Source organism: Lutjanus erythropterus, chromosome 2, assembly GCF_056507025.1.
Source record: "Lutjanus erythropterus isolate fLutEry1 chromosome 2, fLutEry1.hap2, whole genome shotgun sequence".
NCBI classification, from domain to species: Eukaryota; Metazoa; Chordata; class Actinopteri; order Lutjaniformes; family Lutjanidae; genus Lutjanus; species Lutjanus erythropterus.
In genome coordinates, this window is record NC_139318.1 from 31,941,912 (window position 1) to 32,063,807 (window position 121,896).

The window sequence follows — 121,896 nt, forward strand, 5'->3', positions numbered from 1 at the left end:
AATCTCAAACTCTAATTTGGTTGAAAATAAAACAAACTTTATTTATGTGTTAGATGTGAAAATGTTCTGGCTCTACATGCTGTTTCTCCTCTGTGCTTTTTCTGATGTCCGACCTCCCTCTCGCTCTTCTCCCCGATACCCACTGAATGATGAACTGTTTGTGGTTGTATGACTTGCATTGAACTTGTAAGTTCATCCTGAGGTGAAGCAGTACTTTATGATAATTTTGTGCATTTCTTATGTGTGTTGTCTGTTGTGTTATAAAATGCAATAGCTCATACTCAGTTTCAGGCTCATGTGTAATTTATTTTCCAGACTGGGGCTGAATGTGGTTTAAGACATTAGCAGGCTCCAATGTTATTACCTCTGTCTGTGTTATTCATCACTGATTCTCTGTATTTGTGGTGTTGGCACTTCAGCTGTAGATCATGTTGTTGTCTTATGGTTTACATACAGTTTGAAAAGTTCCACTGTTGTAGCGTCTGTCATACTGTATGTAAAGTGTTTACTAGGCATGTTCAGGCAGCCATACTTGGTGTTGAGGTGATGCCACTGGTGCAGAGAGTGCGAGTCAGCTGTGAAAATTAAATGTGCTGAATAATGCTGAGCAGGCAGTTCATAACTGCCAGGAAGCTTCTCCGTGTTCATCCAAGATGTTTGTTCTCTCCAGATACTTGGAGATATTGTTTTCCACAAAGGCATAATAGATTTGGAATTGTTTTTCATTCTGCATATTTTACCCCAATGATTGAAAATCACACTTAGCTCGTGTTTTTGGCTGTGCAGACAGAATAGTTTTTTATGTGCTGAGATTCTGAGATACAGAAACTGTGGAGAACTTAAACTGCCAAAATAAATAAATGAATGGCTCAGTAAATAAATTAATAAATAAATAATTAATTAATTAATTAATTTTCTTTATTGCATAAATAAATATAAAAAAAAAAAAAAAAAAAAAAAAAAAAACAGAAATAAATGAGGGGAAAGGCAAAGGGAAAATAATAGCATAAGTAAAAATATAAAAATATAAAATAAATAAATAAACGGGGATTAATTGAAAGGTAAATAAATACAGATGCAAATAATTACAACAGAAGTATCAATTTATGTCACATTTTATGAATTTATATATATATTTTTTATATTATTTTTGGTGCATTTGTTGCCATATTCATTTCTTAATTGAGTCATTGTCATTTATTTATTTATTTTGGCAGGTTCAGTCTTCCATATAAAATGTCTCCCATCACTAATGCATATTGACAACCAGCTGAAATTACATTTGTGGTCCTAAAAAATAAACAAAAAAAGCTGTTTTCATACTGACTTATTTTGGTAGAAAGTACAAATTAATATCTCATGTTTACTACAAAGTATCACCATTGCATACTTAATTTAGGAAAAAAATTTTTTTTTTTTTTTTAATTAAATTATTTGATTTTGTTACTGATGGTATTTGTTTCTGTATCAGGAAAGAACAGATCTACAGTCATTAAGCAGGTTTACTGTACAGCAACAATGAAATTTGTGTCTGAACAGTTGGTGACCTGAACTGCAGCAGGAGTCCATTGAGAACATACGGCCAATGGTTAAATCAGATTTTGTCAATGAAAGTCGTGGGCTTTAGTCCTAATGCTGTAGCAGCCAAGCAGGGAAATCTTGGATGTAAATGGACCCACAGATGCTGGAGCCATATGCTTCATCTGACTGCAGAGAGAATCCAACACAGGCTTCACTGGAGATTATCAATGGGAGGGAATTAAAGGTGAAGCAGCAAGTCCAGACAGCAGCTAGTATAGATGATCTTAATCTAAGTAAGTTACTGCATGTTTTATGTTTTTCATATATTAATTTGATTAATTCTTTACAATTACACAATTTACAAAATGTACAATATCATCTTGATTACTCATGACCTCCGTATAATCTGCTGAAAGCTTTCAATGCAAAAAGGATATGACTGACACAAAATAATGTGAAGAGTATTCAAAAGTAACATAATTATTAACATAATTACATACATGAGTATATAGAATACCTTAGTGAGAAAGAAAAAAAAATGGTTTACACTGAAAATGTGTTCAAAATAGAGTTATGTTGACCAGAGGATTTAAATATCAAGTTGTTCCCTGAAAGGTGAATGAGAAAAAATGGGGCATGAGTTGATTGCTTTGACCACTTGGGGGCATCAAAACAAGCTGAAATAAAAAAAAATTGATGCACAGCAGACAACAACATTAGCACACATTTTGTTGTGTTTCTGTTGACCTGACAAATTTAAGTTCAATATTCACTCTTATGTGAGCTCTTTTTTTTGTCTCCCATACCTGTGCTCTGTTCTCCACTTAATGTCTGTTGAGCTGCTTTGTCCTTCAGTACCCTGAAGAAGACTGTCATGTTGAAACACTGATAAAATAAAGAACATTGTCTTCTGCATTGTGACTTTGAGTTTAATGAAATTAAACTATTTTATCCGACCCCTAACCCATTATGTTCCATAGAGATGGGGACCATAGGACCCTGGGAGAATAGGACCCTAAGACTTTGAACAAATATTTTACCAAATGCTAATCTAGTGCAGAAAAACAAACAGCATATATAGCAATACCTCCTTAGACAATTCCCCAGAAGTAATATCGCCTTGTTTTCTACAGCTTTTATTAGAAAAAGACCAAATGCCTTAAATGTCTCAATGAAGCGTCAAGAGGAAAGATGAATGGCACAGAAAAAGTTACAGATGTCCACCTGCAAAGCTTGTAGAGGGCTTACAGCACTAGCCGGATTAGAGTTAAGGTAAGTAATGTTGTAGCTGGGTAAGTCAGAGCAAAAGTATTCAGTTGAGTTCAAGTGAATGAGACAGCTTAGAGCTGTAAATGTGATCTTGCTTCACTTCTTATTACTTTTATTCTTTAAACCTGGCCTAAGCATGTTATCACAAAAACTCTCACTGTCCTTGATCAGTAGAAACCATTTGCTTGCATGTCTGAAATGAACTTTTACTGAATCTGATGTAAGTTATATACATCCATTTGACAAGCTGAGGCATTCTCACAGTTGTCTTGCCAGAATATCCATATAAAACGAAGCATATAACAGTGTGCCACAAGTCACTGAATTAAACACAGTAGTGTTAACAGTATAAAAAGTCTAATTCACTCTCTAGTGAAAGCTAAAAAATTGTTTTGTATGGGTGGGGGGGGTGAAGAGCATACAGGTTTAGAGCATGTAAGGCCACTGGGGGATACAGAGGAACGTGCATGTTAGCCAAGCGAGAGGGAGAGAAAGCATCTGTCACTAAGACTCGGGGCAGCTGGACACCATTCCCCTGTGCAGCAAAATCCACAAAATCTTTTACAGGATTTGTTTTTCCATTGCAGATGGTCCTCTGCACATGTTTTCCTCCTATTGGTCCGGGGTCGCAGCCTGACAGCGCTGCAGGTACTACATATAAGGCTGCTCTCTGCCTGCACTGGGTTTCACCTCAGGCCTTTGCACACTGAAGGGGAGAAACACGACAGGAGACGTGAGGAGTTCTGCATGAATGCTGCACAGCAAGGTGGACAGGTAAGCAATGCATATAGATCTTAATGTACTTTATCAAAGTGTCAAATGCACTGTGCATTCATTGCAGCTGCTTTTGCAGTGCATGCACAAATTTAAATGTACTAAATTTGCATGGTTGTTTGATATTTGCAGCATGGACAGTGTTTGCTAAAGGGTAGCTGCAGTATGACAACACATTTGGTTTTATAACATTTCTACCATGCATTTGTTCAGTTGGATTGTGACTTCATTGCATTTTAAACCAAAGTTAACTGACTGTTTAAGTAATGAATGGGTAAAGTTGGACTATTATAAGTTAAGTACCATACTTCTTCCTGCTCCATTTCAGATATACAATATTTTTTTTGTTTATTGAAAATTGGTTGTATGTGTTTATTGTTAATTTTATTTGTTATTATTATTATTATTATTATTATTATTATTATTATTATTATTATTATTATTATTATTATTACATGTATAAATATATTTAGAACATGTTTGAAATAAAGCTATTCTATTCTCTTCTATTCTATTCTCTTTTCTTCTATTCTATTCTATTTAAATGCCTAAAAAATATGTATCAGTAAGAGGAGTGTGTAATGTTTGTGACTTTAATCTATTGAAAATGACCCAGATCCTTTGATTTGAAAATGGCCAGTATTTTGATTATTCACAATCTGCACTTAACTTAATATACAGTTTGTTTGTTTCAAAAGTGATTAATGTTTAAACATTTGCAGACATGTTTAAAAGATTAATGTCATTAAGATGAATATCTTGTGATACTAATGAGTCAGCCTTGTTTTTCCCAGAAACCCCAGTTTACTCTCACAAATATCTCACTGCCTTTAATCTAATTTAAAATATCTTTATTATATTAAACTTCTGCAGTGTGATTCATGGTTTCCTCTACTGAAAATGAATGCTTGCTCTTATCATCTCAGGCACCTCCTGCATGTTCTCATTACATTGTCAAGTCACTCTTGATTAATCATATCTTCTTTATTTGTGTAATGGTGGATTATTTTATTTATTATAAAGGGAGTTCTTTTTCAAATAAATAGACAGGGGCTGTGAAGTGTAATGTTTTAAATGGAATGGGTGTTAAATGTTTACAGCATTATCTGATGGTAGTACTACAGGACTGTAATCCACAGTACTGATTTGAATGGATTATGTACACTAGACTAAGACAATTTAAACAAGAAACAGAGTGAGTAAAGGCATTTTACCATTTGTATTACTTATGTTTTTGATTACCTAATAATGAATGAAATGTGAAAATTAATTTTTGATAGACAGATAGCTATAGTGTGTTTAAAACACATCAAAATATTAATTAATCACTTAACATTTTCATTTTTTTTAATTATGTACTTGGGTGAAATATTGGTAAAACATAACAACTATATTAAAAGACTATCATATATAACAGCTTCTCTGTGTAATGAGCAGCATTCTCTGTTACAGTATCTTATGTGTGTGCCATATTTTATTTTTGTGTAATATCGTGTCATTAAGTTGTTATCTCAATATGCATTTGTCAATATTACCTGAATGCATGCAGCTGTAAGCGCAGATATTTTGCATGCATTTATGTTCCTGAATATTATGTGGAGAAAAGGTCATGTGGCTCAAAATAGTTACAGAAGCATGCAAGTCATATCGAGTAAATATCAAGTAATAGATATATTTAACATGCAATAAATATATTTAACAATCTGTTCAGACTGCAATGCAAACAATTATTTAAATGTTCCAATTAGATTGTCAACTTAACTTTAATTTTTTTTTATTATTTAATTTTTAATTGTTTAATTATTTAATTATTCAATTGTATCATTTAAAAAGGAGGAAGGTTTTATAAGAGTCACTGCCACCAGAGGGCAGCATAATACAAGCCTGAGAAAAGAACAAACCAAAACACCACATTCAGAATGTGAGAGGTGTGTGCTGCACAGGATGATGTTATTACTTATATACAGTGTGTACAATCCTCTATATGTTCACAGTATTTAAAATATGTGTAAAGAAACATACTGTATAGTTTAAAAGATGAAGCATTCAGCACATGTGTTTGTCTGTTTCTTTTTCTCCTGACAGCTTCATGATGTTTGACGACAAACAGAACCACAAATGTAAGTTTATGATTTAATATAAGAGAAGACAGACCTTTATCAGTCTGGATGGAAATTCTTGAGCCATCATGGATGATGGATTTACATCATTTTAGAGTCAAATGTCAAAATGTTTTGTTCACTTATTTGTACATTGTACGTATATGTACTTCTGTATATAAAGATGTCACTTCTGTCAGGAATATGTATGCAATAAAATGTAAAGTGCAAACAGTGAACATAGATAATTATACTAGACTATGTGTCCTTATCTTATGAGACAAACAGTAATCTAAACTTTAAAAAAAACAATTTCATTTAGACTTCTTCACAGAGATGAATGAAATGCTGATATAATATACTTTGCTTTGTACTGCATTTTTTTCAGTTTTCTTTTGACACCATTTAAAAGCAAGAAAGCCTCATGACTTCCTGTGAAGCTTTGGTGACCCCTAGTGGGCATCAGTACCCTCAGAGGTGGGAAGCAGTGCTGTAAAGTTTATTTTCATGTTCACGTGTGCCATTTAGCTATGATCAGAGCCCAGAATATAACTGGCTGCATCACATACTTCATATAAGTTCAGTCATTAAAATAAAAATTAATGAGAAGGCATTTCTTTATCCCGTGCCCACTGCTGGGTCTCTTACAGTATTTTAAATTTAAAAAAGTTTTAAAAGGCCTTACTTATTTAACTATGCTAAAGAGCTAGAGATAACTAATGCTAGTTGAACTAGTAATTGTTTGAATAGTTCAGAATGTTAAGAAATTAGTGTAATTATTGATTATGATCGCTGATAGCGATAATAGATGTCATACATATTTCAGTCCCAAACAGCTGGCTCTATGTCAGCACTGGTCTTGCAAGGTTCACGATGATTTAAAACAGCAGATCACGTGCTGATCAATTTTCAACCCACAAAATGCACATTTTTATAAATGTGATAAGAAATATCATTAGTAACACCAACGTTAATGTGTTTCATCACAGTACAATCATATCATTTAGTTTAAAGCACAAAATGACATATAAGTGTACAGCAGTTCTTTAAACAAATACAGTGAATAATAAACTGAGAAAGTTATCCAGCATGTGCTCAAACCTCTGTAACAGGTCACGGCTGGTACATATGTAAGCTGTCAAATTACACACTGGCATACAATAACCTGATTGGATGGATTCTGTTTAGTCTTCCTTGACAGAATTAGGTCCCTGCAGGAAATTGTGTGTGGTAAGACCTGAGCGAGGGTTAAGGTGGAACAGCAAGGACTGTGACATTAATTCCCTGAGCTGTGCTGATGCAAGCTCCTGCTGGATCATGAACTATTTAGGTCCAGCGGCCCCTGTTCTCACTGAAAGTCATCCTCACTACCCACCTGTTTTTAAAGATTCAGTGCCTCAAAAACTAAAGGAGTCTTATCTATAGCTGAAGAGCTCAAGGTCAAAGACTATTTGAAGAGTTATATTTCTAAATATATAGTTGTTTTTTTGTTGTTGTTGTTGTGGGTGTTGATGGAATCAGAGTGTCATAGATTTTAAAGCCACTATCTGTGGGTGTTCTTTAAAAAATCTGACTTTTCCTCTAACAGCAGTAGCAAAAAATTACAGAGTGGCAGACCTCCCTCACACTCCCACCCATTGAAAACCACACATAGTCGCACAGAGTATCAATGTGGTAATTTGCCTCCTGACAGTCACTGATTGTCTTTGCTATATTACACAGTGGCTCCTGTACACAGAATAAGTACTGAGGTGCTTAAAGTGGCGGTTACCAATATTTTTTATAGTAACAATGGATCAAATAACTAGTGATCAACCTACAGAGAATTCCCAACAACACTATGATGCCTATACCTAGTATCTTTCAGCTAATTGATTGGGGGGGGGGGGCTCTAAAATTGTATTATGAATGACACAATTTTAGAGTGGACTGGAGTGTTTTTAGAGTGTACTGACATGTGGGGGCCTCACTGCACAACTTTATCTTTATTCACTATTTGGCTGAAAGTGGGTCATATTTTACGGAGAAAATATTTTTTTGGTTTCCCCCCTGATGTTTAATTACAGAGTTTCCTGATGGACATATAATGCTATCATTAACATCTTACCTGTTGCTAAAGTAACTAATCGTGACTGTTAGCTGCCATTAGCTGGCAATGCAACTGGCCTCAGGAGCTTCTGTTCATCAGGAAACACAGCCTCCCCGACCGACGGGGAATAAAGATCTGAGGTCATTTATGGAGTTTCTTGATGGAAAGAGAGCTTTACATGTTGCTGAAGTAGCTTAGCTAACCGATATTTCACATCAATATGGCTGCTGTGAAAAAGGTCTATTAGGTGAGCAGCTAGCAAAGAATCATGTCCATCACTGATTCCAACTGTTTGGTAACGGTGTCTATATGGTAGAATCTCTGTGCTGTGCAGCTCCTTGCTGTAAAGGTAAAGATAAGTGGCAGGAAACATTTGAAGAGACACATTGTAAATGACATCTACGAATAATGCAGTCTAGACAATATATCACAATAAATTAAACAACAGACTGCACAGTATTTATAAAAATACTGTGGTCACGTGTCAGATTAGGCAATTATAGAGGCATAAATTCTTGCTTGCTTGCTTGCTTGCCAAGAGACAGACTACACATTGCTTCCTGACCAAGATTGGTCATCTTTCACGATGTACGTGATGTCACCGAGAAGAAGAAGCTAGGGACTCCCAGTGGACTCACAAGTCAGTCTCTCAATGCTTCCTTCAGTAGAGACTGAGGACAATCTACCTTTATCTCTTTGTAAAAACTGGATGGAAACAATTGGAGAGGTAAAGAAAAACCTGCATTGCCAAACCAATCCAAGGACTTTAGAGTGGCCCTTCATATTGGGGCGGTGACATGCCAAAGTACATGTCCTTACTACTTAGGAGAATGGGAGTAGATTATTGTTTCCAGTAAGGTGTGAACATGAAAAATGTAAGGGGTGTAGATTTGTTAGTGGCCATTCTTGCTGCCATTCAAGAAACTACCTTGCATGTAGAAATCCCCAGGTGATTGGTAGGCGGTGAGATATCCAGTGGTCTGGTAGAGTAAGAGTAACTTCTGAGAACAATGTAAACAAATAATAGCTTTGTGTATGATACTGTGTCTTCTGTTCAGAAAAGCCTAAAAAAGAAAAGGCGACACTAATAACATCACCAAGAACATCATTCCTCTTTCATTTCAATGTGTTTACAGTTGTGACCAGGACGCCATGGAATTTGTTGTGGAAGGCAAAACATTTGAACATGCATGTCTTTGTCAGGACTTCCAGACACTGTTGTACACATGAGGGATCAGGCTATAATCTGTCTCATATTGCATAGTCTGACATTTGCCCCATGTAAGAAGCACAGATTATTTACCTGCAATGTGCCAGCATTGCATGTCTTACCGAGTAGGTAGTTGAGATGGGGTGGCTGACTGAGTTCTGCAGAGTTCAAACTCAACAAGCCATTTTTGACACATAGTGAATACTGGTGCTAGATTTGGTAAGATTTTGGGAAACAGGTTTGGGGCAATTTGGACTGTGAATGAACTCTCCTCAGCAGCACTTGTACTAGGTTTGGGCCAGTTGTGCCACTGTTGCAGGACAGTGCACTTCGAATGACTCGGGTATGTCATCCTTCAGCCACTGTTGGACCAAACCATTTTGGTTGACTGGGTTGTTGGGTACATCTGACGTCTTTTGAAAACACGTCTATGTTCTTTGTTTTTGACTGTTGCAGTGCCTCAAACTAAATCAGGAAATTCTGGCTGGATGTTTCTGAAGAGCTTGTCCAAGGGTCCATCTACTTTTACTGATACTCAAGACAAGATGAATTGGAGCTTCTCTGAGCCTCGTTGAGACACTCAAACAAGTCTGTACATCCATCAGATTCTCACATTTGGTCACCATGCCACCAGAACTCAGCTCTGGGGAGCAAAAAAACAATTCCTTGGTCAACATGTCCAAGAATCCTACCAGCTTCTCAACTAAATCAAGCAGAAACAAGCAAGAACCATGTAAATTTGTCTGCTGTACTTGTCTTTGCTGTGTCGATTGGACTGTTTGAAACTTTAGCTCTAAATTGTAAATAGTCATATCAGGAGCCACATTTAAAGTTTAGACATCTTGTTAGCACATAGTATGACCATAGTACACCACTTTTCCCATTGGTAGAGCACTTCAAGACATAGAGTATGCCCTATTCTTTGGTTACCTTATTGATTCTTCTTCTTATTGTGTCTCCAAATGGTAGCAGTGTGTTGCTTGGGGAATTGAAATCTGTTACTTTTTCATCTGATTACTGTCTAGCTTGTTATCAGTAATATATCTGTTGTGATGTCTTTTGTATTAGACCCCTGCTGCAGCAAAGACATTCTTCAGTGCAGCACTGTCCCTTGAAACTGTGTGTCCTTTTGAAGTCAAGGCTAAGCTCTCAGGTAAGCCCCGCTGACTTGAACGAATGTAACCCTGTCTCCAGGTACTAGATACAAATATTACATTTTAATATATATGCTGCAGGGCATATAAAATGTGCTTGTTTTGATATGTTTATACAACACACTCAGGCGCCAACTTTTACTTGCCTCAGTCTGAGTGCTTACCAAGGATTCTTGGTATCCTGCTTTTTTCCAGTTGGAGATATGTTTGGTTTTGTTCTTTGAGAGTAGCCAAGTATTCCAAAAATCTGCTTACGTGTAGAAATCCAGTTGTTTGAACAAACTGCTCAAATTGGAGTCTGGACGGTTGGGACCCCTATTGCAATGCAAAAGTGGAGTTTTAGTGAGCTACTGCAACTTAAGTCTTCAGGGTCGGTTTTCAGTCTCACAAAATAGCTTACTTATAAGCAGGTCCCACAGCACAATGGCATCTTTGACACATAACCAGCTCCAAACATTTAAAAAGCCCCCTGCTTCGCTAGACAACTCTGGAATATGGCTGTTTCTACAGGATTCTGTGAACTTCAAAGTACAGATACTTGCAAGGCCACTCTGCAGGGCATTCGAGCACTGACACTGTCAGAACCTCTGCATTTCCCTCTGTTGATCTGGCAGACTTGTCTCCCATTTTTATGACTACATATCATTTTTATATGACAGAGCCAATTAAGTTCTTAGCAGCAAGCAGAGGCTTGGAAGTCAGATGCTTTCTAGCTACTGGCAAAACAACATCAACGTGTTTGAATAGAATATACAAGTCTGGCATACCCAGAAGGACTACTCCTACCATGACATGCTCACAACACCTTCAGAGACAAGGCAATGAGTTATACAGTATGTGCAAGCAAAATGGTACTAAATGTTGGTACAGGAGTTTGGGCTCAAGTTGTTTCGTTTCACTCCAGAATTGACATACTGTGTCTGTTTTCTTTTGGGCACTGTTTTACATATGATCTCTTAGTGGCTTAGGTGGTCACTTTATTAGAGAAGATTTGTCTAACTTCTCTTCCCAGACAGCCATAGCTTCTTCTCCTCATTTCTGCCGCATTCAGTTTTTTGTTAGGTGTGTGTGTGTTTGTGTGTGTGTGTGTGTGAAAGGCAGGTAAGGTGACAGCCAAAGTAATGAAAGTAACATGACAAAACTTTCAAATTAGAAACGAGTCAACCTTTTGGTTGCATTTGAAGCAGGAAGTTTAACATCCAATCCCACTAATGATATTAACAAATAAATCAGACGGTACACGGACTGTCCTGTCAGTTGTGGTCTTTACCAATCTTGAAATAAAATCTTGAGTCCTCTTTGTCTTTGTTTGAGACAAGGCCGAGTAGAAATGCAACTGATTCTGAGATGAGACCGAGGCCTTCTAAAAGTGATATTGAGATGTGTCTTGAGATTAAGAGTACTACAACACTAGGCATTAGAAAAATTTGAGTCCTCACATTACTTATCATAATATTATGTGGAACTTCATGTCTACAGTTTTAGTCATCTTCAGCTTTACTGCCAGCAGTTTACACTGATGCATATATCCTATATCCAAACAGTACATCTAGTGCCCCCTATTGACCAAACTGCACATAGACATCCATGCAGTCACTATTACTATATTTACACCTGTCTCTTTGTTGTCTGATGAAGAATTGTGATGTGCAAGAAACTGACTCGGTGTTCGTGACACCTCAGACAAATTGTTGTCCAGATATGGCATGATTTGACTACTTTGGACATCCAAGATAGACAAGTTTTCTTTCCTTAATCAGAATTTTTTGTACAAATACTTACAGATTATTATAAAATTACATTCACTTTGGAGTCCTTCACTTTCTAGTGAAATATTTGTTGTGTTGGTCTCAAGCAGTGGACTGGACAATCTTACATTTTGACATTCTTGGTAAACGTGACGGAGTAAATGGCACAATGACAGCAAAGCAGGTGTCGATTTAATTGGATTTTTCCGTTTAGTAAATCTGCAGAAGTGACCCTCAAAGCATACTTGAACAGCGCCACCACGTGGTTAAAACTGAAAAGTTCACGTCTGATGCTGAGTTTAGTAAACATTGGCAGCACATGTATACATCATATAATTAATGTTAAATGAGATTTAAAGTAATTGTAACAGGGGAAATCATAAATGTGTTATTTCTACAATGTGTGTCAATATATAGTATGTATTCAATATAAAATAATTTGTATATTTTTAAGCCTTATGTAAAACTGTTCACATTATTGTTAATATGTTATTGGATTAACCATCTTGACTGTAGACTATACTGCAATCTATACTGCAATTTGATTTCACACATTTTCTAGTTGTTCCTACAATATTTATTTCACAAATTGACATATGTGACATTTTCCAATACAAAGATTATGTTTCAGTTTAGAAGACTATTTATTCTATGTTGCCTTTCCTTCCTTTTACAGCTTGATTTATCCAGCAAGGACTATGGAAATTAAATGACCTAAATTAACAGTGGACACCATGTCAAAGCTTTACACGAGTTCACTCTAAGGATGCCGGATGTTGTTATGTAACAAGACACTTCTGATGTAACACATAGGGCTGTAACTGGTAACTAGGTCTGTTGTAATGGGATCATCCTGTGGATTAAAATGTTATTTAAAGTGCCACGTACATTGGAGCAAGAATGCAGACAACATACAGATCTAGGCCCTTTGAAAATGTCCTTGTCGTTGAAGCATATTTGTTACATGTTCATTCTTACATGGCTGCAAGTAACAATTAGATTCATTATTGATTTATCTTTCAGTTTTTTGTTTTTTTTTTGATTAAGTGATTAATTGTTTGGTCCAGAAAATGACAGGAAATGTTGAAAAATGTTGATAACTGTTTTTCCAAAGTCCAAGATGACATCCTCATTGTCTTGTTTTGGTTTTGTAGAACAATGGCCGAGCATCAGGGAGAAGAAAACACTGAATTTGTCAAAAAATTAAGCCTATTAGGTATGTATGATTGTTAAGAATTAAGAAAACTACATAATACAGAGTTGTATTAAAAGTTCCTAAAAGTCTCAGGGAAATTTATCTGCAACATTTACGTGAAATGGTCTGCTTGAAATTCATCCAAATTGCTTGTTTTACACAAACTTCCAGCAGTTATTGCTTTCAATATTTAGGCTAATTGTTGTTCCGTACTGTGATTAGTCTGCATTGAATATAATATAAAATATCTACAAAATATGTCACTTGATCAGCAATCATCAATTTACAGTTTTCTGATTGAAAAGGGGTCCCTAAGACAAAAAGTCAGGGACCAGCGGCGTTGCAGCTGCATGTATAATGTTAACATTGGCCTGTAGATAAATATTGATGAAAATCTGACATGTAAATTCAAACTAAATGACAGCACTGACTGTCTCATATGAGATAGTTCAGTTAAAGTATCTTAGTTAGCTGTACTGCGCCTTTATTTGTGTGCAGTGCATCGTACCCGTCCACCTGCTTGGTTAGCCAACATCTTAGATTGCTAATTGAATAATTGATCTGTCCTCTGCTTGTGGGGATTTGATTTGACCGAGTCAAAAGTGAGACTGACAGCGCTTGAAATCCAGGCTCACTTTTACCAGAATTTTCCCTGTTGTCTCAACATATTAATACCTCAAATCCCTAAACATACACTGTAAATATAAACTATTTGTTTTGACTTTAAGAGTTAGCGTCTGGGCTGCCTAACACTTTAAGTTGACTGAACTTGAAAAGACAAATTGGGGTCATTTTATAATTATTCTAAACAAAGAAACTTTTCTAGTCAAATAAACTTTTCTGCACAACAATTCGCTTTTTTACAGCATGTTCCATAGCATGTTAACTATCTTGAAAAAAATCATTTGTGCATGCTTGTGAACAAATTCAAAGGCCCGTCATAACAGTGTTGTTTACAGTTTACCTGAGGACTTGTGGGGGAAAGGAGTGTGAGAGCAGTTTCTTCTCAGGTTGTCCTGTCATGACACAGTGAGAGACGAGTCTGACTGACACCTTAAACCTTCCTAGGGGATTTGTGGGATTGTGATTGGAGTGAAGGATTAGGGTTTTAGTGGCACACGGCAAACAGTGGGTCTGTGGGTTAGTGTGTCAGTATATCAGTGAGTCAGTAGGCTTTTATTTTTCACAGAGTAGGTCAGCTATCTGCTTTCCATGAGAGGGGCCAGTGCTGTTTCTTCCTGGTGTCAGAGCACTCACCTGATCAGATATTAACACTGAACTGTGCTAATGCTCTAAAACCATTACACGTGCAGCCACACGTTCGGCCTCTACCCATGTTTTTTCTCATAAACATGGACATAAACAACATAAACAACAGGCCTGTTTTTTTTTCACATGTTGATGACACAGATCCTGTGACTCTCTTACAGTTGCCATGAGGTGCCGTCCATCTCAGCAGTTTGACATCATGTCTTCATTCAGTCTTTGGAGATTTTAGAGTTGCCAAACCTGCAGATGTTCACAACCAATCACTGCATAGCTATTGCAAGTTGCAATGAAAGCAAAAGCACAGATTATACCAGCCGGAACCATCGAGCAGAGACTGGTTAAAGGATCAATTAATCCACATCACATTACAAAAAAATATATATGAAGTATTGAACCAGGCAAATAGTTGAGTTTGGGTTTTTCACCCAAGTTTTAAGATATCTCTTGATAAAATGTGCTGCCACCCAAATGCAATGAAGGTAAAAGGAAATTGGTTTGTGTCACACAAAGCATAGTTCAGATTTCTTAAGTTAGAAGCAACAGGAGTCCTGCTGTAGGAAGCTAAGCAATGTACTGAAGTGGAGAAGTTTTGCAACAAGTGGTGTTTTAGCTACCTTAAAAAGACTCATCTAAAAAGATCAACATCAGTTTTAGTGTACACTATATCACTGCATTGCCATAATACAGTCTTTGCCAGTATGAACTGTTATATCAGCCAAATATGACTTTCTCCAACCCAACCACACCCTATTTTCAAAATCAGCAGTTTAACCTTGCAGAACACAGTAGTTGCCGGCCTACCACCTTGATCATTAGTTTGTTTGTGTTTTTTTACGCTTAGGTATTTTAAAAGGTTTGTTCAGATTCCCCATGGCCACACAATAACAAACAAACTAACTGACTGAGGCAGCGATAGACCAGCAACTCCTGTATTCAGTTGGGTAAAATTACTGTTTATGCCAAAGGAGTCTGGTGGCTTTGGACAGAGACATTTTTGGCTTATATAATTGCATTTTTCTATCAGTATGTTATATTGTAAATATAACATACACTTAAACAGATATTGATTTTTTGAGGTCACTAAAATTTGTTTTGCTGCTGACCCTGTCCACAGTGGTACATCCCACAGCAGCATTGTTTCCCCAAACTGGGGGGCGTGCTGACTGTGATCTGTAGTGGGTCATATACTGACTCTGAAGTGCTTCAAAAATATTAACCTTTTGTTAAAGAAATTAAACAACAATGTCATTTTCCTGAAACAATGGCCTGGTTATTCTGAATAATATACTGGCATCAGTGTGGAGAGTCTTCATAACTTCCACTGCATTGGGGTGGTGACAAAAAACCTACGAAGGAGATCTCAAGAACAAGGGAAATGAAACCCAAACTGTTTGCATGATGAGAAACCATCAGGTTTAAGTTAGAAAATATGCTCTATGTGCTAGTTAACAGGGTGCCCCACTGTGTACCTTTTTATTTTTTCACCACTGCCTCTCAGACAACCTGGATCCACCAGTGTTGCTCCAACTGAATTTTCACACTCTGAATAATCACTTCAAAAACCTTGTTATGAGAATAGGTAAGGATAAGGTTATGTATAAGTTAATGGGTAAGAAAACAGATGATTGGGATGTCATGACTGAGTCCACATAGGTTATACCACACACTAACAACAACAGAACTAAACCCAAGTCAACGTGTCTTTGTTTTGTAATAAGTATTGGTACAGAGGATAGTATCAGAGAGCATTCACTGAGTAACTGTAACCGCTGAGTAGCGTCACTGATGGCCTTGACATATCTGACCAGACTTGGACAGGAATATGTATAAACATAAAATCTAAAAAACATTTTTCTTGCCAGACTGCACTCAGGCACTGATTATAGTCCAGTTTTGGTGGTGTAACATTGGCTGAAGATGGGGAGTTGGCAAATTTTGGCAGAAAAGGACATAATGTTTTGACCTGCTATCTTTGAAAGTGCAAGCCAGGCCAGTTTTTGCAATAAATCTTTATGACGTTCACTGTGAGATGGTTTGAAGACATGAAACAGTGGTTTATGCTCATGTTTATGTTCAAGTTTGTGTATCTTATTCATATAATATCTTATGCATTAAGGTCAGTGTACAATCAAGGTTCACCGTATAATGACGTCTGTTTGTGTTCTACTGTATTGACGGACACGCTCTCTCTAGTTTTTTTTCGCTTTTTACAGTTCTTACACATGCCAAAATGAACCCAACAGATACTTCATTGTGTTTTTGTAAAGCTGATTGTCTGCCTCTATACCATTGCCTCATCTTTAGATTGGGATCAATCCCAGGTGCAGATGCATGATGTGAAAATGACAACATGCCAAGGGAATGTGAAAACTGTTTACACACCAAACACAGACAGTCCATAAAGCCACTTCCACTGTTTGTATGAGCAAACATGCCCTTTGCCTTACAGACAGTGCCAGTGTGATTACATGGCAGGTAACATGTTTCTCGTGCTGGCTAAATTTGGGAATTTGATGACCTGGCACGTGTTTTCACATGCAAAGAATTCTTATATCTTACAATGATGTCTGTGAATCACTGCCATTAACACAAGTGCTGCTTTAAGATGACTACTACTGACTTTTACTAATGCTTTATCTAACAGTTTATGATGCACATATATATAATATATATTCATCCGATAGACTGTATATAAAATATGGACAGTATGTCTGTGGCATCAAACATAGCGGATGTTGCCATATTGGCAGTAGAAGTGCACAGAGATGACATTGTTTGTGTTTGTATCTGTTCAACTAACATATTTATCTGTATCTGTTTTCAGATAGAAGACAAAAAAGTGAGCATGGGTTTTACTGGAAGTCGTGTTAAATTGGGCAAATGTTTTATTTTTTTTTACCTAATATTCATAGACAATGCAATTCTTGTGTCTTCAAAACATCTTAATAATTTAATATTCAAATGATTTTATAATACATCCTCAAACAGTCCACCATCATTTCCCTTTTAACTGGGGGATGTTTTGCATTGGAAATAGAAACTCTACAACTAAGATAGACAAATATATACAGATATATACAAATATCCTTCAGCTGAAACGAATAATCATGGTGCATTATACCAGTGATTGGTTAAGGGTGTCATAGTTTTTTAAACGATACCCAGCTTTAGATGGCACCCACCTCTCCTTCAAAGTGGGCGTGTCCTTAATTATGCACAACTTTAAACACAGTCTGTGATCCTGTTTACATGCACACAACAAATATCCTGGATATGATCAGGTTTTTCGAGTATCCTGGTTATGTTTTGTGCATGTAAACATCATATCCAGGTTTCAGGAGAAACTACCTGGAGTACTCGATAATAACCAGGACACTGTGTCCTATAAACACCTTATCCAGGTTACAGAATGTTCTATTTGTATAGATCTTAGTGGTCACCATGGTGAGAAATCAGGATACAACTGCACACAGATGACCAGGAACCTGGATACTTTTCAAGTCATGTGTAAAGGACATGAATAAACAGGTTTGTTATGTTCCACGTCAATGCCATATCCTAAATAAGATAAAAAACAAAATAAGGCTCATAACCAGGATACTCGTACACATGTAAATGCAGTCTGTATGACTGCAACCACCAGAATGTTTTTTAATACCATATGATCTTTGCAAAAACCAAAATGTTACTGAGTGACTGGCAGTTGTGAGGTATTCTAATACTTGCTCATATAAATGATTATAATGTGTTTTATAATGTGTTCAGCTGTTATTATAGTCATAGCTGTTATTATATTCATTAGTGCATTAACACTAACCCTAACAATAATTATTCAGTGCTATAAGCAGTTTCACTTTTTTGCACTGGGTAGTGAAACATATAAACATGCTGCTTGTGAAAAAACTATGCATTGTGAAATGCACTGAGATGGAAATTTTAACATTTTCATATACACTTAATCCACAACCAGTAAGAGAAATAGGAGAGACCCATTTGTGTGAACAGATACTTCGTTTTTTTCTGCTGTGGTCAGTTCAACTTGTATATATTTCTATAATGACCATTATTCCTTCTTTTCTGAGGCACAGCATGTTATTGTAGCTAAAGAGGGAACACAGTAATTAAAAATATGCAAATGAAGTAACCAGGTTGATTTAGAATATTTATTTTTTTAAAAATAAACTGTAATCATACAATTTCAGTACATTATAACAAAAATTTTATATTTTATTGCCATCACAAATCATTCATTACACATAAAATACGGTATGATATAAAAATAAAGACAATGATTTTTTACTTTAAATTGACATAAAATTCAAATGCTGTATACAGTATACAGTATACAGAAAGTTACAGTATACAGAAATTCCTGCATCATCAGTGTGCTCTGCAAACACATGCAAAACCACATATATAAACACAACTAGAACTTAGGAAAATAAGCTGATTGACATTTGCTTTCAGCAGGTCTATTTATATTTTCTAGGTTGTGCTCACCTGAGTTAAAAGTAGTAGACCCTTTAAGCAAAAAATTTGCTCTAAAAATACAGTAGGGTGATAAAGTGCTTAGTTACAATGGCACCTCAATGTCACATTCAGTCCTGGGACAGGGGGTGCTTACGAAATAAAACAATACACAATAAAATCGAACGTTAAAATTGCTTTTACACAACTTTGAACTCTGAAGAAATAATACAAGTGCAGCTTTTAGAGGCAACAAAGAGAGGAGAAACAAGTTTGTGGAATATTTGGACAAAATTAAATGAAACTCCTTGTTATAATCTTTGGCAAAATGGCCCAACTTATTGACTGAAAAGTTTCCTTTGTATCATGGCAGTATAATAGGTCATACAGTTTACCAACACAGTCAGGGAAAACAGTTGAAACATCATCCAGAAAGCACAGAAGATCTCTGACATTTACACAGCTTCGTGTAAACATAGGCGAGAAGTAGACACGGCCTTTATCAATCTATACTGTAGACCTCTTTGGTACGAGCAGTGTAATACTTTCATGATTGACCCTTCTTAAGTCCTACCCTGTTTGCAAACATGGTCAACTTTCTCCTTTTCTTATTCCCTGTACTTAGACATGCTATGTGCTAGGCTTATCTATGTAGAAAAGAAAAACAAATTTTAAAGATGGTGAAAAGATGCTGCTAGTGGACCTGTAAAAGTTATGCATGTATAGTCACAGTCAAAGTAGGTGATTTAAATAACTCTAACTAGTTAATCCACATCAGTCTTTAGCTAGTAAGACAGCTCTGTAGCAAAACTTTAGGTAGCTCAAGTACGTCAATTGTTAGCTAGCCAGTTACATCTGATAGCTACTATTAGCAAATTATATCAATTCTCAGCTAGCTAGTTAACTACTGAAAAGTTCAAGTTTTGGAATTTGAAAACCTCATAAAAAGTGGCTTAAAGCATTTTGCCATAAAGTTATTGGGCTATACTCCTTGGTCTTGTGAGTTGTTTGCGTTTTCTTTCCCAGCTGTGTCTAAATCCTCCATTTCTGTAATGCATTGCATTGTGGGGCAATGGTGCCCACTAACACCAAACTTTAAATCAAGTTAATGTGGTATGGTATAAACATAGTAACTTGCATACTTACTAAGTTAGAATGGTAAATTATGCAATTGGGATATGAGGAAAATGTTTTCAGCTTTCCCAAAAAGATGATCACATTGCCTCAGCTGGAACACTTCTAAATTTACATCACCCAAGGAAAACTTTAGACTTTGGGAGATATAAATGCCAACGTGCAACATTGCCAATCATTGACCCACCTGCCACACAGACCTTCACATTACCTGACACTGAAGCAATTGCTAAATGTTTGCTCATGCTGCTGAGAAATGACCTTGGGTTCATACACTGTCAGAGACATAGTTACCCAACTGATTAGCTGTCTTGTGCAAATAATACAGTGGAGATGCTGATCAAACATATTTCAGCCTGCATGCAGCATCGGCTGTACTCAGACAGAACTCGCCTATTTGAACTGTTTCAGCTCAGTGTGATAAAAACTGCTTCTTGCCACAACGTCACAAAAATATGAAAATGTTTGTTGGATGTACAAAGAAAGAAAAAGTCATGATAAAAGAAGACAAATAATAGCCCATATGAACATTGTGTCACAGGTCCACATAAAAAGACCCCATTAGTTGGTAATGGAGCGATGGATCCTCTTTGGTATTTTGACAAAGAAGATGACTTGATACTCAATGTCCGAGTTGCACTTAGTCATCATGAGTTGATGAAGAAGGCACACTTTAAATCAAGGATGTCTCTCTTTTTTTTTTTAAAGCCTTGCCTTAAAATGGCAGCATATGCATAAAGTTCTGAAAAATAAAAGTATAAAAGTATTTATTTTATATATATTGTATGTGGACACTGTGACTATACAAGAAACATACTGTAGCTAATGTTTTGAAATAGTTAGAAGTTCTGTCATTTCTACAAACATTTTACTTTGAACTGAATACCAGCAGCAATCGTGAAATACAAAATAAATAACCTATATATGACAAGAACGAAGAAAAAAAAAGATTTCAGCTCTAAAATTTACACAACAGTGAAGGCTTCATATTAATCTCATTGGCGTGACCTACATAAATCAGCCCTGGCCTGATCTGCTTGTCACCACTATAAATGTATTACATTAATAATATCACACCTTTCTTATCTGTATGAGTCATATGCCATATGGTATTATGGTTGTATAGTTTCTTAGCCTCTCTTTAATTTATGCCTCTGACATATGAATGAAAAAATGTGTCTGTATTCAGACTCGGTGTATAATCTCATTTAGATTGTAGGCACTCAACATTTACTCAACATTTACTGTCCAGCTAGCTTTTTACATACTGGACTTAGAAGACTCTTTCAAAATTACAATGACTGACAAATAGAATGATTTCCAGTGATTTCAATCTTGAAATTTGTATATTCTTGCTAAAATATGACTGAGTGCTGCGGTAATAGCTTATCCTACAATATTCTTTTTTCTTTGTGCTAACTATTTCCATAATATAAGCTAAACACAGAGAAATACTTCCATTTTCATCTCCTCTGTTTGTGTGTGTTTGTATTTTTGTCTGTCAACAACACACATATAATTCTTTTTAAGGGACAGTTCATCTCAAAATCAAAAATAAATATTTTTCCTCTTACCCGTGGTGTTATTTATCCATCTAGATTGTTTTTGTGCGAGTTGTCAAGTAAAATCTACTGGAACTAATTTTTTCTACTAGACAGAAAATAGTTCCTGCATCAAACTGCTCACTACAAGGGCTGTGGATCTTGGAAAGAGTAACTGGTGTTGAATTTGTCAAATTTATTTTTTTGGTGCTTTGAGCACCTCTAGCCGAGTGCCATCTAGTTCTATTATACTGCAGAGAAGGCAGACCTTATGGCCAATATCTCCATAACTCGACGACTCCCACCAACACAATTTAGGTGGATAAATAGCACTACAGGTAAGAGGAAAAATGTATATTTTTGATGTTGGGATGAACAGTCCCTTTAAGTTTTTTATGTTAAAACAAATCACCATGTCTTTGTCCTTTATGTACATCCACAGGACTCCACTATCATATCAGGGACATCCGTTTTGACGATGCTGTGCTGAGAGTTGAAGTAGACCATGGAGAGAGGCCGGCGCTCAGTTGGAACACAGCACGAAGATGCAGCCGTGTTGATGCCATTGACTTTCAGCTGGCTGAAGACAGTGGCGTGGAATGAGGACGCTATGCCCGGGGAGCCAGACAGATGTTGGGGGCACTGGCCCATGCAGTAGTTCATGTGGTAACCTTCAGGTGCAATGATCCAGTCATGCCACTGGATGTCTTTGAACTTGATGTAGAAGTCTCTCTTGCAGCACACGGTGACGTCATCACCACAACGCAATGAGCGCTTCCTGAGTAAGTGTTTGGGGTGGTTGTCACGGAGACGCACCTGGGCCACCATGAAGGGCTGGTAGGGGGTGTCAGCAGAGCCATCCAGGGAGCAGAGGTTCTTCCCATCCTCGTCGCAGCTGACCTCCAGTCTCAACCGATGCTGGTTGCCGTCTAGGAAGGCCTGCAGGGTGTGGGTGATGGGTAACGTGTGCCAGTTGCTCTCCTGGACCTCCAGCATCTTTTCTATGACCAGGGTGCGGTTAGAAGCTGACTCCCCACCGTCTGCAGAGAGGAAGACCCGGGCCGAGAGGCGGGAGTTTCTGTGAGGGTCCTCAGAGGAGCGGGCATAGATCCACAGAGAGGAGTGGAGCACCTGGATGCTTTGGCCACGTTCCTGCAGAAACTGGAAGGTAAGACTGAGGTTGGCTGTATCACCACTCTCTGTCTCATCTATGGATCGATGACAAACACAGATGGTTAATATTCTGGTAACTTTACAGAATTTCATTTGTGTTAGACATGTAAAAGGGAAAACATTTTTTAAACTATATTTGTAAAGGGCAATTTATTGCTATTATATCCATATTGTGATATGATTCAAGATTTTAGATATTGCATATCATGATATGGCATAAGTGTGGTCTTTCCCTGGTTTTAAAAGCTGAATTATGGTAAAGTGATGTTCTATTTTCCTTTCTCCACTTAGTCATTAGATCCACAATACATATTATTTATTGTGTCAATATTTTCACATTATCAGTATCAATATATTTGGTAAAAGTCATTATGCTATTAAATTTATAATATATTAAAGTGGTCCCTGTCAGTGTTTTAATATTATATATTATATATGATGTTTTTGGATTATTACTGCTGCATTAATGTTTAGGATGCATTTTATTGCAGTGGATGTTTAAATTTTGTGCTGATTTTAACTACTTTTTTAACAGTTAGGAATGTACAGCAATGCATCATATGTTTGAAAATTTACAGTTGGTTATTTTACAGGAAATGTGTATATCTTGATATATATCATATATCTCAGAATAGTCTTAAAATATTGATCTATTGTTTATAAGCCATATTTTAAAAAATATTATAGATACTGTATAGGACTGGGTGACATGACTTGTAAATATCTTGATATTTTTAGGCCATGCTGTAATATACAATATATATCTTGGCATGGATATTTCCTCTTAACAACATGTGAATTCTCAAATAGTGCAAACATATGATGATCTAAAAGAATATGATGCATTGCTGTAGATTAATCTACCCAACAGTAAGGCAGGGCAATATGGACAAAATTAAACAAATAGTTTGACCAAGTACCTCAATTTTGCAATAATACTATAGGGTTGTGGTTTCACAAAATATTAACACATTGAGATTTTTGATAAATAATCATCAGGATAAAATGACCAAGTGGGCAAAGGCAAACAGCTAACAGCCTGGTAAGCTCAGAAAATGACATCACTACTTTACTGTAATGGAGTCTTTAAAAAACATTTATGCCATATCTAAAACCAAAGACGATGTCTGGTCTCATATCATGGTATCGATATAATATTGATTTGTTGCACAGGGCTGCAACTAACTATTATTTTCATTATCTATTAATCTGTTGATAGTTAATTAGTTGTACATTAAATAAAATTTCACAAAATGGTGAACAAAGTTTTCTACAGCCCAAGATGACATCCTCAAATATTTTGCTTTGTCCACAACCCAAAGACATTCAGTTTACTGACATATAGGACTAAAGAAACCAGAAAATAAGGAGAATTAAGACAATTTTTTCTCTTAACATTAACTCAAAACGATTAATACCCAATGCTGTAATCCTAAAATTTTTTGGTCCACATTTTATGGAACAGTGAAACAAAAAGTAGTAAAGTTGTTAACAAGTCACACAGAAACCCTGACCGATTTTGTGTTCATTTTACGCTCTGACATGCGTAAAGCAGACACAAAATGCGCTCATGTGCCACAGAGGAAAAGAAAGACAGCTTAACAGGGTAAAAGGTGAATTCCAAACTTACTTATATCTGCAAAGCTCACTATTTCATAGCCTTGATCTTTTGTAGGAATATTGTTTTCTAGCTCAAGAGTACCATCCTGTCTGACGCGCCCCGAGTGCAGTTTGCGCAGCGCAGTGAGGAGCGCCGCCCGGGGCACCGTCTGAGTGATGTTTGGTCTCTCTTTCAGGTGCAGCTTGTCCAAAAGTTGCTGCTTGGCAATTTCTATCATCATCCTCTGCTCTGCGTCTTTCTCCATCGCTGGCAAGCCGCAGGACGGGCAACCCGGGGAGCCGCCGACGCAGAGACCCTTCAGCAACAAGTGTGCCAAAAACAGAAGCGCTGGGAACGAAAAAGAAAGCCTCATCCTGGATTCTGAAGTAAAGGAAAGCATTGTTGTGCTCGGCGTGCGTGAAATAGCGACTCAAAATCTTCAAGTCCTTTTCCTTGAGTTGTTCTTTGGAAGTCAGAAGTTTCTCTAATGTTGTCGAAGGTCGCCGATCGCAGCTGGACACCGTGAATTTGAGAGAAATGAGTGGAGTCTCGCCCTCCTGATGGTGAAGATATCTGGGGTAATCCACCAAAACTGGTGACACGTTGGAGGGACGCACCAATGAGCGCATCGGGGCACCGAGGAAATTACTGGCAAAGCATCTGTCTGTCCTGCTCACACACACACATACACAACACGCACACGCACGCAACACACACAACACACGCGCTCACACGTAGGCTCCTGACTCACACACAGTCAATGACACGGACACGGGGCGGCTAGTGGAGTCAATACAACACACACCTGTTGCATACAGGAGCTCAGTCACTCGTGGCTTGGCATGAACAAACACGTCGAGTTGAAAGTGTGTGGTTTTGGTTACTTTTAAGACAAATATGATCTAATGAGGTTAACACCTACGTTTATCACAACAGGTGGTTTCCGTGCCTCGTTGTCCGTTTCGGGTCAGCTGGATACGCAGCATGCCGTCACTCGCGCCGATCAAAGTTGAAATTCAGCGCCCTTTAACCCAGTTACAGAACACACGGGCCGCGCAGACACCAAACAATTGAATTGTACTTCTAAAGGTGCTATAGTGCTGCAGGCTATGAGGCGGGGCCTGCGGTATTTGAAGCACGCTCCGTCATGTTCCCTGCAAGGTGTCAGAACATCATTTTGCAAATTGAGGGAAAACAAGAAGAATGACTCTCTCTGTTATGCCGTTGCCCATACAAGTTCTGTCTGTCTGGGCTCTCACGCCATGCATAAAATAAAGTCTGACACAGACCAGTTCTCTAAACCTTTTGATTGACTTTAATGTTTAAATGTAGCCTTTTTGAGCAGTGAAGCTGCTGAAATGGCACAATTTCCCCATATATGACATATAAGCCTACAGCACTCATGCTGACATACAGTGTCCTAATTTAAACCTATAATAGGCCTATTATAATGTCATAAAGTGTTCTGTAGTCTAGTTTGTAAAACGTTACTTCTGTAATATGAACTTGCACATGATAGGCTATCTCACTGGTTCCCAACCTGTACAAAAATCACAAGGGGTCTCCAAATGTTGCAAATGTTAACTAAAATCAGAATTTATACAAAAGTCTGTACACAAAACTATTTCAAAAGATACATTATTGTCCTCAGTCAAAAATAAAGGGCTATTCTGTAGGCCACACCTCAGTGACCTCACAAGCTCAGTGGTAATGAATCATTAATATTCTTTCGGGAAGGATGAGTGTGTATAAACCTACGCTGCCAGGTTTGTCTGAAGAAAAAATGTTAAGCTTATACTAAGAGACATCTGCAAATGGTCAAGGTTCTAAGAATGAAAATTGATTTTTTTTTTTTTTTTTTTTTTTACAATAAAGCTTTAAAAATAATGATTTATTCTTTTGGTATGGGTGTGGGCTTGGGCTTTCTTTTCTTAGAAGTAGGAGCGGCTTGGGAAAAAAGTTTGAGAAGGAGCCCCAGAGTTATGCAATCCAGAGAAAAGGATAAAACCTTTATACACATAATGAATTGAAAAGTGCCGTCTCATTGTATGTATCATGTTTGCCTTGATTTACTGATCATCCCAAGACCTCATTTATGTTTGGGTTTTTTTGTTTTCTATTCCTTATTTATTTGTTTTTCCTTTCTGTTCTTATAATGTGAAAAAAAAAATCATAAATGAAAGAAGTGTATTACAATATATGTTGTCCTAAAATAGGACGCTACTTGAGCATGTATAGCCTTCTACATGGACACGTATAAAAAAAACTGACATAAAGTTTTCTCAGAACTTGTCCTGAACTGTACATAAATCATTCAGTTATATCAGTGGGAATTAATGAATGTGTTTTTGTTTACCTTATAGGGTTGATTATGTCCCTTTACCACACAGGTACAAATAATCTCAACAGTATGTGCATTACACCTATATCCTGCTCTGATGTGTCCGTAACCGGTTCTTAACATACACATGTATTGCATTATTGCACAACCTGTGTACATACAGTTTATTGATTTTATTGCAAAGCTATTGCTCACCAGTCCATAGTATTATATCTTGTATCAGCAACACTGAATAACGAAGTTAACAGTAAAAAAAAAAAAAAAAAGTGCCTAAAAGATTCCTATGCAGATCTGGAGTGGGTTGAAAAATTTCATCAGACTTGGAAAAGGTATTAAAGGGATGGGAACCTTTTCAGGTCTCTTCTCAAGACAATCTGAAAACTTTTGTTGATGAATTTTATGAATATATATGACAGATGAAGAGGGAATATGAAAAAGATAACAGTCATAGCGATGGCTTTTTAAATAGATATCTTTGCAGAGAATAAATTTAAAAAGTAATTGACATTGTTAAGGTGAAAAAATCTTACAGTAAAGATGAGTTGTCTGATGAATTGTTGAAATCTCCAAAAATGTTTGGTTCAGTGTACCATTTGCTGTAATCCTGTTTTGATTGTAGTATTGGACCCTCCAGTTGGTTTAGATCAATTATAATTCCTATTCCAAAATCCCCAAAAGGTGATCTAAAAGTGACATTAAATTACTGTGGCATTAGTTTATTGAGTAAATTGTATCCCCCATCTTAAATAATAGATTAATTCAGGTTTTATAGCAAAATGGCGTAGAAGAAGAGGAAAATGTCTTCCAAAAAGGATGAGCCTGAATCGATCATATTTATGCAGTGGTTAGGAATAGACTGAATACAATAAGCCCACATTTTCCTGCTTTATTGATTTTCAAAAGGAATTTCATTTTGTTGATCACAAGCTCCTAAAATTTAAGTTTTACCAAACAGGGGTCACTGGAAAATTCTATCAAGCAGCACCTGTTGCATGTGTAAAAGTGAATGAAGATGTTACAGAGTGGTTCTCCACACCACACCTGTGTTGGCAGCTAATGGAGATATGTGGTGGGACCCCTCTGTAGTTAGATGGAAAGTCAGCACAGTGAACAGGCTGCTTGGCTTACCATCCAACAGGGTGGCTAGTCACTGGGATCTGTCTGTTGGGGGATGAATCATCAGAAACAATTGACGTATTAGAAAAGTGTGGACTTGAGGTAAATTATTTTGAAAGAGCACAGGTAGATAGTCTTCAGATGTGGAAAATATGTTAAGTGTAATTTGTCCAAAAGTCAGAGATCACAGTGTGCACAGTGTATTACTACTACATGTTGAAACAGGAGGATAAAAAGGTGTAAGTGAGGAGGAGAGAATTTGTGATTATTGTGAGACAGATTAGGTGGAGGATGAAATTCATTTTATTTTGTTTTGCCTGATATATCATCATTTGAGACAAATATTGTTTGAAAAAATCCACACTCCTGATTTTGATTTGATAGCTTTGGAGAATGGAGCTTTAATTGAATATCTTTTTGATTATGTTTTTGCATTTTCTGCTTTCCATTTTTACAGCATGGGAATGAAGGAGAAAAGTAACATGTGATAGCTAAATTCCACAGAATTTAATTTACATAAATGTGGACCATGGATTATTGGTTCATGAACAGGATCAAATGCAGAGTGTTTGGTTGTTTTGTGTTTGTGTGTTTGTTCTGAGTGTGTATTATGGGATATCTCCTTGCATGATATTTGAGTGAGATTATAATTAATACTGGAATGATGTTTATACCTGGATGATGCTTATGTATTGTGCTGTTTGATGATGAAGGACCAGCAATGCTTTGTTTATAGCTAATCTGAATAATGCTATATGGGGTAGGTCATGATAATGACCAGACAGAAAGAAATATTCATTCATCCATTCGTATCTTGCTTTATTCTACTGATATATATTCAATATAATTGTATTTTAGGGCTGGGTAACACATTGTAGATTAAACTACCCAACAGTATATAAAGTAGGGCTGGGTGATACAAACAAAATAAAATATATTTTTGACCAAATACCTTGATATCGATATTTTGACAATATTGTAGGGATGGCTATTGGCGATTTTACAAAATATAAACACAATGAAATTCAGACAGGTTGGAACACTCTGGTAAGTTAAGAAATTGCCATCACTTTACTGGAATGCCATATCCAAAATCTAATGCAATATCTAGTCTGATCTCACAATATTATATTTTATTTCTATATTTTAATTTCTGCTCTATTTTTTGTCTTATGTCTTAGATTCACTTTTTTAATTGTGTGATTTTCTTTGTACATATTCTGAATGAGCATTGTTGAAGGGAGCCTGAGAACAAGGATATTATTTCCAATGACTGTTTCACTGTAACTGTTGTACAGAACAAATAAAGAACTTGAAACCTGAATATGAGGTTGAGAGACGAGGCCTTACTATGGTATAGAAGTACTTGCCTGCCAACATGTGGAGAAAAGAAGGAACTACAACAATCTTTACTCACTGGAACCTTAGAATAATTTGTAAAATGCAAATGTACAATTTAAAAGTATAGAAAAAAAAGATATTTCACTCTACAGCCACTTCATCATTAACAAGCATTAATTTGTAAGGTTGAAAAATAAGGTTAAAACTCACAATCATTCAGTGATTGACTTATAATGTTAATATAAAACATGCCTATATTTATTAGATGGTTTTTCGGAAGCCCATTCTGCCAGTGAAAGAAAAGAAAAAATCAGTCATAGAGTCACAAATCATAACTACGAGGTGGAAAGTCATATTTATGAGACAAAAAGTCATAATTATGAGATAAAACGTCAAAATTATGACATAAAAGATATAAAACATGATTAAAAATTCAAAAATATGTGATAAAAAGTCATAATTATGAGCTCAAAAGTCGAAATTATGATTTACAAAGTAATAATTAGATAAAATTATGAGTTTTTATCTCACAATTCTGACTTTATATAAACAAAGTAAAAAATGGGAGATAAAAGTAATAGTTAGACTTTGAATATATAACTGTATCTCATAAATTTGACTTTTTATATCATAATTTTGATTTTTAATCTCATAATTCCTACTGTTTTATTCATAATTTCCACATTCCGTCCTATCATTATGACATTTTATCGCATAATTATGTTTTACCATGGGGATATTTTTTTCCTTTTACTGGCGAAAATTTGCTTCCATACACATTATGTGCCTTCATTAAATACTGAACAAATTTAACAATTCATTGTTCCAAATAACCCTAATTGTTTTCCAATTAAATAATTCAAAGAAATCAAAAATTGCACCTTGATTGACACCCACTGACATATCTGTTCATGACACAAAACAAAACAAAAGTTTTTACATTTTGTAGTCAGTTAGTAACGTCTGATCAATCATGAACAAGTTTACTGTACCCTGAACGTCTCCGTACGCCTGTGAAGTACGCCGCTGACGTAAACTGTCGGTGTGGGGGAAAAAAGTGACGCTGACACACACACACACACATACACACAAGCCGGAGCCGTGAAGGGGGAATAGCGTTTTGTTTCTTTTTTCTTTAATTTGTGTCCTTTTATTCTTTGGGGTTTTGTTGTTATTTAGCTGTATTCCTGTAACGGATTCGACTGCCTTGCTGCTCAGCGCTTGCTATCTGCCGTTAACGTCCATGCCGCTCTCCCCTCACGCGGCGCTATTTTGACAGTCGGGTCGCAGTGAACCAACTGAAGCTAGCAGCACCATTATATATTAGCACTGGTAAGTCATTCGGAAAGCTAGCTAACAGCACCAGCTAGCACCTCGTATTTTGCGACCTGACAGTGCTGGCACAGGTTTATAATAAGGCTGGCCTTACTGTAAATACATGGTATTCTGTTGGTTAATAACTTGTGATATAAACGTTAGGTTTTACTAACGTTGGCTTGCTAGCGTACACTGACAAGAAAAGGCTAGTTAGCGAGCTAACGTTAGCTAGCTAGGTGGCTAGGTGCTGTAGGTGGCTAATTATACTTGCCGGAGGAAGCAAGCTAATGCCTTGAGCTAGCTATTGTTAGCATGTGGGCAAGCTAATATTTTCAGTCAACTGCTCAGCCACGGCTCTGACCATACTGCCATCTGTTATCTACAGACACAACTTGAAGGATTCTCCACACGGAATCACGACATACGGCCAGCAAAACGGTGAGTTGAACCTTTGAGATGACTTGAAACATAACTTGCCATCGATGATCCTTGATCTTTAGGCTGATATGCAACTAACGTACCGTTAAGCACCATCTTTAAAGTCCTCGTTGTCCATGCCTGACACGAGATGGCCATGTTAACATTTTATCCATCTAATCTAAGTTGAGAGACGCTACTGAAACTCGGTGAATGAATGTGTGACAGGAGTGACCAGGATAGAAGTGATTAGATATTTGGTTGAATTAGAATGGACTAAGTGGAAATGAGTTTGTAGCCATTCATTTCAGTCATACTTGAAGTCCACCTTAGGTGGTGATAACAATGTATAATTTATACCATTACACTCTGGCGTGTGAATGCGTGTCCACTGATGGTAAGAGCATAGCAAACAAGATGCAGATGTAATAACAAAATAACCTGAAGTTACAAACTCATAGGTTTAGAACTGCACAGTAAATATCAGGATTGGCAGTGGCCTATCACAGCTGTATTGGTCAGTTTTGGTATTGGTGTATATTAGGGGTGCACCAGTACTGATAACAGCATCAGGTATTGCAATACTGTTCTTGCATACTCAGACTCATAAATTCACTCAGATACCCCACATCCCATATCACATCACAACACAACAAGAAATTCTGGTGGGCATGAACTAGCTTTTTTTTTTTAATATATTTTTTGGGGCTATTATGCATTTAATTGTGAATAGCTGAAGATATGACAGAAAAGGGGAAGAGAGAGTTGGGAAATGACATGCAGCAAAGGGCCATGGGCAGGAGTCTAACCCACGGCTGCTGGAAAGGACTTAGCCTCAGTACATGGGGCAAATGCTCTACCAACTGAGCTACCTGGCCACCAGGCCTAAACTAGTTGAATGTTTGAACTAATTAATCTGAAGACAAAGAAAATACACAGCCTGTAACCCTCTTTTCTTGGTTATAAGCTGCTACAACTTATCTTTGTGTATTCTTTTTTTTTCTGATATTTATTTCAAATCAGTTATTATTATAGATATTATCAGTTATTATAAGTCAGGGAATTATCAGTTAGGGAAAATGCTTCTTAGAAGCAAAAAAGTTAATTGGTGAAGATTTTGATGCACTTTATTATTCAGTTTGATTTGGTTAGGTCAGAACTATGGAATGTTAAATCATCTATCTTTGTTCACTGCATCTGAGCCTTTCTTACTCTCAGGTGTGCATAAATTGCAGCCTGGTTATTGGTTATCGTATCGGCTGAAAAAATCCACATCATGCATCCCTACATAGTTTGTATTAGGGGTGGAGTGGTACACACAATTCCATGTTCGGCATGTACCTCCGTTTTGGGGTCACGGTTTTGTAGGATTTTGGTACAGCAGAAAAAAAAGATTATTAGAAAATAATGTTATTTATTTTGAAAAAAAGTAAACATTCAACAGTGGCTGACTGGCGACTGTCATAATAAATATGCTCAAGTACTGACATTTTGTCAGTAAGTAGACTAAAAAATAGCAAATAATAAATAGATAAGTAATGCTTCATCATGAGACTCTGACCTGTTGATAATTCCTAAACTCGTGCTCTCAGAGCAGTACAATAGACTGACTAACATGCACAGGTGAAGGAATATTGTATCAGAGCTCAAGCATTTTGACCAGATGCTTAAATCCTGTATTCTTTAGACTGAGTATGGTCATAAATTTGCAGTGATAAACGCTCCTGTAGCTTTAGTTATTGCTTTGGTCTGCAATCAGCCTGAATGCTGTGAGCAGCAAGAAATGCCTTCCACTGTTTTTGTCGTGATCTGCTAATCAACACATTTGGGCAATTGCCATTGTGTTTGAAGTGTTACCACATACAAACCTGACTTCAGCTGAACAGTGTCAGCAAAGTTTGACATTAATCTTTGTCAGTTTTCACTGTAAGTAACTGGGAGCAGTGAAACTACATGAGCTTGATTAACCGGGCTAATCAGGCTAAGCTGACTAGCATGCTACAGCTGGTGCACTGCCAAAGCTTCTTGGGTAAAACTTGTGTTCTTAAACTTATGCTCCACACATGCAAGAAGTAGCAATACTAGACTATTTTGACAGTTTATTTCCCAGTTTATTTTGATAGGTGTGCCAACCAAGATAGTCGTATACTGATCCAAACATCCTGTACCGAACATGTCCGACCGTTTCACCCTTAGTTTGAATAAGTTATTGGATGTTATTGGGTTATGCGGCTGAGTCAAAGTGACCTGATACAGAAACCAGTCTAAGCTGCTGGGTCGTGCTTATTGTACTATGTCATTTAAGTTTTTATCATGTTAATTACTTTCTTAAGATTTTTTTTGACACCCTCCAAACTATCATGTTAGGCCTTGCCTCACTGAGGCTGAATTTACTGAGAAGAAACTGAAACAAACCTGTTTCTCATTTAGTGTTCTCATCCATAGTTTGTAAAACATTGTTGAAGAGGATTCAAATAAGAAATATGGTTTGTTGATAAAGTACTTCACAAATGGTCATCGGTCTCTGTGTCTTGGCTTAAAGTCTACATTTTGACACTTGAGCTGAAAATAGATAGCAAGACTGTTGTGTCAAACTAGGTGGGATCACAGCACAGACTGTCAGAGCTGTGATGCAAACATCTGCTCTGGGAAAACAGCATGTGTGTCTGAAAACATAAATATTCATATTAATTAGCGTTGGCCAGTCATGTGATGTTGTGAATTGGCAAATGGCAGGCAAAGGCTGCCAGTATAGTCACGTTTGATGTTGAGATTGTCTTGAAATACCACAATTTGTTTGTTCCCATGTCAATTGAGATTATGGGCAGGTTATGCAGATATGCATCCTCAGCAATTTCAGTATTTTTGGTTTAAAGCATGTGTATCCTCGGTTATTTATTACATGTGACACTATTACAGCAGTCTTCTCAGTATTTGTACATTGTGCACATATCTAAATAATACTGAGTCCAGTTGTTAGTGGTATCATTGAGAAAAGACATCCATTGTAAGATCTGATGGAAGTGAGTCATTGAATCAACAGTCTGCTGTTGCTAAGGTCAGCAATGAGAAGGAGGGAGTATCCTGCCTCCCTATCAACACGTTTCCCCTTTTACACCCTGACAAATCTTTATGCTGCATTACTTATACAATTCTGAACCAGCAATAAATTGTTTGTCTCTTTTATTACAATTGCGTTGTTATTTTTGGTCGGCAAATGTAAGAAGTGATGAGGAGGAGAGATTTTGTAAGTGTGCAGGATGTGTGAGTATAAACAATTCTTTATTCATACGCTAGTAGAACATGTGATTTTCTGTGTTGGAGGCACTTGCTTTTACTGTATTCTGTTCCTACAATCAAATATTTATACAAGCCAAGATGGTCAACGCAAAAGTGGTCTTCATATTGTGTTTTACTTGCTGATTTAGTTGAAATAGACAGCGATTATCTAATAAGATATTATCTCTGTTTTCATTTGTCAGCCAGGTATCCATATCTTCTTCTGTCTCTGAATCTCTGTTTGCAGCAGCATAAGCAGAAGAGTGGCTTTTTCTAGAGAGATTTGAAGAGCTATTTTTAGATCTCTGCCAGAGCACCAAGCGTGGTGCTGTTGCTGCTGCTCCTATCTCTCTTCTCTTAACCACTCCTGCTTCTGTTTCTCTGTCTCTCCATCTTTATTTGTTCCCACTTCGTTTCCCTCGCTTCGTTTTCTGAGCTCGGTTTTCTCTTGAAGTCTTCCTCTCTCACTATTTCTCAATTCTCTGTTTCCATATCTTTCCTTCATTGCTTGCTTTGAAGTAAATTATTGATCAGAGCAGAAGGGAGGCGACTGGTTGCATGGCCTTAAGTCTGGCCTCAGATTGGGTATAGCTGCCTGACTGACTTCAGTGTAATCACCGCAAAGCTGGAGAGTTTTTGCATGATAGTTCAAAGGGAAAGAAAACAGAAAATTCATCACGTTAAAATTTACCATTGGATCATAGGATCCAAGCAGGGCTTAAGGAAGTGTCTATTTTGTTAGTTTTTTTTTTCATGCAGATTTGCACTTTCAGAAGACTATCTATTGACTTAAGGCAATTGTGGCTTTATTTATTTAGAGATTTGGGCCAAAATAGGCCTCATTCAGCTCAACTTAAGTTAATAAGAAATGTTTGTGTCTAAGCACAGTTGTATTTAATAAAGCCCTTTTTGGCCTCTTTGTACATTTGCAGTGTAAATTATAACCATTTTCCTAGTGTTTTACCTCAGTCATATGCTGCATGTAGAGACTGCATGTGTTAACGAGCGGTTTATCTGTGATATCTTTGGCTACTGATCCTTGCTCAGCTCCTCCCCTTTCTCCCTACTGCTTTCAAAGTCCTTTGCTGTCTTCTCTTACTGTCCTGTGAAAGAGGCTACCTGCCTGCCCAAATACAGATGAAGCTGTTGGACTTGGTTTGAAGCATTAGATGGCATTAGTGCATGCCATCCCCTTTATCCCCGTCATGTGGTCAACCTGAGACAAACTTTTTTTCCAGGGCTTTGCTAGGATTGCAGCGTCATTGGTTGGTTTCTTGTTTTAACTTGGCTAAGTAAAAATAAAAGGTCAATTCTGCATTCAAAAAAGGAATAAATATATACCATTGATATGAGCCTGGATAGACATGTTAACATGAACAACTCAACTTTTCTGAAGCTGAAGGAGAACATTGTCTTGCTTATTGTGAAAAGTCAAATCTAAGATTTGCTTCCTATAATTTAAGATGCAAAAGAGGCCTGTGCTATGCATCGATTTGTTGTGCCTTGGAACAGTGTAGTGCCCTTGGAATTAAAAAAAAATGGAAGATTGATGTGCTGAACTGTCTACTATCAGTATTAGGTCCCAGCACATGCAAAATGGTGTTTTGAAAAAACAAGACTTTAGTGTAATTTCAGTGCAAGAGCTAAAAGTAATTTTGCATTTGCATTTATGCATCTACAATGCAGTCATATCAGAGATGTGCTGCCACACACAGTGGATTCAAAACAATGAATATAATGAGATATAAATAAAGAATGAATGAGACATGATGCAAAAGGAAAATCTGGAAAGTCAGACAACGACAGTTGGAGATGAAACAATGTGAAAATTTCATATCACGATCGTAGTGACCAAAATTATCAGGGTTATCATTAAAATGTGCTAAAAATGGTCGAAAATAGGGCTGCACAATATGGTAAGTCATATTTCAGTTATTCTGACTGAAATTTTGCGATATGATTAGTGGGAATAGTCATTTTAACATTGCAATTTCTTTTTTTACTATTAAAAAATATAAAAATCCTGATGATATGATATTTTTGGGGGTCTGCACCAAACAAACAATTTAGTTTAATCTGGTAAACAAGATTTTTAGGCCAGGACATCTCTGCAGCACTACAGTGTTTCATTTTAATGCTTTTTTCCTCACAAATTTTTCATAGTGTGATTTTGCTAATATTGTGATTTATTGTGCAGCCTTAATCAAAAAGTATTGATACAGACACTGAAATCTTTTTACCAAGTTTTATGTTGAAAATGTCTCAGTGATTTAAAATTAATTGGAATCAAGTTTCCACTGATGCAGAACAAACCCATGTTAAATGCTGCATCTGTGTCTGGGAGACTGTTGCTAACTTTGGATGATGCTAGACAGTATTTAATGTGAGTTTTTGATAGTACTGTAATCAAACATGGTTACTACAATAATTAAAATTGAAAATGCTAATTGTAATCTACAGGAATTTTTATTACGGTTTATTGTGAAACTGATTCTCGTTTCATTGCTAATGACGGCCACTGACAGCTCAGGGTGTTAATTGGGCCATCCCTATGTCCCACAGCTAAAATTGGATGATGAAAACCCGTCTTACGTTCTGAGAACAGGGTCATTGCCTACAAATGTGCCCTTCTGTGATCTCAGTGATTTGTAAAAGCAAATTGTAAAGCCAGAGTTTAGACCCACTGTGTAGCCTTCTTCCCCAGTGTTGATGAACATTGTTGCACATTGCTGCACATGTATGGCGGACTTAAGTTGTGCGACATGACTAAAACGTTCACAGTGCAAGTAGTTTAATGAAAACAGTAAAAGGTGTTGCTTAGCTTGGTGAAGTCTTTTTGATGTTTGCCTAAACTGCAGCAAGCACCTGTTGAGTGTACCTCTCCATCTAATCAGCTCATGATTACTCTATTCTTTTAATGCTCATATCTGTTACGTTTAAAACGGATCTGCTAGCCAAAATTGTTGATATTTTTGTAATAGGGCTATTTTAATGCACTGTGGACTTTGCTGTCGCTATTGTCATTGACTTTGCTGCTTAACAGTGAAAGCCTTTTGTTGATTTGCTATTGGAAAGCATTTAACTGCAGCCAAATGCTAATTATCATCACATACTGTCTCATGCGAGGCTTGTGACTGACAGTTAAAAATCTTGTTGTAGGATGAATATTTTTATTTTCTCATACAGCCTTTTAGTATCAACTAACTTTCGGCCTGCAAAACTGTAGTAATGTATTATCATTTACAATGTATAATTACATTAATAATGAGCTTGCAGACAAATTATGACTAAAAAATATTCCTGTAATTATTTCTCACACAAAAAACACAACATGTCTGAGGTAGGGTATAGCTGCACAACAAAAACTATGCAATGAATGTATATTTTAAGAAATCTATATTTAAATATAAAAACAGCATATATTTTCTCTTGTCTTAAGCAAATTAAAGAGAATCCTTCTCAATTTATGTATTTTTTTATCTCTGAGTTACAGTAAACTGTGCAACAAAACCCATATGTCCTCTTCTTAAAAGTGCACCTGAAATTATATTTTATCTTAAACACATCAATATAACTAAATGAGTAATACAAATAAATTAGATCTCCTCAAATAAACGAACTAAGGCTTGCATGTTTTCCTAGTCTGAAAAACAGCTTGTCAGCGTGGATTGTCCTTTTAACAGTTTCTTTGCTCAGGCAGTGTTGACTTGAGCTTCTCACTATGGTGCCAGGTGACATGCTACAGTTTGTTGGTTGTGCTACGTGTGTTGGTTGTCACCCTCTTGCAATATTTGCATGCAGCTTTAATCTTGTCTGTGATCTTCTCACCCTCTTCATTTTGAACATGGGACCCTATCTTACACTGATCTAAAGCGCAAGTGGAAAGCATGAGGTGAAATTGATTTAATTTCTTCAAGGTGTGTCCAAATCCACTTTTGCCGTCTTGCGCCAGGGGTGCAGGGGTATCCTGCCCTGTCCTGCCCCTTGCACCACCAGTGCACAGCAGGATACACCTATCAGATGTGCCCAAGTGCCCTCATTAATTCACTGGCGAGTTTGGGCTGAACATGCAATAAGTTGACCAGAAAATCAGCTCTCATCACCTTTAAGAAGCAGGTGTTCCAGGAGCACAAGCGATGGTAGCATGATGGTGGATTTACCAGGAAGAAACAGAGAAAAGATTTTCAAAGCGAGGAGATAGACCTCCTGGTTCGAGGAGTGAAAGTGCAAGAGCACGCAATATATCATCCTCATCCCATCCTCACTCCTCCATCTCACTCCTAACACTACTGTGGGTGTAAGAAACAGAATTTTTCTGAAGTTTGAAGTGCGCAAAATTACGAACGGTATATCCAATCAGCTCTGTCAGGAGCACAGATGCCTTTTTCTCTCAGCGTTGGGCCGGTCTTGCACAGTCTTATGCCCTCTGCTCTTTTAAAATGGCATCGTGACACAGAGATCAAAGCCAAGTGCATTTTTAAAATAATTTAACCCCTCATAATTTAATCCTACTACTTTTTTCTTTTTTGCTGATCTGAAAAATGATCTGATCCATGATTTAAAGCTGTGATATGATCCGAACCATGAATTTTGTGATCCATTGCTCCCTATTCATAATAAATCACTGACTATTGAATAAATTTTATATTTTCTTCAAAAGTGCCCCAGGTTACAGCCAGGCCATGTGAGAAATGTGATTTCATGTGATCTAGTGGGAGCAAATGTTGCAGAGCAACATATTTTGCTGTAGCAGAGCTTTGCAGTGAGAAAAGCAGAAGTTAAGACCTTTGTGTGGAGCATATATATGAATATGAGAATCAGATATGTGACGCTGAACGGATGGTCATCGGTCAGGGCCAGTCACACTGAAAATGAACTGGGCCTCACCTGGAGAGTAGATGAGATCAGGTGGCTGCAACATGAAGTGGAGACAAAAAGCTGCAGTGAAGTCGGACAGTTTCTAGCAGACTTATACAGAATATGCAGAAAGAGGCACTAACATCCTGTTAGATCATCTGTAGAATACCTCAAGTTTTCAGACCACATTCATAAGTAAAGAGATGAAGTGCGTTCTTGATCGCTGATTGAATTTGCAATAGAAGAAATCCCCCTTCTGTTAGATGTAACATCTGTTCTTTTATCTGCCTTGTAAAGCACTTTGTAACTGTTCATTTGAAAAGTCACATATATAACATTTATTATTATCAGCTTGTTAGCAGATTAAAACTTCATTGCACAACATCAGACTAATATATCAAGTGTTAAATATTACAGTTACACAGAAACTTAGTGTTTTATACAACACATGGTGTTTGTTGTCAAAATTAAGAGCCAGTCAGAGCCTTACACTTCATTGATCAGGTGACAGCCAGGAGGAGGAGCTTGCAGTTGGTGGAGAGCAACTTTGGCACCTGGCACTAAAAACTGTGGCAGCCTCGATCTTGTGAGGTTATCGTTGCCCACATGTGCATGATGTCAGAGCAGCTTGAACACAAATCTGACCAGCGTGCATTGTGTGGTGATCGTCGGTAATTGATTCTGCGTAGGCCTGGCTCATCTCGAACACACCTATTTTAACAACAAACCCACTAGACCTCTGTCACACACAGGCTTCCCATAAGGTCACTTTTCTTAAAGGGGAAGGCTTGATGGTAACACAGGTGCAGTTGGGCTGTGGGTGTACTTACTGGGAGAGGAAGAAGTATTCGAATCCATTATTGAAGTAAAGGTAGTAATATTAACCCCCCTTGATGATTCTCCTCTATAGACAAAAGTTAGTAAAATTCTCTAAGCATTGTAGCAAAATTTACTTGAGGTAAGTGCAGTAAATTGGTCCCTGTCAGTGTTTTACTGATACATATGTTTTTCAATTAATAACACAACTGCATCAATGTGTATGTTGGATTTATATACAATTATACAATTTACTAAGATTATCAACACATTGAATGTGTTTCTGTTACAAGTAGTGACTTACAACTGACTTTCTAAATGTTTCTTCATTGCCCCTGAATTAAAAGTAATTTCTGTGCTGCTGCTGTTAAAAAATTACACTGTACATCATCTATCAGTGTTATTTGGCTGTTTTATATTTACTGCTTGCTTTTAAGACCATGTATAAGTGAGAAAATTGCTACAGCTAACATTGCAGACCGTTTCAATTATTTTCCTTGGCCCACACTTAGACAAAAATACATTGCCACTGATTATCTTATCTGCATGTTACTGCAATGATGAAATCAATCCATGTCCATTTTTCTGATCAGTCATCTGACAAATAGGGCCTGTTAAATAAAATGGAAATTCGACTAATTTTAAAATATGCCACCATTATCATCATTCTAATGTGCTTTACATTTCTCTTTTTAAGGACTGTAATTGAATAATATATTGAAATATTAATGAGATAAGCCTTTGTTATTTACTTTGGGAAATCTGTTGATATAGTAATGAAATAATAAAAACAAGTCTTTAGCTTAATCAATAAGATGATCGTTAGATTACTTGACTAATTGAAAAAATTATCATTGGATTAATTATTCAGGTACTGCCCTATGTATCATATATCAAGGAATAATCTAAAAATCTCAAGATATTATTTTATAAGCCATATCTTCCAGCCCCACTGGTTCCAGTTAGAGCCACAATACTCTATATGGAGTCACTGAACTATCAAAGACTAGCTTGGTCATTGAAACTTAAATAATTCAAAGCTGAAATGCCACCTAACTTGGCCACACATTTTTCTTTTCAGTTTTTGCCCCCAAGTCCCCAGTAAAGCCTGGTTACATGTTGTCAATTCAGGAACTCGGCCATCTGAGACAGACATCCTGGACTTATGCTACCTTACCCAGAGTTCCCTTCTGACGTTTCCTTTGATACTGAACTTTTGACTGCCTCTTTTCCACTGCGTCTTTCAGCTGCCGCTTGCACTGAGGGGGCTGCAGGGAGAAGATGCAAATATGTCGTCTTGTGGGATTAAGGTTTTTCCAAGCTAATGAGGTGGTTTCATTATATCCCCCCACTATCTTTCCTTTAAATCCCCGTTTTCATTATTTATTTTTGCCTGTGCAGCAGTGCTGTGTTTCACCAGCAGCTGTCAGTACTTTAAAATCATTCTGTTTGTCCAGACACAGGCTACAGATAATGATTTCATATATTTCCATGAAATGGAGAGTGATGAAGAGTGTGCCTGGACTGTGTCTTCTGCTTGCGGATGTAGGCTTATGCCCTTATTTGCAAAAAAAAGTACCAAACCATTAATTGTAGTGAAAGAATAAATCTGTATACTATAACCTCTCGTAAAAACATCCTGCTTTTTTATAAAGTGACATATAGGCTGATCCAGCAGCCCTAAAAACAGCTGGGCTTCTTGCAAGCCCTGGGTTGGCTGTCATTGCAATTATATTGTTACACAGAAGCAGAGAGCAAACAAGATATGTAAGAGAGAGAGAGAGAGAGAGAGAGACGGAGAGAATCCACAGGAAAGGGAGGGTTGGAGGAGAAGGGAGCAGTGCAAACTGTGCGCATGATAGCATAAGAGCAGTAGGGAGAGAGGGAGACGGCCAGCAAGCAAGCCTTTCTGTTTCCCTGTAGTGCTTGTGCTTCATTCAGAAAAAGAGAGGGGGCAGTCAAAAAAGAGTTTCCTGTCCATTTTCATGAAAGCCATTAAGAAAATAGAGCTGTTGGTACCTACAGTCAGGAAACTTGAAGACGAAGGTAGAATGAGCTGAAAGAGTGACAGAGGTAAATACACCTCAAACTCGGCTATTTACATGCTGCAGGAAATGGAATTCATTCATCTGTACTACTTAGCGAGATAAGACTAATGTCAGCGTTGTCTTGGTCCAGAGCTGCTTCTGCTTCTGCTGCTGCTTCTCCTGCGATAATGTGCTTTTATCTGTGAGACACCTGATCCGACTTGGCTGGAAATCCTCAGAGCTGAATTCTAAATACAGTAAGCATGTGCTGCGTGTGTATGTGTCTGTGTGTCTTCGTCAGTGGGTGTTAGTAATTTGTCAGTGAGATGTAGCTTGTTCATGTGCCTTTCACAACTCTTGAGATTTGGTTTAACATGCAGCCATTGCCATAGTAATAATTCCCTCTTATCTTGGCACTTTTCATTGTTGCTCTTTGTAAAGTTCCTGCAGCAGTTAATTTAATTATGCCTTAGTAAAACTGCAAAAATCTTCATGGGGCTTGCTGTAAGATAGTTTCATATTCTGTGCATACTGTTTATTCTTATATAATTGTAACTCATTTTATCAGTTGGAAGGAGAACCATGACTGGTTTTAAGAAGATGGATTTTACAGTATATAGGTTGAAAGATGCTATCTGAATTTGTTGCGACTTCACTGGTGTTCATGCGTTGAGTGGTCAGTTTATGTTCGTATATGTTCGTACAGACCCACACTAAGTCACACTAAGTGTGTTTAGTGAGGCAAATGCTGAGGTAATGAGGAATTCCCTTTCACTGTGTCCCTCTGTGGGAGGAGGGAGAGAGGAGGGTGGCGGTGGCCTGGTGGGGGTGGAGAGTCACTGAGAAGTAGGCGTCACCCTGCAACACTGTCATACTAAGGAGGGAGGGAGGGGGGCAGGGAAAAAGGACAACCTATGGGCTTACATAAGGCTGCATGTGGGTAGTCCTGCATTAAGAGACCCTGAAGTTTATCCTCAAAGATCCTCTTGGCGTGAAGGTGTGCAGTAATTATCACGTTATGATTATGACCATTTACAAGTGCAATGGACATTAAAACTCTCCTATTGATCTCTTGAGAAACTGTACATTTACACGTGCATATGTCACTGTTTTTCCCCTTTATTTGTAGAGCACAATGTGCGGGAATAGAGAAGGAATAGAGAGAAGGTGAGAGAGAGGTAGCACAAGCGTGAGAGAAAGCACAACAGCAGAGCCCTCTTGAATAAAAAATCTGTCGCTATAAATAGCAAACCGTCCTCATGGCCTCAGTACTGTTTCAGGTTTACAAGACCTGGCTTTTCCCTCTCGTTTTCTGTTCTGATGGCTACAGCCCTGCAAAATCAGACTCACAGTCCTCCTCATCGCCTCTTCCTTTTATTCTTTTTTGTTCACTCGGCCCAGATCTGTCTTGTGCTGAATATGGGCTGTTTATATAATGACTGCCTGTTTGTGTACGTGTATGCATGTCTTTCAGCATTAAATAAATCAGAATGCATCAGCGGCCTAAACGATGCACCCTAATTCAACTAGCTTGAGGTTGGTTAATAAAATGACAACAATGCCATGATACTACCTTCTTGTCAATTAGAAATGCAAAAGACAGACAACAACCACAACATCCCCCAAATTAGATAGAAGCCGCCCATTTGGTGTCAGGTTGCGAGGGCTGATGTTTGCCTACTTATGTCTGCCAGCTAATGTGTTAGCCTCTGTCTTGAACAAGGAAATACATGAATAGCTGAAGTGGCTAATGCTAGCTGCTTAGCCATGACTGACATAATGTAGTCCATCCCTTAACATTATGGCATTGTGTGTGTGTGCATCCTTGTTTGTGTATATGGCTATACTTTTGTTTTGCTTGTCGCTTTGGAGTTCTGCTCCCCAGGTAGTTGATGCTCCTGCAGCCTCACTCCTGAATACTAATTGCCAATGCGTGGGAAAAAGACTGAGTATGAAAGGGAGGAAGCACGAGAGGGAGAGGAAAGCAGGAAAAAAAAATCAATAGCAACCCCTGGAGTAACTGCTGCTGTAATTGCCTTTAAGTCAGAAGGTTCACACTTTTTTATCCAGAGCACTTTGAAAGAATGTCCTCAGTTTTTTGTTTAAGTTAACAAACGGATAAAAGAAAATGCTTGAAAACCTCTATACTCTCTGTCAGCGAGCACCCATTCTCTTCTCCCAGTCTCTTCCCTTTATATTCTCTCTAAGTTTGACCTTTTTACTTCCTCAATTTCCAAGTTTAGTTGTTTTAGGTTTTTATGGTGTTAAATGTGTGTCTGTGTTTGTGTGCCTGTGTGTTTCTGTTCAGTGTGTCTGTATATCCCAGTGTGTTTGTGTTGTTAATGTAATTCTATCAGTTTACTTGCCTCAGAGTTGGAAGACCAAAGCAATGCAGATGTAGTGAACACAAAGCAAATGTTACATGTAGCTAGCAAGGATGTGTGTCTATTAGTGCTGTCACAATACTGGAATTTCTGACTCCGTTGATTTTATATGTAATTTCAGTGTTTCCTCTACTATTAGAAACAAAATATTTAATTTATGCTACTTTATGTTAAGATGTTTGTGTTAAGAGACATTTAGTTATATTTTTCTTCATTTTTTCCTTTGAAATTACAGGTTTGCTTCCTTCTCTTTCCACTCAAGCTATGAGCTGTTGAAGTGCCTGTATATAAGAATGCTGGGATGCAGAAGTCACTTAGGGTGTAAATTGTTTCACAGCTATAATTAGGGATGTTCCCGGTGACTAATTTCCCTGTCGATTAACCACAAAATTTAATTTAGAGTAGTCGATTAGTCTAACACTAAGAAAGCGCTCAGAAAGCAGTTAAAATTCTTAAAATCTTAATTTGTAATGTTAAACACTGTATGAAAGAAATACTGCTTGTATTAAGAGTCATTTGAAGCTGTTAATTACAGTCAACAATCGCCAGATTGTACTTTAAATGCTGCTGAAATGTGTGCTACTTTGCACCGTGCAATACAAACCTTACACATCAATGTGCAAAACATGACAACAAGTCACTAAATGCTTCAACCTTTCAGACTAAAGAGGATGATAGTGTCTGCAGGTAAACAACCCAGAGCTGATGTTAGCTCCCAGCCTGCTAGGCAATCAGGGCATACGCACTGGGCGAGAGGGGCTGCCATCTGACACTGCCGCAGCCCCGACTAGTAGCGGGTGGCTGCATAAAATCTTAGAGGCAACAGTTAACTGACATCATGCATTAATGCAATATTGATAAATATTTTAAACAACTAGTATTTCTGGCCTTGCTCTTCTCCTTCTCCCTGCAACCCAACCATAATATTTCTTCTGCCATTGTCTGAGAGAGTGTATGGTGTATCAATATTGTGGAAAATGATTATTGAGCTGTTTCAAATAGTCAGAACTGAGGGGGCTTGGTAGCTCAGAATTGATGTGTTGAAAAATTGATGGATTTGCTAACACTAGCATCTATTAAACCTTTAATTGCACTTTTTAAAACAAAATACAGAGAAAACTTTTAACAGAAAGTCTGCTTTATGGCTAATATGATAAAAGGCAAACTACAGTGTGGTGCAAATTAGGCCAGCCCAGCTTTGACTCAGCCTTATACTCAGATAAAACTGGCGAAGACAGATACCCACTTGTTGAGGTTTCCAGAGACACGACCAGAGAGAGCAACTGAGAGAAAGACGAAGCCAGCAAGTCAGCAAGAGGCTACTAAGGCTAATAGATCACCTTTTCAAACAGAAATCAATACATAAATGAGTGAGTGGAGAGGAGATTATGCTATACTTAAATAAAACAAGTCTAGGAGTGGTTGTTTTGTGACAAAATTAGCAGGTTGCAAAGATGAATGAAAACATGGAGGGACAGAAAGGCAAGAAAAATGTGAAGAAGGTGGGGACAGATAATTGCTATCGAGGCAGGCAGAGTTATAGGGAGTGGTTGGCTTTTACAGGTAAACAGATGGCATAGCGCAGTGAGAGACTGACCAGCCACCGCTGTCAGGTCAGCTACGTGATCTAGCGACTCGCTGCCGTGTGCAGTTTCTCTAATTAACACTACCTCCTAATCTGTTCCGGGGCTGCAGTGTTGCCAGTGCCATACACACTCAATCACTTAACACATGAAATGGGTGAGTAGACAGCAAAGCATATAATGAATTAAACAATGGTAACACATTTCAAACAGCGTTCTTAATTTAACATGCATAGCTGAGTGTATGTCGTGGAAAGCATTTTCATTTGCTGAAGCTTAATAATCAAAGTAAAGAGTCAAACCTCTCACATAAGAGTGTGTTATAAACTCTTGAAATTTTGTTCTACCTATGCCAAGTAGGAGGTTGGTGACTAAGTAAGGATATGCACAGCTGTATTCAAATATAGTCTTAGCACTACTTAGTTGAGCTTACATCTCTGTCAAATGGACTACACAGTATGCATGCCATTTTGTGTCTACAGCTCCTACAGTCAGCCTACAGCAGGCCTGTCATCATCCCCTGTTTTTCTATTTTAGCACAGCGTCGTCATGGTTAGAACATCACAGTTGCCCAATGCCTGGTAATACAAAAAGGACAGAGGCCATGTTTTATCTGTCTGTGCTGACTTACAGTCTTTGTACTTTTAATGCTGGCTGTGTTGATTAGTACAAGAGAGCTCATCTTGTGTGTGATAGAGAGATCTTGTTTGGGATTCGTGACCCTTGTGGACCTATTGGATTTGAAGGGACTATATTTAGCTGGCTAGGTGCCTGGGGAAGGAAGGAGGGAGGAGAAATACTGAAGAGCAGTTGAAGGGGGATGCTGGGTGGTAGACTGAGCTAAGTGTTGCTTGGCTTGATGTTGGCTGGATGGATGACTGAATGACTGGCATGTTGCCTTCCTGCTGGCTATTCTGGAGTGCACAAGCCACATTGTAAGAGACCACACTTTCTGCTGGCCCAACAGAGACAGCCCGGCAGTTTGACTGGCTGGATGCCTGACTTCCGGGTTAGACTGGCTGGCTGGCTGGCAGCACTTGATTCTCCATCACTGTTTCAGCATGGCAGCCCAGCCAGCCAGCTGTCATTAAGTGTCACTGTGGCAAATGGAGGTGTTTGTGCAGATCATAGAGGACATTGGTCACCATCTGGACACATCCAGCTGTTGTAGTGCGTTATTTAACATTTACTTATAGCTAAGTTATAGCTAAGAGCATCTTTTTCATCATGTAGATAGAGGTTTCACTCTGTCTCTTGGGGGATGTTCAGACAAAAAAAATAGCAGGGGGTGGGGGGGGTGGGGGGGTCTTTAGTGAGGTTGGGTTGTGCATATGATCCAGGAAGTCCGAGTCCTGGATCGAAGTCTGAGATGTTTTCACAGCCCTGCCACTAGCCACAGCTGCAGCCCCCGCAGGTGGTTGTCTAATACCCAGATGTAAATTAGCAAGGTGGAAAGTGGGACAAAGGAGACGACATCTCATAAGACCAGGATGGTTTGTGGAATGCGTGAAGTGTTTTGATCTTGAGAATGAAAAAACGTTATATGTAGTGTGTCAGAATAAATGTGAATAGAAAACGTGAAAGAATAATAACATGCAAGGAGAGCAGGCTGCTGATGGTAGCACTGCTAATCAATATGACATTGTTTATTGCCCTGAGTGTTTTCTTTTTTATAGGAGTAATTTGAATGTCCTTTTAGTGGACTCAAACAAAATGATTTCTATATTAGAATCTGCTCATGGTTCCGCAGAGCAATCTTTAATTCTAATGGGAGCCACAGTCAATTTTAATTGAGCACTAGCTTGGCATTAGATTGCACAAAAAATTAGATTAGATTTCACTTCTTTTGTAGATCTCGCCATTTATCAGCATCACCAACATTTTAGCTTCAACAGACAGACTGTACTATACTATGTCAGAGATGATGGTAAAGTTATCATTGGTAATTTTGGTTCCTCTTGATCCATCCATTTTAGTTTTGTTGGGTAAGATTTTAATTTCACTGGTAAAAAGCCCAGTACTGTATGCAGGGAAACCCTTGGTTGTGTGTAATCGTCCCTTGAGTTCACTGATCCACCCCTGTAGATACTGCTGTCAGTCTGTTCCTGAAGTGCTGTTGTCATGTAATTTCTTTTTCGTTTTTCCTTTTAGTTGCTGCCTATAGGTCATCCATCACGCTTGAGTATGCCACAGCGTGTGTGTCAATCATGGCAATTGATTGAGCCTGTATTGATCTACTGTCTAGGGTACTGTAGAGCAGGCAATTCATGACAGTGTCCTAATCATTTTGTTAACAGAGCTTTGAAATGCACACAAGTTTTAAGTTTCAGAATTTTGAGAAATGGTCTATTTTGTTCAGGCCAGGAATCTTAATGGGCTTTCCTCATAATATATATATTAATTTTTTGCGAATGTTGTCAGTGTTTGTCATGTGACTGAGCTGTTTAAGCTACCGTACATGAAATAATCAGTCATTATATTTGTCCCACCCCCCCACCCCCCCCCCTTTCAGTGATATCCCGAATGTTGCAGCCTGTAAAACTCAATGGCCCAATCATTCTTAAAAGTTGAGGTTATTGGAGGGTGCAGATTATAGGTCACTAAGTTCCTGATTAAAAAGACCTAGTCATCCCACCCTTTAGGGAAATGTCTGGTTTTTCTTTATCAAAATTAAGAACAACATTAACAATTAAAGAATGATGATCTTTTACTTATGGTCATATTTAGAAAAGTTGGAAATTTGCTTTGGTGATAACTTTGTCACAACTTAAGTTATCAAAAGTATCAATATTTTTCAGTACCACATAATAAAGTCCTCATTGAAGACCTTGCTTCAGTTCAGTCTTTACTTTCTTGCCTGAAATTTGGCTTACAGCATCGCAAAATCAGAAAGCATTTAGTAGGTTTACCCTACCAGCACATATTATCATATTCGTGTGCCCAGGACTTTTTTCTTTTTGACGTGGTATTGAAAGACAAATCAATTATGTTTTTTTTATACTAGTATTTAGGGATGTAACGATGCATCGTGAGACAGTTAAAAATCGATTCAAATGTGTGACGACTGAAATCGGTTGAGATGAAAAATGAATCACAATGCCATTTTAAAAGAGCAGAGTGCGTAAGACTGCGCAAGACCGGACTGACGCTGAGAGAAAAGGTATGGGTGCTTCTGACAGAGCTGGTTGGATATACCGTCTGCAATTTTGTGCACTTCAAACTTCAGAAATACTTTCAAATTCTGTTTCTTACACCCACAGTAGTGTTAGGAGTGAGATGGAGGAGGGGATGAGGATGATATGTTGCGTGCTCTCGTGCTTTCACTCCTCCAACCAGGAGGTCTATCTCCTCGCTTTGAAAATCTTTTCTCTTTGTTTCTTCCTGGTAAATCTGCCGTCTTGCTGCCATCGCTTGCGCTCCTGGTGCAACTGCTGCTTAAAGGTGATGAGAGCTGACTTTCTGGTCGACTTACTGCAAGTTCGGCCTAAACTTGCCAGTGAATTAATGAGGGCACTTGGGCACATCTGATAGGTGTATCCTGCTGGGCACTGGTGGTGTAAGGGGCAGGACAGGGCAGGATACCCCTGCACCCCGGACGCAAGACAGCAAAAGTGGATTTGGACACACCCTGAAGAAATTAAATCCATTGCGCCTCGTGCTTTCCACTTGCACTTTAAATCAGCATAAGATAGGAGGGCGAAAAGATCACAGACAAGATTAAGGCTGCGTGCAAATATTGCAAGAGGGCGATGGCCTACACACGTAGCACAACCAACATGAGTTGAGCTCAAGTCAACACCGCATGAGCAAAGAAACTGTTAAAAGGACAATCCACGTTGACAAGCAGATTTGCAAACTAGGAACACATGGAAGTCTTAGTTTGTTTATTTGAAGATATTTCATTTATTTGTGTTATTCATTTGGTTATATTGATGTGGGATTTTTTTTAAAAATCCAATTTTTTATTTATTTTTTGTTATTTAAGATAAAACATAATTTCAGCTGCACTTTTAAGAAGAGGACATATGGGTTGTTTTGCACAGTTTACTATACCTCAGAGATATATATTTTTTTAAAGATTATCTTTAATTTGTTAAAGACATATTTAAATATATATATATATACATATATTTTTTTTAATCTAAATTCATTGCATAGTTTTTGCAGTTACACCCTACCTTAGACATGTTGTGTCTTTTGTCTGAGAAGTAATTACAGGAATATTTTTTAGTCATAATTTGTCTGCAAGGTCATTCTGTTAAAAAAACCAAAAAAAAAACCAAAAAAAAAAACCAAGTGTATCATTACATCCCCAATAGTATTGCATTGAAGTTTTGAATTTTGGTATCGTGACAACCCTAGCCACAGCAAATAGATATAAAGTAAAAATTTTGGGGTAGTTAGGCATGCATATAAGGTTTATGCAGTATAAAAGTGGCCAAAATGAAAATAAAAATCCTGATCCACCACGATTTAGCCTTGCTTAAGAAGAAACATACCCCAAATTAAATGAGACTAATTAGTTGAATGCTTCCAAAACTATTCAAACATTTCATAGTGCTCTTCGTGGATCAAAGATCATTTTGACCACTTAGACATAAAGCAAGAATTTCAGTCCTTAAGGGCTACAAGACTTTGGAAGAGGGATTAAGACACAGGCACTACAGACAAATAGATAAATTGATAGGAACAGGGTGTGGGAGCAGAGTGGCATGATTTTGCCTGGAACATGAAGCAGCTTGGAACATTGGATTTCTTTCTCCTCCAAGATACTGATCCGTTCCAGGGGCATCTGCATTCACAAAGGTGGCAAAGTGTTTTTTAAGCTTTATTTGTAGGAACTAACCACTGTTTTGTGACCAGAGTTATGTGCTTCCTCAATGTTGGTATTGGATTTTTCTGTATCAGCTTGTGTGCAGTGTGCAGTGTGCAGATCAGGCATATGGTTTTCAAACTTGCCCAGAACTCCAGTTGCTTCTCTTATCTACCTCTAGATTGTGTTAGCTCATTTCACTGAAATCATACAACTTAGGATAGGGGAAAATTTTCTGTTCGGGTTGAAACAATTTTTACTGACTTTATAATCATTCATGATTCCTTTAAATTTTTGTTGGTATTGCATTGTGCAACAGAAAGACAAGATTCACCATATTTGCAATGGTGTGTAAAGGAGTGGGATTTCTTTTGGTGTGAGCGCAGAGCAAACAGGAGACTGGGAGTGGAATGATTACGAAATGATATGAGGGGGAGCAGAAACTGCTGCTGCTCCACTCTGCTCTGAAACGGGATAAGAAAATAATAGATTTTGGATGGGAGAGATGCAGCCAGAAAGAGACATAGTTGGTGGCAAATTCTAAGACTTGTATTGTCTGTACCATACCTGGGGGTGAGTCACTGGCCTTACAAATTTGTGACCTGGAGTAAACTGCCTAGTGGGGTGATAAAATATGCATCTTAAGCTTGAAGGCAGAGCCTGTCAGCTAAAGACCACCAGCTAAACATTGAGACCATTAGAAACTGAATGAGAGACAGCTTGAGACGTCCAGTGTGCTTAGGAGAGATTGGCCCGAGGGATGGACTACCAGTGAGTGTTGGAGCAGTCAGGTAGGTAGTCCATGCCTACCTGGATGGGTGAGGCAGTCCAGGAAATCCCACTGCTTATGCTCTGCTCTGTCAGGCCAGAGCTTTCCTTATTAATATATCAACTCGGAGAATAGTCATATGGAAAAGTATATTGAGTTCTACAGCAGGTAGGCCAGTGTAAAGCTGTGATAAACTTTAATCTTTTTTACAGCTTGTAAGTGTGGGCAGAGACAGTACAGGACCTGTTTTATCTGGAATAATTGAAGTATTTTTTATTAGTTGGTCATGGTTTTGATGCTGTTCATACACGTAGAATTTTACTTGCCACACACAGCTGTTGATTCAAGTCTGCAAAAATGGCATGTGGCATTTGGTGTGCCGAACTGAAACGGAGTGGAAAACATGCCAAACCAGCTCTAACTGGTACTGTGTCGATCAAGTTTTGGAGTGCAAACATTTGAAAATACACAGCAGGGACAACAGATTTGCTATTGCATATATATGGATCTGATACAACTCAATCAGGGGTTTGTTTTTTGTCTCTTGCTTTATTTAGTCAGTTAATCCAAAGTGGATTTTAGGTTATTCATCATGTCAAACAACAACAACACTTAAATGAAAGAAACGTGTGAAAGTGCAAACTGGTGGGAAACATAAAATTAATATTGCAAAATTATTACATCGTTATCTCTGTCATTATTTTAATAATATTTACTAGGAACACCTTGGTAGCTGAATGGTTACAACCCATGTCTGCTTCTTTCCCTGTCACTTTAAAATAAAGGCGAAAACACCTCCAAAAACAACAAGTATATCTAAAGCAGTGGTTTCCTTTAGAGGCTGAAAAAAGGTTATACCCTCCACGTCACAAGTTTATTATTAGGATTATGGATTATCCATCCATAATGATAATTGGGGAAGCTACTAATAAAAAGATCAAGGTTAAAATTTAGTGAAATAAAGGTCATAATGATAGCATCAGCACACTTGTGTTGATTTTCTCTACATAATAGATTATATCCATTCAACTTAGTCTCACTCCTTATGTTTTGCAAGGTTATCCATGGCTCTGTTCTGCCACAATGGGGCCTGCCCCATAGTTTGAAAACTACTGTACTGAAGTATTCACAATGTTAAAGATCCACTGAGTAAGATTTACAGGGATTTATTGGCAGAGAATGGCAGAAATGGAATTCATAAGTATGTTTACATTAGTGTGTAACCACCTGAAAATAAGAATTGTTTTGTGTTTATCTTAGAATGAACCATTTATATCTACAGGCGGTGTGGCTCCTCTTCCCTGGAGGCCACCATGTTGCACTTCCATGTTTCTACAGTAAGTGAGAACAGCCAAACTAAACACTTCTGCAGCTACTTTAGGGTCTCCTACATGTTTTTCATCAATTATGTAAAATGTATCCATTTGCATATTGTGTGTCAAAGTGTCTCTGTGAACTGCTATGCCTGGTCAGAGCATGGATTCACCTTAAGAACAAGCTGCAGAACAGCCTCACTGTGATCATCTAAAGTGTGGGTGTATTTTAACTCTTTAGCTCCACAAATTGGACATGGCTTATCAAAGCAGGACAACTGCTCAGCACGAGTGCTGGAAGTGAAGCACAGAGTGACCTGTCCTTCTCCTGCAGCAGCAGCAGCAGCAGCAACAACAGCACCATCCTCTTTACTCTTTGTCAGCACCCAAGCATGATATATCTAGATGATCAACATGTGGAACATGTTTCTGTTAGTAGAAGTCACTTCAGATAGATTTCCTAGAGGTTTCTACATCACCCCTGTGTTAAAAGTAATGTTTGCGTCGCTGCTGTTAAATTTACACAGAGTCAAAAGTGTTATTCTGCCGTTTTGTACTTTTTGTTCACTTTATCAGCCACATGATGAAATAACTGCATGTTTTAACCAGTTTAAGTTTTAGTCAAAATACTGATAAATTAACTGAACACAGACCTGCACAGGCTGTCTGTCCAGTAGTATAGAGCTGTCTTGCAGCGGCCAGCAAAACAAAGTTTGAGCGTACCTAAGCATGTATCCCTGCTTCTGAGTGACTTCACCTCTCAGTATGTACTACTGGTGCTGCATCTTCTGTGGATAAGCAGTAGCCCATTATTATTGAACATTATGTATTATATATGCTCCCATTGTAGGTTTAGGGTTAACCTCGATAGTTAAGACTGGTGTCCTGTGGTTTACCGCTCCATATCATCTAGGTTTAGCCTGTAAAGCTAGTTAAGTTGACTAAAGCCAAGTTGGTACTACATGGTGACCTCACCTTGCACATATTTATGTCAGTGAGTGAAGGATAGTTTCTTTCTATCTGCTGAGGCCTACTTCCTTATTCTGGAGGTCTCTTCTGGCGTCTGTGTGCTCAATCTGTTTAGTTCAAGGTTCAGCTCCACCAGACCTGATAGTTAGTCACTGCTCTCATCAGGACGGAGTGGAACAGAACTGTCTGCAGTCAGTGTGTGAGGGGAGTCATCGCCAATCTGCACATTTAAATAACTGTGTGTGCGAATGAGTCACATTCTGATCACTATGTAAGCCCCATTAAGCCTGTGTGCCTGTGTGTACATCTGCAAGTCTTGTTCGGTTGCATGTGTGTATGTTTGTTGTGTCTGTGCGATTGAGCTGTGTTGTTCAGGCTATAAGTAACTCATGAGGCTGCTGTGTGTTTAGTGTGTCTGTGTGTCTGTGTGCTGTTATATTTGTGTTTACCCAGTGATAAATACACTGGGCCTTGTAATTGGGGAAAGGAGGGGGGTCGTGAGAGAGAAAGGGAGAGAAAAATATGGGGGTGTTGAGGGATATGGCTGCTTTTCTCTTGGTGACAGAGCCTGTTGCCATGGAGCTGGTCCTCCCATTGGTGGAAGTCTGGTCCAATCGCTTAACAGCACAGATTGTTTCATCATTGAGAAGTTTTTCCTCTCTTCCTGTCTCACTAGCCACCCCTTGCTCCTCCATCTTTCTCTTTTTTCTCCTATCTCCCTTACACTCCTCCACTGCCCCCCTTCCTTCTCACAGTAAAAGAAGCTGATAAATTACATAAGGCTTATAATGAGTGCAGGAGCTGCCACCCAATTTCATTTTGACACAGTTATTCATGTTACATCAGCAGCTCAAGTTGAGCAAGCAGAATCTTTCACAAATCTCTACACTGTATTTGAGAAGACAAGATAACCCAACAACCCCAGTCTGTCATTTCTGTATTTATTGGAAAGTTAATAAATGTTATTATTTTGATTCATGTTTGTGACTGACTGACAAAGTTATTGTTAAAATGCATCTGTCCAACACCTTTGTAGTATTGCAGACATTTCATTGATGCTCTCTGTTGTTATTCAGCACAAAGCTTGGGAACTGCCTCAGCTCGTAAGCAAAATTTGTTGTACTCAAGAAACATGAAATGCCCTTGTTACAGAGCAATATTTTATTTGAACTTTTTCATCTCAGCAGTTCAGTCCTCCAAGTTTTGCAGTAGTGTAGTTTTTTGTTTTATTGCATCCCAAAACCTATGCAAAGTGTAAAATTTGAGCCTAATTAACTAGGACTGGAACAATTCACTTATCCCCAGATTTGATACTGTTGTGATACTTGGATGTTGATTCAATATGTTTTGCAATTCTCAAGTACTGCAATTCAGTGTTAGAATTTATTGCGATTTTGTTTGCTTTTTTTAACACTAGGCCATGAGAAGAATTTTAATCGCACCTTTGTAGAGACTGTATATTGTGGGTTCCTGAAAACAATGCTCATCACATGTCAATCAGTCTTTTAGTTTTATTTCAGCAGCTTCATTGCTATACTGCATGTAAAAGTAGTAAATTAAATATGATTTGAACTGAGTTTTGACTCGTAGAGGTTGCAGCACCTGGTCAGTGTGGGGTGTTGAAGCCAGAGTAATAGATTGACTTAGCAATGTGAAGTCAGCAGCCGTTAGTTTGCTCCCGCGGATCATAGGAAATGCCTCAAACTGTTAGCATGTTGTTGTATGTTAAACATATGAAGTAAAATGGATGTGTTTGTTGTGATAATATTACTGCGATTGCATTGCTAATTCCTGTTTGTGCTGGTTATTTATACCAGTGTTTCCCCTATAGTGTATTTGGGAGGGCGCCCCGCCCCCCCCAACAGATGCCCCCGCCCTGGCTACAGGACCCCCCACACAGAAATTCAAGTTGTAGATTTTTTTTAATTCCATTATTTAATTTATATTTTAAAAGGGCCTATAACAAGTGTTCTTTTTATCAAATGAAAAAAGGTAACTCTTTTTTGTGCGAGTCGAATGCGTTGCTATCATTTCATTACATTCATTACATTCTCCTCTCCTCCCACCTCGCTCCTCTCTCACAGCATACACCCATGAACCGGTACAGACACACCCACCCACACTCAGAGAGCGGAGGAGAGAGAGTTTCCCACCATTACAGTAAAAAACAACAACAAAAAAAACAAAAATTGTAGATGGACGACAGGAGTTTCCCTCCCGCCCCGCCAAGCAAAAATATCGGCGTTTTTTAAACGAACCGTACGTGGCAAGACGTGAAGCACAGGTAGCTCTGCGGCCAGCCCTGACCACAGCGCTTGCCAATCTCCTGCCCCTGTTAACGTCACCACGACTAGACCTAAACACACCTGTTCCAGCCCTCCCACCGAAGCACGCAGTAAAAAGCTGCAGACGGGTCACCACCGTCAGTCTGGCTTTGATCCAGCTGCTGTATTTTCTACATTTTATAGACATTCTAGTTTTGATGAAAAATGCATTTGCAGGTATAAAATAAGACAATGATAAGCTTTCCTCAGTACACCGGTCATCATTTCTGATGAACAACTGCCATAGTGTAACGTGCGAGCGAAAGCATAACATATCTGGTGCGATTAATTATGGCCCACTGTGATTGGTCCAGACCTCACATGTGATACTAGCCGAATAAATGTTGTCTTTTTGTCGAATTTTTTTGTCTTAAGGGTGTATTAAAATTCTGATTTTAATCATTAAAAATAAAAGTTAAGAAAATATATGTTCTCCCAGTCATTTAAGGTGGGCCAGTTGTATAAGTGGGTGGGCCCAGGCCCGTTAGGCCCACCCATAACGCTGCGCCTAATGGATGGATGGAAGGATGGATAGATGCATAAATAAATAAATGAATGTATAAATGAATAAAAACACTGTTCACTGCTAAAATAAAAAAAATGTGAACACAAATCAGTGTTAACTGTTTATTCAGGTCCAAATGCTCTGTAATCATGGTAATGGGGTCCTTTGGCAAGAGGGTCCTGCAAGAACCTCAACAACAGACCACGCTCATTCCAGCCCAGGCACCCCCCCTCCCAAAGCAAAAAAGCTAGGGGAGACACTGTATACCTATTAAAAAATGATTCAGTATTCACAAAATTGATTCAAGAATAATTAGAAAATATGATACTTAGACAATACTCAAATCTCCAATTTCTCTCTCCCACCCTGACTAATAATATAGATTCATATCTTTTTTTGTATAAATCTTATTACTTCCCCTGATGTTTTGGAACATGACCACCCTAGTAAAAAAAAATGTATTTATGTGGTGAACTGTGTTGTGCTCTTTTCGATTATGGGAAGGTATATTATTATGAGCTGTTGTATAAATTCTATAGAAATGTGTAGGGACACATACTATTAAAACTACTATGCCAAAATCTATCTTGCAACGTGAAACTGAGGATTGTGCTCTGGTGGTCTTACTGACACAGTCCTTAAGGGCTCCCTCTTGACTGACACTGATGAGAAGGTGCCTTCTAGGCCCAGCATGCTCTTAGTAATGGACATTACATTGGCCATTGATGGGACCAAAATAGAACTGTATCAGGAAGCAGGGATTTCCTGATTATTGAATGCTTACATTAAACATTACATACAGTGTTGATGTTTTTTAATGGCCTTGATAAACTCATGTTAGTGTTTGTATTTTATGGTGACATGGTGGTGAAAAAAGGGTTCCTACAACTGAATGTCAGGCCTAACTAATAATTTGGCACAAACCAAATGTTAATTTTGGCTGTGGCATCAGGAAATTTTATTTCCTTGTATTCAACAGCAACAATAGTGTTTTCTTGATTGTGACTAATTTTTTCTCTTCAGTTCAGTGCTCTGAAGCATTTTCTTTTGCTGTGGTTGTTCACACATAAGATTTGTTTCTGCCTGCATGCGGTTTGTCACATGGTGTAATGCAGTCTTGCCATTTGTTGATGCAACTTAAACTCTTGTCAGGCATGGAATGTTTAATTTCTATTATCTTACATGCTGTAGGCCTATGTAAAGTGTTTTGCATGATATTCATTTAATCATCAATGTAGTTGGCATAAAAGAATATTGTACTATTGTTTTTGTTATTGATACGTGCAACATATTCCAAAGAAGTTGGGACAGGGGCATGTTTACCACTGTGTTACATCACCTTTTCTTTTAACAACACTCAGTAAGTGTTTGGGAACTCTGGAAGGTGAATGTTGAAGTTTTAAGGGAAAATCTTTCCCATTCTTGTCTGATACTACTACAACATTGTTGTATTTAGTGTGTCATAATGCACCACACATTTTCAATGAGAGGCAGGTCTGGACTGCAGGCAGGCCAGTCTAGTACCTGCACTCGTTTTCTATGAAGTCACACTGTCTAGCTGAAATAAGCAGGGACGCAGGGACGTCCCTGAACAAAACATTGTCTGGATGGCAGCATATGCTACTCTAGAACCTGTATGTACCTTTCACAATTAATGAGCCCTTCACTTAGGACTGGGCGATACAGTGATAGCAATAGCTACTTGCAGTAGACACATCATCGATAGCATTAGGAAAATAGTTTGATAAAATGTTAGATAGTTTTATTTAAATGCATTGAATGCAAAATGCCATGACAGCATGAAACTACTAGGCCCCACCTCATAGGCAGCCTGTCTTGCCCTTTGATACTGGAGGATGCTACGAGTGACTCACAAACAGCCAATCAATTTACAGACAAGCCCCACTTGTGTGCTATCCCTGGCTGACAAACGCAAACAGCCAATCATTCCACAGGTGTGTTTTTTGGTTGCCCCGTCGACACGTGAGAAATAGCATGGAGTTACATGTGAGGAGACAAACGGCGTGAGTGACATGTGAGATGAACAGAAAGAACAACAAAATAAGTGCGGATGAAGAACGTCAGGGCAGCTCACTGGGTTGTCAGTTTGTTGCTGTTTTTTGATGTCGGACAACAACTATCAGAGGGAAGCTCATTCATACCGAGGGAGCAGAGAAGTTTGCAGTTTTTTGGATGTTGCTGATATATGGCTTTCTCTGTATGGAAGAGTCTAAACTTGCTTTTGTGGATGGAGCACCAAATTTTGCTTTCCAAGTGTTCCCTAGCCCAATCATGATACCATTAGCTATTACCAATTAATCTGTTTACTTGTGGAATGTACCCTTGTGTCAACTTTTTTGGAATGTAAAACGACTACAGTTCAGAATGCACTGTTATGTCCTGCTCCAACAAGAAATACATCATATCAAAGTAAAGATGTCATTGCAACATGTTAATAGAAACTAGAGCTGAATAATCATTTCAGTTTTATCAAAATCGTTATATGGACTACAGTGCAATTTTCTAAATCACAGGATGCGCAATATTTGTTAACGGCAAAATGTGTGTCAAAATACCATTTTAAATTAAATGTTGTGGTGCTGCAGAGGTGTCATTCTCTAGACTTCAGAAAACATCTCTGTTTACTATAGATCTTTGGAAAAAAAAAAACACAATTGTTTTAAAGTGTTTTTCAATGAAAATTAGAATAATGATGTAAAAATTATCCTCTAATATTGCAAATCATATTTGCATGTATAAGTCAAAATATTTTTAATATATATTTTTAAGTCATAATATTTTATTAAAATTGTTGAGCCCTAATGGCAACATCTCTAGATCTGATCACCATGGTATTTCACCAGCATTTTTGAAATGTTGGAGAAAAAGAACAGAGAAGTAAAGGAAACAGAGAAGGAAAGTTTTTCAACGTATTTTTGATATTTCATACTTACAAATTTTTTCCCACGTGGGCCATATATTTTTCCCTCATCCCCATACTTGCACTCTTGCCTTCATCAATAATGCATGTGAGATCAGGATCCCCTCTCTCTCCATTGCCATTCGTTCATTATGCAGAAGAGAGACTGTCATTCTCTTAGCCAACATCTTGTTCTTTCTATCTCCCACTTTCTTGTTGTGTTTTTTTTTTTTACTTCAGTCTAATTTTTTTCTCTTCATACGTCTTCTGCATGTTCCACACAGCGCAGAACTATACATAGGTTAGAACTACTGAGCAATGGAGAGAGAGACTTGGAGAGAGCTGCAGAAAGGTAGGTAGGTAACTAGGGAGGGAGGGGAGGGAAGGAGGGAGAGAATGAGTCATAGCTCGTCCCACAGGACTGAGTGGGCTGGCTGAGTGGAGGAGGATGGCGTCAGCAGTAGGCCTGACAATTTAAGAAGACACATTAAAAGAGGAAGAAAGAGAGAGACTAAGAGAGCTAAGACTTAGTAATGATTGGACAGAGAGAGAGATATTGATGGGAGGGGTTGATGTGGAGGGGGCGGAAGGCAGGAAGGGGTATCCTCAGCAATGAGAGAGAAAGAAGAGAGGGGGTGGCAAGGAGAAGGACAGAGAGAGACGTAGATGGAAAAAGAGAAACCCTGTCTTCCGTTGCATTTGACCATTCATGTCCCCCGCATCTGTGTTTTGTGTCTTGTCAATTAGGATGTTTTTTTTCCCCTCTGCATCTTTGTTGCTATCATCATCTAAGTGTTCCAACTCAGTTTTTCTCAACAGAACAGTCACCATGATCGCTTTTACATTGCTCATGGCAGAAAATATGTACAGTGTTCTTGCATGTCTGTTTGTGTTGGCCAGTGATGCATGTATAGATGTTTGCTGTGTGAAGTGCAGACTCTGGTTTAGTATGAATGTGGCCGTACTGTTCCTCTACAGTCCGGAGCGCTCTGCCAGCCCCCTCATCCCCACCCTGTGTGAGATTGTGTAACCGATGCAAAGGGGAATCCTCTCTGACACAGACAAACACTGGTACGCACACACTGCAAGCGCTGCTGATATATAATATGTGCAGGCACTGAGCTTGCACAAACTCTGCCATTACTACACACACATCAGCCTCCACTCTGCGAAGACATAACCTTGCTGCCTTTTGTGAAATGGGTTCTCTCTGACGTCAAATGGGTGAGGTGCGCGCTTGAATACAGAGGAGCTGAATTGGGTCGAACTGCCTGTGTATGTCTCTCCCACTGCTGTCTGTGGGTTTGTACATGCTCACGCGCTCCTGTTTGCAGCACTCTGCGCTTCCATTCACCTTCATCTTTCATTCAGCCTCTGCAGAGAAAATGGAGAGGCATGTCTGCACACATCCCTCTCCATTATAAAATTTGAACTAATGCAATGAATGAAATAAATGACTGATAACAGAAGCAGCTCTCAATCATTACCCACACAAACTGTAGGAATAGACGGTGCTCATTCATTCAGAATCTTACAGAACAGATAGCTACTGTAGTTTCATCTGTGCATCTATAGTGTCTCTGTACTGTAAACTGTACTGTAATCTCTTTTATTTAATTTAGGGTTGGACGAATAATTTTAAATATTTTAAAAATCACAACATGGCCAATGCAATATCCAAATCGTAGAAGCTGCAATTTTTTTTTTTTTTTTGTTTGATGAAGGAAAATGTGTGACAAAACAGCAATTTGATATGCCCTGACTTACAAATCTTGGTCTCAAGACCCCAACAAATGTCACATCATGATTTTTTAAATACCTTTTTCAGTGAAAGTAACAATTGTGGTGCAAAAATTATTCCCACATTTCCACTAACTGTGACTAATAATGCAATTGAAATATCTGCCAAAATAGTCACTATGATATAATTTTTTCTTCTTATTCATTTTGTGCAACCCTTATTTAATGTATTTAATATGTATATATGTACGTATTTAATTTAATTTTGCGCTACTGACGTCTTACATTTTTTTGCAAATGGCTAAATTACTGTTTTTTTTAAATCAATATTTCAGCATCAGTGTAATCATCAGTCACTGTACAATTTTATCTCAGATTTCAGATTCAAGAAACTGCTTAAAACTATTTTAATTTGTGTCGTTGGATCCACTAATTCATTAATTTCTGTTCAGCTCAACAGTGCAGGTTAGCCTTTAGCCAAATATACCCTGTTTTTAAAATCACAACTCATCAAATTTATATCTTGGTGCTTGTTGGCAACCGTTGTGTTTGGCTCTATGTGCGTGATGTCTTTTAGTTAACCTGTTTGTTATCTCATCAGTTAAAAGACTTGATACAGGCAAGCTTGCAGCTCTAACCAGATGCCATGCAGGAGAATTCCTCTCAATTCTTTGGCTTGCCCTGCTGCTAACTTTTGCTGAGACCCTGACCCAGCTTGACCTGGAGCAGCTAAATCTGACAGTGAGCTCATACCTGCATGAAATATTTAGCTCAGCTAGCCTACTGTCTGAAGTGGTGATATACATTCTGTGTGCCTTAACACGAACACATGCACCCAGTGTCGACTGGACAGATAGCTCTCGCAGTCTCTTTCACTCACTGGCTCACTCACTAACTGGCACACACCCTCTGCTTCATTCAGGGCTCCCATTGGCATTCTTTGGAGTGGTAACCTGACACAGTGGGCAGGGCAGTGTATGACCTGTGTGTCTCAGCTGGTTGCCTGTCATCAGGAGGGCCTGTGTAAGGCCAGTAATGTGTGTGAAGTGGGTCAGGGTGTCCTGCACTGCATTATGACAGATGATGAGGATGATGATTAATTTTTTTTGTGTGTGTGCGCGCCCATTGTATGTCTACCTACAGGGCCCATCTACCTGTGCATGTGTGTGTGTTTGAACTAATTTAACAAAAGTTAATTTCATACTAATAAATATCCTTCTTAAACAGCTTAATCTTTTTTTTTAACCAAAGCTAAGCAAAAGGAGAATTTCTGATTTCCTTTGTTAAAGAAAACGGAAGGCTAAGTTACCATTTTTAGAACCAATAAATTGATAGTGCCCCTGCAACTGAGATATTGTATTATAGTTAAAAGAAAGTGCCTGAAAGAATTTAGACATTCTTGTTGATAATATAATTTGTTGGGCTGTTGAGATTTGTTGACATAATCGATTACAAAAAGAGACAGAGATGCAACAGTTTGGCTCTCTTAAGCTCCACAAACTGGACATTATCACAGCAGGACAAACTGCTCTGCACGAGTGCTGGAACTGTCCTCCTCCTGCAGCTGCAGCAGCATTGTCCTGTTTACTTTTTTTCAGCACCCAAGTATGACATATGTGTATTATTAACATGTGGAACATGTTTTTGTTAGTAGAAGTCACTTTAATTAGTTTCTTCGTCACCCCTGTGTTAAAAGCGATGTCTGCACCACTGCCGTTAACTTAACCATGTGTCATCCTATGGTGTTATTTGGCTGTTTTGTACTTTATGTTCACTTTATCAACCACTTATGAGTGTGAAATAACATTACATACTGTCTGTAATTAATTTCAGTCACCAGAAAAAAGTATTTTCTTGGCTTACACTGATGCAAAAATACACTACCATTGAACTTATCACCTGCATATGAATCTAGTGATGAAATTGAACCAATTCTGTGATTATTCAGTGTTGCAAGCAGGTAAGGGAAACCAGTACAGAATTTTCCGTGATAAAAAGATTTTTGTAGTAGCAGCAGGATTCAGTGCTTCAGTCTTTAGTACCACAAACTTCTGAAATGAGCAACAAGTAGTATAGAGGACTGAATTAACATTGTTCTGTAGTGAGACCAGTATGAAAAATAACAGGACTACAGATACCACAAAAGTAGTGATTTCACAGGTTGCTGTACAGGAACAAGAAGAAATATGTCATTGGTTTAGATTCAGTTCTTCACAAATAGTAATATTAAATGGTTCATCAAGATTTTCTCTCAATGCTCGATCAAAGCATCATACTATATTACAACAGACTCTTGTGTTAATGGTTCTACGAGGCCAGCATGATGTGCATCACCTCTTTTGCTATGATGTAACTGGTCAGAGTCCTGTGAGTCAGCAGCCCTGCTGCATGTCTGTAGCCACATGTGATGATGCAAACAGTTGGAAGAGAGATGCCAACATCAGGCTGACCGACACACTGACTGAACTGGGACACAGGCTGAGATTAGTACTGCTGCTGTTGCTGCTGGTATTATAGATGTTGAGTCCGCAGTGTGCAGCCTGTACCGTGACAGATTGTAGTTGAGTTCTTATACCTGGATAGCAATCGTTGTTGAGTAACTGGACATAATTACTTTGTGTGAACATGGAGTAACATGAACTGTGTTTTGTTCAATTTAGGGTCCATTGTGTGTTTAGATAGTTATTGTTACTGAAATGTGTTAAAGGTAAGGATGTAATGATGCATCGTGAGACAGTTAAAAATTAATACAAATGTGTGACAGCTGAAGTCAGTTGAGATGAAAAATGAATTGCAATGCCATTTTTCAAGAGCAGAGCACGTAAAACTGCATGAGCCTGGCCCAACCCAGAAAGAAGAGGGTATGTGTGCTTCTGACAGAGCTGGTTGCATGTACCATGTGTAATTTTGCACACTTAAAACTTCAGGAATACTTTCAAATTCTGTTTCCTACACCCACAGTAGTGTTAGCGGGACGGAGGAGTGAGGAGGAGATGAGGATGATATATGCTTTCACTTCTCGAACCAGATCTGTCTCCTCGCTTTGAAATCTTTTCTCTTTGTTTCCTCTTGGTAAATCTGCCGTCATGCTGCCATCGCTTGTGCTCCTGGCGCACCTGCTTCCTAAAGGTGATGAGAGCTGACTTTGTGGTCAACTTATTGCATGTTTGGCCTAAACTTGCCAGTGAATTAATGATGGCACTTGGGCACATCTGATAGGTGTATCCCACTGTGTGCTGGTGGTGCAAGGGGCAGGACAGGGCAGGATACCCCTGCACCCCTGGCACAAGACAGCAAAAGTGGATTTGGACACACCTTGAAGAAATTAAATCCATTGTGCCTCACGCTTTCCACTTGTGCTTTAGATCAGCATAAGATAGGGCCCTTAGTATTCAAAAATTAAGAGTGCAAGAAGATCACAGACAAGATTAAGGCTGCGTGCAAATATTGCAAGAGGGCAATGACCTACACAACAACCAACATGATGCAGCATGTCACCTGGCACCATAGTGAGAAGCTCAAGTCAACACCACATGAACAAAGAAATTGTTAAAAGGACAATCCACGCTGTCAAGCAGATTTGCAAACTAGGAACTAGGAAGCCTTAGTTATTGGAAGAGATTCCATTCATTTAGTTATATTAATGTGGGATTTGTTTTTAAAATCCAATTTTAATTAATATTTTAAATTTAATTTCAGTTACACTTTTAAGAAGAGGACATATGGGTTGTTTTGCACAGTTTAGTTCACTTCAGAGATAAACAAATAAATTAAAAGGGATTCTGTTTAATTTGTTAAAGATAAGAGAAAATATATGTTGTAGTTTTTATATATTTAAATAAATATGTATTTTTTAAAATATACATTCATTGCATAGTGTTTTGCAGCTACACCATACCTCAGCCATGTTGTGTTTTTTGTCTGAGAAATAATTACAGGAATATTTTTCAGTCATGATTTGTCTGCAAGCTTATTCTGTTTAAAAAAAATTGTGAAAAAATCATATTGTGAAGCCAGTATCGGAAATCGTATTGAATCATGAGTTGAATGTATTGTAACATCTCATTGCATAGATTAGAAAAGGTGTCATTGGTCATCTTAAATGCTTTGTCAGATCAACAGCACAAATTTGACTTTGTCCTACTTGACCTGGGTGACTGAGAACCCACATTGTTGTTGGCGTCACAGTCTAAGATTGCTTGAGCTAACTTGGAAGAAAATGGAACACCAGCAGTGGCGTATCCTGGTGTCTTTCTTTTTATCCTGCCCTGTTCTCTCTGCTTCTGTCTGTCCGTCCTTCTCAGTCTTCGCACACTGCAATCCATGTATTTATTTTTAATATCATTCTTCTCCCTGCCCTTCTCACTGGTACTCGCTCAACACAAATGGCAGCAGTTGAGAATGACGTTACCATCTCCTTGGCAACCCTGTGGGCTGATTTGTGTGTGTGTGTGTGTGTGTGTGTGTGTGTGTGTGTTGAGGGAAGCAGGGGGGAGTGTTGAGGAGAAAGCTGAGGGAACATAAGAGAGAAATGGGTGGAGGAGGAGAGAATAGGTAAAGCTGGTTTATTCATAAGCACCCTGGCTGTGATTCACAATTTGTCCTACAGCCCCTCCCTGGTATTACGCTAGGATAGTTCTCACAGCCATGAGACTGACACTTGAGATGAATGATTATCTTTGCTTTCTAATCCAAAACCATTCATTCTTTCTGTGCAAGAACACAGTGTGTGTGACACTGTGTGTGTAAGCGAGCAAAAGGAGGAGATTACTTCGAAGAGGCTGTGTCAGGCAGTTGTGTCTGCCTTCAGTAGATAGCGTGGTTGTATTATGCTGCTGTATGGCAGGCTTGTATAAGCAGCGTGGGGTTGGGGCATGTGGGTGTCCTGGTCAGTGATGTGGTGTAATGCTGCTGATGCTGCTGCTGATGACGCCTTTGCTGTTGCATTGCCTGGGTTTTCCCCACAGTGGGAATCCCTGCCTCGTTTGTTCACTCATCTCATCTATCCTGCAGCACAGCACAGCACAGAGGTACATGCAGGGACATGCAGGGACATGCATGAATTGCACTCATCCACACTGCATGCATATAATCTGGAAATCGTGCTTTTGATGCCCAAATTTGTTCCTGCTTTCGCTTCATTTCACTATTTCATGCATGTATTCATATGAGATTTAATACATACTTTTCATCTTTCTTTCAACAAGCACACATAACTTATGCTGCAGTTGACCCCTTGATACCAGAGAATGTAGGCTTGTAGGACAGATGGATTGTTATTCATCTGTGTTGCCTGTATGTGTATGGGTGACGTCAGAGTTGTGCTTCACAGCCAGAATTCACCCCAAAGCTGTTTGTGATTCTGTGTCATGTTTTTCCATGCTGGAAAAATGGGTTTAATGATGTGAATCAGAGGAAGTAAGTGAGGGCGGGGGGGAATACTAGTCGTGATAAGGATCTGTTTATTGTAAATATTGCTGTAATTACAATAATGTGTATTTTATGTTGTAGGACTCCAGAGTAGCTTTTTTCACTGGTAGCACTGGTGTAACCATCTTTCTAAGTCTTTTTTTTTTGAGCACAGAATGGTATTAATCTATGATTGTTCCTGCTTTACACTTAAATTATTGTTAATAATAATGATAATATATGCTTCTTAAATGAAATTGAATTTAAGACACTACACACATGAAAAGCAAAATGTGCTATTATGTTATGTATTAAAAGTTTCAATATATGCAACGAAATGTAGACTAACATTTACAGTACATTTTGAAGGAAAAGCATTGCTACTGAAATCGACAATTTTTTTATCCACACTATTATTATGAATAATAATAGTACATGAATAAAATCTTCACAGCTATATCATTGCCAATGATAGAATTCATGAAATCATTCTGAAGCTAGCCAGCTACCCCAAGTTAAAGCTGGATCCCAGGATATTAAAAATGATAGGCTGATATTCCTCAAAGAAAAGTCCAGAACCTCATAATGTGTTAAACTAATGTTATGTTTTTATGGAAGTAGCCCAATAGTAAGTGTGAACCTAAATTACAAGCAGTTTTAAGGAAACATTTTTTAGCATGTTGTTCAGCAGTGAATGAATGTGTTGGGATTCTGGTTGATCAATCACATTTGGTTCCTAGATTGGTTAGATTGGAGTTTTGTACATTTGCTCAGATTATGCTCTACACACATGACATAGCCACTTTTAATGATCACCTCGGTCTTGAAGCATATGAAAATACTAAACTGTCTATGGAAAGAATTAACATTTAAGAATTTGACCATTCTAGGACAAAAGCTCTGTTTTTGTATACTTCTCTTTTTTTTATTTTAAGAGCACAGCACGTCATGTGAAATTACTTTTCTCTGAATCACATATGTCTCAGACTTTGCCTCTCATCTTCTCTTTTACGTGTGTGTATCTCAGTCACTGAATCGAGTCGTAGTGCTTATTGCAATGCACAGATTTGATTGGCCGAGACGGGTCACATGAGATGTTTACAATGAATGCAATTGATCTGTGAGTTTCCTTGAACAATAACCTGTGCTGTAAACGCAAGAAGGTTGAGATAGAAATGCTTTGTCAAAATATTTGTCCCAGATTGGGCCACTTGCTCAAATGTTGAACTGCCAGTATGACAGCTACACTTAATCAGCTTATTTCATTGATTGTTTGTGCAAGCTTATAAAGCCGGCAAAAGCCGCAAATCTGAGGAGCTACATCATAGTACAGTTCTGAACTGTTAGTTGTACTTCACCAAAGAAATGCAACTCTAGTTGGCACTATACCAGACCTCCAGCTGAAAGGTAGTAACTTAAGCTGCACTTGGTCTACAGCTTGAAATGAACCATCTATCTCTGACATATTGCTGTGACTATGATGTTTGGGGAAAAAAAAAACAACAACAGATTTTTAATGCATTCTTTCTCAGAAAAAGAAAAAGAAACACATTTCCCATTCATAAAAAGTGGTGCCCACACTTTAAACCAGCATTTTGAACAGTGTGAAAGGCAAATAATGAACAATTTAGCAGGTTTTGGAGGATTTAGCCAGACCCGAGGTTCTTATTTATAAACCCTATGTGCCAGTCTGCTCTGAGCTTTCCGCTGCTTTGTCCCCCCTCCCTGCTACAATCAGCAGCAGCAGCAGCAGCAGCGATGAGTCACTCAGTGTGTGAAACATGACGTCATCCGTGTCTTCCTCTTCTGCTCTTGGTGTTCAGGGCTCCTGACTGGAGGACAGACCATGCTGCTGCACTGAGCCGGAGGGAGAGAAAAGAGAGGCCCCAGTGACCGCTGAGGTAGCGTGCCCCTCCCTCTTGTCTGGCTTGCTAGCTGCTTCCTCTTCAGTTCACCTGATCGCTGTGAATATTGTTGCCTTTTTTTTTGTTGTGCATGTGGATATTCTTGTCATAATCTACTAAAGTTGTTTATTTTCAAGAGAGTTTGTAACAATACTGGGAAAATTAAGCCTCTAAATACTTTGTTTAATTTTTAAAAACCACAAAAGTAATCTTGCTAAGAAGTTTATTTTCTTGTGAATTGTGAATTCTTGTGAATCAATTGATAAAGTTCTATCTTACGTTAAAATGCCGTTCTTTATAAAAGAAGTAAGTAAAAGTGATTAAAACAGCCTTGTTTGGTTTGCTTTTCTCCCCATCCAGGTCCTTATACAGTCACAGGCACTAACCTGCAGTTAACATATCCAACCGGATAATTATTGGTTACAAATTAAGATGTTAATCTGAATTGATGATGTAGTTACTGTATCGGTTTGGATTAACCTGCTGACCCAGATAGGGGTTTTCCCCCAAGATCGGACAGTTTATGCTTAAAATATAATAGGACAAACCAGTAGAAGAAATCACTCATGTAACTCATTCATGCAGTTAAAGCATTTTCTTCCATCTATGTGTTGTTTCTTCACAGCCCCACCCCGAAGGCTAACGCTTGCTATGGACTGCGCTTCGCCCCCTGCTGCAGCCCAACCCAGTACACTACCTTAGTGGGTTCCCCTCATCTTCCTGTGTGTGGTTCCCATCCAGACTCACAGTACAGAGTCCAGCACAGATCTGGTACCACCTACAGGTAGATAATATAGTAGTACACTCTCACACATGCAGTGAACTGTATTTGTCTCTGTCTCTTTCTCTCTGCTTTCCCTGTGGTCATTCATTGTCAAAATCTTGCAGCCCTTTGGGGTTTAAAACTGTCAAAACCTTTAATTTCCCTCTTTTCCCCACAGCCACTCCTGGGTTCTCCACCCAACCCCCTCCCCAACTCCCACCCTCTCCCCCTCCCCTAAGAAGATGTCAGTGAGCCTGACAACAGACATCCAGCAGGAGGGAGAGAGTGGGCCACTCATCGAGCCCTGCGGTCGAGGCAAGACCTCCCCTCAACCACAGGGCACCAAGGAAGGGACAGGAGAGGGCCTGGAGCCTGAGGATAGCTCCCCACAGGATGCACAGGTGCGAGGAAGAGGACATTTTTAGACTACTACACTGTATATCACAGCAATTTGTTAATGACATTTGAGTGTTTACATGTTTGGACATAACCCGGCTACAGCAACATCAGCATTTGCATACACTTCTCTCTCTATAGCTGTAGGTGTCAGTTTTAACCAGATTTTGGATTTAGTTATCTTGTATACAGTGACACACTGCCAGACAAATCCCTGTCAGCTCAATACACTGCTGTCACAGTGATACCTTAGCTGTCAGAAATATGTAAAAGGCATATACTGTATGTCTTTTAAAAAGCCTATCATAAACCCATTAGGTACATGCACACTTGGTGTGTGCAAATTGTTTGACGGGCTGCTCAGAAAAATTAAACAACACAAGATAGTACAGTAGCAAGAAATTTACCCCGGCACAGTTTTAATCCACTCTGTTTATGTCATACAAATTCAATGTTGAAGCCATTTCAGTGGAAATTGTTCAGTTTTTGAAACTTAAATTTCTGCAAATGAACTGCAGTGTCAGTCCTTTTTTCAGTTGTGTCTTATCTGCATCATGCACCTTGTTATTAAGATTATTAAAATAACAAATTTCTCTTGCAGAAACGGGCTCCTAATCACAGCCATGGCAGGAAAAGGGCCAAGGTAAGTAATTTGTGGTCAATAAAAAAAGCGCTATCTTTCTAAAAGTCGGCCAAATAACATAATCCTTTACCCTGAAATAACCCCCTGCTGTTTTGTTGTATAAGATGACCTTCTGATGTTAACATTCTAATCCTCTCAACTACAGTGAACCATCTTCTCATCATTGGCTTAAACTCTTTAACCCACCTACTTTTAACCCTCTCATTGGATTTGAGTGACCTCAGTAATGCTATGAAAGAGAATACACTTCAATAGATACAGACTATAGCTGTTAAACAGTTAAATTGGATAGATATTGGTTTACTAAACTAATAAATCTCTAACATTAATCTAAGTCTGACAGTTGGTCTTATATCTTGCTCCAAGATAATTTGAATTTTACCAAGCCAGCTGCGTTAAAATACAGTGTGAAGTTTGTTTGTGTCTTGCTTGGACGTCTTGACTAGTGCTGTAGTCCATGTCTTCCCACCACAAACTGCCAATAGAAGAGCTTTCAGACTGACTTCGTGGACACTGGCTGTAACGAAAATGCTCTGAACTTGCATAGTGTCACTTATTTTCCTCCAGACCCCCTCTGCACTTGTTTGTATACATTCACAGCGATAAAACATTTCACCCTGGTTTGTGCAGCATAGTTCATAGGTTGGATATGCATCAAGGTCTTGCCTTTGACATTGTATGCATTCATACCACCTCTAAGTATCATATAACATTCAACAGTCTTAAGTCTAAAAACGTTGGGACACTGTGTAGAACATAAACAAGAACAGCAGTCATTAGCAAATGAACTGTTTACCGACAACCATTTTCCAAAGTCCTCACAAGCCCATGTAGTAACATCCTTCATACAGTCACATGTGTTCAAAGTCATGAACCTGGCGCCATCCCTGTGATGAATGACTGAGTTATCAAGGATGCCCGTTTCATACCCGATCATGATACTATCACATAGGACTGTGATGATAACCGCATTACTGCAATAGAGTGGTCATGTGATGGGGTTGGGCTTATTACTGTCATCACCACAAGTTTTATTTTGAAGGGTCAATCTCATGTTATTCTAATGCACTATGTGTTTGAGATAAGCACATGGACCTGCTAATACATTGATGGATCAGTGCTGTCAGGCACAAGTCAAGAATACAATCTCGGATTGGTGGACAGACTCAACCAAAGGCATCTTGGGATTACCAGTGGACTGATAACATGCTGACAACACTTATTTTCAATATAGAAAAATGGATAAATAACTACAGAAGACATTCTGCTTTGGTTTTGTCACTGTGGATTTATTTGGCAGTCTCCAAAAAGACACTGCAGTTCAAGGCTGGATTACAAATCTTCTGAAAGGGATACGATCACACCAGAGCTAAGCACAAATGCACTGCTATTGTTAGCCTTTCTTGCCATTATACTGCTCATCTTATTTTGGGCCTTGCACCCCCAATTTTTTTCAGCAATTGGGAAATAAGGAAGCTGCAGTATTTGTTGACTTATACACTGTAAACTGTAGTGTAGTAACTGGACATTTCCTGACACATTGACAACTTGCTGCTCTGCTAGCAGCACCTTCACTCTCAGCCTGCTGCTTGCTTGCTCTCCCTCACTTTCACATTGCACACACATTACAGACTGCCCTATTCCTTCAAGAAGCTATCCTACACTCATGACAATATTCTTCAATAAAACCCAATAGAGCGTAATTATTTGGACAGTTGCGGTAAACTGCCATACTGTGAGTCTGTTGCTCTAATCCATACTGTCACAGCCCTACTATCACCTGTTACCAATTAACCAGTTTACCTGTGGAGTTTTTTTTCCCGCTCCCAACTTTTTGAAATGATTTGCTGGCCTCAATTCAGAATAAGCATATATTCACAAAGCTCAATGAAGTTGATGAGGTCAAACATTAGATACATTATCTTTGACATATACTCAATTGAAAACAATACAAATGGGTTAGCAAATGATCATGTTGTGCTTTATTTGTTATATGAGGCATCTCAACCTCTTCAGGATAAGGGTTGTATGATACATCTGAACAGCAGCATTCACCATGTTTTTTTTAACCAACTAAGCATTATTATTTTTATTACATCTATCATTACACTCTATAATTAGAATTTTTTTTTGTTATCAAGTGTGTGCATAAGAGAAACAAAGGTCATTATTTTTTAAGGCTGTAAGTATACAGAACTATTACCAGTATTATTACATTATTAGCATCAGTTCATTGATCATTGTCTTAAATTATAGTCACTTAAATGAAGCGAACACTAACAGGTGCATTAATACACTGTTGTTCTTGTCAACTGAACTTGCATTCCTTATAACTCAGATATGTGTAGCAAAATGTACTGTTTTATGTGCATCTTTAATTATGTCAAGGCAGTGGTTGGTTATACTTGGACATGAGAGTTCAGCCCTACCACTGTGTGGTTTGTGAGTGGCTTTCTAATGTGGCATCCAATATTTAACCTGCTCATAATGCCTCTTGTATAAGGGAATAGATCAAATTGCTGTTAAGTGAAAACATTCTAGTTGGATCACCCTTGTTTAATTTCTTTTTTGGTACAAGTGCATAACCTGCAAAGGGACAGTGTCCTAATCAGCTACGTTGTATTAAAGCTCTGTGTGTTCTCCATGTCTCAATTCAGCTCCTGCTCCAATCCTCGGGGAACTCTATTATCAGTCATTATTCAGAAAACAGCTTAAATTAAGTAGAGATGATTTTCTCTGCCTATCAAAACATCAGGTGAAAGAAATTTGTTCTTTCACACACGGTTACACATTGTGGGACATTTCATAACACTTAGCGTTGACAGATGAGTAAGGTTCATTAACATTAACAATTAACAACAAACCTAAGAATGATTGATTTTAATTTTGTGGAAAAATTGTGAAAGTTACATTTAAAAAAAATCAAGATTACATGAAAATGAATTAAAAGGCGGCTTGTAAGAATGCTCCTTGCGATGCCAGCACTCTGTAGTTCAGTTTGGTTCACATTTTAATATTATATTTTGCTTCAAGGTACTCTGGTGCATTACAAACAGCTCATTTTCTCCCTTTTTTTCTTTCCTTTCTTACTTCATATTACTAGCAGTTATTTTTGAGCTGTGTTGAGTTGTGTTTGAGTTGTTGCAAGAGGACCTTGTTAACAATAAACCACAATGGATCGATGCTATGTTATAGCATGAGTTTTGGGTGCATGTGATACATAAAATTGGGATTAAGAACAATTTAAACTACATTTAAAACGGCTACATTTTCAGTGTAATCCCTAAAAAAACAAACACAGTTAGCCTTACAGGTAATATATGTGTGATTCTGTTTCAGTCTAATGCCAAATTGAAGCTGGTACGGAGTCTGGCAGTGTGTGAGGAGTCCTCTGGTCCGTTCTCCAATGATGGACCTCCAGAATCGGTACTGTTCCTGTGGCTAACCTCTAACCCTTCACCCTAACCCAAGTCCATACCCTGCAGTTAGCTTAGCCTGCAATTCTTTGTATGCACCTACAGTTTGTGTAGGATTAACAGTGCTTAATAGACTAAACAAATTTAGAATTCAAAATTTTACCATCTTTTCTCATAGCAGTGGAATATCATTTTCCAGGATATCATTCAGCTTCACATCAGCTGTCCATCAGACAAAGAAGAGGAGAAGTCCTCAAAGGATGAGTATGAAAATGAAGAGAAGGAGAAGAAGGACAAGACTCCGCGAAAGATGTTGTCACGTGGTAAGATGCAACTTTAGAGCTTAAATGCATTTTGTATTCTGTTGTCCATTGTTAGTTATAATCAGTTTTGGTGCCATGCTTATTCCTACATAAGACAAGGCTAAATGCTCTGTCCCTTGTGTGATGAGTTGAGTTAGTTGTCCTTTAGTTTTCCCACCACAAATACAATGAATGCAAGGATAAACCTGTTTGATTACTTTTTTAGAAGGGCCAGATTTGAGAGTGCCAAGGGGCTGGATATTTACATTTCCGATGTCTGACTTGTAAAGTTAGGAATTTAAATGCGTAAAACAGTGGCCCTTTTTAATTTTTCTCCACTTTATTTATTATCACAATTGGAAAAGAAACAATATATACCAGAGTTCAAGAAAAAAACAATGCTCTTTTGTTATCCTAGATTACAGGTGTCTTGTTGTTTTATTCAATACAATCTTGCATTTAACATTTTTTTCATTCTGTTTGACTCTTCTAAATTCCCCCCTCTTTTTAAACTAATGTGTGTCTCTGTGATTAACAACAGAAATAATCAATGAGTGGGCTGATTACCCTGCTAATAAAATGTTCATCTTCTAATAAACAATATGAACAGTCAAAAGCATAAAATGTTAGCAGGTTATTAAAAAAAAAAATCACAGTTATATACTTTTATCATATTTATAAACGATGAAAGGACCTGATAGAGGTGAGATTTGCCCCACCGATCCAGCAATTGAATAGACCAAAGGTTTTGTCATGCCGTGACTGTTACTTGTAAATATAATGACCACTGTATAATTAATACCCAAACTAATATGGTGTCAAGCTAATTTCTCCAGAAGATAATGGGATCCCTCCCTCTTCTTTTTTTAATTACCTACCTTACTCCCTGTCTCTGCAGAGGCCCTCAGGCGTCATTAGACTTAGAGAGCAGCAGAGATGAAATGGCTAGCCCAACTGTCTAGTGTAGTGGAAAATTGTGGAAAATGATCCCCTGAAGCGCGTGTTTGTGTGTGTGTGTATGTGTGAAAGCATAGAAGGACAGCGTACTGGTGTCTCACTGGATCGTCTTCTTATGTTTATCCTTCCTGAACAAACTGGAATGTTGTTACTGGTGTGTTGGAGTGACATTTTAGGAACTATGCTTGGCAGCATTCTGACTTTACTCTTACTGAATCTTCCTGCACTTTAGTTTACCCACCCAGTCTCACAACCTTCTCTTCCTCTTGCCTGCCTTTTTACTTTTTTCCTTCTCTCTTTTAGACTCTAGTCAGGAGTACACTGACTCCACGGGCATCGATGTTCATGAGTTTCTGGTCAACACACTGAAAAACAATCCCAGGTATGAAATTGCAACCAAAGGTTGACTTATATCTGCAGCTATAATAACAGGAGCACAACAGAAAATGAACAGAAACATCAAAATGATAGGATAGAGCTGGTCATTTAATTTCATTTATTTGTACATTTACATATTTGTTTGAACAAAGTGAATTTTCATCCACAGAATACAGAGAGACTTTTTTTCATAAAATGGCCATTTTTTGATAATCTTTCATCCAGTAGCTCCATTTTTGCAATAAGTTGTTCATTAGGTAAATACTATATTGTTTCTGTAGATTGTTTATATATATATATATATACTGTTTAAGTGCTCTGATGTCATTTTAGAATTTACATATGCACACTGTTAGGCTGCAGATAAATAGTTTAAGTCTTGTTTAAGATATGAATATATTAAGTCTTGGTCCCTTTATTGCCATACGTCATGGCTTTGATCTGTGGTATGCCCACTGCACTCTAGTCACTGACCCGCTCTCCGCTCTCATCTCTCTCCCTCTCTCTCCCCTCCTTTGGCCAACAGGGATCGAATGATGCTGCTCAAACTAGAACAAGATATCCTGGAGTTCATTAATGACGACAAGTAAGCCACGTACTTCCTAACCACTCTCTTGTATTTAAATTTAGCGCTCTTATATCCATTCCTTTTTATTTATAGATTGCTGAGGTAATAAGACAAATATGGCAGGTTGTACTTGATAATATGGAGCAAGTGTAGGCTGGCAGTGTCTCTGGCTAGGACTGTAACCTGAATAGTGTTACTAGATTCAAGTATTATGATTTGAAATCACCCAGCCTGAAAGCAGTAAATCATTTTCCAAAAATGGATAAACACCATTCTTAAAATGAATAAACCAAAACCAGTTTGACTGTCAAAAAAACCCCAGCACCTGTTGGATTTTGATTTATATTCCTTGGAGAGCACACAAAAAGTACATAATTAAAAAAAAACCTTCAAGAGTCCCCAGCGTGAGACATCCTGCTAGGCAAAAACATCTCAGAAAAACTTAAACCTTTTCGTAGAGTGGATAATTCTTGAGGGGAAACGAGACAACAGAAGGTATTACAGGAGTTGACATAATTGAAGTATCTCCCAGTGTTCTTTGGAAATGATAAAGAATACTATTTTGTACAGAAAAGGGATGCTGTTTCACTCTAGTGAAACATCTATTGAAGTACATCTTTGCAGAATCCTTTAAAATGCAAATCCATTTGTCATTTTTCCACAGAACAAACATAAGCAGGTTATATTCCCAAATTAATTTAAATGCTTAAAAGAAATGTACACATTACGACAATAGATATCAAACCATGTTAGCACTAATGGAGCCATTCTTTTCAGTGCATTGTTGAAATAACTTTCACTACTTACAGCTGTTTATTATGTGTCCATTACAGTAACCAGTATAAGAAGTTTCCTCAGATGACTTCTTATCACCGTATGCTGCTGCACCGTGTGGCTGCCTACTTCGGCATGGACCACAATGTGGATCAGACCGGGAAAGCGGTCATCATCAACAAGACGGGCAACACACGCATGTGAGTGCAGTTCCTGACTTCCTTCCAGACTTCAGCAGCTGCAGTTTGAAAGCAATAGAACACTTGATCTATAATTGGATTTTTTTTCCAAATCTTTGTAGAGCTATGCGTAGAATGTACTGAGATTACTAAAACATTTAGTAACTGCTAAATAAATGCCATCTGACTTTTTCAGATGTCAGGATTATAATGGTGTCAGTATATTTACGGTATTACATGCAATATAAATCCAGAGGGCTACTTGAATAATTATATAATGTATAATGTAATATCAAGGGAAGAAACAGTAACAAACCCACATGGCTGAGTTTTCTGTGAAAACACAGGAACAACAGCTTGAAGCTAACAGAAGATTCTGCCTTTGCATTGGATAAACAACTTGACTCAAAACCTTGACAGAGTAGCAACATTTAGCAATAGCAAACTGGATGTGTGTGTCTGCTTAAGGCTGAAGCAGTTTCTATACACCTGGGAAATGACAGTATCTTAAGCCCAGTATAAACCTAATTGATTCATCACGACAACCCAATAAATGGCAAAAACACAGTGTGTTTATGACACTGTGTATGTACTTGAAACAGAGAGAGAGGACTTTAATTTAGCCATCAGCAAGCTTTTTAAAGTAAGGCTATACGCCCAGATATTAAATAAATTTGTGATGGTAATGAATGTAGTGGTATGTGGTAATTTAGCTATTTTGAAAAAAAAAAAAGTTTCTTTCATGCTTGGAAAGTTAATTGCAATTTTTTGGTGAAGTTTTTACTGGAATAACCGTTGCTTTTTGAGGAAGTCATCCTTCTTCCAACTCTGAACTGACTAATTCTGTGAAGTATTCCATGTTTGGAAACTTTAATGTCAGGAAGAATTGGCCTCTACTTGGAACCATTGTTTGAGCCAGGAAATTAAACACTATAAATTATAATAAAAAATGGTTCAGGAAACAGTTACTGATGATATATCTAGGGGCTTTAACATAAATAGCAGCTGTTCAGTTACAGATTCTTTATTTTAGGTTTCCCATAGCAACTGTGACATAGAAACCATCTAGTAAAAAAACAGTTTTTCCAAATCTGTAAAAGAAATTTTCTAAAATTACCGTAGGTCTCCATGTATCTTTATTTTATTCCTCGTAACTAAAATGTAAAATCATACACAGTAAATAGGGAATCCCTCACTGATTGTAATCACCTTTTCATTGTCTGTTTTTTCAGGCAGATTGACATATGAGCTTGTCAGCAGACGATAGGTGTTCATAATGTGGACAGCTGCCAAATGAAACCTTAACTGTCATAGTTGTCCAATGAATTGCGAGGATTTGACATTTGATATTCAGATTTAGAGGCACTAACATTGCCACATTCACTGTCATTTTTTTCTCTCACTTTGCTTAAATTAGTCCTGTATGCTTTCTTCAGTTTTGTTTTAGTATGTTATAAAGCATGCCTTTTGTCCTCTACTACAGCCCAGAACAACGGTTCTCTGAACACATCAAGGATGAACGTAACATGGACTTCCAGAAGAAATTCATCCTTAAGAGAGATGATGCCAGCATGGACAAGGATGATAATCAGGTGGGCTGCATTGTATACAATGACATTTATTGACTATATAATTTTTTTCCATTGTTACCACTAAATACACATTTTTAAAGAGTGTGTAATGGGCCAAACATTTGACACTTTCTCTCATACTTCCCTCCCACTCATGCTGACATCTTTTTGTAGTTAGAACCATCAGTTATGTTAGTGATTGAGGAACAAAAAACTTTGCTCTAGGCTTGTCTCATGCAATCTTTCTTAATGACCTTTAAAGACTAACAATTTAAGTCTGCATTTTTTTAGATAAGTAGTCCTATCAGATGAAAGGAGGCATGGTGTATTTTGGATGGCAAATAAGCTGTTATTCAAACACTCAAAGATGTCCAGTGGTGAGGCCCCAGGCTATCTGGGCATCTGGAGGTAGGAGTATAAGTGGGCGGAGAAGCTTCAACAAGTTCTGCAGCATCATCTTGACCTAGCCACGTGTTGATAATTAAAAAGAACCCCTTAATCATTTCAAATAAAGCTATCAAAGTAAACAGAGTCTTTATTGATTTTTCAATGGTAGCTATGTGTAAGAGCATGCAGGCTTTAACAGTGATGCAAGTGGTAGGTGGGTGTGAAACAGTTAATTTTGACACAGATGAAAATTGGCAGGTGAAAGAAGATTTACCGAACTGTAAGACTTGGGGTGGTATTAATTATGGCGGAAGTTCAGGCCTCCCTTTTTTAAGTCCAAACCATTAAATTCTCTGTCCCCTCTGGTCAATCCATGAGTGTGTATGTTGATATAGTGCTGATTAGACATGTCAAGTTTCCTGAATGAAAAGTAGCTTTGCTTTGGTTATATTGCTGCTGATGAATTAGTTAGAATTGGAGATGGTGTGATACCATTTTTTCATTTCAAGTACCACCAACGGTCAGTATGTACTGAACTATTAACAGGCTATTTGTACAATATGCAGTAACTTGCATGTTCCTGGTACTGTTGCTCAAAATGACACACAGTTTAGTTTTCAATTTGTCACTCCACTTAAAATCTCCATTGCTGCTGATTTCCCTGTGTGAGAGCCACAGCTATTCAACTCCGATTAGTGTTGTTTCTACTGTGCTGTCAGATTTAGTAACAACACAAGATAAACATTTTAACTCTATATGTCAGCTATTAAACTCACAAATGCTACATTTTCTCTTTGTTTCAAAAGGAAGTTAATCCATCATGGATGCCTAACAGTTGTTTCAGAGGTTTTTCAATTAACCCCACATTTTCAACCACAGCAACAGTTTGATCATCATCATAATGAATAATACAGCATTTTTTTTAAAAAATTTTTGCTTTGTTGCTGTCTGAAGCAACACTTCCTTCCTTCCAACAGTGTTTGTTTTAAGCATTGACACTTTTCTTTGGCGCCTAATTCGTGTACATATTTGTCATTTTCCTTTGTATGATTATTCCGCAAGTGTTCTATCACATTTGTGGTGTTAAACCTTCCCACGCTGATTCCACCCCATGAAACACTCATTTTGCATTCTGTTGTTTTGTTTTTTTTCTGTTGTTGTTTTGACGGCAGGCAGCTGCTCTCGCTCCACATGCTACCGTTGTTATCATGTGACTTCTTGCTTCTTTCAGCATATATTCATATACAGTATTGGATTGTAACTATTTTTCCAATTATGATTGTTTTTCCAACTATTAGATCCGTGTGCCACTACAGGATGGGCGCCGTAGCAAGTCCATTGAAGAGCGAGAGGAAGAGTATCAGCGGGTACGAGACCGGATCTTTGCCCGAGAGGTAAGTATTGGACCTGGACGGGGTAATAAACACTGGGAAGGACAGATTAACAACAAATCACAATCTATCTTTCTCAGTCATTAACTGTTACCTCAGATAATTTGCGAAACCTTTTTTTTTAATTAGACAAGAAGAAGAACTGTTTTCTGGTTTAAGGAAATGTCGAAATATTTGTACTTTAAGTCTGTTTCGAGCATGTTTTGATTCTAGAAGAAGAAATCTATACTTGCAACCCTGCATCACAGGGTGCATGTCTGAGTTGTGAACAGCTCATTCAAAGAGTAATTTTTGTCTTCTCAGATAGTATCTAGAGGCCTTAAAAGGTAAACCTGTGCAGTATTTGGCAAGAAAAGAGTGGAGATGATAGAAAAGTGTAATACAGTATTTTTTAAGTATCTTGACAGGTTTCCTATGGGTGCTGGAAATCCTTGGAAACATTTGAATTTAAATGTGTGTTCGAAGCTTAAAAACTGCTTGGATTTTGGATAAAGTATGTTTGCATGTTTGCTGTAGCCTCATCAATGGTGGCAATGGATCTTTTGCTTCATGTGTGAAGCATGAATGTGATTAAAAACTTTGATAACCACTAAGTACATAGAAAAAATCTGATTAACATATCTCTTCAGTTGCTTTTGTAATATTTTTTTTTAATTATAAAGAGACTTTGTGGACTCCCAGTGTATATATGCATAGTGTATATATACATACAGTGTGCGTGTGTATATATATATTTATATACACACACACATGTTTGTATGTATGTAATTAATTAAGGCTAAGGTGATGAAAATGCCTGAATCCTGAAAAATAGGAACTCTATCTTATGACTGTCGTTTTCTTTTGCGATCCCTTGGGGTCCCAATCCCTCAGATTTGGAATCTCTGCTTTATTTGACACATTACATCCTAAACAAATATGATGTAAGCCATGAAAAAATTCTGGAAGATTTATAATGAGGAAATGTTGGTCTTAAGTGCCTCTTGATGAATGAAGCATTTCATAATGTGCAGGTGTCCTTTTTCTTACAGTCCTCTCAAAATGGATACATCAACGACAACAGGTAAGATGATTCATCCCACTGGAAACTCTACTGTGTGCACTCCATCCTTTCTATGTTTCCCTTTAACATCACAATTTGCTTGCTAGGTTTCAGGAATGAAAGGTTGGAGGCTTTAGAACCATAAACATAACAGATTTTACAGATTATATATTGATTCTCTGTACAAATCTGACCACAGCCAATAATCTGGTATCTCAAATGTATGACAAAACTGACTTCAAACATTCTGTTCAAAAAGAGAATTTTCATATCTATCTTCTTTTCACACTTGTTTTATTCTTTTTATTGCCAGGCAAATGATTAATATGCATTTGCTGATGTTCCTGTCCTAGGCCAGATTTCCAAGGGTTGTTTTATGCTAGACTGTGAGGGACACAATGTCTCTGAGAAAGATTTGTAGGTAGTGTAACAAATGTTTTCTAGAAATAAGCCAGCTCACACAGCAGTTACAGTCAGCCTCCATCCCTAGGCACCCTGGCAATTGAGGTTGAAAGATTAGGACATAATATGCTGAGAGAGAGAAGAGGAAGCGTGGGCTTTTCAACAGTCAGTTTCTGCCTTGTGTGCGTTTTTTGTTTTTCCTTCTTCTCAGGGGTAAAAGTTCTACACTGTACCTGCCTCTACCTCCCACCCCTCCTTATCTCACCCTCCCCTGAACCCCCTCCTGTTCTCCAATCCAGTCCTGTAACCCCAGCATTTTCTCCTAATGTTAACCCCAACAGACTTTCCACTGAGGGCTACTGCTCTAGCTCTCAAAAGAGGAGGCAGATCTTTAGGTATTGGGGTGCTGCTGACTTTGACTTGTGTGTTGCCATGCCCATTTTTTGAAAGTGGTTTGGTGATGATAGTGGTGACTTGTGGTGGTTTTTATATCTCTGCTTGGCGTAGTCGGCTGATTGATGGCTATTCCAGCACTGCACCGTGGGGCTTCCCATGGCCCATGCATGGCTGCTTTGTGGTTTTCACTGGGGACTGATTGACCTACTTACCCCTCCACCCATTCACCGTCAATACATTTTTTATATAAAGTAACTGCATCGCTTCCACAGTAACTTGTTTGTTTTGTGGTTGACTTAGTCTTGTAGTTTTTGTTAGCATGTCACCTGTTGCATAGTGGCACATACAAATATGTAAGAAGCACATACATGTATATGCAGTGGTGCTCTTGAGCTAATAAAAAACAAAATAAGAGATGTGAGACAGTTAAAGACAGTATTATCTTGTTTTGCTTTGAGTGAAAAAGGACTGCAACTGACACTTATGTTCATTGTTGATTAATCTTCTGATTCTTTTCTTAAATATTACTTACTTATTTATTAAATAATATCAGACGAGACCAAATCACAGTGATGTTGTGCAACAACAACCGTCACTTCCACTCAGACACCTCGCAGTTGATTTGAACAGTGGTGTGATGTATTCAATTTTCAGCCCAATCTGTAACTTTTAAAGCTAAATACTTAAGCACGGTGATCCGACTGACCTGACGTTGCTGTTGTGCTTATTTTATGAACTATTTTGCTTTTCTAGTGTCTTTTATAAATCATTCATCAGTGACATCTCCCTGCCAGTCGGACTTACTGTTAGTTTTGGGTAACTCAAGGTGTCATTTGCTTTAATCTGTGTCCAACAGGTAAATAAGGTCTCAAACCTAGTGAAAACCATGTTATTAAAATGATATGAAAGCATTAAACATTCATGTTAGATCAATGAAATCTATACACTTTGAAAGAAAAAAAAAACATTTTACATGTTGCTGCTAGGACTGCACAATTAATTGCATAAAATTGCAATATGGCCGTGTGCAATATCCAAATCAAAGAACCAGAACCAGTCTTGTTTTTTTGGGGGGGAAAAAAATGTTTGAGAAAACAGCATTATAATGAGGTACTGTAGTACAGCATAACGACCTGGCCTAGAAATCTTGTTGTCCAGATGAAAGAAAACATGTTTGTTTGGTACAGACCTCAATAAATATCATAACGTTGTTTTTGTTTGTTTTTTCAGTTAAAATTGTAATACAAAACCGATCATTTCCACTAATTGTATCGCAATTGCACTTTCAGTCAAATTTAATGCAATGTGGCTTTTTTAACCAAATCATGCAGCCCTATTTGCTTCCATTAAATTGTATGTAAATGACACAGGGGTTTCTACCCAGAAGTTATTGTAAACAAACATTGAGATTCATTCTATAGTGAAAAATGTTCATCACAATTTCCTAGAGCCCTAGTTGTCGTATTTTTTATTTTTTTATTTTTTTGTCCAACAAGCAACCAGAACTCTAAGATATTCAGTGTAGTGAACTAAGAAAACCAACAAATAGTCACAGTATAGAAGCTCAAATCATTGAATGTTTCCTGTAAGAAAAAAAAAAAGAAAAAAAAAACACTGTCTTGGAACTCAATTAACATCAAATCAAAAAACTTTATTGAATGTCTCTACTCTTCATTTTCCATTATCTCCCTATTATTGCTGTCTATTAAATGCATGCAATTCACTGAAGACTAATAATTAAAAAAAAGAAAAAAAAGTTGTCAATGAGCTTTTTCAGCTTTTCAGGACTATAATATTCACAGTTTTTTCCATTTTATTATGTAAAAGTATGTAATATACATTCTGCTCTCTGTGAACATTGTGTCTTGTGTTCACCATGTTATTTAGAGGCTTTAAGATCAACTTTAAGATTCAATCATCCTTTTTTCCCTCTACTCTTTTAATATTAACAAGCATCTGGTTGTAAGACTTTTTGTCATCAACCTTTAAAACATCAAATTATTTGGTGACTATTTGTTGATTTCTTTGTCATTACTTTTATTTGTGCTGCTTTCATTAGAGGTTGTAATCTGATGGTCTTTTTATGTTTCACCAAAAAATGACCTTAATATCTCATGCCCAGTATTCACATAACGTGTATTGAGTATTAACCTTTACAGAATGTTAAGCTAAGAATGCCATAAAACCACAGACTTCGCTTAAATTGACCAAAACAGGAATCTCTTTTGGGTTAATTGAGCCGTCTAATAAAGACTCTTAGTGATGGAGGTACATAACAACAACAGCTTCCCTGCCTCCCCTGTTTGTGCGTGTGATGGGGAACGCTGTCGTGAGGAGAGAGTGGAGATGAAATATCATGTGATCAACAGCAGAATCCCTCCTCCTCTTCTTCCTCCTGCTCTCATCTTTGTCTGCAGAGCCGAGCGAACAAGTGTGCGCCTCCCTTTACAGAGAATAGCACAGCACCCACCCTTCCTTAAAATAGGCTGTGCAGAGCGGGGACTCAAAATAGATCCTCCATTAATTACAGTCTCTCTGAAATATTTATCAGCCACAGCCACCTTCAAACACCACTCACTATCGCTAGGGTTTTACAACCCATACCACATTCCTGTTCTCGTCATGGAGATTCCCACAATCAGCCTTACGTGTTTTGAATTCATTTTCTTGTTCTCTCTACATGGCCATACTCAGTGCATACCCCTCTTCCAGCTCTAAGAGGATGAAAAAAGCAAGTGTTTACAGCTGACTTGGCTGCATTTTTTTACTCTGCTGTCCTCAATGCAGAGTCATATGTCTCTGCTCATCTGCAAGGCTTTCTATCTACATTTAATTTAAAGAGATAGTTTGGGTTACTTGATATAGGGTTGTATCAGGCACTTGTCAATAATCAGCATATTACCTACTGCCGGGTGGCATGCCCTCATTTTGGAGAAGTAGATAGGGGGCAGCACCATGGAAGCTAAGCAACGAACTGCTGTGGAGAGGGGCAGCAGCAACAAAAAGTATTTTAGCCACTTACAAGAAGAACCAAAAGTTCAGTTTAAATATAGACTGTATTTTCACTGCTTTACTTTGCTGTTAAACAGGCTTTTCTGACAGGAAATCACTGTTACATAAGCCAAATATCACTCTCTAAACCAGCCAAACTCCATAGGCAGTATTACTAATTTTACCATGCAGAACATAGGAGTTGTTGGTTGATTGTTGCCTTGATTTTTCATCTTGTTTGTGTTTTTGTGACTTTGGTGAATCCAAACTGTTCTTTTAAAACAGCGAAGTCACACAATTATACAAACTAACAGATCAAGGCAGGAGTAGACCAGCAACTCCTTTGTTCTGCATGGTAAAATGACTAATATTATCTATTGAGTTTGGTAATATTCTAGATATAGGATAAAATTAAACTTTTTTTTTTTTTTGCAGCATGCCATTTATTATTTATTGTTAATATACTGACTATCAATAAATACCTCATGCAACCCTACATCAGATAATCCGAACTATCCCTTCACTGCTTTTTTGAATTTCATTTTTAATAAAATTTGTTTTTCCAACCAGAGTAAGTAAGTTCAAAAGGAGCAATAATGTTCTTAATGCTGACATGTCAATGGAAAGCCCAACCATTCACTTGTGATGGAGGGGTTTCCCCAGAGTGGTGGTTACGCTTACAGTTTGATCATTGGTTTTCTCAGCAGCTGCCCTTATCCAGGGTGACAGCATCACAACAACACAATGAGTGTGTATACAGCAATACAGTTTAAAGAACCATAGTGGTGATCCAGTGGTAGCAAGTGGTTATTTTGTAGATAAGTGTGTGTGAGTCTGAGTGTTGATGTACATCTGCTCTTAACTGTCTGAGTGTTGATGTACATCTGGTATTAATTTTACAGGTGTATGTGTGTCTTGTTTCCATGTCATTCCTTGTCTTTAATACAGCGTGTTACCTAAGTGCATGTGTTACCTTTTTATCTGTATTCAAATATAAAACATGTATGTATGCAAGTGCTCATTCTGTAAAGTCCTCTATGTGAATGTTGTCTCCAGTCCTAGATGGTTTGTGTGTTGATTTCATGGAAGTTTTTTTCATTAATTTTCCCTGTAATATCCTCTTACACCCCAGTGTTGATTGTCTGGGTGCACCTTTTCTAATTGCATGTATGTTTTCCTCCGTGAGATGGGTTTGTATGTGTGTTTGTGTGCGTGAAGGTGTGTGTGGTTGTACGTTTAAAAGTGGAAATATTGTTTGGTGGTCTGTTGCCTGATTTTTGTATTTTGGTCCACTAAACCAGCCAATATGCATCTGTGTTGAATGCCCCATCCTAAAGCCTGTCACACTGTGTCCTTTACCTGTTAATGACCTTAATTTGTTCTTCTGCTTCTCCCCTCTGTCCTATTTTGTCTTTGACTATCCCTCTGTTTCTTTTGCACCTACATTTTCCTCTGCTTCTAATTCTCCTATGTGCACATCTTTGCTTTTATATATATTCCTCACCCTACCCATGAACATTTTTGTCTCTCTCCTCTTGACATCTCAATCTTCAACTCTGCTCAATATACACATCTCTCACTTGCTACTTCCTCACTTTAACTCTCCTGTCACCTCTTCCCCCGTCTCCTGTGCCTATCCCCATTTTATCCTCTTCATTTCATCTCTTTGTGTCTCTCTTCTTCCTCCCCGGTTCTGTCTTCTCTCAGAGGGAACCGTGAGAGCTCCAGCCGGGCGTCTAGCAGTCGTCAAAGCAGCACAGACAGTGACATGAAGTGCCTGGAGCCACGGCCCTGGAGCAGCACCGACTCAGACAGCTCCAACCGCACCCTCCGGCCGCCCGTCACTAAGGCTAGCAGCTTCTCTGGCATCTCCATCCTTACCAGAGGGGATAGCCTTGGCAGCAACAAAGGCTCACAGGGAAGTTGCAAAGGCTCTCGCTCTGGTAAGGACTGTGGAGGAAACTTGAGAAAAAAGAGAGACGTTTAGGTCTTTCTTGTGTCTGTCATTATTAAAGCTAGCATTAGCTGACTTGTAACACACTTTTTTTGCTGTTCATTCTAATTATTGCTACTTTATATGTTAATATGTTGCTCTAAGTCATGTATGCTAGATTTTACATATAGTGTAATGCCATAACGTAGATGTAATGACTCATCGTCATATACCACCATATTGCGTGAATATAAAATACACCCAGCTACTTGTTTTTGTAAAATGAATTAATGATATTAATTCCGCAAACAATTCATAACACTGTACAAACTAGTGCAAAAGTAAAATCTGATGCGACCCACCCTTTTTCAAATGCAGTATCCAGAAAAAAATATTCATTATATATTCAGGCTAACATGGTCCTTCCACCCATTGCAGGTTAAAAAAAAACAAGAATAATTTGTTATTGTAATTAACCCCAGACCCAAAACATTTAAACTAGAGAGAGACTTCACCTCTTGCTACAATATTAACTTGGAGTATATCTATCTATTATATCCTCTTGTGCATCACCAGGCCTGCCCCTAGTCAGTCCTGATGTCTGTCCCCCACCTGCAGCGTCCCAGTCTAGCCGTAGCCTACTCCCCTGCCCAACGCAACAGCCACAACCGCAGCCCCAGGCTCCCCCTCAGACTGCCCTGCTGCCCACCCCACAGCAGCACCCAATGGGCAACCACATGATTGCTCAGGTATGTAACCTCCACTTCCTGCATTTATGTCAAATATATGAGTCAAAATGAAGACACACATTCAAGTTACAGAGGATGTAATTGAATCTGGTGGACAATAGATGATGTTAAGTGATCATATGTCCACCTCCCTACTAGAAATGGGTTGGTAATTAAATGAATCTTGTGCCCAAGGCTGTATCTGGTCACATGGAAGGAGAAGGCACTTTGAGCAACAAAAGTTATTTACACCCAGGGACAACACATGTAATGACAGCCGTTTCTTCTCCTGTTTCCCTCTGAATAATGGTTATTACATTTCATTTTGTTCACAGTTTTATTAATTTTGTATGATATTTAGAAACTAGTTGTAATTTCCATTTCTGTCCATCTGTTCATTAACAAATTTTCCTCTTGTGTTCTAACCCACATCTTTCCTATGTCTTCATTTCTCTTTATTCCCTTCTTGTCCGTCTGCTGCTGACACCCTCCTTCTCACTGGCTCGCTCCACTCTCTCTCGATGCTCTGCTTCTTTATTTCCTCCTTCTTTCTGTTGGTGTGTATAGCCGGTGGCCTCTCTGCAGCCCTCTCAGCCTGTCTCCTACTCCAGCCCTTCCTGCCCCCAGGTTCTCCTGCCAGTTTCTCCTCCCCAGCAGTACACAATGGTACTGACACCTCTTGTAGCTTCATCTCTTTTTATTAAACTACATTACTGATACCCTCACTTGTCGCATTTAACTCTTGCTGTATTCCGCTAGACACTCTTGCTCTCTTGCACCTTATTCTCATTCATATTATTACATATTAAATCACACCCACGCTGAACCATTCAGGTAGCATGTACACCTTGATTCCACTGGGCATGTTGCATCTGTGACAGAGTTTTGATCCGTCCTCGGTTTCATGCTCCACCAGCAGCATTTCAGATGCGTAGCATTTTGCCAGCCTGATTGCGTTAACTTGTTCATATTTTGTTGATTTGGTTTCTACCATGAGTGAATAGGGTCCCTACTTAATATCAGTTTATAGTTTATTTTCTGTCTGTTTTTGAAATCGGACGCCAACACAGAATCTTTTATTTTGAAAATTGACCATATTCTCTATGCCGTTCCTGTGTCTAACTTCCTGTCCGACTTAACCTGCTCTGTGCAGCATGACATGGCTTCCATCAAAAGTAGGCTCAGCACTTATTCTACGCAGAGTAGAGTGGAGAGCTGGCACAGCTGGAATGCAATACAGCCGTGCTCAGTGGAATCAAGCGGTTCCTCTTCTGGCTGGGCACAAATCTGCCCCTATCTGAGAAACTTAAGTCAGGGCAAGATCATCTGTTTGCTATTCCATGCACGTGTCTGCATGCACGTTTAGCACATGTGTTTTGCTATGACAAAAAACACTTTGTACTTTTGCACTTCGTGGTACTTTGTTTTGTTAATTGTAATGTTATACATTTGTGTTTTCTAATCAGAAATACTTTGTTGATTCCCAGGGGGAAACTGGGTTATGCTGTAGTTACATTTTGATGTGTAAAATATTTTGGCCTGGCAAGCACATTTTGTTAAACTACCCTTTTTGGGAAGCAAATTCATGGTGGTTGTTTTCACAAGTTTACATTCTTTGAATATACATAGATTTGTGTTAAGAAATGGAAAAAAGACTATACATATGATCAGTGATGTAAAACAGCTGAACCCAGTAAAAGATTAATCTATGTTAATGTATTTTCGTAGAGAACATTTTTAGAAAAAAATTAATTGATTTTAATGTGACCCGACTTGACTAAATGTAAAAGCTCACGAATGTGTTTAAATTTTGCAGCATTCACTTTGCACATAAATCCATGAAATTATGGACAATGCAGCGCTCTCATCATAATCAGCCAAGTGAACATGTTCTGCCGCATACCTTAAAGACACTTTGTAAGATGGTAGACAGGCATCTTTTCTGAAATATCTCACTGGTCTAACAATCTCACACTATTACTAATGTATTGTTATTGCTTTGGTGATCACTGTCAGTCTCTCAGACCTCACTTGCGCCTTACACCACAGCTTAAAATTTAAGAAACACTTCTATAGACATACCAGCAACAAAGTCTGCAGCCAATTTGAGGTCATGACCTATAGCTTTATATATCTGTAGATGATGCTTGCAGTGACTTCATCTAATGCAATTTTTAATGAATGGTATAAATTTAAAAAGTGCATAAAATATTAAGTCAACATGTAGATTGTTCTTTCTAGTTTTTTTCTGGTATATGGCTAAGAGTGTCTGCTAGTTTATGTTTAGCCTTTAGTGAAAAATTTGTGCTTGTATTTTAGTGTAATGGCACTGATCATACCTCTCAGGGAGAAGAGCTGGCGCCCCAGTTCAGCCAGATGACGCTGAGTCGGCAGGGCTCCAGCGAGAACCCTGAGCCTCCCCCCATATATCAGGCTCCTCCCACGGTGCTGTCCCAGCATCCCCCTCCTCAAACCAGCTACATCATGGCTACCACGGGTCAGCCTATGCCGCCTCCGTCTGGCTACCAGCCTGCCACTGGACACCCTCATCCTCCACCTCCACCACCTCCTCCATCCCAGCCTGTCATGCAGGCTCCACCACCCCCACAAGGCTACATGCAGCCTCCCCCACCTCAACAGGTACGCTGCTCTCCACAGGTTGTGAGATGACATCATCAGTAGTTTAGAATTCAGTTTTTGTTTTTGTTTTTTTGTTTTGCTGAAATGTCCTTAGCAGAGCTGCAATGATTAGTTGATTGAAAGAAAATTAGTTTCCAGCTATTTTGCTAATTGATTAATCACTTTAGTAATATCATATCAAACATTTGCCTTTCCATGTCATTTGTGGTAGTAAATGAAGAGTCTTTGAGTTTTGAACTGGTGTTTGTATAAAAGAAGCAATCTGAAGATGTCACTTTGGGTCTGGGAAATTGTTATGAACATTTTTCACAATTTTTGACACTTTGTAGACTAAAGGATTGTGAAAATAACTGGGAGATTAATCAGTAATCAAATTAACATTTAGTTGCAGTCATAGACCTTAAGAGTACCAGATCGATGGGTACTTCTCAGAAACTGATGCTACTGTTCCTTTGAAATACTTATGTTTAAAAGTTTGGGACTCTGGTATTGTCTTTTAACATTATATTTACTCTAAGATATGGTAAATGTATTTTTATATCATAATTCTAATAGTTATTAGCCCCAGGTCAACAAGAACTGTCCTAGAATTGTCCTAGGGCCACAATTCTGGATGTGTAAAACATATTTGGAAGTGGTAATTTAATATTCCACATGTGCAGGCCCTTTTTCTTTTCTTTTTTTATATGACATTACAACTGTTTCATAAGCTTAAGAAATAATTTATAACATTACAAATTCACACAGGTCCTAGGATCTGAGGAAAGAGATGGCATTTTCACTTCTAACATAGTAACAATGTCAGAAATGAAAAAGGTTGGTGGAAGTCTGATTTCCTGATGAGCAATTGCTTAATTTTTATTGAAGAAATCCAAATTTGTGTCAAGGGAAATTTAAATGAGAATTATCAGTTTTAAATATTAGAGATGTTGATGCTTGTAGACCTCAAACCAGTTCAGAGCCAATTTGAAGAACAGTCGTGACTTGAAGTGCTCTCATGTGGTACATTTGAGCATTAATTGCAGGAAAGCCGTGTCACTCTGGGCTGTGGTTGTCAGTACATAAATGTGGGATGATGATTATTAATGCACAGTGACATTTGACATTAGTCAAAATGAATTTAATGTACATTGTAGTTCCAAATGGTGTTTTAGTGTTTCCCAGTGCAAAAGTTATTTCAGATCTCACACAATGACAGCTGCAAATTTATTTAGACATGATAATTGTGAACCCCATTGTCACTTTTCAGAATGTGTGGAGTTTGTTTTCACATTTGTCTGCTGAAGGGGGGATATTTCTCTACAGTCACCCTAAATCTTTGCACTTTACACAAGTGTGATATGGAAAAATGAAACCTCCAGTGTGCACACACAGTCATGACCAATGCATTTGCATAGATTCTCTTAGACTCTGGGTTTTTGAATGAGGGACAGCAATGTAGAAAAACCACTTCACAATGTTTTTTGTCATAAACAGTTTGCTAGCTTGCCAACTTCCACATCCAAAAAGTTTGACAACTCCTGCTTTAGAGCATTTACTTAACAATATTTTGTGAATAGAGGAGTTACAGGACAGCTGTGGATAAACACAATTCAAAGAAGAACTGATCACATCATGCCTATAATGTCTGGCGACAGAGTGAGTGTTGAGTATTGAGTGTTGTTTTTATGAGGGGCACTGAAATGTGTAGTGAAAGAATTTCAAGCAGTTTATTCCATCAGTGTTAAGCATGTGTCAGAGATGGTGAAGAGTTCGTTTCTCCCCTTAAATTTGAATTAATTTCAAACCCACTGACATCTCTGTTCACATCAGACTGTTCCTGCTTCCCTCAGATTTTTGCCACTGTAGAAGATCATGTTCCTTACACCTCATATTAATGAGTGTTAATGTAAAGATTTGTTAATGAAAGAAATGGGTACACAGTGTGTTTATTGCTGCACCTTTTTAACATACAGATTCAGACAAAACTTAATTACTTTCTTTGTTGTCACACCAAGTGAAATTTAGACAGTTTTATTGTTGCTGTGAAGTTCCTATAATGAAAAGTCTGCAAGAATCTTTTCAGATCCATCTCTTAGTAAAGCATAATGAGGGTAACTCCACAGTCATTTAAACAAGGGTCACTGAGCAGCACAGTTCTCTTTCTACAGTAAAAGCCTAAAGGAAAGTAATAAGGATGAAGTCATTGTAATAAAACATCTGAGAAATGCTAGAAACAGCTAGGCTGCAAAACAACATTTTATGGTTCTATTTGTGTTTTGAAATAACATGAGTGATATTAAAGGTAGAATCAGTAGGATTTGTCAGAGCTGTTCATCAACGCACCAGAGAGATAATTTATTGCTGTGTCTCATTCCCAGGATGTCAAATACTGACATTTTGGGTTGGTAAAGTGTCCCAAGCACAGCAGAATAATGAGAAATGCAGGCAGAGGGCTGAGTCTCTGTGGATACAGGCACCACCACACACCCTTTATGGATCATAAGTGATGGTTGAGAGGGATTATGCTTGTGAGTCTGTACATTATTTGGTTGCATGTTATGCCTTTAAGGAGTAACAGCCATTACAGTTACAATGTCATACTGTTTCCCTGTGTGTTTTCCTGGTACAAGGAAGTAATAACTGCTCTAATGACAATGCTCAAGCTAGCTCTGCTCACAGTAAATACATTGTTTGAATTTAATATTTTTCTAGATGTGGTATAGATGCGCCACTCGCCTCTGGCTACAAAATTGCCAGAAAATGTGTAACCACAACCTGTTCTGTTTTACATGTGTCAATTAATGACAAAGATAGAAGCCCATACGTCTTGATTCAAATGCAGGCTGATCAAAATGCTGTAGCCCATTTGTCTCCACTCTTTGTCTCGTCTATAAAAACTGTAATACTTTATTTTGAAGGTCACAGAGAACCAAGACAAATAGACATGACAAAGTAGCACAAAATACAACAGACTGCCAGTTCAAAGAAAAGGTTTGCATATGTATGTCAATCCCTACAGTGACTGAAATCAAGTGGATCAGGCTCAGAAATGGAGACTGTGCTGCCAAGCACCAGTAAATTTTAAGAAACTCAGAGTGGGCACAAAGTATACCAATTTTTTTTAAAGATCTAGATGAGAAACCTTGTTATTTAACCATTTTTAATGCAGGGAGGGAACACAGATTTCCACTCTCGAGATAACTCTGCAGATGGACTCTCAGCACAGTCAAAGAATGAACTGGGTGGAATGAGCCCAGAACAGAGAGTGTGTCAATGTTTTATACACAGATAAATGCAAGGTCAGGAAAGGGTGAGTTGCATATTGTTATCACATGATGGTACAGGACATTCAGAAAAACAGTACAGCACTTCTGGCTTGTTCTATCTCATGTTGTCTTGTGTGTCATACAAGTATATCAGGATTCTGTTCAGCATTGTTTTAGAAAAGTGTAACCAGTGGGTGACTCTAAAATGAATGAGTTGAAGTCTAGCATTGAGAGAATATGCTGTCATCCTTTCCAGCCCTTTCACCCACAACTAATCTAAAATCTCTTTACCAGAATCTTTAAGAATCTGTAATTTCTGAATAATTCACTAGTAATTTAATACGTTTCTTGTAAAGAGCTACGTAATCTGGTGCTAATTTATTGACAAATTTTACATTTTTGCACGTTCAGCTGACCTGCTGTACACCATAAATTTTCATTATCAATTATCGATCTGCATATTATTTTCACAATTTATGTATACAAACTGGTATAAAGGCCAACCCAGTCCAAAACCCAAAGACTCTTCATTTACTATTATAAATGGCAAAGAAAAGTAGGAAATAGTCATATTTAAGAAGCTGCAACCAGTAAATGTTTGACATTTTTGTTTGAAAAATTACTGAAACAATTTTTAAGTCTTTTGAGCAACTAATTAATTAATCACCCATCTTTGCAGCTCTACATGCAATATTTATATCAGTATTTATATCAATATATATATATATATATATGGATAGATAGATAGATAGATAGATAGATAGATAGATAGATAGATAGATAGATAGATAGATAGATAGATATTAGAAATGATAAAAGATCTTATAAATTTGGAGTTAGGTATGACATATCAGTGATGTGATTCCTATGAACCAGCAGGATTCACCCAGTAGGAAGTTTGATGCTCAGAGTGCCGTGCGTCACCTTCACAAGCTTGGCCTCAGTCAGACAGCTAGCCTGTCACGTCCCTCCGATTGCAGAGGCGGTGACAATAATGAGTTCTCTCACTCTCTGTCACTCACAGTCGTCCTTCCCTCCCTCAGGCTTTTACTTGAATCCATAAAGTAGTTATTATAATTCATTTGGGGAGAGAGAACTAAATTGACCTGGCCATTAAACACCCTGTGGGAGACATTAGGCCCCGTAATGTTCCTCTGGGCTAAGTTGTAAAGGAATATAGTCTGTTTAGTCGAGTTTTTAATAGCTGAAGTGACTAATTTGGTTTTGTTTTGTTTTTTTAATTGGCAATAGAATTGTGTTCTTTTGAAGGGAACCTGGGGTCAATAGTATCCTCTTAAAGCAGCGTGGATGGAGATGGAGAAGAGAATGTTTACTGGAATATTTATGAGACTCATTATACGAACCTATTTACAAGTAGTTTTCACATATTACTGCACTGTGAAACCTGTTTTTCAACATGTATTTTGAACTGATCTGGCTTTGCACATTTTCTGTCTTTTTTGTAGCTTTCATTTTCTGCGCTTTTATTTTATAGTTCCAAATTCTGACCTATGTCGACAGCGTCCTTTGCCTTTTATCACCCTACACACCATCTTATATTATCCTCATTCTTAGGTCTCCATACTTGTATAAACAGCATTGGGTGGGAAATGAAGATGTACTGTGTTGTTCAATGTGTGGGTGGTCGACAGTGTAACAGGAGTGCAAATATTGACACCACTGCAGCCTCTGGATGGGCTGAATGTCGTCATGTATGCAGATGAAGGTGGAGGCAGGAACTATTGATCCTACTAACATTCGACTTCCTCTCTGTTTGTCCGTTTGATGTCTCGTTTGGAAACTGTATTTATACATTTAGCCCAGTTGTATAAACTGCAAGTTGTTTCAGCCTCAGCATCCAACACTTGCACCTCTGTATCTGTTATAAAATATTTTCTGTTGAGCATTCTTGTTTATGTACATCTCTGTTGAAAACTGACGAGGAAGCAAAGAATGGAGTTCTTCTTCTTCTTTTTGTATTGGCAATGGATCATATTACGACATGCATGTGATAGGGATCATTTGCAGTGATGCACCCACACAGATTATCACTCAAATCTGCAGTTCTGCTCAGTGCCATGGAGCTTTATTGTAACTTTAATCCCATTGTCTTGGATGCCCGGTTTACTGTCACCAGTCTCATATGTCATCTGTTTCATCATTTTTTGCAGTAGCAGGCAACTGACTGCATCCAAAAGCGTAAAGACAAAGTCATCAACTCGTAACTTTGTCCATGTGTTAATTCATTTATTTAATTAATTCAGAGCCACATATTTCCCTGAGAACTTGGTCAAGATTAAAATCATAGCTAAGATGGCCAGGTAGCTCAGCTGGTAGAGTGTACATCCCATGTATTGAGGCTGTGATTGTGGGTTTGACTTCCACATGTGGCCCTTTGCTGCATGTCACCTCCACAGGCGGGAGGCAAACTGGCAGCTGCTGCAAAGTACTCACAGCATCAGCATATGGGGTGCATGCTTTACCAGGGTGTGGATTTTTTGTAAATTGTGTTTCATAGACAGTCTGGCTTGTAAAAGTTGTACAAAAGTTGTATGACAAATCGAACAGTAAAGTTTGAGAGCCACACAAATTAGGCAAGTTTTTGTGGGAGAAACAACAAAACAGGAGGGCCCTGGGAGAGAGTCTTGAAACATACTAGAAACCCAGGAAAAACAGGAGCATTGGTAGGTTCTAAGTGCCATAAAAGTATAAGGTTTCCGAGTATTGACTCTGTTCCACATGTGAACAAGGCTGAATATGGCAAATCTAAGTCTAAATGATTGTCATTCACAACTAATCTTGTGTCATCTTTGTGTATTTATTGTTCTCTAAATAGTTTTTGTTGTGTCTCTTCAGATACAGGTGTCATACTACCCTCCTGGTCAGTATCCCAGCTCAGGCCAGCAGTATCGTGTGCCCCAGCCTATGTCCCACCAGGTGTCTTATCCTGCCCAGCGCACACAACCCATGCCTCAGCCCACCCAGCAGTCAGGTCAGTACATTTTGTTATACGGTGTTATCACAAAATCTGCTTCAGTTTTTGCAAGACACAAGGAGGCGGACTCTGTGTTTGCATTGATGATGCTTTGTGCTCAGATGCAGTAAAAGTTGATGGACTTGGACCTTATATTAATCATCTGTATATACGTTTCATATTTGAGTGGCATAAGGATACTAACATTTAATACCTTGATAGATGAGTAGATGTATATAGAAAATTATATAAAGACACACACTGCCTTGCCAAAAAAAAAAAGAAGTCGCACACTCTAAAATTTTATTGGACCACCTTCAGCTTTGATTACAGTATGCATTTGCCATGACATTGCTTCAATATTTATTTCTGTCCAGAGCTGAATAAATTCTTGTATTAATGACAGGAGAATCGGACCACTGCATAAAAGTCTTCCCCAGCACATCCCAAAGATTCTCAATGGGGTTAATGTCTGGACTCTGATGGCCAATTGATGTGTGCAAAATGATGTCTCATGTCCCTGAACTACTCTTTTAGAATTTGAGCCATATGAATCCTGGCATTGTCATCTTGGAATATGCCTGTGCCATCGGGGGAAGAAAAAATCCATTGATGGAAAAACCTGGCCATTCCATATGTTTAGGTAGTCAGCTGACCTCATTTTTTGGGCACATAACGTTGCTGAACCTCGACCTGACCAACTGAAGCAACCACAGATCATAACAGTGCCCCCACAGGCTTGTACGGTAGGCACTAGGCATGATGGGTGCATCACTTCATTTGCCTCTCTTATAACCCTGGTGTGCCCATCACTCTGGAACAGGGTAAATCTGGACTCATCAGACCACATGACTTTTTTCATGGCCACAGTGTCCAATCTGTATGTGGCTTTTTTTGGCCAGGCAGTCTATAATCTGTTTCCTGTGCTTTTTTGCATAAAATCACTCATGATACACACAGTTATTTTGGTATTGAATATTTATGTTTAGATGTTTGTACCTTTTTACTTTTTTTTAACCTATTTGGAGCACCCTCCTTCAAAATTTCTCTTGTGTAAATCAATACACGTGTACAGTCCACTTGAATTTATCCCTGTATTATGTTTGCTGATAACTGCTGAATCATACCTAGTTTTAAGTCTACCAGGTAAAAGGTTGATTTTAAGCCTTGTCTCTGCATTGTTCTGCCAAGTCAAATATGCTCGAACCAAAATAGAGCCGTGCCTCTTTTTTTTCATGGAAAACCTTGACACCTTTATCCCTCAGTCCCTCTCATTTGGGATCTGTGAAGGTTGGCTGTGTGTTTATACAGTATGTGACTGATAGACACTGTTGACAACCTGACTGGACTCTGGCTCATAGTGCGGCCTGCCAAATCCACATGGATCATGAACATTGCGGTCAGACAGACCTTTCATCAGTCCAGGGCTCCTGCCTGTTTGAAATATGAATTTTGTGATGTTGAAGACTTATTCTTAAAGAAATATCAAGCATGTGAACCGAGACCCTTCTGATTTTACTCAAGTTATAATTGTTGAAACTCAGTTTGTATGATGCCCTTTTTTGTGTACTTCTACAAATACTTCTCTATTATGAAATGAGTGTTTTTTTTGCAAAGAAAGTACTACTAACATCCTGTAATTTATGAAAACAAGGTATACAGTATGTAAACCTAAACAAGTATAAAAGTGGTCCAGAGAATTTTGTTGCTTTTGTATGCTATCATCCAAGTTGCCTCAGTTGTTCTCCTTTGAGCTAAGATTACTTATAGCACCATTATCTGTAAACTGTTGGTCTCTGTTTGTTGCAGTCAACTCTGCTTCTGTCCTGTTGTGCAGTGATTTTCCCCTCAAAAGCAAAGACCCAACGACCGGTCTTCTTCTTTTCTTCTCTCTGGCACTGTACTCCTCCTTTATCACCCTTCTCTAATTTCTCTGCTCCAATTGTTGTCTGTTGTCATCAGGTCTCCAGACCATGATGCCCAGCCAGCAGCCGAGCTACCAGAGCATGATGGGTGTCCAGCAGCCCCAAAACCCTGGTCTGCTCAATTCCCAAAGGGCAGGCATGGGAGGACAAATGCAAAGTATAATGGTTCAGTACCCACAGATGCCATCATATCAGGTACGGACGGTTTTTAGTGCGGGAAATACTGTAACTAATAAAGGATACAAAAACAACAGTTTTTTGCTATTGTTTAGTAAATAAGCCTTGCCTGGTGAGCAGAAAGTTTTAGCCCCACCAGTGTCCAGGTACATGTGGCTGATCTTCCCAGGTTCAACAGCTCCATCTGGTGCACATTTGAAACAACATTTGAGGAGTCAAACAAAGTTAAATGACCCCAATAATATTAGCGGGTTGATCATAAATCTTCATCAACATGATGGTGAATGATGAATACATTATCAACAATTATGTACGTCCTTCTGCAACAAGTTAAATAGAAATGCACCAAGTAAATGATGTGAAAAACCACAAATTTCTACTCTTTTTTTTCTGATGCTTTTAATGCAGAAGTAGGTTTGAGCAGCAGATAGACTGACTCGTGTCAATTCTAGTCCAGAGGTCAGTCCTCATTACTTGTAATTGTGTTTAGAGTAAGGAGTTAACCAAAGCTTCTGCCCCTTTCTGCCCTGATATTTGGATACTTTTTCAATACCACATTTAAATTATACAATGTGCATTAATTACAGTATCAAAAGTACTGAACCTATTAAAAATATCGTAAGTGCTCAGTTCAGTTCAGTCTTTATTGTTAAAATGTTTGTCACTGTTTCCCAGAGCCCAAGATGACATCCTCAAATGTTTTGATTTGTTCACAACTCATGATATGTAATTTACTGTCAGAAAAGAGTAAGAAAACCAGGAAATGTTCAATAAATCAATTATCAAAATAGTTGGCATTTAATTTAATAACTGATTAATCGTTGCAGCTTTGCTTTGTGGTACAACAGTATTTAATTTAAAATAGTATTTTCATACACATCTAGCCTTTAACAAATATTGCACCTCCTGTGATTTGAAATTTGCAGTAGGCCATATTGCAAATTTCTTAAAATTTTGATTAATTGTACTGACGTTTAAAATTCTGTTATTGTGACAAATCAAATGCTACGTTACATCTGAACCCTGTGTGTTGGCTACCAAAGACCAAAAAAGGGACAGACAGATACAGTCTGCAACAAGACCAAATGAGATGTAACAGTGAAAGGTTTTAAAGTTAATCCTTCTTTGTTAGTCTTGAATTCTTTTCTCCGTTTTCATTTTTTGGTGTCTTATCTCTCAACCCTCCACACTTTCCCAGGTACCAGTGGGAAATGAAAATCAACAGGTGGTGCAGCAGCAGTACCAGCAGCAGGTGATGGTACCAGTCAGCCAGTCTGTCCAGGGACCCATGCCTGTCTACTACAGTGTTATCACACCCACACAGCAGAATAGCACAAGGTATGTACAGATTAATACAACATATTCATATAAATGAGTTGGCACAATATTCACAAATTTCAAATGATCAGCGTAACTTAAAAATATGTTGTGCATTGTATGTAGCAGCCACAGGGGAATTTTGTGGGAGCATCTCCTCGCATTTTCTTGATCTTCTTCAATATTGTATTGGTATCCTTGTGTATGGGTGTGGGTGTGGGTGTGAGTGTGAGTGTGTGAGTGAACGAACAAACGAACAAACTACATTTCAGTGTCTTTTCTTCTGTGTTTATATCCTGCAGCCCATCAGTAGGTTACCTGCAGCCTCCCAGCTCTGAGCAGTATCAAATCACACAGTCGCCGTCCCCTTGCAACCCTCAACAGTTGCAGCAGCAATATTCAGGTGAGACGTGGTTGTAAAGTGGTCATTAGAAAAACATTTTGTGACCACTAAATGAACATAATTTTAGCTTCCTTAAGATTTAGTTTTATTTAGATTCATTTTTATCTAATTTGTGGTTATAATCCTCCCAGAATGAATGCCTGGTGTATTTTGTAATTCAGTGAAATCCAAATTGAAGCCCTCCTTCATAAAATCAGGTGAAAGGTATTCAGGGAAAAGTGCAGATTGAGGTACATGGAGTTCACACTTTGATCAATGTCCTTAAAAAGGGAATGTTTGGAGAAATCACGGAAAGCCTAAACTTCACAAAGACCTTGCATTCACATTTGCCCTTAAGCAAATGTTGATCGTAAATAATGGTCACTTTATCCTTTCAACCTCTGTTCTGTTTGTATTGTTTGCTCAGGTGTATGTTTATTTGTTGGAAATGTGATGTGATTGGTCAGTTTTAATATGGCATGATAGTTATATTTCAGACTCTGTTTCCTCTGTTCTCAGACTGAATTCAACAAAGGATCTAAACTTTGGGTCTTCTTGAATTCAACAAAATATTGTCATATTACACGTTTGGAATAATGAATGTTGTTCATCTGGTGTTTGATATCTTAAGCTGTTATACTGGCAGGCAAACGCGATTGTAATCTTGAACCAGGAAACAAGGCATCATGGTAGTGTGTATTACAGGTCATCTGCAGGTCATTAAAAAGGATAACTTTCTCAAATATCAGGCCATGAAGTCATTGAAATATTTTGTCTTTGACAACAAATGAAAATGGTCAGGGCTTAGCAGTTTATCTACATGTGTGTCTGTCTCCCTCTGTCTCTCTGCATGCTCTCTCAGGAGTGCCCCCTCCTGGGCCTGGGGTGATGGTCATGCAGCTCAGTGTCCCCAATGGACCACAGCCTTCCCAGAACCCTCCTTTGGTCCAGTGGAACCCATGCAAGTACTACAGCATAGAGCAGAGGCCCGGCAAACCAGGAGAACTCTACAAACCTGACAACACTCCACAGGTACACAGAAATAAACACTAAGATCCTCCTGATCAGTGGTGAAGGTATTTGTAAATGAAAAAGATCTCAAGAATCCAGTCATTCATTTAAACATATTCACAAATGAATCTGTCTGCCCCCGTGTGGCTGAAAATGTTAATGTGATCAGGGAAGATGCACTAATATGTCACAGTATTTTATATTTTTTCTCTCTTTTTTTTTTTTCTTGCTTGCATCCAGGCCAGTACCCAGCTGACGAGCCCCCTGGCCTCCCCTACTCAGTCTCCCACCCCGTCTCCCTCCGGCAGCGTCAGCAGCGTCTGTCCAGGCCTGGGACCATTACCCCTCATTTCCCAGTTTCCCCGGCCAGGAGGACCAGCTCAAGGTAAAAATGAGCAAGAGGGATGAAAGTTCAAAACATACGATGCAACAATGATTGAGCAAAAAAATGCAATAAACGTGCAGATATTCATCGGGTGACAGGAATGAGGAAAATGTATTTAATGCTTAAATATAACCAGTGACAATGGAGATGGTACATATTCAATCAGGTATTGATTGTCATTTATCATATCACACACTAGTATGTTGTTCATTTATTGAACATCGGCCCTGACTCTTGCTGTTAATAGAAGAGTAGGCTTTTGCAACCTGTGTCTTATTTTATCATTATCAACATCATTCCTCAAGCTTATTATGTTACATTTTCTCACCAACTTTGTTCATCCTCTTGGTCTGTCACATGAGCAGTCAGATAATCAGATAAGAGTTTTACCATACAAACTGTGAGAGGAAAAATAAAAATAAAATGAAAGCATACATTCAGTAATTATTTATTCCATCCATTAGATTGTGCAACCAGTTACAGTAGTTCAGTTTTTATATGGAACTGGGTGTGTATTTTTTATTTTAATGGTTTTAATGCTTTTGGGGTTTGTGTTATGGTTGAGCAATCTGTTATCTCGTCCTCTGGAATCTGAGATACATTACTTAGTCTATGTACATTTGTTACATCCAGTAAATAAACAAAATAAAACCACCACGTGTCAAGAAAGGGAATATTCTTACACTTATTTTCCTTATTAAACAGAAAAATGAAACTGTACCCCTACTGACTAAAGACGTGCTTAGAAGTGTAAAAAGTCTGGCTCTACAGGTTGTTTACCTCTCAATCATCCACTGGACTGCTTCGCTGAGCAGCAGTTCTCATTCTGAGGACCATTAGATTCCCGAAATAAGATGACAAAATCATCCCACCAACCTCCCAAAAAAAAAAAACAACAATGAATGCCACATAGTAAAGTAATAAACTTGTTATCAAAACCAGTAGAAATGATTGCAGGCACTACAAAAATAAGAACTCCCTTAATTCAAAGGCAAATAAACGTGGACAGCTGTTACAGCTGTGTGCTTGAATCCCTGCTCAGACTCGTGCTCTTTCACCCATTTTCACAGCGACCCTCTAAACCTTGTCAGATGGCTTTTGGCCTCGAGCCAACAGGTCGTCATTTCACCTCACATGATTGGTGCTGTGCCACCTGATCAAAATCTGCTGCACCTTTACTTCGTCCCTGTCCTCTGACCGATATTTACACACAAAAACCTGTACTGACAAATAGACTGTGTTTTGGAATGCAAGATTACACATACAAATACGGTCTTGCATCAGTCTATGATCCATGTTATCACCATGGCGCTCAGCTTTACTTGATCGTCTTCAAAACATGAAAAATATAGAGTACTGTAGTAGTGAGCTACATCAGGCCCTTTTACCCATTTCTCACAGCTTTGGGTTCTTTGCACATGAAGACTTTTTTTTTTATCAATGAGACCAGGTTAGAAAAAGAAAAAAAAATGGTCTGGTCTCCACTGGGAAATAAAACTCTGAATTGAAGTGTTTTCAGGATTGATCACTTTAATATGATTTATGTTCTTTAGGTGATGGTCGCTACTCTCTGTTGGGGCAGCCTCTCCAGTACAGCCTGTGTCCTCCTCCTCTCATGCATGGCCAGTCCTCCTACAGCTCCCATCAGGTCAGTACTGACAGGCCTTTGTACTGTCTGAAACATTACACAACTCACAGTCCTCCTGTGCTCCAAGGTTGTGATATTGACTTGTCTTGATATATTTAATCTCGCCTTTGTGCATTTGTTGCCATGTGTTTTCCTAAAGGCTTTTTTAAAAATGTGGCAAAAATAGGTGAAAATGTCAGCTGACCGATGAGTCACCACAGAATGTCTTGGTTTTCTGAATGAAGATATTCGTGTAAAGTTTGGGATTAATCACACATTTAAGTCACACTCATAAAGTGTGGGTGTGTGGAAATTGATTAAAATCTTTATTTACAGCAGTGTTGTGTAACAAATTATTTTTTAAAATCATTTTTCCATTTTAAGTGTAAGTCATAATAAAATGAGCTGTCCATCATTTTCTGTCTGTGCTGCCCACTAGTGGATGTTGAAACTGCTCCACTTACCAAAGACCAAGTTTAAGGCTCACGCTGATTGCTTATACCCCCATCTAGTGTCTTGTTGTGGAACTTCATTGTAATAATAAGCCCTATAATGTCTCTGTTATGTGCTCAGGGCCAAGGAGTAATGAAACACGGGGCACGAGGGAAGAAACAAACACTCAAATCTGCCTCAACAGATCTCGGCACTACTGATGTTGGTAAGTTACAGGTGCATCATCATCACAAACCAGCAGAACATCTGTCTGTGTTCTCATGTTCTCCTGCAGGTCTAGTTATATACACTCCCATGTGGCCACGTGGTTTTATTTCAAAGAATCATATCACACACGTAGGGCTGCAAGTAATGATTAGTTTCATTATCAATTAATCTGCCAGTAATTTTTGCGGTTAATAGTTTAGTCTTTGAAATTTCACAGAATTGTGAAAAATGCTCATCATAATTTCACACAGCCCAAAATGACATCTCCATGTTGCTTCTTTTGTCTGACCAGTAGTTCAAAACGCAGAGACTCTTCATTTACTGTTACTCGTCACATTTTTGAAGCTGGACCTCGGCAAGTGTTTGACGTCTTTGCTTGAAAAATGACTGAAACAATTATTAAATCTTTTGATCAGCTAATTGATTAGTCAACCAATCATTGCAGATCTGCTTGCAGTAAATATAACAAATGATAAAAGTGGCAAAGTGTGTTCAGGTATATGTGTGAAAAGTAGCTACTAGCAGGCAGATTATATCACTTTTCTCAGCCTGTATGTTGCTGATCTTTTCAATGATATTAATGAACACTCAAAGTGCTTTACATTCAGTAAATTCAGAAAAAATAGCACCAATAAATAATAAGAACATAAGTTAAAATATTAGGGTAAACAGATACAGCTACCACTACAACACAACAACAAACAGATACTATCAAGAACAGATCCAAACTTAACATAAATGTTTGTGCCTAAAAATTATGATTAAAAGGAGTAAAGTGTGATATAAAAGGAAAAACAAAGACCCTACAGTGATTCCAAACTCCTAAATGGCAGTGCAGAGGCAGCGATTCACATAAAAGTCCTTCTATAAAACAGTATTTTTTTGAAGTGACACAGGTTTCGTTACCCTCATTTCCTCGTCGTTCCAAAGTACAGGCGCCCTAATTCCTGTATTGTTTTCTTCACAAACTCATCCTTCTGGTGTGGACGTCATTAAATAAACCTTGAGTTACAGCTTTGCATTCAAGTGCAGTTCTACAGCCTCTGCAAATATGTCAGATTAGAAAACCAAAACTCATGTTTTTTCTCTTACCTGTAGTGTTATTTATCCATCTGGATTGTTCTGACTCGCTGAGTTTTGGAGATATCGGCCGTAGAGATGTCTGCCTTCTCTCGACTATATCTGAAATAGATGGCACTCAGCTTGTGGTGCTCAAACAGCCTAAAAACTACATTAGAACAACTTAACAGCAATGTCTGTTCCCAGAAATCATGATCTCATTACTCAAGATAATCCACAGACCTTGTTGTGACCAATATCATGTAAGAACTATTTTCTTTCTACCCAACTAGCACTGCCAACCGTGACACCATGCAGAACTAAGTTTGGATCCACTCATGGACAAAAGGTTGCAGCTCAGCCAAGGATGATGTGATTGAAGTTTACATCACAAACATGAGCCTCTCATCCATTATTTCTGGAAAGAGACATTATTATTTAAGTTTTCAAATGTATTTTTGATGGTTCGTGCAGTACAAGCCGAGTGTCATCTAGTTCAGTTATATTCAAAATAAGGCAGACATCTCTATGGCTGATGGCAACAAGGCAACTTGCATCAGATTATCTAGATAGATAAATAGCACTTTGCTTTACTTCATTTGTTTATTTGATAGGGATAGGGCACGTTAATGAGAGTACAAGATGTAACCATGCCAGATTTTGGCAAAAATGCTTATTTACATCTGATGTCCCGACGCAGGTAACAAAATTAGACATTACCAGTAACAAAGTACAAATATACAATGTGCAGGTATAAATGAAACAGTGCACTTCAGGTAACACATATAATGTGTATGGTACAGATGCTTCATGTCTCTAAAGCAGAGGTTCTTAATTTTTTCTCAGCTAAGAACCTCTTCAAAGAAAATGTGCTGGTGATCTCCTTGTGTATGTCCATTGGAATAATTTTAATTGAGTATATTTTTTACACTTCTTCTCAGTTATGTGAAAGAAGACAAGAGACATGTATTAGAAAGATATTAGACATGTATTAAAAATTTGTACCATCTTAAAGGGATGTTCACCCAAAAATTAAAATTCAGTCATTATCTACACACCCTCATGCTGATTGAAGGTCAGTTTTAGGTTCTTTAGTCTTTAGTTCTTTAGGAGTTTCTCATGGCTGTTAGTTAAGAGTACTGATAATTTCACATTTTTGTGTTTTAAGAAGACCTTCATATAACATATAGTTTAAGAGAGGTCAAGTTATAGTGAGCAAATATGGATGATTTATTATTCATTAGCTCTGACCAAACCAAATCAACAACAAAAACAAAAGAACAGTTCTAACTCTTCAAATGGCAATAAGTCATCAGCCCAATAATTATTAGTGCATCCCAAAAATATTTTTTTATATGCTGATAAGTTGATTGAATAAATCTGAAAATATAAAATTCCCCCTGGCAGAGTCTATGAACCCGTATTTGAGCATCACTGATCTCGAAACAACAGCTTGATTGATCATGTCTCTCTGACTGTCCTCGTCTCTTCTTTGTCCAGTGGTGAGTCGAGTACTCGAGGTAACAGACCTGCCAGAGGGGATTTCACGTCCAGAGGCCGAAAAGCTCTTCAACCAGCTGTCGATGTGCGGTGCCAAGATCCAGTGGCTGAAGGAGCCGCAGGCAGGCCGAGGAGGAGCGGGAGGCTGCGGTCCTTGTCCCATTCCGGGGCCTTCTGGCCCGGGAGCCGCTGCCGGGCCCGGGGCCATGGGGCCAGGAGCGAAGGGCGACGGAGGCGACCCCGCTCACCTCTACACAGTAGTGGCAGTGTTTCCCAGCACCATGGCTGCCCAGAGTGCTTCCTTCAAACTTAACAACAGCGGGGCCAGCCTCTTCAAACTGAGGGCCGCCAAAAAGAACTATGACCTGCGCGTGCTGGAGAGAGCCAGTTCTCAGTGAAAAGAAAAGAGAGGCAGAGGAAAGACAGAAAGTCACGGAGACAGAAAGAAAAGACTCTCGGCGGAGTGGTGGAAAAGGAAGGAGGGCTGAGGGGGACTGCTCTTAGTGTACAATTTAAAAAAAACAAAAAAAAACAAAAAAAAAAACTTGAGTTAAATGATGTGTCAAATGTATAAAAGGGAAGAAGGTGTGAATTATGAGGTGGCTGGTGTTTGGTTGCAAATATGATTTTGTTGTTTGTTTTTATTCATTGTTTTTGTTTTGTATTTATATAGCAGAAGAGCACACAAGACACGTGAGCATGTGTTTCACTGTTGCCGTGGAATGTGTGCTGCCATTATACAAAACACACACACACACACATACATACACACACAGACACACACACACACACACACACAAACGCAGGCAACAGGGTCACGTAGCACATAACAAAAACACACTGGACAGTCGACCTCAGTCAAACCTTTTCCTCCTCTTCCTCCTCCCTCCACTCTCCAACCCCTTCCTCCTTTTTCCCTCCTTTTTCTGCTTTCTCCCTTCCTCAACTTCTCCGCCACCCAGTTGTCTCTTAATCTCACATATTTATAAATTTTCATACGCACAGTTGCGCACTCTCTCTGCTTTTCCCCACCGCTCTTTTTCTTGCCACGTCTCATCCTGCCTCCTCTCTTTCTCTGCTCCTCTGTCCCTCTCATGTACTCTTCTCTTCACTGCTCTCTCCTCTCTTGCTTTCTGTTTGCCTTACTGCTGTTGTGGGTTTCTGTATTGCGCTGTTTTTTTTTCTCAAAAGGTTTTTTTTTTTCCTTTTTTTGTTTTTTGGGATTCAATATATTTATATAAGTGATGTAAGGAATAAAAGAAATCTATATATTCAGTGATTTTTCTTTCTTTCCCCCTGAGTGAAAAAGTTTAGGCCTTCCTTTATCCTTTATCCCCTCCCTCTTCATCCCCCCTCTCCTCTTCCCCTACATTTGTTTCCTCCTTACTGCCCTCTACCTCACTTCTTTGGTCCTCTCCTCTCCTCTCTCCCACAACAAACCCCCCGCCCACCCAGCTCCACCCCGACGCCCCATTGTGTTTGCGTTTTTCGTTGACAGCTGTGCAGAACGTATCAGAAGAAGTAGTTAAAGTGCACAATGATTGCATATGTCTACTGTAAATTTTATTTAATCTGTTATTTTTTGTTTGTTTTTAAAAATATAAAAGTCGAGAAAAAATCTATCAAAACATCACGTGTCATGTGGTTCATTGTTTAACTTTACTGAAGTCGACTCTACACTGAGCCGTAATCCACATAGTTGGCAATTCATGTTTGTCCTCCGTGGGGGACATGACACTGAGGCCTTTATTTAAAATGCCATGCATGTGGTTTATTTGACTCCTGATGTCCTCCAAAAAGCACATCCTGGGCTTTCAAGTGATGTCACACATGTGGGTGTGACCAACAGAGCACATCTGCTGTCATTTCAAAATGACAGGAATTTCAGCAAAGATGTATTTTGGCAGTAAGAGAGATGAGTGATCACATTTATATAGATACATTGTTCTTGTCTTTATAAGGATGTTTTTCATTTATGAGAGTCTGAACTATTTTATATTAAGATTTAAGAAGTCTGTTAATTTTAAATCTTCACGATACACATTTTAACCCATGTCCTTTGTGTTGGACAATGGGACTCACTTCTTGTTTTCAAGTATTTTTCATACCTCAAACAGAGCACCGAGGAAGGCAGAACAGATTTAGATTTGTGACCACATGATGTGCCTTTATCTAAGGACTTTCTGCCTCATCCTGTATTTCTTTTATGTGGCTGCCACAAACAGCTGGATCCAGTACAAGTCAAAGCACCAGGCCAACAGTTCAACAGTGAAGATTCATCCACCAAGAGTTTTTAATGTAATAAAGTTCTACTTAATTGTTAATAAAATGATACAGCTTGTTTTATATTTATTTCCAATATTCATCAAATGAGAATGAATGAAATAGAAATGCAGAGCAAATGAAAATTTTTCATTACCAAGTTGATGCCTTGTAATGTGTTTTTTGTGGAAAATATTGACCCAGTGTCCGCTACAAGGGAAAGGTCATTATTATTTTGGGGGGAAAAAAATCATTGTGAGATGTTTCTTACATCCCAGTTACTTTAATTATCTTTAAAGAAAGCTAAATATTGAAATTTTTATCTTCCAGGTCCCAAAGGATAAATACAGCGTATACAGTACACATACACAGATGGGGAAACTATATTCTTTTTCTCTCTTTTTTTTTTTTTTTTTTTTTTTGGCTCTTTTGTGACTCAGATTTATTTTGTTTTGTTTTATCATAATAGTCTGAGTGAAAATAAACATTTTGTGATTGATGCAGATGGATGTAGCTCAGCGGTTCTCAAACTGAGTTATGGCGCCCACCCCACAGTTTTAGAACCACTAAGGTAACTAAACATTATTCACATTGTTTGGCTGAAAAGTATTTTCATCTTTTTGTGACAGCTGAGATTTCAGTTCCACCACTGCATCCAGATAAACCTTTATTTTCCTCCTGGGTCGAATCCCAGAACACCTGACCAAGTCCACACGTTGTTTGCAAGCGTGATAATATTCTAACTTCATGCTTTGCTTTGCTGAGTGAGGAACCAGAAGCAGAGCACTCTGATTTTTTTTTTTTTTTTTTTACCACTCAGCTGGGAGAGCTTCTCATCTTTTAAAGCGCTCAGCTGTCCCAAACAGTCACACGCACACAGACATGCAGACCCGGGGCTGGGCCGGGTTGGACTGCTGGCATTACTCATCCCAGTGTCCCACCTGTTGGAGCCTCATTTGGAAAGTTAAGCATGTTAAGAACTGGACAACAGGGCTGCTAGATAAAGCTCGAAAGAGTCCAGAGGAGTTTTAAGCTGCAGGGAGTCCAGCTGACGGCGGACAACCACGTCTGTTTGACCAGAAGTGGAAGACAAGTTTAACGGTCAGTTGACAGTTTCTTCATGAATGTCCATCCAGAGTAATGATCTGCCCTCCCTTAATGATTTCTAACTTTCTTACTAACACTTGCTGGGAACATGTTAAGTGTTTGATCGCTGGATGTTTTCTTCTTCATGTCCGTAACATGTTTTCTAACATGCAGAGCAACTTGAGAAGGGAGTGACCCTCCGAACCGTCTGTGATGTGTTTGACATGTATCTTTTACCAGGTTACAAGTGAATCCTGTTTCCCCGGGTGAAAAATACATATGCTGAGTATATTCAGTTCTGATATACTTCAAGTTTGTTATGAATGTTTAATTAATTTTGTACTAAGTATATTTTTGTTGTTGTTAAATCACTGTGAAGCACAATTTTAAGTGTATTTAGTGTACTTTTATGTGCTAAAGTGGAACAGTTTCAAGTATACACTTAAAGTATATGACTGTGTATGAACTAATATACATGACCAATGAATGAAATGAAAGTTTACATTGTTTGTGCTACTTTTTTAAAGTGTACTGAAGAGCAGCTTTAAATAAACTTATATTGAAGTGCACATTTTGTAGATATACTAATAGTATCACAAAGGATTTAAACAATGATACTTCTTTTTATACTTCTACAAAATACATGCATTTACAATTTACAATACATTTACAATAAAGTGCACTTCTTGTAACTACACTTACACTTAAGTACGCTTATATACCAAGTTAAGTATTGCAGAATTATTTTATTTATTTTTAGTGCATTGAAGTTGCACTTAATGACATCCATTTTGAAGTACACTTTTTAAAAGTACACTTTAAATAAACTTAAAATTATGGCCAAAGTAAAAGTAAGTAACTAATAATAACTAATAATAATAATTTTGTATTCTTAATTATTTTTCTAATGCACTAAATGCAACTATTGTTTACTGAATTAACATATATTAAACTTTTTCAATTTGCGGGTAGTTCTGACAGATCTCAGGTTACTGGTTAATCATTAATTGTAAGTGAAGCAGAAGGGAGATGCTTTATTAAGAGACACCTACAGGGATTTCTTGAGAATCTCTTTGCAGCAGTAGAACTGATGCTGATGCTGTGTTTTGTGTCTACAGCGCCGTCTGCTGGTTCAGATTCTGAACATCGGGAGGAACTGAACTTAAGCTGACCAGACGCCATGGCTCAATATGACTCGTAAGTTCAGACAAGAATGAAATCTGATGCACGAATTACAAATGATTGTAAGTTTTTCATACTTTTAAGGTCAAGTTGACTCTGCTTGAGGTTGGTTTCTAATGCTTTAAAGACTTCACCAATCTCGTAATATCAGAAAATAATCTTAAAGAACTAAATTCAAATAAAATACACAGTTGGAAGTGATCAAATTGCTATCTGTTAGTGGAAAAATCAAAAGAAATGTCAGATTTTAGTAGAGAATAACAGAAAAAAAAACTATACCCCAGTATGTGACATCTGAGGCAGGCTCAGATACAGTGAGACCACCATGAGCCTGAAAAATGTTGGTCACAATTTGTCTTTCACATTCCAGTGTTTGCTTCTCTGTGTGACATTTGATATCCGATGTTGACAGGCTGGATGACAAGGACTCTGTGGATATTCATGACAACCCACCTCTGCCTGATAATGTGGTGAAAGAGGAGGACAACACGGTGAGACATCCAATATCCACAACTCAACATGTGGCGCACACACATCCACGAGACAGATATCCAAATAAACGGAAAACTGATCTGTCACTGTTAAGTAACTGAACAAAACATGATAAATGGCATGAGGAATTATTCATGTCTGATTGTGATCAATGTTAGAGCTCATATTTTATATGTTGTATATAATATATAAGGGCTGGTTCACCCAAATAATAATAATAAAAAAAAAACATATTTACTGTTGTCCCAAAGCATAAAAAGGAGGTGAACAGAATACTGTAGTGGTGCTTACAGCCTTAAAAACAGTCAACAGTAACTTGTTTTTCTAAAGTCTCTCTGGATAATCCTCTGATTTCATGAGAAATATTTCTTAAGTAAAAAGTATTTACACTGAAATCTTATCACAGTATGTTCTATTAATGACACCAAATATTTCAACAATTAAAATCTCCTCCTTATTTTAATGTGGTGGACAGATACATCTCAGACACAAATATCTCAAAACCTGATCAAAGCTGTGATTATCGAACACCTAAGAGGTGCACGTGATAATCTATGAAGGACCAAGACGGGAGCAGCAAAATGTCTGACCTGCATGTCAAGAATTCAGCACACAGTAAATTAAAAGAGGAAACTTAAAGCATGCAAGAATAGCCAATCTCTTTTTGACACTGAGTAAGTATATGTCTACCCCACTGAATATTCTTAAAAAAACAAAAACTTAACATTTTACTCTGTGATGTTGTTCTGAAAAATGTGTGTGTGTTTTTTTAAGAATTTCATGTGTGTGAAACCTTTATATCTCCAGTATCCAAAATCTTACATTTTCAACAATCTTCTCTCTCCCTCTCTCTCTCTCTTTTTTTAACATAAATATATGTATTGACTTTCTAGAGCAAAACAACATACAACACTTTCCATGTTACATAAACCCTCTAGTAAGAATAGTAGATGTGTCCAATCTAATATATTTCTTTTTGAAATATATTGTTTAGTTTAGTGTTTTTAAGTAATTTTAAGAAACATATTAAAGTAGGACCTTATGCCACAGTTGAGACATTACCACCTGATTCAGATGTGTGCACTTTCTGGCACTGAATGTTTTAGATTAATGGTTAAGATTTTAATTTAATTAATTCTATGTTTTATAATATGTTAAACAGTCTATTTTTCCAGCAAGATGGCAATGCATGAGGCTAGCCATCTCTGTTTTGCACTTTAAACATAGAAAAGATTATCATATTAAAGATGCTTAAAGTCCTGGGTCTATATTAACTGGTCAACAATCTGCTCTATATAAAATAGGCACTTGGCTGATGTGGAAATAAAAACTTCTGGTGCTGTTTGACAAAAAGGGATTTAGTTCCAGATTAACAAGAGCAGAATATGAAAATGGAGAGAAATCTTTAAGTCCAAACTTTCACTTTTAGCAGTTTGCTAAACGTGAGGCATAATTCTATGAACTGTAAAATACCACTGGATGAATATGAATTTTGGAGTGTGAACTGACCCTATTAACATTGATTTGCATTGATTCAGACACATTTCTTGAAACTGCTCATATGTTTAAATACTTGATTCAAAATGTTCAAGGTGTATTTATTTGTCACCTTGCAACTCAGGGTTGTACAACAAAATTTCATTCTAGTTCCCTTCCAGCTTCTCACAAAAACAGTGTTATATACAACACTTGGGTATAATACATGAGCTGAATGAATAATAACTATTTTGCAGGGACAGATTATAGACAGATATCACATCATCTGTTTTTCTGCTCTCTTGATTTGTGAAATATTGCCATGGTGGGTTTGAATAAATCAACTCTAAGCTGACGACTGCACTGAGGCATTGTGGGACTGTCGGTTTGTTTAGGAGTCCTGACAGCTAAATAGAGCTGCAGAGTGACGGTGCTGTAATGTGTGAACTGTCCCTGGTATTATCAGTTATTGTAGTGTAAATCCACAGCCTGGCGGCTGCAGGACACCTCTAATCCTGCCAGTGATGGAGAGTCGGAGCCAGTTCGGTCTGTCAGGCATCCCTCTGAGTGTGTGTGTGTGTGTGTGTGTATACAAAGCTGTGAATGTGTGTGTGACATCCTTATGGCTCTGTTTGACTAGATTGCAGTATATTTAGGTGGAGCGATGTCAAGCTTTGTTACATTCAGTTGGGAATTCTGCTGGTCTCCGTTGAAGGCTATTTTGAGATCTAAGCCCTTTCAGTCTGTCCCACCTGTGGTTTGTGTGTGTGTGTGTGTGTGTGTGTGTGTGTGTGTGTGTGTGTGTGTGTGTGTGTGTGTGTTTGTGTGTGTGTGTGAGTGTGCGTGCATGAAAAACTCCCAGTATCATGCAGGATTACTTTATGACTTTAATTTATGAATTTGAGCAAAATAAAAGCATAAAAAGACGCACATTAGTCTTGATAAGTGTGTGTTTGATGTCATTATTCAGAGATCTGGCTCTACAGTTTGTGTGAACACCAGACAGACTCCATATGACTCAGACCGGAGGGCGGTTCAGTATTAATAGAATCATTCTCATATAGATGTGTCAGGCTGTGGGCGGTGGAGGATACTGTTTGGATTAAATAAAAACAATGCAGTGCATCTCAAAACTGAATCGTTAAGGAGGGTTTATTCAGTTCGTTTAGACTTCTGAAGTATCCGCCGCTGCACCACCTGACTACAGAGCAGCACCTTTCCTCAGGTTAAAGTCTGCCTCCATAAATAATAGTTTATTTTGATGACTTATTTGCTCATTCATTTATACAGTGTTTGTTTTATGAGTAATATAAAGGGACAATAACTTGCATGTCGTTGCACAACCCTGTGTTGTACAATGATGTATAAACGAACCTTGCAGGCTTCCTTAAAAACACAGTGGCTGATAAAGGTGGGACCGAGTTATTGTTATGTAAGTCATAAGTAAGTCTCGAGTCCTTGCCCTCAAGACAGACAAGTCCCAAGTCAAATCCAAGTCCTAAATTATGAGTTTTGTAATGTGATGCCATTTTAACAACACAGCCTCGACTTAATCTTTTTTTTTGTGCAACTTGAAATGTCAAACAAAGTTGGATGTTTTTTAGTTCGCTCAGTTGGTCATTTTCAAACATTTTCAAAGCATTTTGTCGACTACTGCGTAGTTTTTTGTACATGAATGAAATGATCTTTGATCTAATTTTTTTCAACTGGAGCTCAGTAAAGTAACATTAGTTCTTGTACTTTTCTCCTGCAACTTTGAATGGATGCCGTCAGATTGGTTCAAACAGAGTCCAAGTCATGTGACTCGAGTCCAAACCTCTGCCTGCAGATAAAGCTGTGTATGATATACATCAGTGTTTCCTTAATGGCGTGCTGCGCCTGGACTTGCCGTGAGGCCACGGGATTTTGTGACAACCACACATTATTACTAAAACTGTAACCAAAAGTAATGAATGAATTTTTAATTTGCTATATTATTACTTTGTACCCACTCGTCTCCCAAAACAGACAAACTTTCCATCAAAGTGAACCACAGTTTTCACCACTTAAGGCCTGTATTTTATGCCTTATTTTTCCGACATGTAAGAACTCTTCCTCTGATTGGCTAGCAATTAATGCCTCGATTCTTTAGGTTGGTTAAGGTTAGGGACAAGTTAGGATTAGCCAATCAGAGGCAAAATATATAATTAATAATGTTGTGATAGCTTGGTTAAAATGGGTGTGTTGGGATATTTTGTTTTGTAAATGTTTACAGAGAGAGAGATTAGAGCTATAACACTTGTTACAGAAGTTATTTTTCATGGACATGAATACAGGTGAGCCCAGTCTACTGTTATGTCCACTGTGTTTCATGTTAAATGATCTTTTTGTGTTTTGTCTTAATGTGTCTCTGAACCTCCTTCTTCACCTTTATCTCCAGCTGTATTTCGTCTATGATGAGGAGGTAGAGGAGGAAGATAAAGATGAACCACCTCCTGCGGAACCAGTCAAACCAGTCAACGACAGACCTCACAAGTTCAAGGACCACTACTGCAAAAAACCGAAGTTTTGTGACGTCTGTGCACGCATGATAGTTTGTACGTCTCTTTTGTTCTTCTGCAAAATAAGTAGACTTCAGTGCATCATGATCATTTAAAAATGTACTTTTTTAAATGTGATTTTTGTTTTTTCCCCCTTTAGTAAACAATAAGTTTGCACTGAGATGTAAGAACTGCAAAACCAGCATCCACCACCAGTGTCAGTCCTACGTTGAGTTCCAGAGGTGTTTTGGCAAAATTGTGAGCTTCGTATTACAGAGTACTGCTGGTTTTAATTCAAAATTCCTCTACAGAGATTTTATTGGTTCAGATATTTAGAGTACATGTTCCTGTCTGCTCTTCTTTTAGCCTCCAGGATTCAGACGAGCCTACAGCTCTCCTCTCTACAGCAGTCAGCAGAATGCCACAGTCTCACAGCTGCTGCCCTTCTGTGAGTCCAACATTTTTATACATAAACAGAAATTCCACCTTAAAACCAAATCAAACATTCTTTGTCTTAATCTTGGACATTCATTTTGGTAAATATTACCTTATACATCACATGTATGTAGACTTGCACACAGGAAGTTCATTTTTATCAGCTTAAATTGTTATTTGTATGAATGCTGATATGAACATTTCTGTCCACTTTTTCCACTTCGACTCATTAATGTTTTCTTGTTCAAAAGCTGCAAAAGGTGGTATTAGTATCATATCAGGTATTCAGATTAGTCTTTAGGAAAAACTGGCTCACAAAATCAAATGTAACACATTGAGGGTTATGAGTGGGAACTAAATACATATGAATGAAATATCTAAATAAATGAATAGATAAACAAGTTACACAATGGATAAATTGTAAAAGTATATATAAATAAACAATAAGCAATAATAAAACATTTATTTATTATATAATTATATATTTAATAATTTATTTAAGCACTTCATTATTTGTATGTATTATATATTTTATTCAGCCCTTAAAATCCTCTACAGTAATCATCAATTTTACTGCTGTTTCAGTAAAATTGATCAGTGATTCTTTCTGTCGTCCCTGTTTATTGATTGGCAGCACAGTCAAACCGCACTGATCCTGTGTTTGAGACTCTGCGCATCGGTGTGATCATGGCCAACAAGGAGCGTAAGAAAGGGTCAGAGGACAAGAAGAATGTGAGTGTGAATGCACTAAAGACACTTCATAGAGCTGTCATCAGATAGTAGTTATTACACACACAATGAGACCCTGATTTAAACAAGACTCTAGGTCATCAGGTTTGAATTATTTCCTATAAATGTTTATCTGATGTCACAGTAATTGTTTTACTCACCCCTTTCTCCTACTGTCCTCTTCAAATTAATTTTTATGCTTATTTAATCCGGCTTTAAGCACAATTCAGTTATAAAATCTGTTACAGGGGGTTCAGTATAAATGTATATCTGCCGTTTATCCTGAATTGTTCAGATGATGATGATGATGGAGGATGATGACTCCCAGCCCAAACAGGAGGATGAAGGAGGTGAAGGAGGTAAGTACATGCAGCAGCTGTCAGTATCGGAAAGGGTAGAGAGATACAATATCCTGTTTGACAAGTTTAACTTCATGTTCCAGGTTCAGGACCTTTGCTATATGCCACCTCACTCGCTCTCTACGACGCCATGCTCGCTGTTTCTCTTTAATGTTTACCAAAAACCCGACAAAGGTCCCTGTTAAATAAAAATCATGACACTATGCAGATCTTCTTTCTCACTGTTACATTCAGTTTGTTTTTTGGTCCAGCCCTTGTAAAGTTTTTTGGTAGAAGCAGAAATACCATCAAATGTTCTCCACAGTAATGGAGATGCAGGATGAAGGTGAATAATATTCTCTCTGTTTGTTTGTTTGTCTCATTTTTATCATGTTGTGTATCAGCAAACACAGAAGGAGACAAAAAAGGAGACAAGGCTCCTGCTGATGACAAGGTCAGAGATGATGATGATGTTGATGGTGATGATGACGATGATATCAGTGAAAAACATCACAATATGAATGACAATAATAATGGCAAACAAGATTATAATTGATGAATGTGAAACACTAACTGCAATGAAGGTATGGATGGATTACTGAACAAGCCTACTGGGCACAGGACCAGTGACTCAAGTAGTCAGAGGGTCGGTGGTCCAGAGTCTGAGTCTGAAGTGACAGTGACATTTTTTGCAGGAAACTCAATCAAACGATTACAAAATAATTCACGGCAACTGCAGAAAGGCACAAGATGATTGCAATGAGTTCTGCAATGAACAAAATAGACACAAAATGATAAAAAAAAAAAAAAACACACACACGACCAAAATGAGAGACACACAAAAAAAAGACACAAAACAACTGCAATGCAACTGCAACTAGACACACAGTAACTAAAAAGAGATAGATAACAACTACAAAAAGACACAAAATGGCCACAAGGAGATGCAAAATGACAGGAATAATGTTTAATCTGTTTGTCTCGCTCCTGTTGGAGGGCTACGAAGCCTTTCATCAGACTATGTCTGTGCCCAGAGGCCCCCTGTCTCATAATCCATCCATGGACAGAGATACTTCCTTAATACTGGTGATGTAAAGTCAGTACTATGCTTTGTGTGTTTGTCTTTATCAGACTAAAAAGCCTCAGCCCGGGAAGATCGGTGTGTTCAGTCAGTCTCACTACTATCTGGCTCTGTACCGCTTCAAAGCCATAGAGAAAGACGACCTGGATGTTCAGTAAGTTCCTCTCCACACCTTCAATCATCCCTCCGAGTGTCTCTTTCTGCTTGACTTACTAACACACTCGCTTGAGTAATCAGCTAATATTTAAATATTAAAATCTTAAAAATAATCACATCCTGTTTGTTCCTTAGTGCTGGTGACCGCATCACAGTAATAGATGACTCCAACGAGGAGTGGTGGAGGGTGAGTTCCAGATTTGGTTTCTAATTTTACTCACACTGATGTCGAGGTGATTATTTCAGTCATGTCTGCTCTCCAAACGTTATGACATTTTACAGACATCCAGATGGCTTGAGGATCAATTAAGGAGGTTTTGGTCATAATGTAGGTCTGGGATTTTTGCCATTAGTTGATTATCTTTTCTTTTTTCCTTTGAGCCTGGACAATCATGGTCCGTTCATGTGCTGCACGGAAGCTGCACGGCTACTTTATAGAACATTGTGTTCAGTATTTATGTTGTAAAGTTAATCAGCAATCAAAGGGCAAAAAATTTAAGGTAAACTGCGAGACTAAGAGCTGCAATCTGAAATGTTGAACCTCTATTTCAAAGTGATACTCTTTAAAAGGTCAGGAACATAAATTAATCGTTTGCAGCATCTGAACAAAAGGGCAAATAAGCTTATATATTTTATAGTAAGCTGTTTGATTCAGACTGACATCTGAGTGAATGGACATCACACTGCTGCGGTGTCACTGGCCAGTACATTAAATTTTCTGTACTGTAAGAAACTATAAAAAACATTGTGGCTCTGTTATAATTCTCTCAAACTATCTGCCAAAATTACATTCTGAATAAATCTGGAACAGCAGATAGATCATTCATTTACTTCTTTAGACTGTTAGTCTAAAAGCTTACAGATGTAAATTAGGCAAAATTAGGCATTTTGCTAAACTCTCATAAATCCCTGTTCACATCTTTTATTTCTATACTCATGTTCATTAATGTGCAGTGTGCTTATCAAATAAACAAATGAAGAAAAGTAAAGTAAATAGTTGTCTTGGCCAGGTGTGACTGAACACTCTCCAGAATAAATTCTTGTAGGTGAAACTGTGTGTGAGACGAGGCTACCACACCTGCAGCTTTGTCTTCCACAGTGATTGTTGTTGTCTCCTTCATCATCCTGCCAACTGTTTCTGTCAGTCGCTCAGGTTTCACAGCCGCACTGAACAATGTGTAAACTTGATGTTCACATTGTGCAATCTAGGAAATCTACATTTAAAGTTTCTGCCTCACCAGGGGAAGATCAGAGAGAGGACGGGCTTCATACCTGCCAACTACATCATCCGAGTGAGGGCGGGAGAGAGGGTCTACAAGGTGACACGCTCCTTTGTCGGCAACAGAGAGATGGGCCAAATCACTCTGAAGAAAGACCAGGTTAACACGTGATTAAGTTTGTGGAGACTTACCCATAACCACTACACGCCTAACTCTAACCAGCTAACTGGTCTTCTGGTCTGAAATGTGTCCCAAAAAATGAAGTCATCACCACAAATAACAACCATAACAAATAACACCATTATTTAAAAGTAAATTAGAATAAAACACATTGTGATTTCCACTTTAATTAATTAAAAATAGTGTTGTTATTCATTTAAATACAGTCATCATGTGAGGTAACATGACAGCTATGAAACACACACACATGAATACACACACAAGCATGCGTCATGCCGACATGAAGAGACCAATGTTTCACTATCAGTGATTTATGTTCAGTCAGTAACATCTAACCTCGTTCAACCTCGCAGCTGCTTAAATTTAACCCTCGCTGTAAATTAACCTGAAACCCGACTTTAAATTCTTGTTCCTTATGCGAAGACATGAAAACTATTCAGCGGCGTGCTTTGCTGTCAGCTACAGTGTCTTTACTCTGTTACCACCATGTGGTGCCAAACTCGGCTACACATAGTGGCTTTAACAAATCAGCATAGCAGGGTTTTTTTTTTAAGTTTTCAAGTGCTAGATCCTGATTTTGTACACACTCTTCAAAATCTTTTCACACTTTTTCTCCAGAAACCTCAACTTGACACACTTAAATCTACTCAAAGGGTGGGGGGTGGTACTTCACTTTCATGGTAGATGGTAGATGGTATTTTGTTCTTCCTCAGCTGGAGTTTCCACAGCAGAGATACAATATGTTAAAACTGAGATTATATCATTTGCTCCAGTGTTTACTCAAATGTTGTGAAAAAATTCCTCCCACAGGCTCCAAATGCACTGCGCTGCACATCTCAAATATTGATGCGCAGATTAATTTTAGCTCAAAATTATTGTGTGCTTTCAATAGATTTCTTGTTGTGTGCCAACTAGCACCGGTATAGATTATTTTGTTGAGAATAAAGTTGAAATGTTGAGAATAAGTTTAGCATTAATGCCAGGCATAAGAAAAAATAAATAATCAGAGTAAGAAGAAGTAAAGAGAAGTAAAGTAAAGTTGAAATGGCATGTCAATTTTACTCTTGACATTTCAAATTTAGTTCTTTTCATCTCATGCCTGGCACTAATACTCTTCGGTACATCAAGGAAAACATCACCCACACTTGCCTAAGGTAATTAAAAATTGTCCCGGTCTAACAGTTTAACAGTGTTCATTGTGTGTGTCCTCAGATTGTGGTGAAGAAAGGTGAAGAGGTAAACGGCTACCTGAAGGTCAGTACAGGACGGAAACTCGGCTTCTTCCCCGCCAACCTGCTGCAGGAGATTTGAGGAGGACCGGCGGGCAACACATCAAACTCAGCATCAGCGCCTGTGGCAGACTCGCTTGTTCTTGATCCAAAGCAGCAATATCACTTTATACTTGAATTTACAACACACGTTTTTTGGGTTTTTTTTTTTTTTTTTTTTTTTTGCTTTGCTCATTTGTAAACTTCACACATGACCTTAAAAGCTTGAGTGCAGAATATATTGTGATGAATGGTTATGGTTATAATGGTTTATGGTTTGGTCCACACAAACTAGTAAACTGAATATTACCGCGGTTGAGGACATTTTATTCTGCTCAAGTGTTTACACATCATCAACATGAGTGTGCAGAACGCAGGTCACTTCACTGATTTTATTTTTTTTTAGCATATTTTGTATCTGATGTAGTGGCACTGCAGCTGTGTGCAGCTTCAGTGTACATTGTGTATTAGGTATGCATTTGTGATTACCATTAAAGGTCGGTTTGGAAATTATGTCAGCTCCTCCTGTTCAGTTGCTCTGATGTTCAGTAAAAATGTTTTTGGACATTTTGTGCCACCACTGAAGAGACCAAGAGCAGAAACTCTCCAAGGAGGAAAAGTTAGACTAATGGTTATCTGTGTTTGTCCTCACTTTAAATCTTTGTTTTTTAACTGTCATCCTTGCTTTTGCTTCATCTGAGGCATCAGAAACTTTTCTTGGTCACTGTAGCCTACTGTGTCACTATTGCTGCTGCTCCCTTCAGCTCTGGCAACCCAATCATTGCTAGCTGCATCACTACAGGCGAAATATAAAGAGGTTCTCAGTAGAACCCCCTGAATGTGTTCTAGATTAAACCCCTGCGATTTACACAGGTGTATGGTAGAACACCTTTGGTGGGTTCTAGATAAAACTTTCCATCAGTTACCCTCATGACAGCAGTGGGAAAAAAAAAAAACTTTCTT

The 121,896-nt window shown here is 38.2% G+C and overlaps 3 protein-coding genes across 14 annotated transcripts; 2 read left to right on the forward strand and 1 right to left on the reverse strand.

The window, feature by feature from the left end:
• Positions 1-21,636: 21,636 nt before the first annotated feature.
• On the reverse strand, positions 21,637-25,617 carry LOC146331956 (inhibin beta B chain). Its single transcript, XM_084737291.1, has 2 exons — positions 24,274-25,617; positions 21,637-22,678 (listed from the first exon to the last, which is right to left on the reverse strand). The coding sequence occupies exons 1-2, from the start codon at positions 24,641-24,643 to the stop codon at positions 21,897-21,899; spliced, it is 1,152 nt and encodes a 383-aa protein (XP_084593417.1). The 5' UTR covers positions 24,644-25,617; the 3' UTR covers positions 21,637-21,896.
• Positions 25,618-30,093: 4,476 nt separating this feature from the next.
• Positions 30,094-108,137, forward strand: r3hdm2 (R3H domain containing 2). 12 transcript variants are annotated; one of them, XM_084737305.1, is made up of 28 exons: positions 30,094-30,373; positions 30,744-30,796; positions 68,307-68,384; positions 69,013-69,171; positions 69,329-69,551; positions 70,148-70,189; positions 73,529-73,615; positions 73,784-73,928; positions 75,168-75,246; positions 75,769-75,828; positions 76,644-76,784; positions 78,247-78,355; positions 80,020-80,115; positions 81,126-81,175; positions 81,898-81,951; positions 86,651-86,886; positions 87,453-87,625; positions 88,172-88,270; positions 89,951-90,244; positions 96,349-96,484; positions 98,429-98,586; positions 99,767-99,906; positions 100,188-100,288; positions 101,130-101,299; positions 101,519-101,663; positions 103,217-103,311; positions 103,864-103,948; positions 106,510-108,137. In XM_084737305.1, exons 5-28 carry the CDS (start codon positions 69,393-69,395, stop codon positions 106,905-106,907), a joined length of 3,252 nt encoding a protein of 1,083 aa, XP_084593431.1. In that variant the 5' UTR covers positions 30,094-30,373; positions 30,744-30,796; positions 68,307-68,384; positions 69,013-69,171; positions 69,329-69,392; the 3' UTR covers positions 106,908-108,137. The 12 variants fall into 12 exon arrangements, with proteins under 12 accessions (XP_084593431.1, XP_084593464.1, XP_084593448.1 ...); XM_084737338.1 differs by having other exon boundaries at positions 87,495-87,625; XM_084737322.1 differs by having other exon boundaries at positions 81,144-81,175.
• A 1,525-nt stretch (positions 108,138-109,662) lies between these two features.
• On the forward strand, positions 109,663-121,082 carry LOC146331958 (SH3 and cysteine-rich domain-containing protein 3-like). Its single transcript, XM_084745382.1, has 13 exons — positions 109,663-109,872; positions 110,976-111,054; positions 111,452-111,530; positions 115,427-115,583; positions 115,687-115,784; positions 115,893-115,974; positions 116,596-116,693; positions 116,986-117,049; positions 117,433-117,482; positions 118,160-118,263; positions 118,401-118,452; positions 119,507-119,644; positions 120,878-121,082. The coding sequence occupies exons 2-13, from the start codon at positions 111,038-111,040 to the stop codon at positions 120,974-120,976; spliced, it is 1,038 nt and encodes a 345-aa protein (XP_084601508.1). The 5' UTR covers positions 109,663-109,872; positions 110,976-111,037; the 3' UTR covers positions 120,977-121,082.
• Positions 121,083-121,896: the final 814 nt, after the last annotated feature.

Coding starts and splice junctions, on each gene's coding strand:
- r3hdm2 (XM_084737305.1), top strand. CDS start 69,393: ATGTCAGTGAGCCTGACAACAGACATCCAGCAGGAGGGAGAGAGTGGG. Junction 76,785..78,246: donor AAGACGGGCAACACACGCAT/GTGAGTGCAGTT, acceptor CCTCTACTACAG/CCCAGAACAACGGTTCTCTG. Junction 80,116..81,125: donor ACCGGATCTTTGCCCGAGAG/GTAAGTATTGGA, acceptor CATAATGTGCAG/GTGTCCTTTTTCTTACAGTC.
- LOC146331958 (XM_084745382.1), top strand. Junction 116,694..116,985: donor GGTCAGAGGACAAGAAGAAT/GTGAGTGTGAAT, acceptor TGAATTGTTCAG/ATGATGATGATGATGGAGGA. Junction 118,264..118,400: donor AAAGACGACCTGGATGTTCA/GTAAGTTCCTCT, acceptor TTTGTTCCTTAG/TGCTGGTGACCGCATCACAG.
- LOC146331956 (XM_084737291.1), bottom strand. CDS start 24,643: ATGCTTTCCTTTACTTCAGAATCCAGGATGAGGCTTTCTTTTTCGTTC. Junction 22,679..24,273: donor AGTGAGCTTTGCAGATATAA/GTAAGTTTGGAA, acceptor ATCGATCCATAG/ATGAGACAGAGAGTGGTGAT.